Source organism: Balaenoptera musculus, chromosome 14 (genome assembly GCF_009873245.2).
Source record: "Balaenoptera musculus isolate JJ_BM4_2016_0621 chromosome 14, mBalMus1.pri.v3, whole genome shotgun sequence".
NCBI classification, from domain to species: domain Eukaryota; kingdom Metazoa; phylum Chordata; class Mammalia; order Artiodactyla; family Balaenopteridae; genus Balaenoptera; species Balaenoptera musculus.
The window spans coordinates 39,325,939-39,470,117 of NC_045798.1; the positions used below are offsets into that span (position 1 = coordinate 39,325,939).

The 144,179-nt window shown below is 43.9% G+C and overlaps 1 protein-coding gene, 1 long non-coding RNA gene and 1 other non-coding gene across 4 annotated transcripts; 1 reads left to right on the forward strand and 2 right to left on the reverse strand.

Annotated features, from left to right (window-relative positions):
• Positions 1 to 10,073: 10,073 nt before the first annotated feature.
• Positions 10,074 to 68,736, reverse strand: LOC118906663. The gene is made up of 3 exons (XR_005022566.1): positions 67,570 to 68,736; positions 20,488 to 20,575; positions 10,074 to 10,123 (listed from the first exon to the last, which is right to left on the reverse strand). It is a non-coding gene; the product is annotated as an uncharacterized LOC118906663 (long non-coding RNA).
• TRNAK-UUU lies at positions 34,564 to 34,636 on the reverse strand. Its single transcript has one exon. It is a non-coding gene; the product is annotated as a tRNA-Lys (tRNA).
• A 1,705-nt stretch (positions 68,737 to 70,441) lies between the features above and the next one.
• On the forward strand, positions 70,442 to 100,954 carry GATA6 (GATA binding protein 6). Of its 2 annotated transcripts, none has more exons than XM_036823706.1 (7): positions 70,442 to 70,694; positions 72,097 to 73,259; positions 77,576 to 77,742; positions 81,870 to 81,995; positions 83,140 to 83,227; positions 83,320 to 83,423; positions 99,566 to 100,954. In XM_036823706.1, the coding sequence occupies exons 2-7, from the start codon at positions 72,134 to 72,136 to the stop codon at positions 99,731 to 99,733; spliced, it is 1,779 nt and encodes a 592-aa protein (XP_036679601.1). In that variant the 5' UTR covers positions 70,442 to 70,694; positions 72,097 to 72,133; the 3' UTR covers positions 99,734 to 100,954. The 2 variants fall into 2 exon arrangements, with proteins under 2 accessions (XP_036679601.1, XP_036679602.1); XM_036823707.1 differs by lacking the exon at positions 70,442 to 70,694 and adding an exon at positions 71,533 to 71,595.
• The last annotated feature ends 43,225 nt before the right edge of the window (positions 100,955 to 144,179 follow it).

Genomic DNA, 144,179 nt, shown 5'->3' on the forward strand with positions numbered 1-144,179 from the left:
GTCCCTGACTCTGCAGGTTCTCCTCCGGCCCACCCCGCTCACCTCCTAAGCTCAACTTCAAACAGTACAGCTCACGCTCCCCCCAAAGTCGCCAGCACACCCCTGCTCTGCAGACGTAGTTCTAAGCCGAGGCTGTGCCTCAGAAAAACCAGGCGTTTAAGAAATACAGATGCCCAGGGCATTCCCTACATCATGTGAATGAGAATTTCTGGACTGGGCTTGGGTGTAAATTTTTTTTTTAATATTCATTTATTTATTTTGGCTGCACAGGGTCTTAGTTGTGGTACGCGGGATCTTCGTGGCGGCAGGTTTAGTTGTGGCATGATTAGTTGCGGCATGGCGTGCCGGATCTTTTAGTTGTGGCAAGCGGGATTTAGTTCCCCGACCAGGGATCGAACCCAGGCCCTCTGCATTGGGAGCGCAGGGTCTTACCCACTGGACCACAAGAGAAGTCCCCGGGTGTGAGTAATTTTAAGAGCTTCTCAGCTGCTTCTAATGTGCAGCCAGTGCTGAGAACTACCACCAAGGCCTTTGCTGCTCCTCCCGACAGAAGATCCTCTCGGCCGGACCCAGGCTCCTGCCTAAAAGATGCTACTTACTTTGTAACTTCTTTCCCGAGGCACCCAAATCCAAATGGTCCTTTTGTGTGATCATGGGTGATGCTCCGTTTGGACCACTCTTATGATAGCTCATTATGGTTCTTTGGGATGGATGTCTCCTCCAGAATATCAGCTTCTGGACTACCCTTGGTAGCATAGATCAGAATGCCCAGAGTATTGTGGAGTTTTAATAACTGTTGATTAGATTGAATGCATTGGAAACCTCAGCTGCTTCTGGTGGGTTGTCAGAGAGTTAGATTCTTTTCTTCATCCACGCTGGGCGGAGAGGTTGCACCATTTTCTCTCTTGCCCTGATAGTTTGCCCGTCATGACGTGGGCCACACTGACTGCAGGAAGTCCAGATGGGCACAAACATTAATTAGAGGATGGGTCTGAGGGCCTTAGAACGCACTTGGAATGGTTCAGGCCAACAAATATGAAGATACTAAAGCAGTGAACTGAATGCTGGCTTGCAGATAGATTGATCAATTGATGAGCCTCATAGACTTTATCCTAAGAAAAGAAGTCCCCCCAGTCTCAATTGCTTTGGCACATGAAGTTTCCTTTTTCAAACTCAGAGCTGCCTGTCATACTCTTAACCATCTTCCACTTTAAATATTCTATCTCAACAGACCTCTAGCCACTCTGCTAGGACCGTGCACATTCTTCCCTATCCTGGAATGGATTTCGAGCTATCACTGAGAAAATCCTACCTACCATTCAAGGTAAAATTCAAATGTCAGCTCCTGGATGTCCCCCACCAGAGATAATCTCCTTCTCATCTGTTCTTCTAAAATACTTTCTTACCATCTAATCACTCGTTCATTCTGTAAATATTTATTAAGCACAAAATATGTGCCAGCTTCGCTTATCTGTGGTCTCATTCTATATTATAATTATTTTTGCTTTATCCTCTTGAGGGCAGTGGCTGAATCTTGTCCCTTTTCCTCTCTCTCCTCTGCCCTCCATTCTAAGAAAAGGGCTTTTCATAAGGTCACATGCAATAAGAATGCAGTTGACTGAGTTGGGTCTTGTTAACAATATTCTTAGTAATGTGAACTGGGCATGGGTTTTCTTCAGGATAAAGGTATCTGTTTTGACCAATCAAGGCTCTGTAAGTCACGACATCTATAGAAGGTTGGGGAGTGACTTTAGAATGAAAAGAAGCCTCCGGTTAGGGCTCGTCACATGGCACCCCCTCCAAATTCTTTCAACTGCTTTTGTGATGGGTGAAGAAACGACTACTCCAGAGTCTCTTCCTCGGCAGCTAGGACCTGAGTAGTTTGGCAAGTGAGCTGTGATGACTTCGCCGCCATCCAGCTTCCACTATTTCCACTCACTTCATGTGATCTGCACCCGGCTGTTTCCTGCCAGGTGGGTGCTCCGTATGAACACTCATCTGCAGACGTTCTGATCTAAGCGGCTGGGGTTTTCCCTCTCCGAGCAAGTGTACAGTGGAGTGTAAGAGCAGACCTTCACGAACCGAAATTCACCCGAGCGCTCTGGCCCAACATCTCCCTTGGATTTCCTCTGTTTGTCTTTCACTTCCCCTTTCCCTGGCCATCAAGGGCTTCTCTGGCAAGGTGTTTGCTTTCCTGGTGACCAGGTGAGATCTGCTATTGGGTTTCTTGATAACTAGATTGGGATTTTTCTACTTCTTATGAAGGACTACCAAACCCATTTTCCTAAAAAGGTAGAAGTAAACCCCACACTACTAACTGCAGATTTGGAACGTAACAAACCCAAGCCCTGCATCCCTTACAAGGTCTGTCCCAAGTGTACAAGGTCAGGTTCTGCCTTTCTCCTTCCCAGCCTGGAGAGTGCTTTCAGCTCTCAGGGACTTGTCAAGGACAAGAGAAGGAAAGAGACAGACACATAGCAAAACTATGACAAAAGCTGGGAGAAATGAAGGTTGCTGTATGGAAGGGTGGCCTTCATGTGACTTTGTGCAAAACGTAATTTCTGTGGGAAACAGTTTTTACAAAGTCAAGATGAATTGGTGTGTTAGTACAAAGATTTTTTTCTTCCTTCTACAAATAATCAAGGAAAATGGATTTTTAAAATGTAAACATTCTCTTGTAGTATTTACAGCTTCTCTAATGTTGGGGGACAAAGGTCTCAGAGTTTAAAGTAAAAAGCAGGCACAAGGAGATAAGAGTTCTTTTACAGTTTGATTGTAATCTAAATATAACAGGAAAATCACTCTCTACATAAAGCACCATGATGGATAAATATCTGGGTGAGATTATTGCGTCTTTTTCTCTTTTTCCTTCCTTTTTCTTTCCTGTAAGTTTTCTTTGTCTTTGAGAAAGGCCTTTCGTGATGAAGACAAATAGCGGTTGAATGAAAAGCCAGTGTTGGGCTTTGCTGATAGAGGGTTTGGGGAAACGATTCGTTTGGGCAGAGAAGCTAATAGATTAAATGTGAGACCTCAGAGATCACCCAGTCGAATCCTTCATTTTACACATAAGGTACTGAGCGCAAAGCCTCAGCTCATGACATTTCAGGACTCACCTGTGTCAGGAGACATAAGGAATACACTTGCTGGAATACACTTTCCAGCAACCTGGTGCTCTAATGAAAATCCCCTTAGGAAAGAAATCCTTCAGTTACCTCGTCATGACCTCTACTGTCTGCATTGTCTTCGGTAGCAAAGTCACTTGCTGATGGAAAGCTCGTTGTTGGGGGGAGGTGTTATTTCCCCCAGGCGTCTAGTTTAACATCTAGTGAATTGGGGCTGTGCTAGGTCTCACGCTATGGGTGATCCTTCAGGGGGGTCGTATTTTTAGGTTTTGTCGCTGCTCCCTCATCACCCAAAGTCTCACCCCATAGGAAAGCGTTTGGGGAGCCTCGTGGGGGCAGTGCTCATGCAGCTGTTTCCCCCGGGGTCTCAGGGCAGGAGGCTGTGGGCTCACACGCTCAGCGGGACACGCAGACTTCTCCTGCTCCACTCGGCTCTGGGGCTGCTGACAGCACTCGGCTCTGTCCACTGGCCCCAGCTCCCAACCTCAGCCTCTGTTAACCCTGTCTGTCGGGGGTCAGCATGGGCGGAGGTGGGGGATCTTTTGTGAGAAGTGTGAGCCCCCTTCAGCCCAGGAACACAGTGGTGAGTTTGGCCATGTTTTCCCTCCAGGGAGGGGGGCCCAGCCATCCTCCCGACTCCTTGCCTGGACTTCCTATAGCAACTCTTCCAGAGCTGCTTCCCAATCTGCCTGTCGCCATGGAGCCTGGGATGACAGTCACCATGTCTCATTTATCTCTGCATCCCCATGTTTAACCTGGGGTGAGTATTTAAGAGATATTTGTTGCAAGAAGAGAGGCTAACCGGCCATTCGAGTCTGTGAAAAATAAAACCAAGCCAAACTATAGCTTTCATTTCGATCACTTATTAGTAAGCGGTATTGAGCCCATCCTCCCGGCGTGCCAAGTAGCGCTGGAAATGCAGTTTCCAGTTAACTAATATGACAAACAGAATGGAGTCACTCAATCCAAATGCGTTCACCAGTGGCTTCATGGTGGGGACTAGACACTCCTCTTTGCCAGAAAGGCATTGGGAGAAAGTCAATGACCTCAGAGTCATCTTGGATATCGTCGTTGCCGTTGGTAATGTCCAGCTGGCGTTAGGTGATGCGTAGGTGAAAAGCAATCGTTGGTCTAGTCATTCTTGGTTTAACCACCCATTTGTGTGTATACTCTGTGTATCTCAAAGAATTTCTCCCTGCAGGGGAGAGAAAGACTCCAAGTTTCCAATCAAGTCGCCTGGTGTCTCAGATGCTCTTTTCCAAAGTCTTTTATTGGTCATGAAGACACTGACTTGTCTCCTGTGTCCTTCTCTATTATAAATCTTCAAGCAATTGTCTGGACGATAATTTACGTTCTCCTGGAGAAACTACTCTTTACAAGAGATATTGTGTGACACCAGCAACCAAACCCACAAAATGTGTTCGGAGCCCCAAATGTATAACGTTTTACTTAAGAAAATAAGCATCGGATATAAAATATGTTTTAGAAAATGCACCCCTCTGCCCCTGCCAAATGTTACTGGGTGGAGAGCAAATTCCGCCCTTGCCCTCAGGCTTTCAGGCAGGGAGACTCAGGCCAGTGGGGGGGGGGGGGGGGTATTTGCTCAGCATCCAACGCCAGACCATGCTTGTGACAGTCCAAAACGCGCCGTGAATAGCAAGTATATCACAAGGGTTCTCAAATATGAAAGTGGAGTTGGAACAAAGAGCAGGCACCAGACAGACTTCCTCTGTTAAAGATTATCCAACGTGTCCCCTGGGTGCCAACATTCCCATAAATCCCAGCAGCTCTATCTCACCTAGGGTAACTTAACGGCTTTGAAACCCTGCCCAGGACCTAGTAGCATTCCATCAAACGACCTCATCACAGGGGAATGAACTTTATCTCCGAGACTGTAAGTGTGTTTGCTTGAAAGATGATTTACCGTGCTCAACAATTACCAAATTTCCTAAATTGAACCTGATCTCTTGCTATAATTATATATCTCACAGTTTCACCTAGAGGAATAGATCAACTCTGGGAGTGTAAATCTCTCTGGGTTGGCTTTTAAATGAGTCTGCAGGCTGATTCCCAGTTCAGGAGAAGCAAAGAGGGGAAGGTTTTTCATTTGGGAAAGGTGGAAACCAGAACTGGTACCCAGTCAGAAAGGCAGGTTGGAAGAACCTCCCTCCCAACTTCTGTCCCATCTTCCTCCTTCCAGATCCTAATTCCTTGTCTCTTTTGCTTTTGGAAAGTGAGGATTTCGAGGTCCATGATTTATGATAGAGAACACTAGTTTCTCTTTTTCCTTTGCCTAGGCCAGTTGGAGAAGCCAGTCACTGGCAGAGACTCCTCTGAACTCTTGGGAGGGCCAGACCCCTCACCAGTCACCCTCTTGATTGTTCTGTCCCTTTACTGGCAGCTCCAATGGCTGCAATCACATAGCCTGGTTCTGGGAAGAGAATAGCCCATATGCCTTGCTGAACTGTGTTCCCTTTGCTGCACTTGCTTTAAGGCACTTACAATCCTGTGAAAGGATAGGGGCTAATCCATGAAAACCATTAGAGAACAAATATAAGACAGTAGAATTCGAAATGAGGGTGGGTAGTCCATGGGTGTGGAAATGGCCTGAAAGGCTTTGTGGTGAGAGTTGATCCTTGAGCTGGGCCTTCGAGAGTAAGTAGGGTTTAGACGGATGAGGAGTGGGCGTTCTAGAAGAGGGAAATGGCACACCATCAGTAAGTGGCAGGCACACGCTCATTTTATAGACGTAGGTCTTCTGTGACATTTCGTAGAAACATGACAGAGCTGGGTGTTTTCGAAAGAGAAAAACAAATACAGTATGCTAACACATATATATGGAATCTAAGGGAAAAAAAAAAAAAGGTCATGAAGAACCTAGTGGCAAGACGGGAATAAAGACACAGACCTACTAGAGAATGGACTTGAGGATATGGGGAGGGGGAAGGGTAAGATGTGACAAAGTGAGAGAGTGGCATGGACATATATACACTACCAAACGTAAAATAGCTAGCTAGTGGGAAGCAACTGCATAGCACAGGGAGATCAGCTCTATGCTTTGTGACCACCTAGAGGGGTGGGATAGGGAGGGTGGGAGGGAGGGAGATGCAAGAGGGAAGAGATATGGGAACATATGTATATGTATAACTGATTCACTTTGTTATAAAGCAGAAACTAACACACCATTGTAAAGCAATTATACTCCAATAAAGATGTTAAAAAAAAAAAAAGTAAAGCCGATATGCTGTGCTTCTGGAATTGGGCAGTGGGTCTTGGGTGAGAGCTGGATTAGAGAACTACGGAGCTGCTTTCCAGTTCTAAAACATGGTCGCTTCCAGATGCATAGATATGAGTGGGCCCTGAATGTCCAACGGGCATTGTGCCGACCTGAGGTCACGTATCTTTCTTTAGCTGAGGCCACTTATTACAGGTGGCAGCAAGGACCGCGGGGTCAGACACAGCCAGGAAGGGATTCTGACTCTACGCTTAAGAGCTTGGATTCATGACTTACGCTCTTTATAGAAGGGGAATAATGATGTCCTCTTTCCAGAGTTAATCTGCAGGAAAATATGAGGTAATGTACAAAGTGCCAGGGGCTCCATAAATGCTCGTTTCCTTTTCTCCTTCCGGTTTCGCTCTTCTGGTGGGCTCTCTCTCCTCCCGTCTTTTATTTTGCCTGGCTGGAACTTCCTTTCTCACCTCCCCCCACCCACCCCAAATTATCCCTGGGCTCCGTTTGAAGGACCCAAGTGTGTGTACGGAAAGATTAAGCTGTCCTTCTCATAAAGGAGAAACGCATTCAAAATGGGGCACATCAAAAGTGAATGTAGGTGACAAATGTTTATATTTGGAAAGTGCTTCTGCTTTGATCCTGGTTTCTATTTTTTGAGAGCTTGACAAATGTGCCCTCTGGGCCTTGGCTTCAAACATCTTCAGTCAGCAGAGCACTTTGGAGGAGGTGAACTCATTTGATCCTCCACTCTGTGCTCCTCCCAGGCCAGGGGATCCGCCGCCACAGACCAGGCCTCCTGTCTCCCCGGAGCGCCGGCCAGAGCCAGTGTGGCCGAGGGGCCGCCTGCCTCCCTCAGGTCTGGCTCTTAGGCCTGCAAAGGCCAGAGGCCTTGGGGGCCCAGCTCCCTTCTCCGGAAGCTCTGGAGGGTTCCTGCCATCGGGAAGGGTTCCCTGACCCTCGGCCTTCCTTCCTCTTCCACGAGGTCACCCCGAACCCTCGCTGAACACCCTCTGACCCATCACTTGGGAAAGTGATTCCCCAAGGGGGGAGTTCCTCAGGGGTGGCTGCCCGAGGAACTGAACTCGGAGAAAAGTCTCCCTAGAATCAGCCACAGGACTGACTGTGCCAGGGTTTCCTAGACATCTTGGACGAAAAGTCTTGACAGAATGTAAGGAACGTGTTTAGCTGCCACGTCTCGCCCAGTTCTTGCAGGTAGGTTATAAAGCCACTCCGCGTGTAAGGTGTCTCAGCACAACAGAGGCGCTCGTGGCTGTGCTGGTTTTCAGCGCCCCAGTCCTGGGGAAGCTGCGGCCGGCCGCGAGGAGGATTTTCACGGGAAGGCTTCCTTGTCCAAAACGTGGTTTCTTTCAGTCCAAACCCATTTCTTCCCACTTTTGGATCTTTGAACTGCAAATGGGACCGAAGGCCACGGAGATGGTATCTGCTGGTCCTGCCAGGGTGAGCGTCCAACCAGTGAGGAGCGGACCCACCCTGAGCATTTCCAGCGGAGGGACTTCAGTGCCAGGAATCGGTTAAGTCGGTGAAGGAACGGCTGAGAAGCCCAACAGGGGACAGTGAGGCAGCCAAGGGGTTAGCTAGAGCAGGGAGCCCGGAGGGACAAAAGAAGGAGGTGGCATTACTTGAGTGTAGGGCTGGGTCATCCGGCAGAAGCTAGGATCACAGTGAGTCCATCTTGCAGGAGCTGGAGGAGATGCCTCCTTTACTGGCCGAGAGGGAGGTGGGGAGAGTTGCACGTCTTCCTCCCCGTCTCCCACTGGAAGCTCTCATCGGCCATCGCTGAACCCAGAGAGAAGCCAGTTGGCACTGATCCTGGGAACCACAGCCTGCAAGCCTCAGCCACTCTCCCCTCCCTGAAGACTCATAGCAGAGCAGGGGAGAGTGAGAAGGCGCTCCAACTCCCAGTGTGCAGAAGCCTGCTTTGGGACTTCCTCCGTCTTGGAAAACCAGAAAGTCACAGGACAAGGGGAGAAGGCCAGGGTCCTGGAAAGAGAGTGGTACGAGATTCTGCCAAGCCTGTGCTCAGTGCAGACAGAACAACGCTCCCGTGGAGGTGCTTGCAAGGCACCAATGTTCTCGCAGAAACACTCATCCCTAAATAACTTCTCCAGCTCCCTCACCGACGACTGTGATCCACGCCTCTGTTCTCAGAACGGTTGGCTTTGGCAGGTGACATTTCCAAGAATGCTCTGGCTAGGATTAGCAGGTTATGAATTCCCCCAGGGGGTCACTGAGAAATGTGACTCTTGCATACCTTGATAACTAAGAGGCACGATTGTTTGGCTTCTTATGGTAAATACTGGGTTGCGGTGACATTTGGGGTATAAGGACACCACAGATTCTGGGAATCTGCAGTCTAGTCCACATCTTTTATTTGATCACGCTTATGCAGCTCTACAGAAACTGCCTGCTTTCTTATCTACATGCATCCTGTGTGTGATGTGTGAGAATATATTTATTGAGAGGTTGTGGCGGGCATGGGTTGCTAGGCAACTCTCTGGAAAGGCAGGGCTACAGAGTTTACACTTCTGGGTCACCTTGGGAAAGACGTTCTGCTGCTCTGGGCCTCGGTTCTCTCTCTTTGGCAAATGGGAGTTATAGATGCTTCCTAATAACCCTGCCACCCTCAAACATGCCCCTCAAATACACACTTTTTGATGGCATTTAGCAGTGACACGTTTTCCCCCCTTATTTGTAAATATATGTTCATCATAGAAGATTTGGAAAACAGAAATATTTTAAATAGAAATTGCCTATGATTCCATAACCCCCAAATAACCATCGTTAATAGTTTTGTGAATTTACCTGCAGCTTTTCTCCCCCTAATTGAATATATATTTTATTTTATTTTATTTTTGGCTGCACTGCACAGCTTACGGGATCTTAGTTCCCTGACCAGTGATTGAACCCAGGCCCTGGCAGTGAAAGCGCCGAGTCCTAACCACTGTACTGCCAGGGAATTCCCTTGAGTATATATATTTTAAATTGAGGTCATACTGTATGTAGAGTGATATACTTTTCCATCTAATATTTGGTGAGAAGGTGTATGAGTATTTTACTTTTATTATGGAACACGATTTTTTATTATTTATTTATTTATTAAAATTTATTTATTTATTTTTGGCTGCGTTGGGTCTTCGTTGCTGAGCTCTGGCTTTCTCTAGTTGCAGTGAGCGGGGGCTACTCTTCGTTGCAGTGCGTGGGCTTCTCATTGCGGTGACTTCTGTTGTGGAGCACTAGCTCTAGGTGGGCGGGCTTCAGTAGTTGCGGCACATGGGCTCAGTAGTTGTGGTGCACGGGCTTAGTTGCTCTGCGGCATGCGGGATCTTCCTGCACCAAGGCTCGAACCCGTGTCCCCTGCATGGGCAGGCGGATTCTTAACCACTGGGCCACCAGGGAAGTCCCTAAGGAACATGATTTTTTAAAAAATCAATGAATAATATCCTCGTCAAATGGATGCACTGCATTTCGTTTAGTTACTATATATTATTGGATGTTCATACTGTTTCCAGTTTTTTCTCTCATAATTATATTGTGATCAACATTCTTCCCATAAATTTAGAGCATAGCACAACTAAAAAGATAAATACAATTAAGAGGTGTTGAACTATGAAGAAGAAAATATTTGCAAAAAAATGAAAAAGGGTCAATGTTCTTAATATATGAAGAACTCTTTTAAATAATTATGAAAATCACCATTGCCTTTCTGGTAAAATGGACACAGAAATGATGTAGATGGATTATCCAGTACCTATAAATACATGAAAATATTTTCAAAATCACTGGTAATTAAGAGACACAAATTAAGACAACAATGTGATCCTGTTTTTGGTGCCTGTAAGGCTGGCAAAGATAAAAGCAAAACAAAAACCAGAAAGTGTAATGCTGGTGACAGTAATAATGCAGGTGAGAGAGATAGCAGGTTATAATATTCCTCGTGGAAAAGTAAATCGATATGTCCTTTTTGTTTTTAAAGAGATTTTGTTTATTGATTTATTCGTCAACAATGATCAGGTCCCTACCATATCCAAACATGTTTTTCGTTGTTGGGAGTCATATAAAAATATATGGGACTGGGAATTTCCTGGTGGCCTAGTGGGTAGGACTCTGTGCTTTCACTGCCGTGGTCCGGATTCAATCCCTGGTCAGGGAACTAAGATCCTGCAAGCAGTGCAGCAAGGCCAAAAAAAAAAAAAAAAGTGGGATATACCCCCAATCCTTATGGAGGTTATGATCAAGAAAGAGGGATCACAGACGTCCAAATAAAGAGAATACAAGGTAAAATGGACAGACAGAGGATTGGGTTTGGAATCAGAAGTCTTGGGTTCTAACCTTGGCTTTGGCCTCTTACTAGCTGTGTAACTTTGGAAAAGTCACTTTATCATCCTAGGCTTTAATTTCTTTTTTGGGGGGGAGGGGGTGGTTAATTTCCTTACCTGCAAAATAGGTTGTAGGAGAATTAAGTGAAACTAGGGATCTCAAAATATTTTGTAGATTGCTCATGCTTTCGCATGTAAACCTGGTATCTCTGCGATTTCAAAGGAAGAAGTCATCATTTCCTGTTGGGAAGACTCAGAGGACTAGTGGAAGAGGTGAAATTATCCTAAGTGTTGAATGGGGGTGGATTTTGAACACTGTGAGATTGTAGAGAAAGGATGGGCCAAGTGGCAGGAACTGAATAAACAGAGTTGGGGAGATGCGAGAGGGTAAGAGGATTTGAGGACCTTGTGAGTATCTGGGTGAGGTATAAGAGACCTGTGGGGAGTTAAGATAAGCCCCAAGGAAGCTGGATTGGGAGCTAATTGTAAGAGAGCCTTGATGCCAAGTCAGCGAGTCTGGACTTCATTCTGCAGATAATCAGAACTACAGAGACTCTTAAGCAGAGGAGTTACTGAGAGTTAAGGTTGAGGTCCAGGGTAGGGACAAAATGGTAGGTGAACCCAGCACGCAGATCCTGGTTTCTAATACCATTGTCCAGTAAAAGGAACAAGAGCTCCTTGGAAAAAAGGCTGATGCTAAGGCTGGAGCAGGGAAATACAAGATAAGGCTGAAGCATCTTGCAGTGCTGGAAAGTAAGGAAGTAAAATGAAATGAAACGAAACAAAACAAATCAAAATAAAACAATGGGGCACGTCAAAGGGACACAAGACCCAACCTGAGAGAGCTCCCAATGGCTAAAGCTGGAATAATTTGTGCAATAAAATAAACAATGTAGTATTGGATTATAACCCAAAGTATAAAATAAATATCCATGAGTCCATACTGATATAAATAAATGAGGAGAGAAGAGGCAAATCTTTGTAGAATTCCAAATAATTTACATAGAAACTTCTGCCAGGGGATGGAGCTAAGTTCCCCTCCCAGCCTCTCCCCACCTGGAGTGTGGGCTGTGCTGAGTGACTTGCTTCTGACTTGCTTCCAAAAGGTAGAAGGGGGAGGGGGTGTAACTTCACGGTGGAGGACTCTGGCAAACATTACTTTGGCTTGGTGATCAAGGTCAATATCTTCAGCGATAAGTCGTGTTGATAGCTCGTACTTCTGATGTGATGTGGTGAGAAGGGCACTTCACTTCCATGGTGGTCTTACCCATAACCCCATATAACCATAAGAAAATTATCAGATAGGCCCAAATTGAGGGACATTCAACAAAATACCTGACCGGTACTCCTCAAAACTGTCAAGGTCATTAACAAACTAGAAAAGTCTGATAACCTGTCACAGACCAGAGGAAACAGAAGAGGCATGACGACGAAATGCAATGTGGTATCCTGGACCAGTGACAGGATATCAGTGGAAAAGCTAATGAAATCAGAATAAAGCATGAAGGGACTTCCCTTGTGATCCAGTGGTTAAGAATCTGCCTTCCAATGCAGGGGATGTGGGTTCGATACCGGGTCGGGGAACTAAGATCCCACATGCCACGGGGCAACTAAGCCCGTGCTCTCTAGCCCGCACACCACAACTAGAGAGAAGCCCTCGCCCCACAATGGAGAGGTCTCGTGATGCAACGAAAGATGCCACACGCCCCAACGGAGATCCTGAGTGCTGCAACTAAGACCTGACGCAGCCAAATAAATAAATAAATAAGAAAAAGAAAGCTGGCTAGCAGCTCATAATTCAAAAAAAAGCAAGCAAGCAAGAAAGAAAAAAGAATAAAACATGAAGTATAGTTGATAGCAATGTACCAAAGTTGGTTTCTTAGCCATGGGTATCTTGTTAAAAGGCAGGTTATGATTCAGGGGATCTGGGGTGGGGCTGCAGAGTCTACATTTCTGACAAGCTCCCAGGTGGAGCCGATGCTGCGGGACACGGATGCTGAGCAGCAAAGTGGCAGAGTTTGGAGTTGGCCCTTCATCTTCTAAAGCGCCATCCCCTTCCTGTGAACCACACCTGGAGTGCTCAGTACTACCCATCCTTAGTTACTGTTACTTGAATTCGCAGCTGGTCAGTGGTTTTCAGTCAATCCCAGCTACACCTTAGAATCATCTGGGAAGCTTTCAAAAAGCCTCGTCCCAGAATTGTGAAATTAAAATTTCTAGGCTGCTGTCTGGACATTCTTTTAAAATTGAGATAAAATTCACAGAATATTCAGTTAACCACGTTAAAACACACAAGCCAGTAACTTCCAGTACATTCACAAGATAAGTGCAACCATCACCACTCTCTAGTTTCTGAACCTGTTCATTACCCCCAAAGAAATTCCCTACCCATTAAGCAGTCACTCCCCATTCCCTACTGCCCTCAGTCCCCAGGAACCATTAATCTGCTTTCTAAGGGTCTGCCTATTCTGGACATTTCATGTAAATAGAATCATACAAAATGTGGGGGAAAGACTTGGTTTCTTAGTCATGGCAAATTTACCATGGTTACAGAAGATGTGAACAGTAGGGGAACTGGGTGCAGAGTATACGGAACTCTCTGTACTACCTCTGCAACTTTTTCGTAAGTCCAAAAACCATTTATTTTTATTTTTATTTTTTTAAAGTTCATGTTGTTTTAAAAAAAACCCTCCTTTTATTTATTTATTTTTGGCCGTGCCACGTGGCATGTGACATCTTAGTTCCCCAACCAGGGATCAAACCCATGCCCCCTGCAGTGGAAGCACGGAGTCTTAACCACTGGACTGCCAGGGAAGTCCCTAAAACCATTTTAAAGTAAAAAGTTTATTTTACAAAAATTTTTTTAAAAGATAAGCGCATACTGCAAAATTCATTGTTGAAGGTGATGAAAAATTCTATGGCAACTTTGATGGAAGGCACTCCCTGGGGACAGATACAAGGAATGAGCTGACTGGAAAGAATTCCTACTCTGGACACCCAATAATTTGACTCCCATGTCCCTTTATTTGATATTAAATGCTGTGATTTTTCCCCCATAGCTTAGAAATTTAACCTGGAAAAAAAAAAACACAAGGCCACCACAATGTCTTAACAAAACCCATTCAGAAATTTCAAGTAATTTTCCCTTGTAACACTTCAAGACTCCTTTGATAATGGCTAAAGATATAACTAACCAAGTTTTCCTGGACCCTCATCTCTGTAACCATCTTTTCTTTTTCTTTTTGGAACCGAGAGGATAAAATAAGACAGGAAGAATCTATAGGTTCAGTTTAGTGCCATAGTACATTGTATAACTTCCATTCCTTACCTCCTTGAAGCCTATGATTCTTCCATTGAAATGTCTGTTTACCATTAAATTAAGGGTAAATTAAAAAAAAAATTAAGGCAAAATGGTTTTTCCCTTGACTCCACCACTCAACCATCACAACTTAAATTTCTTCATGTTTCCTGCCAACAGACCTCTGTGTCAGACCCAGAAAGGGTCACAGGCAGCAAAGAATGTGTCCTCTGGGCTCACCACCTTTCTTCCAAGAAGAAAAGACTCATTTCCCCCAAGTTTCAATTTACAGATACTTCCTGTTTACAAGCTGGCCAATGATGAAAGTTAACTTGGGACCTTTTTTTTTCTCCCCCAAAGACATAATTTGATAAGCACACTTTGATTTCGCTCTTCCATTTTCTCGTTGTTAATGCCCTGTGCCTGAGAGACAGGACTGCTACCTAATTTGCAAGACCCAGGGCCCAGTGAAAATGCAGAGCCCCCTGTTCAAGAATTATTAAGAGTTTCAAGAGAGTGAGAGCAGAGCACTGAGCCAAGCGTGGGGTCTTTTGAAGCCCTGAAGCCGGCCCTGCCTGGGGTAGTTAGGTTATGGGGCTTCTCATTGTGCCCATTGAACCCTATTTCAGAAGAAAAGGGAGGGAGAATTTTAGACCCCATTGTCTCTCATGCATTCAGAGAGGTGCGTAGGGGCACAGAACCAGGGAGGTGGGCTGCATAGAACCAGGGGTCCTTTCTCCAGTAGCTCAGCCTTCTCCTTGTGATCGGAGAGGCTGGGGGTGGGGATGGGGGGAGGGTTCAAGGAGGGACACAGGATGGCCTGGAGTTAAGTTTCTTTAGGTAGGTGACAGGCCCTTCCTCACAACATCAGCGAGGGGGAAAGGGGGGGATGTGCAGGCCTGCTGCGACAATCTGGGCCTCCCAGGAAGTCAACCTCAGTTCCCCAGCTCAATGGATTTTGAGCAGCTACTGAATGCCTGGGACAGAGCTAGAAATTAGACGTAAAAGTAAATGAAGGAAGGGAGCAAGGAAGTGAGGGAGGGAGGGAGGGAAGTAGGGAAGAAGGAAGGAAGGAAGGAAGGATCTACTCTCAAGGATCTGGTGGGGGGAGGCATATGTAGATAGATAATATCAGAATAAATGTTAGATGTTTTAAATTTGCTTATTTATTTTATTTATTTATTTTTGGCTGCGTTGGGTCTTCCTTGCTGCGCGCGTGCTCTTTCTAGTTGCGGCGAGCGGGGGCCACTCTTCGTTGCGGTGCACGGGCTTCTCATTGCGGTGGCTTCTCTTGTTGCGGAGCAAGGGCTCTAGGAACGCGGGCTTCCGCAGTTGTGGCGCGTGGGCTCTAGAGCTCAGGCTCAGTAGTTGTGGTGCACGGACTTCGTTGCTCCGTGGCATGTGGGAACTTCCCGGACCAGGGCTTGAACCCGTGTCCCCTGCAATGGCAGGCGGATTCTTAACCACTGCGCCACCAGGGAAGCCCTGTTAGATGTTTTAAAAGCCCTCCTAACCTTGCCTTGGTCTTGGGGACCTGAGACCTCCTGATCTGACCAAAGAAACTGCCCCCTGGCTCTCCACACGCCTGTGTTCAACTCGGATGTGGCAGGTCAGAGGTGCTGCACATCCCCCAACATCAGCCGGGAGAAATACTCTCGTGGGGTGGACAGCAGGGCCCCCCCACACAAAACCCTAGTTTCCATGTTTTACGCAAGTTCTGTCTAAATGTGTCTTAAAGGCGCTAGGTACACATATGACTAAAAACCTAACATATGCCAGAGTTGGCAATGGATTAAATTTATTAATAAATTCACCAGTTGAGATGATTAAAGAGTTTATTGCTTTTTAAAAAAATAGCAAAGAATCCGTTGAATTATGAAAAAAGCATTTTCCATGAGTCTCTATCACAACTTTACAGTGTCTTCTCAAAATCAAGGTTCTTCTCTGGAGCAAGTAGTTTGCCATTTCACATCATAGGATAGGTTGGGGCTATAAAAAGGAACCGACAGATGGTTCCACCTCAATTGTCATCAATTCAGTTGGCTTACCAAGGTGACTGGTCCCACAACAGATCAGAACAGTCACTTCTCAGGCTGTAGGGCCCAAGTTTTCCCAATCTAAAACTGATAACGAGGATTTTTATTTGACAATAGCAAGCACCCGTGTAGGGACAAAGTCAGAGGGTTTAAAACCAGGACTGCTGCTCACAGGTCTTCATAGCTGGGCTCACACGAGACGGTCACCTCTCTCCTCCCCTGTAGCTGTTCCCCTGCGCTTCTCTGACCTGAGTGAGGCTCATCTGATGGCACAACAACACTGTCTAAGGCTCCAGGATCCCTCACATCTCCTCATCCTTGTGCCAGGCAATGTGTCTCATACCCATGGTGGCCCACGTGAAACGCTGATCGAACGAGTGAATGAATGATTCCCATCTCTTTCTTGCAAGCAGCTTTGCCAACACTCTTTTAATCTTGCAATGGCCCTGAGTTGTGGGTAGGGAGGAAGAAAGTCTATTTTGCATGAAGAAATGAAGACCCTGTGGCTAAATGAATTACCCAGAGTGACATAGCGAATTGAGACAGTGCCGGGGCTGCTGACAGCTGCCTGATTCTTCTCCGTGGCTCTGGCCTACAGACTGGAGCCATTGCCTTGTGTGAAATAACCAAATTACAGTTAAAGTAACAAATGTGGGCTATAAACTCTCCTGATACGATTGGTTAATTATGGAACTTGCTAACTAAGAGTAGCATCAAAAGTATTTGACAATTGACCGCTAACCTCCCCTGAGAACGCATTTTTGGAAACAAGATGTTAAACCCTCCATGAGAAGAGCTGACACCCAATCCATGCTTAGGTATTAAACTTCTCTTACTATCTACTCCTCTCCTTTTCTTTTCTTTTTTTTTGTAAACAACACATAGACACCAGGAACAGTATGTCTAGGATTAGTAACTCCATTTTCTGTGATTTAAGAAGTATTAAAAAAAAAACAAACAACAACCCAAGAAGATAGTTTGAGGAAATAAATGTGTTAACCCTCATGATGAAAGAGATCATTGGTGGTTCCAGGTGTCTACAAAGGGGAACTAATACATCCTTGTTACAAAGAAATGCAGAAGGAGAACCACACTGTGGCCGTGCCCTGGAGGGCAGCAGAAATGCCCAGGCTTAAAAAATAAAAGAGTAAACAAAATCAACCAGTCACCATGGAAAAGTGTAAGGTGTACGGGGTGGGGGCAGGGGGTGGAGAAAAGAATGAAAATATGATGCTTAAATTTTTTTTCTGAAATGAAGTTTGTAAGTAATACTACTTCATATATATGAAATGTAAGTGGCACTAGAAAAATACATATGAATGACCCAGGCTTTTGGGAAAGAGTCAGGGGGCATCCCCATCTCTGGTAGATAATGGGTAACCCATTGCCTAGAATGGTTCGGTTGTCCATTTGCCCAGCTGCAGTAGCGGACTGTTCTAGGCCACCCTGGGAGCAAACGGATGGCACCATGCCAAGGGGGAAGCAGCAGTTATGTGGCCCTGGGGACTTCATTGTTTACTGTTTTCTTATCAGGTGACATTACAATTGCCACTCTACAACAGGATTTACTTCTCAGATCTAATAGCTATGCTTTTTTTTTTTTTTTGAAGAATATTTAACATCTTTTTATGGGCAGGGCTGCAAAATGAACTTTCAGTCAAGGATGGAAATACAGAAAGGCCTATACACTTGGCGGTGTTTTGGAAGGTAAACCTTTCCCACTGCCCTTCCGTTGGCTCTTTTTTTTGTCTCACTTAGCAGACCTGAGAAGAACCCAACCCCCTCGTCAGAAAGAAGCGTCGCTTCCCGACCCTCTGGGCAGAACAGAGGCTTTCTGATGGGCTCATTGCTGGGCTCCTTTGTGGTGGTTTATGGAGAGGAGGCCTGAATGGGAGCCAATGCGGGGAATGTTAAATGTGAAAGGTTTAGAGAAGAAAGTCAGAGCGGTTAGTGAAATGCTCACTCAGCTCAAGACTCAGAGCAAGGCCACTGAGTCGTCCTTCTCCCCTTGGAGCTGTGTCTGGGTGGATGTGAACACTTTTCTCAGTGGGGTTGGGTTGGGGGAAATTAGAACCACACCCCCACCCCGAGTTTGCTCAACGGGCATCACCATTCTCATGAGATGAAGTTCTGCCCCAAGCCTGTATTTTTTTAAATTGAGACGTAATTGACATATAACATTGTATTCAATTTGGGTACCTAATGATCTGATATATGTATACACTGCGAAATGATCACCACAATAAGTCCAGTTAACATCCATCACCGCACAGTTACAATTTTTTTCCCTTGTGTTGAGACCTTTTAAGATCTACTCTCTTAGCAGCTTTCAAGTACACAGTACTGTATTGTTAACTACAGTCACCGTGCTGTACTTTACATCCCCAGGACTTATTCATTTTATACTGGAAGTCCAAGCCCCTATTTTACAGCTGAGACCTCTTTCCATTCTAGTTCCATATCCCCTCTTAGTGCAACTAATGACTGTCGTCATTGCTTCTGTGTGTGTGTGTGTTGGAATGTGAAAGGGGGCTAGACATCACTGTGATGGAAGATGGAAGCCTCTTCAGGTTTGAGTCATTCTTGGTTCAGGGGTCTTCATATAATGAGGTGACCATCACTCTGCTTTCTCAGCTGCTCACACAAGCTGGAGAGGCTTCAAAGGAAAGAATTCCTTTCCAGTCAGAAGTCTGAGAGTTTTGGTAGGCATGCACCTCTACAACGTTTCTTTAACTCACAGTTTTGAAAAAGTCTCTTTAGATGAAAACACCTGTATCATAGTGGGCTGGTACACAGGTAGATGCCACTGATTTTATCCTGGGCAACTTATGATGTAATCATATGTTCCAGAATTAAAATTTAAAAATGAAAGTTCATCATATTCTTCCTACCAAATGGAGAAAACAGGCTTCTTTTCATGAGTTAGTTTTTATTTTCTTGTATCTTTTTTTTTTCTTTCTTTTTTGGTCTGGAGGTCGGAAGTGCCTTGTGTAACATATGCTTCTGATGAAAGGTGTTCTTAATTTAAAAAGTGGAAGATAATGTTAGAAATTCCCCCACTTCACTTAAGTCTTTCTGAGCTTTCTAGGCTTCCTGAAAAACCAAACACCACAAGAAGAAAACACCTACAAACCCTTATTTCTTGACATTTAAATCTGCTGTCTCTCTGGGGTAATTCATGTCAGGTTTAACAGTCTGATTCAGAGACCTGGTCTTCCTGGAGACCTCGCAACTCACCAGAAACAGGGCTCTTGAAATACCCACGCCAAAGTGCTGTCAGGACAAGTTGGGTTAGAGACAAGTTATCTTGAGCAGAAAGTCCTGATAAAAAGTCCTAGAGATTTCAATCCTCTTTACCTAATTGCAGAATGGGGTGGGTGGGGAAGAGGTAAAATGGTAGGGGGATTGAACAGCAATCTCATGAGTAAGTTTAATTTAAGCTTGAAGAATTTATTAACCTACCATTGGGTTGAAGTTCTAACCTGAGATCTGAGTCTTTCTCAGTCATGTGCATGACTTGGGGGTGGGCAGGGTGGCGGGTCCATTAGTCATGGGTTCGGTTATCAACGGAGCTCCGCATCAGGACAGTGGGGCTCTGTATGCAAGTGTCTCCCGCTATCAGTCTGCTTGATATTCGGACTTCGCATTGTTCTCCTTGGAGATTACACCTTCCAACCCACCACCTGATCCCCTTTCGAGTTTCTGTTCTCAAATTCCTCTGGAAAGAAGGCCCCCGGAGGTGGCCTGGCCGGCAGGCAGCTGCCATGTCTGGACAGCTTCCATGTTCTCTTAGCCAGAAAGTGGTGGGAACAACAGCAGTGGCCGCCCAGCCCTGCGCCGGGGAGCCTACCTGGCTTTGCTGGCTGAGGTGTCCGGCTTGAGCAATAGGACAGAGGGGTCGCAGAGGCGAATTAGTCAGGTCGGGTAAGCTCCGGCCAGCAGGACGCTTTGCCGATTACCCAGCTTTCCCCTTTCTTCCATTCCAAGGGGCAAAAAGGTCACGTCTTCATGATAGAATTCTCTGGGGGTCCCCGCCCCTGGACTCCCCTCACTGCAGCTGCCAAGTCTCAGTAAAGATCCAGAAAGGACTTCAGGAATTCTATGACTTTTGTGGGGACAGTCCAGCTGCTCCCTTTTTGGCTAGTTGAACACCCATGATGCGTGGAGGTGAGGGGTAAAGATAACAGGGAGAATGTTCCAGATGCGGGCAGCCAGCACCCGCCAGCTCAGTGAAGGAGGCAGTCACTGGGCGAAGGCGAAGTGAGGGGCCTGGTCAGGATGAAAGATGCCCGGTTGAAAGGGGTCTCATCTTCAAGCAGAAAGCATTTAGCAGCCGTCTGGGCGATCATTTCGGGGAGGGGGAAATATTATGCCAATAAATCGAGGCAATCGCATCTTGTTCCCCACGGTAAACCCTGATAAAATTGCCTGTCCAGGGGAAGGAAAGTATTTCATTATTTACCTTTGAAAAAGGCTAATCCTCTCTGCATTTCCTCTCTGGGGGAGGGTGTCCTTTGTTCTTGTGCCTCTGACACACAGCTCCTCCCCACCTGTAGTTTCAAAAAAAAAAAAGAGTGTGATTAAATGACCAAGCTGTTCCGTGCAATGAGGCAGGACTCATCTCAGGGACCCTCATCCATAACCCAGGGCTGACGCCATGGTGATCTCAGCACAAAGGCAGTCTCCTTTTGGGTGGGGGTCACTCCATCCTCCCAGGGGCTTCCTGGTGGGCCCTGCAGAGCTGACTCTCGAGGGGCAGGCATTCTGAGCGTGGTGGACACACGACCTTCAGGAGACCTTTTAGATTCAGGGGCCACTGGTTACCACTCTGATGACTTCACTCCAGGCCCAAAAGCGTCACAGGGGAAGTCAATGCTTGCACAGAATCCCAGAACTTTGGAGGGGGAAGGGATTGCAAAGCTCATGAGCCCAAGGTCTCCATTTTACAGCAGAGGACAGAGGCCGGGGCTGATTGAGCAGCTTTCCCAAGCTGGATCTACACGTGAGCTGCCTGAGTACAGGGTGCTTTGCAGCCCACAGGGCTGTGGCCAGAGTTTGCAGGCTCCAGGAGTGTTAGAGAGCAACAGGGAAGCTCAGAGACCCCACCTAACATAGCTCCCCAAGTCACTTGAGTCCTCAGCACAGTCAGGAAGTTTCAAGCATCCTTTTATCAGCATTAAAGGTTGTCTTAATCACAAAGTGTCTCTCACTGAGGACGAGAGCCTTTCCAAGCACGAGTGAAGAATGTCAATTTTTCAGTGTCCTCTGTCTCCAGGGTGACCGTTCCTTTCAGGTGAAGCAAAGACTTTACCTTTTCTTAGACTTAGGGTAAATGGCTGAGACCATGTTTTCCAGACTCTGGCCACCGCCTTAGTATGGTCCTAACTCCAAAGGAGTGGTGACAATCAGGTTTCAGACCAGAAAGCTGGGGCTCCATCCCACTGCAGGGGATACCCTTCCTGGGAACAGACTGCATATCCTTTGGGAGACTTACTAATTGTTACTGTGTTGGGGGCAGTGGCTTTCCTGGGGGGCCTGACAACAGGCATCTGTGCCAGTCTTCACTGTGGGGTGAATATCCAGGAAGGTTGATTTTTGCATGAGCAGTTGGCTGGGGAGGTTTGAGTGTGGAGGGAGTGGGGAGGGAAGGGGGATACTGGCCTGGTCCTGGACTAAATCTTTTGGGAAGAGAATGTACTGGAAATGGTAGTGGGATGGGGGCGGGGCTTGCAGAATTAGCATCTAACAGCAGATGTTCTTGGAGCAATAAGACACAGAAATCTCCAAGTACTCAGACTTCCCCACTCAGCCCTCAGTACTTCAGTCATGCCCTGCCTGTTGTTAGGATTTGGAGAATATTTTGGACCCTCCTAGGGCATTTATCCTCGAGCCTCTCTCATCAAAAATCCTACCAAATTGTCTTCCTTTAAAAAAAAAAAAAGTTTAAAAAAAAAAGAGGTAAAATATCTGAGATCCCTGTTTTACTTTTATTTGGAGTTAAGAGTAATTTTGATACTTTTGATATTAAGAGGATAGTAAAGGATAAAAGATGGAGAAATCTTCAGTGCCTAACAACTCCCCTATATCCTTTCTAGCTCAGAAGTAGAGCAGAGGGAAATATGAGAGCATAGTAGCACTGCCGGACAGAAGCACGGGGCCGGGGAAGACACCCATGAGATCACGCTTCCCTCCTGGGTAAGTCCAACGATGCAGAGGTCACTGTCCTAGCCATGACCTCTGCGTCGCTGGACTTCTCCAGGAGGGAAGACAGCAGTGCTGAGAGGCAAGGGGAGAGGGCAGGGGGGCAGCTGGGGAAGGGTTATGTGAGCCATTTCTCGGCTGCGTAGGCAGCGGCAGAGCACCGAACTACTCTGAATCGTGGATAGTGTGGTCACCACTCATGAGAAGCCCAAGTAAGGCTCCAGCAGCCTAACCAGAGTTGATCGCTTCTCCCAGCAGATAGGTCCATTCCCATTTTCTGAATCTCACAGAATTCCAGGTTGCCTTAAATCACCAGAAAAAAATCTGTTTTAAAACCCCAACAGGGGGGCTTCCCTGGTGGTGCAGTGGTTAAGAGTCCGCCTGCCAACGCAGGGGACACGGGTTCGAGCCCAGGTCCGGGAAGATCCCACACGTCGTGGAGCAACTAGATCCGTGCGCTGTAACTGCTGATCCTGTGCTCTGGAGCCCGCGAGCCACAACTGCTGAGCCCGCGTGCCGCAACTGCTGAGGCCCGTGTGCCTAGAGCCCGTGCTCTGCAGCAGGAGAGGCCACCGCAGTGAGAAGCCTGCGCACCTCAACGAGGAGTAGCCTCCGCTCGCCACAACTAGAGAGGGCCCTCACGCAGCAATGAAGACCCAATGCAGCCAAAAATAAATAAATAAATAAATAAATAAATAAATAAAATTTATTAAAAAAAAAAAAAAAACAAACCCAACAGGGAGGGACTTCCCTGGTAGCTCAGTGGTTAAGAATCTGCCTGCCAATGCAGGGGACACGGGTTCGAGCCCTGGTCCGGGAAGATCCCACATGCCCGTGGAGCAACTAAGCCCGTGAGCCACAACTACTGAGCCTGCGCTCTAGAACTCACGAGCTACAACTACTGAGCCCACATGCCACGACTACTGAAGCCCACGCGCCCAGAGCCTGTGGTCCGCAACAAGAGAAGCCACCGCAGTGAGAAGCCTGTGCACCGCAATGAAGGGTAGCCCCCGCTCGCTGCAACCAGAGAAAGCCCGCGTGCAGAGACAAAGACCCAAGGCAGCCAAAAACAAACAAACAAACAAACAAAACCAAAACCCAACAGGAGGACTTCGTTGGCGTTCCAGTGCTTATGACATTGCCTTCCAGCGCAGGGGGTGTAGGTTCAATCCCTGGTCCAGGAGCTAAGATCCTACATGCCTCGAGGCCAAGAAACCGAAACATAAAACAGAAACAATATTGTAACAAATTCAATAAAGACTTTAAAAATGGTCCACATCAAAAAAAAAAAAAAACCTTAAAAAAAAAGATATCTGTTTCAAAAAAATAAATGAAATAAAACCCCAACAGGGAATTCCCTGGCGGTCCAGTGGTCAGGACTCTGTGCTCTCACTGCCGAGGTCCTGGGTTCCATCCCTGGTCAGGGAACTAAAATCCCACAAGCCACGAGGCACAGCCAAAAAAATAAATTAATTAAAAAATAAAACCCCAACATATCAGTGCAGTGCGTCACCCCCGGAACCATCTTCAACCCTCACGCTCTGGCTCGTGACTAGCCTGCAGGAGGTGAAAGATCAACCTTCTATTATTTGTTAAAGCACTCAGCAACCCAGAAATAAACATGGATGCTGATGTTGATCTGAGAACTAAAGGATATCTTTCAAGTCTAATAAATGTGATAAAAATAAACAACATCCTTTCATAAATTTAATGGAGCATGGCTCTGTGTTTATCTTGTGTCATGTACTTGAGATTACCCCATTGGAAGAAGAAAACACTTGATTAATGCAGGGAGTCTGCAGCGGTTGGAAAATATTTTTCTACTTCCTGCCATGCCCTTTTTTTCTTCTCTAAGGAAGTTATTAGTGGTATACTTTACAATAATGGAAATGCAGCAATTTCTAGTGAGAGGTCCAATACATTCCTGAGTCAAGGCTGCTCTGCCACTTGGTAATTAGTTAAAAAAGGATTCCATGTCCTTTTTCTTCCATCCTGTGGCTGAAGAGTTTTACTTTGGGTGTTTATGACACCTGAGAATAATAATGATAGCAACAATAATAAATTTATCACTTATTGAAGTTCTGGACAGAATACTCTCTAGAAATTATTTAGCCACACAATCCTATGAGATGGATACTGTTATTAATCCCATTTTACTGATGAGAACCTAAGGTTTTGAGGTTAGGTGTCTTGCTCAAGGTCATACAGGTAGTAAATGGTGGACAAGGGTGTTTAAGACCAGTTCTAACTCCTATTCTCACTTGAATGATTATGCCCGCCTCCCACAGGACTGAGGCATTGAAGGAAGGGTTTTTGAGCCAGAGTATGAGCCTGAATATGATTAGAGCATCTCCTGGGTACCAGACATTGCTCCAGATGCTGGAGATATAGAACCAAAGCAGACAAGACCCCTGCCTTTCCAGAGCTTGTATTCTAGTGAGGTCAGTGAGGTGAGATGTAAAATCAACAATACAAATGATCAACTACATACTAGTTAAGTGGTGACCTATGATATGGAGAAAAATAAATCAGGACATGAATATATAGGATATGAGAGCAGGGGTTGCAATTTTAAATACAACAGTCAGGAAAGGCTTAGTTAAGATGGTGAGATTTCAAGAAAGAGCTGAAGGAGGTGAGGAAGTGAGCCCTGTTGCTGTCTAGAGAAGGACCATCTAGGCAGATGGAATGTGCAAAGGCCCTGAGGTAGCTGTTCTTGGCAGGTTTGAGGAACCCAAAGAAGACTAGTGTGGCTGCAGAATTACCTGAGCGAGGGGGAGGATGGTAGATGAGGTGAGAGAGGTACATGGAGGCTGGGTGGTGTAGGGCTGTGTGGGCCATACAGTTGCCCCCCCCCCTTTATGCTCAGGGGATACGTCCCAAGAGCCCCCAGTGGATGCCTGAAACAGCAGATAGTACCCAACCCTATATATGCTATGCTTTTCCTATACATACATACCTGTGTTTAAAAGGTATGTATGTATTATAAAGTTTAATTTATAAATTAGCCAGAGTAAGAGAATATCCGAATTGCCAGCATAACTACTTTTGTGCTTTGGGGCCATTATTAAGTAAAATAAGTCACTTGAACACAAACACTGTGATACCATGACAGTCATCTGTTAACTAAGTGACTCATAGGTAGGATGATTCACGTCCTGGGTGGGAGAGAGCCGATTTCGTCACACGACTCAAAACAGCGGGCAATTTAAAATTTATGAGGGAATTGCCTGGTGGTCCAGTGGTTAGGACTCGGTGCTTTCACTGCAGGGGTCTGGATTCAGTCCCTGGTTGGGGAGCTAAAATTTAAGTTCCCGCAAGAACAAAACACAAAACAAACAAAAAACCCACTTATGAAGTGCTTATTTCTGGAATTTAATATTTAATATTTTCCGACCGTAGGTAACTGAAGCCACGGAAAGTGTAGCAGCAGATGAAGGGGGCCAACAGGGCACTTCACCATCTACTCAGAATGCGATGGGGACTCACTGGAGGGTTTTGAGCAGAGATGTGACGTGCTCTGACTTAAGTTTTAAAAGGACCCCTCTGGCTACCACGTGAGATGAACTCAAGAGGGGCGGGGTGGAGGCAGGGACCCCAGTTAGGAGCTTCCTGCAGTAAACTGGGTAAGAGATGATGGTGGAGGGTCCCAGGGCAGGAACAAACGAGGGGACGACCAGCAGATGGGTTCTGAACATAAATGGAGACCAATTAGAATTTGCTGATGAACTGTGGGATATGAGATAAAGATAAATGTTAGGATGCCCCGGAGATGTTCATTTTGGGTGAGTCCCATGTGAGGAGTTATGAGAAAGTGACTTAAAATCAAACTAGAGATGTATTTTACCGTGGCTGAGGTCATAGAGAGGCTTGAGGAAGGAAAAGCTTATTTATAAAACAGGCTTCAGGGAATTCCCCGGTGGTCCAGTGGTTAGGGCTCTGCACTTCCACTGCCATGGGCCCTGGTTCAATCCCTGGTCGGGGAACTAAGATCCCACAAGCTGTGCAGCGAAGCCAAATAAAAAATGAAAAAAAAATAAAATGGGCTTCTGTGAGTAACTTTTACTCCATGCAGGCAGCTCATTGCCAAGCAGGAGTCACTGGAAGGGGGGCTTCCAAGAGTATACTTGGTGGATGCAAATGGACAGGAGGTTATCCAGTGTGATAGAAAATTCTGTAAAGATAACTTCTTTTCCTGTCTTTTTTCTTCTAGAGAATATCTTGTCTAACCCAGCCTGAGGGAAGAACATTTGTCACAAACCCTCATCAGGCAGAAACCTACAGTGGTGCCTGAAAGGGGATGGGTCAGTTAGTGGCTCACAGAGGAGAATATTCTGAGGGTGAGGGTGGGCTCTGAGATATGCAAAGCCTGACCGTGAATGGAAATAGGCTTATCAGACCGGAATCTTGCCAGTTCCAGAGGAAGTCGGGAACAAGGAAAGGGGAAGGTTTATGGGTAGCTGGAGTAGGGCAGAAGGACCTTTATCTACATTGGGAGGTCTAATCCAGAAGCCATGGAATACTCGAAAAGCCAAGGAAGGCATGGAGGTCATTTCCATGGATAAAGGTAGTTTGGGGATTGGGAAACGAAATTAGGCTAGAATTTCCAGAAAGGGCTCTTCTTCTATCCCCACCCCTCCCCTACCAAAGTGCTCTAGACTCAGACATAGATTTTAAAACGAAATCTATTTTTGGAGGGCCTTGGGAGACTTTCTTGACACTTAGTGGGAATAACTGCAAAACTCTGCAGTGTCCCACGACTGGAAAACTCTGGAAAAAGCCAGTGGTCTGTGGCACAGTGATAATCATAGCTCACCTTTACGGAACACTTGCTAAGTGCCAGGCACTGGGAAGGCAAGGAAAGTGCATTTTCTCATCTAATCCTCACTCAATCTGAGGAGGCAAGTGCTATTTTTTTTAAAGTAATTTCTTCACTTTTTAAAATGTTAAATATTTTATTCGGCCACGGGGCATGCGGGATCTTAGTTCCCTGACCAAGGATTGAACCCATGTCCCCTGCAGTGGAAGCGCAGTCTTAACCATTGGACTGCCAGGGAAGTCCCCGACAAATGCTATTGTTATCCATAGTTTGCAAATAAAGAAAGGGAAGCTTGGAGAACCAGGTAATTTGCCCAATCCCACTGAGCCAGTTAGAGGCAGATCTGAGAGCCTAACCTCCATCCATCACAACCTAAAACCTGTGTTCTCTCTCACTCTGAGGCTGGGCAGGGGACCCGCAAAAGGGAGACTGAAGGGCTTTTGTGGAGGAGTAATTTCTTTTCTCTGTGTTCTCAGAAGTGGGCCACAAAAGGCTGGAAGCCAGTTAACCTTGATTTCAAGTTGAGTCGTTAGTTTTCTCAACATTTGACTCAGAAAGAAACACCTCCCTTCTTCCTTCTTGAAGTAATTTAATTTTCACATTATAGTTGAAGGGAAATCCTCTATTTACCTAATGCTTTCCTGTTCAGTCCTTTCAGGCTATGAATCTTGTATATTTTATATACACAAAGGTGACTTTTCCTTCCTTGAATGACCAACGCTTATCAGCACAAGCAACTGATACCGAGCTCATAAATATGTCACTCGGAGTCAGCCTCAGCCCTTCTCTCCTCTAAGCCTAATTCTCATGCAACAGTTTTCCTCCTCCTTTCTTTTCCTGACCCCGTGGAGACTGCTTGCACTCTGGCCCCCCAGCACCCTTGGAGTCTACTTTGGTTTCACTCCCCACGGGCAAATATAAAAATGAGTGACCGCTGCTTCCACGCCTAAGCCATTGCAGCAGGAGCCCGCAGACAATATAAAACAAGGTCCGTGGAGCCAGTGCCTTCCGATTCCAATTAAATATTTCCTGTAAGTCTGTGCCAATTGTGCATCTTGGAAGGACATTTGAAAGCAGAAGTTTGAACTCACGGGGACCCCGTTGCCTTAAAAACCTGTTTCCTGTTTGACAAGATTTTACTAGCAGGAGCAAAGTAGCACATTCAGCAATTGTTAGTGGTTCAGATGTGCAAAGGTGGTGGTTTCCTCTCCTGAGGGCCCACCAGCACAGCCTCATTGAGCTGCAGATTTCTCTCTTCCAGATAAATCTCTCTGAACATTAGACCCCTATTCCAAAGGGCCCTAATGACATTTCCAGGATTACAGGAAATATTTGCTTATCTCCCTATCTGTACATCCTCCCCTGTGCTATCTTATAAAGTTTGAAAAGCTCTTCAAGACAACTTCACAGATGTTATTATCTCCATTTTACAGATGAGGAAAGTGAGGCTCAGGGTTCAGATGTGAATAAGTTTTGTATAGAGTATTTCAGATCGCCAGGGCCTAGGTGTTCAAGGTGCTCCTTGTGTCATGACTTTGCCCAAGTTCCTAAAACGTTCTTTGTTTCAGTTTCCCAATTCATAAAATGAGGTAAATGGCAGCAGGAATTTGACATCACAGATTGGAAAGACCTTTAAGTTGGTCCTCAGAAAGTCACCCCAGTAATCACAAAGTGTTATTATTACTTTAAAAATTATCATTATCACTAGTAAAAAAATTATCTTAGGCCTGAAACTCAAAGCACTCCATGATCTAGCCCTAGTCTACCAGTCCGTCAGTCTTTTTTCCAGCCACAACTCCCTCTTCCCACTCCCCCATCACACACACACACACACACACACACACCCCACAGAGGTTATCCCTTTTGTCGAACTTTATTTACCCTCTGGATCTTTGTCCACACAGTGGCTTGTACCTGGGACACTCCATCCCCCTGACTGTGGTCCCACTACCTTCAAGAGGGCTCCCCATCCCGCTTGGGGATCAGGCTGGTGTCATACAGAGCATGAGTATCACAGTTGGAAGCCTCGTGTATCATCAGTATGGTTTCGGCAAGTGACTTAGCCTCTCCGAGTCTCCACGCTCATCTCTAAGATGGGCTAACACCCTTTACCTCACCATATTATGAGGACTAAACGACATACCCACGTAACCCCCAGGCCCAGGACAGGCACAGAATATACCTGAGCCCCTACCTCCCATCCCTTCAGCCAAAACTCACTCCTTCCCTTGTGATGTGAATGGACTTTGCTTGTACCTGTCTGACAACAGTCACCAAAGTCTAGCTTGTGTTGTTGTCCTCATGTCTGTCTTTGCTGCCTGCGTGAAACCGTAAGCTCTTTGAAAGCCAGGAAAATGTTGATTTATTTTTGCGTCCACCACTGTCCTCACCTCATACTAAGTCCTCTGCGCTGGTGATAGAACTTCAGGAATGTTATCGACAGGCTCTCTTGGACCTGCTTGCCTTGTGGGGTGGGCGTGACTAATACTCCTGGTGAATTTGCAGAGCATGGAAGCTGAGCCGTAGAGGGGCCAAGTGAGTGAGAATTCCAGGGCTCATTCCAAGGCTCTGCCTCCAAACTGCCTGCTCTTACCGTGTCCGCTTTGCACAAATTTAAACATGAACTTTCTGCATGACCACGTGAGTAAAATTTGATAGAGTGAGATTCAAGCATTCAGTTAACAAACGTATAATACTGATACTTTTAATGGATTCATTCTAGGTAGCTAGACCTCTTATTCATATGACATTAATCTCATGAAAGGCCTGAGAGGTGGCATTCCCCCCCGCCTCTGCATTTGGCAGCACAATGATGCTTAGTACTTGTGATGTCTTGTGCTAGGTTCTGGAGGTATCCATTAGTGAACACCAAGTTCCTGTTTGTTAAGATCACAAAGCAGTGGCAGAGACTGGCAAACAGATCATTAAATGCATATACTAAGTTATAAGCTTTATTCTCCACAGAAAGGAGAATAATTTCTCATTTTGGGGAATGAGAAATTGTCAGGAACCAGGCAATATTTGAACAGAATCATGAAGGATGAGAGTTCAGAGGTCAGATAAAGGAGAAAAGGCAATTCTGGGAATAGGGAACAGTGTGTTCAAGGTCAAGGAGGAAAGAACAGCGCGGATTTTAGTTGTGGTGGAAAGAGGAGGTGAAACTCAGGCTGGGGCAGGACTATGTGTCAAACCGAAGAGCTTGGCGTTTTTTTCTGTAGGTGATGGGGAGCCGTCAAGGGTTGCGCACAGGGGTGGTCGGGGGAATTACTCTGGTGTTTTGTGATGATCGCTTTGGAGGTCTTGGAGCAGGGGGAGATCATGAAGATGCCCTGGGCTATAAAATTTTATCAACATTGAAAGTTATTCTAATACAAATATAAATTAGTTATTATGATTATTATCCCTGGATATTATCAAAATTAAGCTTCTTCCATTTTATTTTATTTATTTATTTATTTATTTTTAAAATTTATTTATTTATTTTGGCTACATTGGGTCTTCGTTGCTGCGCGTGGGGCTTTCTCTAGGTGCGGTGAGCGGGGGCTACTCTTTGTTGTGTTGCGCGGGCTTCTCATTGCAGTGGCTTCTCTTGTTGCGTGCAGAGCACAGGCTCTAGGCACGCGGGCTTCAGAAGTTGTGGCACGCGGGCTCCAGTAGCTGTGGCACGCGGGCTCAGTAGTTGTGGCTCGCGGGCTCTAGAGCGCAGTCTCAGTAGTTGTGGCGCATGGGCTGAGTTGCTCTGAGTCATGTGGGATTTTCCCGGACCAGGGCTCGAACCCGTGTCCCCTGCATTGGCAGGCGGATTCTTAACCACTGCGCCACCAACGAAGCACAAGCTTCTTCCATTTTAATGCTTACTTCTTCTTTGGATAAAATTGAGAAGAAATATGCTGTGTATCCAAAACACTTCCTTAAAGGGGCAAAAGATCAAGAAATTTCACCTTGCGGTATGTTTTGACCCACAGTATGGTAACTGTTAATAAGTATTTCGTTCATTAGCAGAAAGAAGGCTTGTCTGAGGGTGTCTCTCAGGACAGTGTCCCCGGCATTCTCTTCGTGGAGCTGGCCATCCCCAGCACTGCTGCAGGCAGGGCACCGCGTAAACATCCACCCCTCTGGCTCAGCCCCACTTGCCCGAAGCGAGTGAAATCTTCAGACACCTACTACACATGCGTGTGTATTCTGTGCTATGTATCTGTATATTTTTAAAATAGGGGTGGAGAAGAATACATAGGGTATGGGGGAAAGAAAATCCAGAAACTTTCACTGAGCCCAAAGTTTCCAAAGGCTTCCCTTGACCCGCCTAATTCCTGTGCAAGCAGAGTCCTGGCTTCGGAGCCCCTGGGTTCCCACCCGCGCAGCCCCGGGGAGGACCCGGGGCTCCTGTCCCTATCGGTCCCCTGAGGCTGCCTCACCTGACCAAGCCTGCGCAGAAAATGTCCTTGAACAGCTTTTTTTTTTCTTTCTTTCTTTGTTTTTTAAACAACACCTGACTGATCCCACGTGAAATGTCCTTAACGAAGTGAGTTCACCAACAGATGGTGCTGGTGGGACCGGTCCCTGTGCAAACCCCTTCTCACCCTGGACAGGGCTGGCTCCTCCTGGCTTTCCGTGCCAGGTTTTTAACCTTCCATTTTCAAGGATCGAGTTTCTTGTTCGTTTGCATCTGCTTGCAGTGGCCCATGAGGAAGGCCATCGTGTGTAGTAGGGCAGAGGCTTCCTGGGAGTATGACCTCCCCAACGTTACATGGGTGGGCTCACTCCTCCTTTGGGGTCCCCACCTCCAAACCCCACCTTCCCCATGTGTGGCCTGAACAGACCATCATAAAGTTCTAGAGGCTTCTTCCAAGGACATCAGGCATTGGCTTTTGGATCAATGGAGCTTCCAGAACCTTGGAATTCTGCCCCGAGGCCTGGTGGCATTTCATGGTGGTTGGCAGAGCTGATGCAGGCTTGATGACGTCTTTACATGGGGAAGAAGGCCTCAGGGTGACTGACCACCAGGCTGGACGTTGGCCCAGGTGTGGTACCTGTGAGTGGTGAGTCCCAGCCCTGGCCACTGGCCTGCTCCTTTATACGTCGGCCTAAGTCTGGAGGGTCTCACTTCCTCCTGAAATGGAGCGAGAAAGGCCCCAGGGTGCTGGAACACAAGCTGCTTTGGCTCTGCCTAGTTATTACGCCTCCCTCAACTCACCTTGCCTTTCACCAATCTCCACCGTTGCCGCCTGGAATCTCCCAGAGAAGGGAGGATGGGAGTGGGGAAGAAGGATGAGTGTGCATCCCAAAGGTCTCTGGGGACACTCAGGTAAGTACTGAGCCAGTGCAGAGAAGCAGGAAGAGAGCCTGAGCCCGGTTCTTGCTTTGGGTGGAGGCAGCTGGTATGGAAGGGAGAGGCGTTGGAATCCTTTGCTTTTCCACTAATGAGCCTCCGTTTCCACTTCTGTAAAGTGAGAGGGACAGTACTTTTCTCGCAGATGGCACAGGTATGCTCCTCCTATCATTGGTCCTGGCTCCAAGCCTTCCGGAACGTGGACAAGACTGTCGGGAGAGCTCCCACCACCTCCTGTCTGTACCAGAGCTTTCTGAGGCTGAAAGGACTTAAAGGTCATCTGGTCAGCTTCCTGCACTTGGTAAGCGCTCAGGTTAACCTGTGAAGGAAAGCCAGCGTCGTGTTCGAGAGGGGTACCAAAGGCGAGTTTGGAGGGAGTGGCCTGAGTAGGCCCGGGGGATGGAGAACCTTCCACTTGATGGTGGCTTTCCTGCTGAAGCCCGTCTGCTCTCCACCCTTGCTGGGATAACACGTCAGAATGATAACTCGCGTCCTCCTTCAGACTTCTTTCCCGTTCCTCAGAGTCCTTTTCTTTAACCGCAGTGCCTTCCTTTGGATGGCATTTCTTAAGCTTTTAAGTATCTAAAAGGCTTTTAAATGTCTAGTTCTGTTTAAAATGCAGACATGTATATGTGTGTAAATTCAAATAATTTTTAGCTAGAAAAATGAAGTCCAGCTGACTGAATAAGGACAATATTCAGTATTTCACTGGATAATTCATCTGATTTCTTGGAAGGCATGTTTGCTCAAGAGCCAAGCCTTAGTGGTTGCTTGTTTAATTTTGATTTTTTTTCAATAAAAGACATTACAATGATAAACCAATGAGCTATATATGAGTTTTTAAAATTAAAAATGACAACAATCAAAACCCATTGCAACGCACTGATTATATATAAAGAGGGTGGTTTAACAAACACATTCAAAATATGGCACAAAAAGGCTGTAAAAATAAGATGTGGAACCAGAGTGGCAAAATGAAAAACATTTTTTTCCAGACAATTTAGATTTGTGGGGAGATATATTTGTGCTAAACATTTCAAGGAGGCTGCAGCAAGGGTATTTTCTGAAGATATTATTAAAATTTTATCTAAGTATTATAGATTGATTAATCTTATGTTTACTCTTTAGCCCCTCTGCTCATTATTCTGGCACTGCTTACAGTTGACTCATGTTTCTGTGAAATTTTGAGCAGAAATCTGGTTCTTGTTTTTTTTTTTAACTTTTTACTTTATACTGGCGTATAGTCGATTAACAATGCTGTGTTAGTTTCAGGTGTACAGTAAAGTGGATTCAGTGACACATATACATGTATCTCTTCTTTTTCCAATTCTTTTTCCATTTAGGTTGTTCCATAATATTGAGCAGGATTCCCTGTGCTATACTGTAGGTCCTTGTTGGTTATCCATTTAAAATATAGCAGTGTGTACATGTCAGTCCCAAACTCCCTAAGTATCCCTCCCCACCACCCTTCCCCCCTGGTAACCATAAGTTCCTTCTCTAAGTCTGTGAGTCTGTTTCTGTTTTGTAAATAAGTTCAAGAAATCTGGTTCTGGTGATCACCACTCACCTGTCCCAGCTCGAGGTGACTTTGGGGGTCCCTGCTTCACTTTCCATCGGCGGTGCCCCCCATCCGTGAGCCTGGCTTGACGGTCTTTCCCTCACTGGCTCTTGCTCTGTTGGGATCTTTGCTCTGGCCCCAGGCGCTCACCTGTGTCATGGGAAGAGGTAATGCGGTGGCGCAGGCCCAGCGGGAAGAGTATGCGTCTCTTGAAGATACACGTCCCCACATTGAAAGCAGGTACTCCTTATTCTGGCGTTACCCTAAGAACACTCACGGAATAAGCAGCAGTGGGACCTTCATCCAGGGAGGCGGAAGGAGCAAGCCTTCGCTTGGTTTTGGGGGAGCGGCCGTAGGGAGCAACGATGGGGGGGCAGTTACCCTCACCCAGTGCCTTCATGGTCAGCACTTGCTATCAGCACTTGACAAGTTCCCACCTGGATGACAATGGGTTTGAACACTGAGTGTCCTACCCCTCCACGGATAGGGGTGCTCATTGTTGTGTGGGTAAAATACGGCTCAAACTCCCAGTTCCAAGTAATTTTTCAAGCACCACATTTCATAATAAGGCGAAGCTTGGTTTCATTATTTCATTATATTTTAAAAAATTTAACTTTACTTATTTATTTTGTGCCTGGACAGGGACTTGAACCCTGGGCCCTCAGATTAAAAGTCTGATACTCTACCAAGTGAGCTACCCAGGCATTTGTTATTTTTATTAAGACCTCTTAGCATATCCAAAAGGTATTTATGAGGGGTTTAAAAACCATTGAGTAAAAAACCCAAAGAATAAAAGAATAAACTAGAGGAAGAAAGGAAGGATCTTGTATTTCTTGAGTACTTACTATCAGCACTGACTATGTGTCCAGCACTTTACATGATCTTACTTAAGCCTCGTAACAACCCTGAAACGCAGGCTTTCCCATCTCCATTTTACAGATGGAAGGGGTCCAAGACTCCAAGTGGCTAGGCTGTTTACACGGCAGTGGTGAGCTGTAGAGCAGGATTTTAACTCAGGCCTGAGCAGCTCTGCTCCTCCTTCCTGTCGCCCCCTAACCAGGAAGAGTGCAGCAAAGCCCATGGGCAGGTGAGGCGTACATGGGGACATGGGGACACAGGCGTTTCTCTGGCCCTCAGTGTCCTCAGATGGGGTTAAATTAGATACTCCTTAAACTGTTTTCAAGATGTAAAAGTATTGCCTATGTAGGTCCTCGATAAATGTTGACTGAACCACATTGTATATATCCAAAATTATATAATAGAATTAGATGGGATGGGCACGGCCCAGATAGGAAAGGAAATAATATAATGTCGTGACTACACTAACCTGCATTTAAAGTGTTCATTCAGGGACTTCCCTGGTGGCGCAGTGGTTGAGAATCCTCCTGCCAGTGCAGGGGACACGGGTTTGAGCCCTGGTCCGGGAAGATCCCACATGCCGCGGGGCAACTAAGCCCGTGCGCCACAACTACTGAGCTTGCGCTCTAGAGCCCACGAGCCACAGCTACTGAGCCTGCGAGCCACAACTACTAAAGCCTGAGTGCCTAGGGCCTGTGCTCCGCAGCAAGAGAAGCCACCGCAATGAGAAGCCAATGCACCGCAACGAAGAGCGGCTCCCGCTCGCCGCAACTAACGAAGATCCAACGCAGCCAAAATAAATAAATAAATAAAATTTAATAATAAATAAATAAAGTGTTCATTCATGTGGACCTGAACCATAGAGTAGTTGTCAGTTTTATTATGTATTTGGTCATATTAAAAAGCCATTTTTCTATTGTATAGAATAGGGAACTGTATCCAATATCCTATGCTAAACCATAATGGAAAAGAATATGAAAAAGAATATATGTATGTATAACTGAGTCACTTTGCTCTACAGCAAAAATTAAACACAACACTGTAAATCAACTATACTTCAATAAAATTAAAAAAAAAAAGACATTTTGGGATTTCCCTGGTGGTCCAGTGGTTAAGAATCCGACTTCCAATGCAGAGGACACCAGTTCGATCCCTGGTCGGGGAACTAAGGTCCCACATGCCACGAGGAAACGAATCCCACATGGGGCAATTAAGCCTGCACGCCGCAACGAAAGATCCCGTGTGCCATAACTAAGATCCAACACAGCCTAAATAAATAAATAAATAAAAGGAAATTTTTTAAAAAAATTAAAAAAGACATTTTTACAAAAGTAGAGTTTGAGCACTTTTTAAGTAAATGAATATGGTTGGCTCCTTTGTTATACTTTTAAATACACGTCTGGGATTGACATTATAAATCAAATTGATTTTTCCTCAGGTGTATATTTTCAATGGTTTCTATTTACAACGAGGACTAAAAGGTCCCCAGGCTGGTATTACCTGATGTCTAGCAGTATATGTGTGCAGGCACCTGCTTTATACGTGTATTGGGCATCTCCCCAGATGTCTGAGATGCACAGTGTTCAGTGGGAGCATTTCCTACACGATGCTACGGCTTACTTTGTATGAACTGTTGCCACACTTGTTTTATCTAGAGTTATCTGGAACATTTGGGGCCCCTTGATTTATATGAGTGAATGAAAGAAAACCTTTACTGTATCTAAACAATAAAACGATAGCAGGCGAGACAGCCAAACTTGGTAGTGAGGAGACCAGATTCCTGCAGAGTTTCCTGCCTGCCATAGACACACTGGAGATGACTGGCATCACCCCCGGGGTCACCAGTCTAGAGAGCTCTGGGTGTCTGGGGGACCTGCTTTCACCAGAGAACCACGGAGAGGGCGTGTGGCTTCCTGTGATGGGTGGCTCATTCTCCCTACAAGATGAGTGGCACCTGGCTACACTGGGGTCTAAAGAAGATCTCAGAGTTAGCTGGACTTTTGTCATTAAGCTCAGGGGAAATACACATACACACACACAAACACACACACACACACACGAACATAGTATCATAGTATCAATCCCTTGGAGTGCCAAAGGAAATGGGAGAGAAATTCTGAGGCTTGTCTCCCTGCATTTGAATTTCTATCCACAAGGCAGTCTGGAAAGGGAAAATGATATGGCTCCAATATTTTATTTAATAAATGATAGGGCATCCAATTATTCTGGGATGGGTTCTGTGTATATAGGTTGTAAGTCAGAACCATCCCATAATAATCAGCACCCTGGTCCAGGAGGCAAATGCCCTGTCCTCCTCCATACCCCTATGGCTTAGGGTTGTTCTTCTGCGGCATCTTTCCTCCCTTTCGGCTCCAAGTTCACTTGCAGCAGAGCTCATCTGTAAGAACATGTTCATGGGAAGGAGGGAAGTGATGGGTGCCCTGTGCCCTGCCAGGGATGGCTGCTTCTCTGACATACTGGTTCTAGGATTGGGAGCAAGTTTCCAGAAAGTACCTGTTTGAATACACCCAAAAGCATTGTGGACTTCCTTGATGCTCTTTCATCAAATATCTTTCAAAGCCTTATCAATAAATAGAATGATTAATAAATAGAATGGTAGGTGTGGACCAGTGGTTCTCAACTCTGGCTGCCGGTTAGAATCTTCTGGAGAGCTCAAAATCTCAAGGATTTTATAGTTAATTTGATGAATTGAAAACAGAGAAAATGGTGATCCTAGCAGGATATTTCTTTCTGAAACCACCCTCCAGTGCCTCACTTGCCCTTATTTAATTTTATTGGAGTTGACCCAAATAAAAACCTATCTCATCGCATTCACCTCCCCTACCTGCCACCCACTGACCGTGTTAGGAAACAGAATCTGGCACCATGCCTGCCGGATGACACACAAGCCAATGCGGGATGATATGGCGAATCAGGAGTAGCCTTTCCCTCAGCTGGAGATTCCTCCCTCAGGGTCTGAAGCGCTAGCATTTCCAACCCAGCCCGTCTCCAGATCCACACACCTGCCTGAAATCACTTCGGTGGGAAGAAAGGTCAAGAGCAGGAAAACAGCCCCTTACTCTTGCATAGCCATCTCAGTGACGGAAGTGGGATTGCTTAATTGTCATTTTGTGCTTCTCCACAAAAGAAAAAGAACGCTGGAGTGTTCCAGAGAAGAGGGGTACCTTTCTCTGCATCCTGGCTGGGAAGGAATCTCCAGGGATGGATGGCTGGAGAATCAGAAGTAGGGAGAGCTGGGGACTTGTTCTTCTCGACAGCCCATTTTTAAGTCTGTTTGGCTTGTGTTTCTGCAGAGTAAAACATAAGTTAAAAAGAAGCGGAGGGAAAATTAGGTCTTGAGAGAACTAGAGACTCAAGGAATTACTTTTGTTGTTGTTGATGCTACAGTTAGTCCCTAAAAGAAGACAGAGTCGTAAGGGGGATGTAAACCCTCGCGCCACTGGTTTTCTGAGCAGCTTAGTTTGAGTGGAGCTTTAGCTGCCTGGGAAGGTACAGCAGGTGGTCTCCATGGAGAAACACTCTTTCAGATGGGTTTGGGAATCCAGTGTGCTTTTTTTCACTCCCAAACATATTTATTGTCATCCCTCTACTTAACTGTAGTTTGACAAATGTCTTGGCGATAATGTTGTAAAGGAAAACCTGAGAGACAGACTGCTTAGCTTAATTGCTAATAGCATTCACATCACTTTGAAACTGTAGGACATTTAGGAAAATCTAGCTTAATTCACAAAGAAGACGGTTTCACACCCTGGTTGAGCCGGATCATTGACAAGATTAGATATTGTTACAGTTAGAGACAGAGCAAAAAACAAAACTAATTCAAAACAAATAAAAACAAAATAAAGTTCAGCATGGACTTCAGTAAGAAGTATAAAAGGGTGGCAAAGGCACTGTGGTCATGTGACTTCCCAGCTTCCGAAGTCTGTGCTGGTGCTTTGTGAATATTTAGGTAGGAAGGAAGGGTTTGGTCAGGCTGGAGGGGAAAACAGAGGAAAGGGGTGGGGGAGCTGCTCGTTGCCCTGGGAACGTGAGGGGGAGGGTGGCACTTCCTAGGCTGAGCGGGGCACCCAAGACAAGGTCCAGGTGAAGGCGCAGGTTGTGTATCCCTGAAACACCTGTACGGTGCTACTGGGAGGGGGTTCGTCATGTTAATTGAGCCAGACAGGATGCCCGGGGATGTGTGCGACCCCTTTGAGCTGCCCAGAACCCTGCATCTTTCTCAAACACTTTCCAGATTCCAAAATGAATACTTTCAAAGAGGAGTTAACACGTTTGGGGGACAAAAATCAAACTTTGCTTTACTCTTTTGAACATGGAAATTTAAAGAAAGGTATTACTGTGATCATAGATGCACAAGGAAGGTAGACTTAAGAATCTTCATGTATCGTCCCATGTTGTCTCTTGCTCCCTGTTTTACAGTTGGAAACTGTAGATTTAGATGGTTGGGAAATATTAAATAAGGAAATCCGTGAGCCTCTTTGAGTGTTTAAGGCGCGGGGTGAGGAATAGAACAAAATAGAATTGCTATGTTTCTTAGCAGTCAGTAGCAGTTTCAAAATATTCCATGTTCCGGGACTTCCCTGGTAGCGCAGTGGTAAAGAATCCGCCTGCCAATGCATGCGACATGGGTTCGAACCCTGGTCAGGGAAGATCCCACATGCCGCAGAGCAACTAGGCCCGTGTGCCACAACTACTGAGCCTGAGCTCTAGAGCCCGTGAGGTACAACTACTGAAGCCCATGCGCCTAGAGCCTGTGCTCCACAGCAGGAGAAGCCACCGCAATGAGAAGCCCATGCACCACAACAAAGAGTAGCCCCCACTTGCCGCAACTAGAGAAAGCCTGTGCGCAGCAACGAAGACCCAACGCAGCCAAAAATAAATAAATAAAAATTTATAAAAAAAAAAATTCCATGTTCCAAATATTCCAGTTTCCATGTCATATTAAAAAAAAAAAAAAGACTTTCTAGGGCAAGTGTATTTCTCAGACTTATGAAGTAATGTAGGAAAGTAATTGTATCCCCATAAAACAACTCCATTCAAAAGAAGAAATAAAAATACCCTTTAGGAATGGCAAAGGAAGGAAGCTGTGCCTTGTGTCCAAGCACAAATGGGTGAGATTAGCATGATTAAAAACCAATTCTAAAGGAACAGTGTCTCACCACACATCCAAATAGTTCTCATTTCCACTGCTTTCCTCCTCAAAAATTGGATCTTCTAAGGAAAGAAAACTTAAAGTAGATGTTGTTTTAAATTCTTTCAAACCCATGGTCTCATGTTCAACCAAAAGCTCTAATACATCAAGATAAGTAATAGGTTCATCCAGTGTCCTGACTGGCTGTTTCAAGTTTGACCAGGAGGACTCTCAGCCACCAACCTGCCCCTCTATCTATCCACCACTGGCTTTAGTCCTATTGGTCCCAAGAAGGAAACAGTGACTCCTGGGCTTGCTGAAGCATCTGGATGTCATGGCAGGTGAGTGATGACCCAAGGAAAATGGAGAAACCTGAGGAGCTTAGACAAGTATTGCTTTGCCTTGGAGACTCTCTCTTCCATTCACAGTGTTATCTCCTGAGGGCTTTCCAGTAGACTTTAGGAATCCTCTATTTAAATTTTTGTTTTCTAATAATAAGATGAGAAACTCCTTCTTCATTTCAAATGGTAAAATCAAATTTGTTTCCTGGAATTTTTTTCTTTCTATTTTATCTTTATCATCATCATTAGCATTTCATGATTTCATCATTAGAGTCTAATATCATTAGCTTTAAAATAGAAATGTTATTATTTATAATGAGAAATAAAAGTTTAGGAAAATATTAAGAAGTGAAAATAAGAAGAAAAGAGTCACATATATTTCCACCAATCAAAAGATCTAAAATGGTGTTTTGAGGTTATTTGTGCTATCTTTTCTCCATATAATGATTTTCTAAAAATTCAACCTAGACATAATATATAGAGAGTGAGAAGGCAAGACACAGACATTCTTGGGAAAAGATATTTGCAATAAAAGTGTCTGACAAAGGACTCATATCCAGAGTATTGAAAAGTTTCTACAAATTAATAAGAAAAAGACAACCCAATAAAAAATGGGCAAAAGACTTGAATGGGTACATGTCTAAAAAACGATATTCAAATGTCCAATGAACATATAAAAAAGTATCCAACATCATTAATCATATGGGATATACAAATTAAAACCACAGTAATATACTCCTACACACCTACCAGAATGACAAAAGTTAAAGTGACTGATAATATCAAGTGTTGGTTAGGATGCGGAGCAACTGGAACTCTCATATACTTCTAATAAGAGTGTAAATTGGCACAGTTCTTTGTAAATGATAGAATTTCCTATTATATACCCAACTATTTTATTCATTCATCCACTGATGGGCATTTAGGTTGTTTCCATGTCTTGGCTATTATAAATAATGCTGCAATGAACATGGGGGTACAGATATATTTTCAAGTTGGTATTTTTGTTTTCTTTAGATATATTCCCCAAAGTGGAATTGCTGGATTGTATGGTTGTTCTATTTTTAATTTCTTGAGGATCCTCCACACTGTTTTCCATAGTGACTACACCAAGTTACAATCCCACCAACAGTGCACAAGTGTTCCCTTTTCTCCACATCCACACCAGCATTTATTATCTTTTGTCCTTTGATGATGGCCATTCTAACAGGTGTGAGGTGATATCTCATTGTGGTTTTAATTTGCATTTTCTTAATGACTAGTGGTGTTGAGCATCTTCTCATGGATCTATTGGCCTTTTGTATATCTTCTTTGGAGAAATGTCTATTCAGGTCCTTTGCCCATTTTTAAAATTGGGTCATTCATCTTTTCTTTTTTTTTTTTGCTACTGAGTTGTATGAGATTTTGGATATTAGCCTCTTATCTGATAGATGGCTTGCATTTTTTTCCCATTCCACAGGTTTTTGTTTCACTTTGTTGATGGTTTCTTTTGCTGTGCAGAAGCTTTTTAGTTTGATGTAGTACCACTTATTTATTGTTTATTTTGTTGATTGCGCTTTAGGTGTCATATCAAAAAATGATTGCCAACACCCATGTAAAGGAGCTTTATTCCTATGTTTTATTCTAGGAATTACATGATTTGAAGTCTAACACTTAAGTCTTTAATCTATTTTGAGTTAATTTCTGTGAGTGGTGTAAGATATGGGTTCACTTTTATTTTTTTACCTGTGAATATTCACTTAGCACAGTTTATTGAAAAAAACTGTCTTCTCTCCATTGAGTATTCTTGACTTCCTTGTCAAATATTAGTTGACTGTGTATGCTTGGGTTTGTTTCTGGGCTCTTGATTCTGTTCCATTTGTCTATTTGTTTTATGTGAGTACAATACTGTTTTGATGATTATAGCTTTATAGTATAGCTTGAAATCAGGAAATGTGGTGTTTCCTGCTCTGCTCTTCTTTTTCAAGATTTCTTTGGCTATTCAGAGTCTTTCATGGTTCCATATAAATTTTAGGAGTGTTTTTTCTACCCCTGTAAAAAATGCCTTTGGAATATTGATGGGTATTGCATTGAATCTGTAAAGGGCTTTTGGTAGTATTGACATTTTAACCATATTAATTCTTCCAGTTCATGAACATGGGATACCTTTTCATTTATTTGTCTTTGATTTCTTTCATCAATTTCTTGTAGTTTTTAGAGATCTTTCACCTCCTTAGTTAAATTTATTCCAAAGTATTTTATTGTTTCGGTATGTTAATTCTAAAGTCATTATTGACATCCCCTCAGACATTCTTATGCCCAGAGCCTTAGAGGAAAACTGTTTTTTTTTTTTTTTTAATTTTATAGCTACTTTATTTATTTATTTATTTATTATTTATTTTTGTCTGTGTTGGGTCTTCGGTTCGTGCGAGGGCTTTCTCTAGTTGCGGCAAGCGGGGGCCACTCTTCATCGCGGTGCGGGGACCGCTCTTCATCACGGTGCGTGGGCCTTTCACTATCGCGGCCCCTCCCGTTGCGGGGCACAGGCTCCAGACGCGCAGGCTCAGTAGTTGTGGCTCACGGGCCCAGCTGCTCCGCGGCATGTGGGATCTTCCCAGACCAGGGCTTGAACCCGTGTCCCCTGCATTAGCAGGCAGATTCTCAACCACTGCGCCACCAGGGAAGCCCAGGAAAACTGTTTTTGATGGTTTGCTTATTTTGTTTTTTGGCTGTGCTGTGTGGCATGTGGGATCTTAGTTCCCCGCCGACCAGGGATTGAACCTGGGTGACAGCAGTGAAAGTGAGAAAGTGCCGAGTCCTAACCACTGGACCACCAGGGAATTCCCTCAACACTTTTAGAACTAAAATTACTCATTCCACTTCAAAATAACTTACTTAGGAAAAGACATTTTAGCATAATGCATGAAGGGCACAGATTTTGGAAACAATGACCAGCTTCAAATTCTGGTTCTACCACTTATTGACTTCCCTATGTCTCAGTTTTCTTATGTGTAGGATAGAAACAACACTCACCAGAAAGGACCATTTTAGAATTCAATGAGAAAATTAAGGTAGCACTAACCGGTCCTTGGCGCATAGTAAGTGCTCAATACATATCTAATACTATTATTATTAGTGCTTAGCAAACGTGAGGCTATTAGAGCTCAATAGATGATAGCTAATCATTTCACTAGGAAAGAATTCTCAGGGAAAGTGTTTTGATTTCTCAAGTGTTCTTCTGTGGCTACTACTGACATCGACCAGAGAGCTCACTATTAGAGGAGGGAGCTATATTCGGAAGGGCTCAGGTATGTTGTGAAGGCCAGGTCACCAGGACAATGTCACTGTTTGACATTAAGTAAAAGAGAAGAGGAGGTTGAGTTTGGGGCTGAAGATTTCTAAGATGTGAGCAAAGATATACTGTGAATTCTTTTTTTTTTTTTTTGATGCTGTGAATTCTTAATTTCTCAAGAGATAAACAATACAAGTGTTCCCAGTCTCTGAAGTGGAGGTTCAGGGTTGTGGTAGTGGAATGGCCAGATCAAGGCTGTAGGTGACCTTGACTTACTCAGATTAGTAGGCACAGCCTGGTAGCTGAGGGCTCTGAACCTGAGAAGGTGATACCCGAGGTGGAGACCTGTGGAGCCAGGCAAGGTGGCCCCTTCCCAGGGGCGGGTCTTGCTGCACCTGTGGCAGTGTGTAGAGAGCTTGGTCCTTGGGATGGAGTGGTTGGAGTTCTGTATCTCAGATTTTTGCTCCACTTACAATGTCCTTATTCAAGCCTTCCTTGGACAGAGCCCAGACTGGGGAGGGACACCTCCCCTGATGGAAGCTGGGATATTTTACTCCATAATCACGCCCCTGCCCAGTGGCTGCTGCCCATCCCGCTCCCGCCCACTCCAATGCACACTCACACCAGACAGAACCACCTTTGAACGTTTCAGAGGCATTTAGATCCTGGAAGGACTGCTGCTCTTTAGGAAGAACTAAATTTATCAAACTTAATGTTCTAGGTACCATGACTCAGGAATTTAGTGACCACCCCCCCACCCCTTTGAATTCATCTTTTTTCCTCGACCTTTTTTTCTTGAAAACTTTCAAGCCTATATAAAAGTTGAAAGAACAGTACAAGGGACATCATGATATCCTTCACTTAGACTCACTGATTTGTTCTGTTGACATTTATTGAGCATCCACTGTATGCTTGGCACTCTGGTAGCCTTTGTGTAAACAAATATGAGTGAGTTCTGTTGCTTGAGCTCAAGCTGCTCATGGTGTATGGGACAAGGTAGAGCATAAGACAAAAAAACTCTAATATGGCCTGATCATGGTGGTATTCCAGGGAAGTATATTTCAGATAAAGAGAGCAGCATGGCTGAAGTCATGGGAATTTGACAAGGCCTGGAAGATTTGGGGAACTGCATCTCAGTGATGGAGTAAGTGATTCTGAGCAGAGAGAAGCCCAGGCACCAGTGTAAGATCCACACAGAGTAGAGCCAGCTCTGGAAGATACTGAAGCTGACCACTCTAAAAGTTTTAAGCCCAAAATGCTTTCTGAAATTAGTAAAGAGGTTGCCTCTACTTTTTTGGGAAAGAAAAAGAAAATGGTTCCCAGGGCTGGGGTATGCCAGGAATCCTGCCTGAAGTTTCTTGGGCTTGCTCTGCTGATGAGTCAGCCCTGGTGTTGGTAATGCACAAGTTTGGGGACCCCTGGTCATAGTGAGATCTTGGGACCCCGTCCTCTAGAAACAACTTGCTTCCCATTTCCTGGAATCCATCAGAAGTGAGCCTTGTAGTATAATTACCCTAAGTTGTTTACAACTAAGTTTTGAATGCAAGGGAATGAACCCTCCTTACTTATTTGAAAAGAAGTGAAGGATGACACTTGAAATGTAAGAAGACTTTTAAAAGGATGCAGGACTCATTTCTCCTTCAAAGGAGAACAGCATCTCCTAGTTTTTCCAAATGACTCTTACATGATTGATGGTACAGGGTAGTCATAGCTGTGATTTCTCATCTCTAGGGAAGATTTAACTGCTTTTCTCATGTTGCAATCAAGGCAACTAAGTCCTCCCATGCGTATCCCTATTTGCTTTAACTTTTTCATTTAACACTTGAGAAACACATAAGAAAACAACGCATAAGGACGAAAATTTGTGACCTCTATCACCTTTCCTCAGATATCTAAATTTTATATTGTACTGTTGCAGAGAGTGGGGCAGAGGTTGCTGGAAGAAACCTTACTCTTTCTGCTTCTGGGGTTATAAAGAAATTCAGTGGCACTGGACTTATTGGATACAACCTCTTCTCTGTATCTGAAATTTGAGTGTGCCACCCAAGGGGGGGGTCCCACTTTGGCCCTCAAGCTGTATCACAGTGTTTTGCGGGCACAGCAGCGTAGATTTACTAGGCAGATGGCAGCTCCAGATCCACAGGGAAAGGCTACTTAACATGAGAATCTCTGCTGAGAGCCTGTGGTTCCTTCTTATACTGTGCGGCTCCAGGCTGGTGGGGTGACAGAGGAAGAGACGGAAAGCTTACCTAACTAAAGACATGCTAACTGATGAAAACACAGCACTCTCCCTTGTGTTTTACTCCCTAACTGAGGCACTGCAGTGCAGAAAAAGGAAGTTGTCCTTTATATAAAAAAATGAAGGAAAAAACCCCAAAGTGCCTATTGTTTGCATACTTTCATATCTAATGTTATATTCAGACAGCACTGGATGATTCCTAGCAAGTTTGGGATTGAAGAATTAAGCCACTGACATTCTGGAGGGTCTGTTCTTTTTATTCTATTCTAATTTTTTTCCAGCTTTGTTGAGATTAATTTGACATATAGCAGTGTATAAGTTTAAGGTGTTCAACGTGATGATTTGATACACATATGTATTGCGAAATAATTACTGCAATAAGGTTAGTTAACGCCATCATCTCATATAACTGCCTTTTTATGTGGCGAGAACACTTAAGAGCTTCTCTCTTAGCAACTTTCAAGTATACAATACAGTATTGTTAACTCTAGTCCCCGGGCTCTACATTAGATCCCTAGAACTTACTCATTTTAATGAGGGTTGGCTGTTCAGCGGAAAATACAGGCATTTAATGATGCCTTTCTCCAAACAGCTTAAAATCTTGCTAACACAAGGCACACAGAAGTTAGAAAAGATGTAGTGGATGCTGAAGGAGATGAGAGGAAAGTCACAACATCGACGGCAGGGGAAGTCTGAGAAAGCTTCATGGCTGAGCGGCGATGTGCCAGCAGACTTAAACGCAGCAAATGCTACAATATATAAAACATGTGAAAAAGGGTCTGGAAGATATACACCAAAACAGTTTAGTTCTGAGGAGGATACTAGGATTAAGTATGGAAGATACTAAAGGGGATCATTGATTTTGATTGCACTCAATCAAAAATTACTTGTATTACTTGTATAATCAGTGGTGTGCTGGTAAATGTTAAAGAAGCAACTCTTTCCAAAAAAAAAAAAAGAAAAATTCCTATTGTAGTGTTGTCCTACCACAGAGTTTTCCATGGTGTAAATACTCCCACTATGTCTAATTTCAAGCAACAAAAGTAAAGTCAACTAGCTCACAAATTCTGAGAAATTTAACAATTCAAGCAATTGTTATGTGCCAGGCTCCGGGTCAAGTATGGGGAAGATGGAGAAAAGATTATGATGCAATCCTTGTCTGCCAGACAACAGACATACAGTGGCGGAGCTAAAAGAGGAACTAGAGGAAGAAGAGATTAACTTTGGCAAGGTGTGGGGAAGGAGGAGAATCAGAGAAGGTTCCCTGAATGAGTTTTGAAAGATGGAATAATAGGTAACTAGCAGATGGGAAAAGGCCCCAAAGCATGGAAGCACATGATACATTCAGGGAATTGCAAATTGCTCACTTTGCACAAGATTACTGGCACAAAATGTAGGATGAGGCCAGAAAAGAGGGCTGGGTCCATATTGTCAAAGATGATGAATTTCACTGTGCAGTAGTAATGTGAGCTATTGACAATTTTTGAGAAGCGTCAGGCATTAACTCTGATAGCAGAGTGGACACTAAACTGTAAAGGAGACCAGTGCAATGTTTCAAATGGGACTATACAGTAGAGATAGAAATGTGACAGATCCAAGAAGCCTTTATGAGGAAGAATGAACAGGATAATGAATTGGCTGAAGTGAGTGGAAGAGATTGGTTGCTTGAAGGTTATACCTAGGACTTCGAAAAATGATCACTCTGCTTCCTGTGGGAACGAATGACTTTGTCAGCAAAGAAAGGAAGCATTTTTAAGACACTATAAAAGTTAGGACTTGGGAGCCCAATTGGTTATTTATCTTGTATCTTACGAGTGACGTTTGTAAGTTTGAAGGTCTGAGACTTGAGTGGCAGGCCATGAAGATGGTTTCGTTTTATTGTATTTGGATTTATGGATCTTATTTCTGGGTAGTTATGTTATGAAAATGATGCACTTTTGATCTGGGAGGGAGGACATCTCAAAAAATTGGGAAATAATAATTAACCCAGGAGTTTACTGGATAAATAATCATTTATCCATGGAGCTTGAAAAGAGAATAAGTAAGGGAAGGGAGGAAAGCACCCAGGTAAGCCTGTGAATCCAGTTACTCTAAAGAGTAATAGGCATAATACAGAAAGAATAAGGGAGCAGGGAGGTGCCTGGTGATTCACATGAGAAACCAGTTGGGAAGGAGGCCAGAAACAATACTCAGGGCCTTAGATGTCTATGTACAAACACACAGGGCATAGGTAACAAGCAAAGTAAACTTGAGATTGTAACACCAGGGGTAAACAAGGTGATCTCATTGGAACTTTGTAGACTCAAGACTGACATACATACTTTGCTGTACAGCAGAAATTAACACAACATTGTAAATCAACTATACTTACATAAAAAAATAAATTTAAAAAAAGATTAATAAAAAAAAGAAATGAGACAACTTGTATATCTACATAGAAGAACATGGAAACATATTAAATAAACAAAGTTAGTTACAAATAGATGTACATAATATGATCTAATTTTGGTAAAATAAAGAAACTATTACTATTTTCAAAAAAGAAAAAAGACTGACATACAGTGATGAAATCAAATCTATGCCCATTCAAAAGAAGCATATTTATGAGGTGGGGAAGGAGATTGGTGTGTATTGTAGAGGAACTAAGTGGAAGTGCATAAAGATGAATATTTAGGAGGAGAGGATCAGAGCATTAAAGCAATTACTACACACCATTTGGCCAGAAGGTAATAGGGAAAATATTAAATAGCAAACTTGTATAAAACATTCAGATAAAATCCTTTCAAAATTTTTAATGGAAAATCTGACCCTGATTTCTTTTATTTATCTATTTATTTGTTTGTTTATTAATTTATTAATTTATTTATGGCTGTGTTGGGTCTTTGTTGCTGTGGGCGGGCTTTCTCTGGTTGCGGAGAGCGGGCCTCTCATTGCGGTGGCTTCTCTTGTGGAGCACGGGCTCTAGGTGTGCAGGCTGCAGTAGTTGTGGCTCGTGGGCCCTAGAGTGCAGGCTCAGTAGTTGTGGCTCGTGGGCTCAGCAGTTGTGGCATGAGGGCTCTAGAGCGCAGGATCAATAGTTGTGGCTCACAGGCTTAGTTGCTCCATGGCATGTGGGATCTTCCCGGATCAGGGCTCAAACCCGTGTCCCCTGCACTGGCAGGTGGATTCTTAACCACTGTGCCACCAGGGAAGCCGCCCCTAAAAATTAAATATTTTTATAAAGATTTAAAATTTTTAAAAATTTAAAAATTTTAAAGATTTAAAAGTCTCAACACCTGAGACTATAGAAAATCAAACAGTACTTCCTTTTTTTTCATTGACAACTGTAATGCTAAAATTCATGTGACAAGACAAACAGATTCTTTACAATGGGCAGATGAAACAGGAGGGAAAGGGGCAGAGCACAACCTTTAAAAGAGTGACATAGCCCGAGGACATGACATAAACGGATTAGAACCAAATAGGTCCAAGATGGCAGACCTCGAGCCTCACTATTGCTCATTGTAACACATCAGCTAAATGACACACCCACAGGCGCCATGACAGTTCCAAGGCTGACCATAAAGGTCAAAAAGTGGGTGGTTGCCCAATTTCTGGAAATCCCCACCCCTTCCCCAAAATAGCTGGAATACTCCTCCCACTCATTAGCCTATGACATTACCCACCCCTATAAAAACTGACAACCCCATACTCTGGGGCCACTCTTGCCTTCTGAGATGGCCCATACTCTGTCTGTGGAGTGTGTTTCTCTCTAAATAAATCCACTTCTTACCATCACTTTGTCTCTCACTGAATTCTTTCTGCATCAAGAACCTGAGCTTCATTAAGAACCTGAGCTTCCTTAAGTCCTGAGACCAGGTGTGTGATCTCAATTAAAAGACTGTGGGTTCAAGTCCCAATCTGGGTTACACAGTTTCACAGATACACTTGCAGCTCACCCATGGGGAAAACCCCCTAGCCAGGTTAATAACCCCCTGTAGCCAAGGATCATGAGTCTGTTAAAAAGGGGTCTGATAAAAAAATTCATTATCAGCGGGGAATTCCCTGGTGGTCCAGTGGTTGGGACTCTGAGCTTTCACTGCCAAGGGTGTGGGTTTGGTCCCTGGTTGGGGAACTAAGATCCCACAAGCCGTGCAGCCAAAAAAAAAATCACTGTCAGAGAGTATCTAGAAAGTGTCAGGCCAGAGGCATGTTGATGCTCTCAGGTGGTCTAATCTCATTTAGAGCCATAGTCCATCAGTGCCTGGGGATGTTATGGGTTGAACTGCGTCCTCCTCCCCACCCTACCTCAAGTTCTTATGCAGCAGTCCAACCCGGGGCTTCCCTGGGGGCCCAGTGGTTAAGAATCCGCCTGCCAATGCAGGGGACATGGGTTCGAGCCCTGGTCGGGGAAGATCCCACATGCTGCGGAGCAACTAAGCCCGTGCGCCACACCTACTGAGCCTGTGCTCTAGAGCCCGCGAGCCACAACTACTGAAGCCCACGTGCCACAACTACTGAAGCTCACATGCCTAGAGCCCGTGCTCCGCAACAAGAGAAACCACCACAATGGGAAGCCCGCACACCACAACGAAGAGTAGCCCCCGCTCTCTGCAACTAGAGGAAGCCTGCGCAAAGCAACAAAGACCCAACACAGCCAAAAATAAAATAAATTAAAAAAAAAAAAAAGAATGTGTTAAAAAAGAAGTCCAACCCTCAGTACCTCAGGATGTGACCTTATTTGGAAATAAGGTCTTTGCAGATGTAATCAAGTTCAAATGAGGGCATATTGGATTAGGGTGAGCCCTAATCCAAAGACTAGTGTCTTTTTAAGAAGAGGGGAATTTGGACACAGAGAAACACGAAGAGGGAAGACAATGTGAAGGACAAAAAGAAAAGGTGGAAATTTGGTGCCAGGGAGAGAGGCCTGGACCAGAGCTCTCCATCACGGCCCTCAGGAGGAACCAACCCTGCCGACACCTTGATCTTGGACTTCTGGCCTCCAGAGCTGTGAGACAACGTATTTCTGTTGTTTAAGCCACTCAGCCTGTGGTGCTTTATTACAGTAGCGCTAGCAAACCAATACACGGGACTAGAGCTCAGCTCCCAGAGGAGGAGGGGGACTGGCAAGGACCAGGCAGGATGTCAGAGTAACAGCCAAGCAGGCGAGTGAAACTTCAACCCCACGGAGGAATGAAAGTGAAAAAGGGGAACCAAGATAAAGCCTAGTGAATTTGGGGCAAACTCAGCGATGTTAAAGCTGCACTCACGGGCTTTCCCAGGACTCATCTCCTAGACATAAAAGATCTGACATCAAATCCAGGGCAGTAAGAGCTTAAGAAGGCTGGTTGCCTACATGGGAATGGCCCAGTGTCTGGGTCAGGTTGGCATGTGTGTGAAAGTCCCCAGTATCTATGGCTGAGTGGGTGTAGGCAAGGCAGTCGTTTGAAAGAAGATTTAGAATTTATCATAGAGGAGGATAAATTTTGGCTCAAAGTTAGGAGAACTTTCATTTTTTAAAAATAAATTTATTTTACTTATTTATTTTTGGCTTCATTGGGTCTTTGTTGCTGCGCGTGGGCTTTCTCTAGTTCCTGCGAGAGGGGGCTACTCTTCGTTGTGGTGCGCGGGTTTCTCACCATGGTGGCTTCTCTTGTTGCGGAGCACGGGCTCTAGGCATTCGGGCTCAGTAGTTGTGGCTTGCGGGCTCTACAGTAGTTGTGGTACACGGGCTTAGTCGCTCCGCGGCATGTGGGATCTTCCCGGACCAGGGCTCGAACCCGTGTCCCCTGTGTTGGCAGGCAGATTCTTAACCACTGCACCACCAGGGAAGCCCCTGATTTTTTAAAATTTGAAAACATTTGATACTTAAAATATCAAATGGAAATTTGGAAAATAGGAAAAGAAAAAAATTCTCCCCACAATCCCACCATCTTAACCAAATTCACCATGTATTTCCTTTGCCTTTCTTCATGTATGTATACTTTAGGTATTGGATTTAGAAAGTGTACATATAATTTGCATCCTGATTTTTAAAGGAATAAAATTTTCTTACAAACATGTTCCCATTTTGCTACGTGATTTCTCATAAGGATAACTTTTAATGGCTGCAGAAGTCCATGGAGTGTGTGAAGCATAATAAATGATTCCCCTATTGTTGGATGTTAAGGTTGTGGCTAGTTTCTTCCTTATCAATATTCTCCCTAAGGTTCCTTCCAGTACTGAGATTCTATGATTCTATGTTTGGCAAAGGGAAAAGAAAACGACTTCTCAAATTATCTTCTCCCTCTCTAATTCTTAAGAGGGGCCTTTTGAGACACCCTGACATGGTATATCAAGTCGTCTTTCTTTTTTCTTTTTTTTTTGGCCACACCACATGGCATGCAGGATCTTAGTTCCCTGACCAAGGATGGAACCTGTGCCTCCTGCAATGGAAGCCTGGAGTCTTAACCCCTGGACCATCAGGAAAGTCCCCATCAAGTCATATTTCTGTTTATTTCCTCTGAGTATCACTTTCATAAAAACAATTTTAAGAAATTTCTATCTAGTTGCCTATCTTTGACAGTTTTTTTTTTCCAGATGTACCAAAAAAAAAAAAAGAAAAAAGAAAAAAACACCAAATTAGAACAAAGAATTCCTGTATACCTTTCATCCAGATTCCCCCAAAGTTAACATTTTACATAATACAATGATCAGAATTGGAAAATTATCTTTGATGCATCACTCTTATCAAATCTACAGACCTGATTCAACTTTCACCATTTGTTGCTGGTCTCAGATCCAATGAGGGATCACAGGTTGCAGTAGCTGTGTGCATCTCCTTAATCTCCTTTAATCCAGAACATTTTCTCAATCCTTCTTTGTTGTTCACAACTTTGACACTTTTGAAAAGTACTGGCCAACTATTTAATAGAATGACCCTCAATTTGAGTGGTCTTGTATTTCCTCATGAATTTTTGTGTACCACCAGAGTGATGTTGGGTCCTTTTCAGAGCATCTATGTGGGGAGGCACGTGATGTAGATCTGTCTCATTACAAGGAATGATAACTTTAATTACCTAGTTAAGGTGGTCTTTGTCAGATTTCTCCACCATAAAGGTACTGTTTTTTCCTTAGTAAATATTATAGGGATGTACTTTGAGACTATGTAAAAATCTTGTTTCTTATCATACTTTCACTAACTAATTTTAGCTTTCGATGATGATTCATCCCTGAACCAATTATTGTGGTGTTTTCCAGATGGTGATTTTCTACTTTCATTATTCTTTCTATGAATATTAGCTGTGATTTACCTTGGGCAGGCTTTATAGATTTTTTTTTTTTTACCTATACAGCCCTAGATTATACTTTTGTTAAAGCAAAAAAAGAGAATATTTACCTACTGCTTATTCTGTTGTTCTTGTTATCCAAACACCTGGGGACCGCCGAAGGTGGAGGTACCCAGACAAAGGCTTGGAGATGATGGGGCATCTTCATGTATCTGCACTGACTCCTGATTTTCTGAGTTTCAGCTAATTATAGATCGTTCGGCGAAGGAATCACAGGCACTTTTTACTACGTGATTTATCCTTAAATAATCGCTGTAAAGTAATAAGAAAGTAGCCATTGCCACTTCCACTCTACAGATGAGAAAAATGAAACCGAAGAGCGTTGATACTCCCCCCAGATCACACAGCCGCAGTGCCTGGAGTTTTTTGGTTCCTCTCTGGGACTGTCTAAAAATTACATTACTTCTATTTGTATTTGATAACATGATATGTCTTCAAGAAAAGATGTTGCTTTTGAACAAAATTATTATCAATAAGACTATCATTCTTTTGGCTAATTATTATGTAAATTTTCACCCATTGTAATCCAATCTATTATTTGCAAGCAACAATAGTTATTTAAACAGAAGCTTCTTGCAGACATAAATTACAAAAATTATTTTTATCTCAAGCTGAATTCTTCACAATGACCTGACATTCTAAATACAGAATCTTCCATTTATCCAGAATGGTTAAGAGGTTCTAGTTAACTAAACATTTCTATATGTAGCAGGATTCCCACTCTTCAAAGAATCCAAACACAAAGATGTAGGAAAAGTATTCTTTAAAATCAAATACACATTTTAGGCCACTCCTTAGATGTGCAGGATTAGTCAAGTTACTATAAATAAAAAGAGAATGAAATTTGGCTGGAAAAAAAATTAGACAATATCTTACATTAATATGAAAGGCAACTCTTATTGCACAGTCCCATTAAAAAGGAGGTAGGAGATGAGCGGATTTTAAAAAAAATATTCACTTCCTATGTTACCTTGTTTTCTTATCATTTATTTTTTTCTCCTAAAAATAGCATATAGGAGAAAGAAATTTTAGATTAGGTGGACTTTCTGGTGATTGGTATCTTGGAGTTTTTGGGTTTTTTTTGCTTCACCACATGGCTTCTTGGGTCCTTTGCAGTGAGAGCTTGGAGTCTTAACCACTGGACTGCCAGGGAAGTCCTGGTATCTTGCATTTTAAAAAGTTACTAAGACAGCTGTTGTTACACCAGCTTCTTATCCTTAGGGTACCAGTAATTAGAGTTGACCAAGGGGACACCAAGCATCCACATTTGTTCACATAATCAAGACTCGTGAACTCCGAGTGCCTCAGCCCAGCCACTCCTGCTGATTGGCATTGTTTAATTTTATTTTTGTCATTTTTGTATCCCCAGTATTCATCCCTGTGCCTGGTACAAAGTAGGCTCTGGATAAATATTGCTCCCTGATCCACTGACCCACTGACAGCCAGACTTCACACCCAGGGTGAGGGCCCAGCCTCAGCCTTCCTGAATTCCTGGAATTTTTTTTCTTATTTCAAAAACAAGGCATGCTCATTATAGATACATGTAAAATAGAGAAACTCACGCACACACGAAAGAGAAAATAAAGCCTTCCCTATCTCACTAGCCACAGAGATGACTAGGCCATAAAGATGAACATTCTCCCATTTACTAAATATTCTTCAAAAACATGTTTTTAATGGCAATAGAATGGTCCATTGTGTGGATGTGCCATGTTTAACCATTTCCTTGTTGTGGGTCGTAGAAATTCTTTATAGTTTGCCACCACTGGCAAGAGTGTTGCAGTGTTGCACAATAAACTCTCCGGCTATTAAAGCTGATTATCACGTTACTTTCCAAAAGATTATGTCCATTTAAGTCCATTTGCGACTGCCCCATATATTTTAAATGCTGACAGTTGAGAAATGAGGGTTTCGAAACAGCTCCTTTCCATTTAAACAGCCTCCAGTGTGATGAGAGTGAACTAACCTTTTCCTCCAGGCTTAACTCTGGGCCCCTGCGAAGGGTAAATCACAGGGGAGTGGATAATTTGGAAAACATTCTTGGAAACCGCAACCCAAATGGAGGAGAGAGAGTTCGCCCTTTTAAAAAAAGCTTGTGCAATAAAGTGAAGGGGCAATGACACCCCAAATTGAGCGATAATAACACAAAACAACCAATATTGTTGTGCTGATTGTTGTCCTTGTATTCATGGCCCCAAATTAAAAGCGATTTTCTCTTTACAGAGGATAAAATCCTGCTAGTGAAAAGGCGAAACTATTTGGGAGAGGAATCAGTCAAAAAGAGAGAATACTTTTTAAAAAATTTACTTTTACTCTGAGGAATATATTTGTTTCATTCGGAAACAAAAACCTCATTTTCAAAAATGATATATAATAAAAGCCAAATCTTTCAAAAGTTATGTGCCATTATCAGAAAGAAAATTCCATTCTGGGGCTTGTCTTTTTCTGCGACTGCATATTCCACCTCCGAGACTGCAGAGCAGGTGTCAGCTTTGCTCAGGACCTACGGCAGGTATGGTCAGTTTCTAAATATAGCACGTGCCCATCTCTTTATTAAGTCAGCATTTCAAATGACCGTGAGCCATTACAAATAGCTAAATTATTATTATCGCAATACAACAGCTTAACTCTTTTCCATTTAACACTTAATGGGACAATTTATTTCCAGCCTTCCACTTCCAGTCAAGCAAAGGCTGCATTACTTGGAACTCTGGGGAAAGCTCTAGAGATACAGGCCTGGGCTCTGAGCCAGTCCTGCAGTGGGAAACCACCATTTTAGAAAGCGGGATTTTTGGAGTACAGTGGGAGTGAGATTGAAATCAATCTTTATGTGGGGCAATTTTGCTGAGAAGCCTGAGTAATTGACCCTTTCTTTATATTACTTCTGTGTTTTCATTGATTGTCGTGAATCTAATTCCAGCCTATTTTCCAATCACAAGCCTGTTTATTATACTTTATAGCTTCATGGCTCAGGGATGAACACTGTACCCAGTGTTATTCAGAAAGAGGATACCCTGCCAAAAGTTGGGTATATGTAGTTTTATTAATATGAGGTTGAGTTGGGAAAGCAGTATTAATCCCACTTTCCTTGTACATTTCTTTAGACAGCCTCATGGTTGAACTTGCAGTTTTTAGTGAGTGATTGACTACAGACAGATGATTAAAGAGTAGATTCAAAGCCACCACAGTTTCATCTCAAAGCATACTGGGAAGTCAGTGGGTACCAGAGCCACTTTGTCAGGGGAGAAAGCATGAGTCGAATTCCTAGGGCCCTTGAGTTTCCCTTCGACAAGGAAGTGGAATGAAGAGGGAGATGGAAGACATGTAGCCACTTTTAAATGATGCAGGAAAAGATATATTTTTCTGTTGATATTTTCCTTTTTAGTGGTGGTGGTAGGTCCTAAAGTTCTAAGGTGGATTGAAGGTCTAGTAGCTGGGATCTGAGACAGAGTGGGGATCTATGGGGCTCCTAGAGGATGGGGGTAGAGGGTACTCGAGGATGGAGTGAACAGAGCAGAACATTTCCATTTCCTTCCTCTGATCCCCACACTTGTGTGCCTGCCCCTGCTAATCTAGCTTCCTTAGCTCCACCATGCCATATAACACGTTCCTTCAGTGGCAGGGGGCTGCGGTCAACAGGGGAAGATGGTTTAGTGGGTATTGTTGGTTATCTATCCATTTCTCCCCTTCATCCAGCTCAGTGGGCCCACATTTTCATTTTAGTTTACATCATCACCCGTGTACTTTGAGGGGAGATGATCTCAACCTTAACTCTTGATCGGCTTAACCCAATCAGCCCATTCCATTCCCAAGCTAAGGTCAGTGGTTCAGGGTTGCATATGACTTACAGGGCCAATCAAAGTGAATTTCAGGACTCCTGCTTAGAATCCTGTGACCAGGGTTTTCTTCCTCTTCTGCTGGATGCCAGAAGAAGTCCTTTTGCCACCTGAGAGAAGTGACCTCAAGATGAAGTCAACAAATGGGAGAGACACATATGGGGGGAGTGGCAGAGAAATGGGGCAGGAGCTCCTGGATTAAACTGACTCTGAACTTCAGTTACATCAACACATGACCGTTCTCACTGCTCAATCCAGTTAGAGAAGAGTTTCTGCGTCTTGGGACCTTTACAGAGGGTTGGGGGTGTCTCGTATCTTGGCATCATATGGTCCATCTCTAGGGGCTGTATCTTCCTTCTGACATGTTATGAATGGCAGTCAATTACTCATATTAACCAGGAATGTAGATTAAATGGTATATACTTGCAGTGAACAATACTAGAAAACAATGTTCACGTATACAATACTGTATAATGATGAGGGGAGGGGTGGTATTTTGGGCTCTAACCATCATTTATCACATTATCTCTATAAGAAAATCTGCTCCAACTTCTTGGAAGCAACTTACAAGTGAACTTTTGGGGATCATCTGGGTCTCAGGTTTCTCACAAGGGTGAGAAAGTAAGTAAAAGTGAGCTCTTGTAACAGGGCAGCATTCTTGAATAATATGGCATCTGCCAATTGTTCGTTTGCCGTTCAGCAAGCTGTATCTTGTTTGTTTTCACAGCAGTTGAGGATTTGCCCTCATTGTTTTAACCATTTTTGAAATTCTAGCATAGTGCTCACGTCTTGCCTCTAAATACTTATATACCTTATTTCCTACAGCAAACTCATTTTTTGAGTTGTCAGATTTATGGAAACTTGAGAGATCCAAACAGGCTCATATTTCTAAGCAAAAGCAAATAGTAATTTTCTCCTTCTCTACCCATGGGTTAGTCAAAGCAGGGACTTTTTCTAAGAGCAGAGATATCTGTCATCTTTAGGTGGTTTCAACACAAAAATGCAACGGTTCGTAATACTTTGGGCTCAACACTTAAGTTGTAGATTGAAAAACAAGTGGTCAAGTAAGCAGAGAGAGTGCCTTGAAATGAAAGGATGCATGCTTGGAATCGTGATTGGGTAAAACTTACTTCACATATAGGTGGGGCAGGTGATGGCCTACCTGAATTAAATGTTACTAAGAGACTCTTCCCCCAAAATCTCTCCCACAAGACTGCCAAGGAGTCTGAAATTCCACCAATCACGCCTTTTAGAAACCATACTATACAAAGTCTCCGCTGAAACAAGAGTGTATCACCTCTGATGGCCTGGTTATTAGCCCATGAACTCCCAGTAGCCTTACTTAGATCAGCCTGGTGTCTACTTGTTTGGGGCGGGCTGTTGGGAAAGGGAAGAAGGGAAGGATTGAATGTGAGGTAATTGATGACAGTCCCTGTTGGCTACACAGCACTGGGTAGGGGAACAAGAGACCTTTGAAAGATAATCTGACGTATTTCATAGCGTTGCCTTGGACTTTCCCTATATATCTCGATTCAATAGATCTCATTTTCCTTCTTGAGGTTCAGAGGGTGTGGACTGGAACAGCTCTTTCCTCCACATCAATCCCCGTTCTCTGCCCTGTTGTTGCTCATTGTTTGGTCACCTACAAAGAAGTCTCAACAGGACCCCTGTGTGTGGCCCTGCAGTTGCTCCATAGGCAAAAGAATAGCTGTTTGGATGCTGCTTTTCTTGAATGAGTTCCTTAGGTTTATGTCCAGAACTAATACGGATGCAGTGAACCCCTGGTTTGGTACATGGAGGGAGGAAGAGAGAGACAATTCTTTGTTTGCCTCTTCCTCACGGCCAGCCCACAGTCCCTGCCTCAGTGTGAGAGATGAAGCAAATAAGAGAAAATATGATACTGATGTTTGCTCCTGATGGTTACAGAAGAAGTATAGTTGATCTGATGTGGGTCTGGGACTGTGCTATGAATCTCATTGGGGTGCTTCTAATGAGGTAGGATATCTTACGGTGACAATTCTTTAAAAAAGGATCCTGTAGGGCAGGAACTTTATCGACGGTATTCTTGTAAGGTGCGCTATATTTTGTGGTGTTGTGTGAGAATGTTTGAACTTCGTGTCCTCAGCATGTCTTGCCCTGTTTCCCGTGTATCTGGGTGCTTCCAGGGAGGGAGGACCGTGGTGCAGTTGACGGCTGGTTTTCTCCAGATAGGGCACCCACTCTCACACCAGGCGAGTCCCCACAGCTGAAAAGCAATCTGCACTGCCCAGACCACACAGTGGAAAATGTAAGTGAAAGGAACTTGACATTGTACTCAAAGGCATCCTTCAGAAGGGACCTTGTTTCTCTCGTGCTGTTTAACTTTTTTTGGTGTTACCTTATCCTATTGTATTTTTGGTAGGTGCCAGTTATAAATCTGTTCCTTTGTTATACCTACTGGCAAAAGGCAGTTGCTCTCAAGACTGACATCTGTTCCTTAACGTTAGAATGATGGAAACAAAAGAGGACTATGTGGCCAGAACTCAAAATGGAATTTACACCTCCGCTCTTTATTCATGGTGCTGGAGATGCTGTTGACTGTTTGCCATTGATTCTTCTTTTAAAGTGCTCTTTCTAATTGGCTTACTAGATTATTGGCCAATATAGAATTCTGAACACAGACAATATAACGTTCTCAAGTGGCTGAATTAAGAGAGAAAAATGTGGAAAGTATTTTGAAGTTGGAAGTAGTAGAATGTAGTGAAATATAAAGTCCATAAAAACTGAGACAGAGGGCTTCCCTGGTGGCGCAGTGGTTGAGAATCTGCCTGGCAATGCAGGGGACACGGGTTCGAGCCCTGGTCTGGGAAGATCCCACATGCCACGGAGCAACTGGGCCCGTGAGCCACAACTACTGAGCCTGCGCTCCGCAACAAGAGAGGCCGCGATGGTGAGAGGCCCGCGCACCGCGATGAAGAGTGGTCCCCACTTGCCGCAACTAGAGAAAGCCCTCACACAGAAACGAAGACTCAACACAGTCATAAATAAATAAATAAAAAAGAACGTGAATTTCTTTAAAAAAAAAAAAAAACTGAGACAGAGTCTGGGAAGTAAAAGAACATGTCTGCTGCAATAATAGCCTCACAATAGCTCCTTTAAGGACCAACTATACAGTACTTGGGATTAGCGAATTTCCACAGGCTACAGTCAGGTTTTGTTTGTATTAGGATTATTGGATCAGAAAGTGGCTTATAAAGATATCACTTGATAATAAACACTATTCAATATAGAATCCCGTCAAAAGTCGAGGTTCAAACCTTCTGGTTGAGAATTCTATTTAGGAGGATGTAGGAGAAAAGAGTGAATTTTAAAACTTCAAATAAAGAGATAATTATCTCTAGTGTAGAAAAGTCTGATATTAATAATGTTGGAACTCATGCTTTGGGCTTGGAGCGTGGTATCTTAAAACTTTCAAAATGTTCACACTCAAGAGTCTGGCTAGACACTGCGTGTGTCCATGAGGATACAAAGATGAGCAAGATGTGATCCGAGCCCCCAGGTGTCGCAGACCAGAGGAGCACAGGGACGCAGTAAAGATGACCCACCTATGACCCACCTCATGTCCCAATGACCACAGTGCTGCCTGAGCATCAAGAAGGCAGCCATAATCGTGAGAATGTGGTGGGGTGAGTGGAGAAAGAAGAGGGCCATTGTGTGGTGGAGAAACACGTGTTAGCCTTCGTTGGTTTTAGGATGGATCTCACGGCCATTAGAGTCATACCAGTTGTGACTGTGGACACTTGGGGAGCTCACGAGGACAGAATCGGTGCTGCAATCCCAGGGCCAAGCTCTAGCCATCATGCAGGGCTGCCTCAAGTGAGAAAAGAAGAAGAAGAAATGTGCCAGAAAGAAGAAATGTGCCAGAAAGAAGAACTTTTTACACGTGTTAGCTGTTAAAATATTTGCACCCTGAGAGTTTTATTGCCTCTGCAACCTTCACTTTTGCCTCTGATATAAACACGATATGCTGGGCAAGACCTTATGACTCCATTCACTGATCAAGATATTGGCACATTTGTCATTGTAAAGACAGCATGTTGGAAGGTTTTATACACAGAAAGGGTGAGTTTATGACCTTAAATAATCCCCAGTAGGAAATATCTGACATTCTTAAATGTTTCTTCTCATATCTTTTCTTTATGCCTTTGATTGCCTTCCTGCTTAACTTTTTTGAGGACTTGGGGCGTCCTCCCTTCCCCCCTCATCTCTCTTCCTCTAGGAAGGCAGCCTGAAATAGAAGTTTGTGTTTTTCCTTGTTTATCAAATGGTTCAAATAGTCTGCATGTTGAGCCAGACACTCTTCTAAGCATTTAATAAATATTAACTCATTGAGACTTCATCAAAACTCGTTGAGGAGGCTACTATCCTTACCACGCCTTTTTTTACAGATGAGGAAAATGACAAGTTAGAGGGAGTAAGTAGCTTGCATAAGGACCCAGAGAGTGAGCTGCAGAGCTGGGATTCGAACCCAGACCCCCAGCTCTCAACCTCCATGCAGGAGCTTAATCTAGCCATAGTGCTGAGGTGTGGACGGATTCTGCTGCCGGCCCACCAGCTCAACCACTGGGTAGGCCGTTTTCTATTCACCGAGTGTTTTTCACTTCTGCCCAGAGCAAGCCCAGCTCTCTACAGAAAGGTGCCTTTGAAATGCAAAGGCTGACAGCTTTATTTGTGGATCCACACTGTGGTTTTTGGCTAGAGCTGGCTGGGCACCCGCTATGTGGTAGTCAGTCTTTTAAAAAATGGTGTAATATTCCCACTGTTTTTGTTGGATAATTACACGTCTTTTTGTGGGATTATAAACAGAGTAGTCACCTAGCTCAGGAGTAGCCAGAAAAAGTTATTTGATATCCACTAAGTCAAGTTTCTATTTTTATTCACCTCTGTAGAAGTAAACATTGTTATGGTCAGGAAAAAAAGCAACATCGTAATATACTCTAATCGGTGTCTCCTGATTGGTTAAGTTAAAAATATGCCTTCTGAAGAACGTAGGCAATAATTCAGCTTCTTTCCTAACAGGTGAATACAATTTTCCTCTTAGATATGATGACAGTTTAGCTTTCTAGAATATGAAAAAAAAAAGGAGGGAAAAATCACACCTTTTTAATTCATGGATTTGGAACCGTGATTTAAAAAAAAAACCTGCTTAAATCTCTGCTTACCTTACTCAGAAAATTCTGATAGTTCAAGATAAATGAAAACATTAAATCATGTAAAATAATTACTTATGTCATAAATATGAAGTCCCCATATAGTCACCATATTGGAAATAAGGACATTCATGGTCACTGATTGCTTTTTGTCACTGTTCTGTGATTTAGTTGACTTATGACATATTTATAGGCAAAGAATAGATTATTTAGATAGCATCTTCCATCATAAGACATTTCAGCGGTTTGAAAACTTGAGCCTAATTTAACTGATCAGTCTTTGGAGATGAATCATTCCTTTTGTTTAGCCCATTGGTATAGTATTTAGATTAACTTGTAGGTTTGTATTTAACCTGGGAGAATCCAAACAGCCAGATCAGACAGGTGTTAGTGGTCTTACTGGGGCCCTGACAGAGCTACACACAAGGAGGAGGACTCAAGTCATTCGTTTGTGATGAATGTCTGTAGAAAGTAATATTTCTACCATTTTATGGATGGAGCAGCTGAGGCACTGAGAGGTTAAGTGTCTTGCCCTCGATCACAAGGCTGTTTAGTAGATCCAGGAAAATCATGTAAGCTGACCAGGATTTTACATCCAATTCTCACCAACTGTAAAATTTGCAAGTTACCATTCCTGTCCCTGCCCACAGGCAGGTTACAAACCGGAAGTTGGAACTAAAATGAGAGAATGTTGACATCACTTTTTAGGGGGAGGAAGCTACCAAGGTTCGCTTTGACTAACAGAGTTGACATTTAGGGGGATGTCGTTCTCTGGAGATCCAGCCCTCGTGGACCCGCTGGCTTTCTACTGATCCCCCATGGCTTTTGTCCATGAGGATTCAATCAGCCGGGGGACCACTGGCTGGGGTGGGGGGCAACAGGACTGTAAATCTGGGAAAGCTGCAAGTATTCAGGGTCTTGAACTTTATCAGGTTTGAATGTGTGATTGTGAAAGTAAAGAGCAGAGAAATGACAGCACTCAGTAAATCAAGTGGAGAGAAGATCACGACTGTCAGAGAAAGAGAAAAACAGGCTCTGGGCACAAATGTGGCTGGAAACCTGCACAGTGTGGGAGACTTTTATGTTCCCTCCAGACTTTGCCTCCTGAAAAACAAAGCTCTTTCCCCATCATTTTATCTAGAGAACAGTATTCTTTGTTATGTCCCATGGATTTTTTTTAAAGTTTTCGTTATTGCAGTTTAGATCTTGTTTTAGAAGATGGGATGCTATAAGAAAAAGAAAAACAGAAAGAAAGAAAATCAATTGGAAAAAGTCTGGAACGGTCTAGATTTTCCTCTGTCAATATTGGGTCCCCTAGCTTCTCACAGATCTTTATTTATTTATTTATTTTATTCCTTAACAAAATGTGATTGATGTAGAATAAGTCTCCTGCATAAACAGCAATACCAAATTGAAAGGCAAAAAGCATGAGAGTATTTAGATGACCAGGTCAATTTAATTAATTCTTTTTTCTCCCTTATATCTAACGCCAGTCCTCAAGGTTGCCCTCCTTCATGGCCCCATCTGTTAATTCACTCCTATCTCCTGCCAGAAAGAAGCTTCCAGGGAGGGGGCTGCTTCTGAGGACTGGAGTTCTTTTCTCGGAGCGGAGGACAAGCCTTAAGATTATTATCTTTGTCCTGTAGTCTGCTGCTGGCATTTGCAAGGGGGACAAGGAATTTTTCCTCTTCAAAGGAACCAAAAAAAGTAGATCTACGCTTGTCTCCCCCATCACCCTTTCCTACCATAATGCGATAAATAAAGTCCTCACTGCTGGTACATAGAAAAAGCCCAAGACCTCTGGTGAATGGCAGGTCTCAAAGTTGAATGAGGGCTCAAAGAAGTTCTTTCCTGGGAGTTAATTGAGCTCTGGGGGATAGGTGTGTCTCCCAAAAAATTGAAATCTGATGTAGTAGGTGTGAGTCTATTACAATATAGATATTGGTAAAAACGGTTCATGCTTACACAGTGCTTACGATATGCTGGGTACTCTTAGCCCTTGATACATAAGACATCTTTTAATCCTCTCAATGATCCTGTAAGGGAGGTACTTTTATCAATCCCATTTTAAAGATGAGGAAACTGAAGCAGAGAGGTTAGGCAATTTGTCTTGGTCACTCAGCTAAGAAGGGGTGGGGTCATGATTCAAACCCAGGAAGGCTGGCCCAGAGTCTGGGCTCCTAGGAATTCCCTAGTGTTTGAGCTAGAACACCACCCTCCCCTTTTAATAAGCTCATTGTGAAGCCTAGAGGAAAATCCGAGCATGGGTACTTTTCTAGAGAAAGAAAAAAGACTCAGACATCTCCCTCCATCTTGAAAGTTGTCTGTGGTACTTTGCCTAACCGGCTCTACAGAACTGCAAACCTTCTAGACTGTAAACACTTCAAAACTAGTAGCTACCTCTTCTAGTTCTTCTTTGTGCAGTGCATACTCAGTACTGTCGGGCAAGTGCAGGAAACTGGAGGACTGCATGTGAGTAGACAGCCTTTTGGTCCTAATTCTCTGCATATTTGCAACACAGCTGGAGAGGTCATATTTCTGGGTGGCAAACGCAGTAAATTTTTTTTTTAATTTCTTGGGCACTTTTTTTCTTTAATTGATTCAAGGAGGACATTAGTCGCTTAGCAAATCTCCAAAAGCCTATCATCTCATTTCTTCTGCTTCCCCAATGCCCCCTGCCCCACTAGGAAACCAGTCACAAAGGTCTCTGAGCTGAGCCAGCTCTGGGGCAGTGGCATCTGCACCCTGACCCTGGAATGGGCATTGCCTAAACACTTAGTGATACCTGCAAAGCCAAGAGAAAGCCCAGGTTTTGCCTGTCTAGTGGGATGGAAATTTCTGCATCTCTCTCACTTTCTTGAGAGCATAAATGGTCCCTTTCCCTCTGATGCTCTGATTTTTCTCACCTCCAGAGGCTGGGTAAGAGGTTAGGATTAGATAAGGTGAATGATTTGGGACTTCACCTTATTTGGAGGGAGAAGTGAGAAGAAAGACATTTTTAACTTCTGGGGCCCAGCATGAGAGGATAGACAGACACTGAAGATACTGGATTGCCTTTTGGAATTCAGAGTCCTGTCTCTGATGTTGCCAGAGAAGAACAGATGGGAAAGGCAGAAGATGTGGGAAGAAGCCCCACAGCAGCGAAGCCAAGAGTGGTCTCATCTGTTACCCCCAGTTTCTTATCCTGCCGTATTTCAAAGTGGTGGAAAAGGCTTAAGTGGGCCTGGAGTATGGAGGATTCTCCATCTACTTAAGGGGAGAAGAAGCAGCTCTGTGCAGGAAACCGAAAACGTGGCATCTGACTCCCCAAGCCCACTTCTCAGTCCTGGATCAGGAAACTGGATTATCTTTTGCTTCACCTTTGGTGCAACGGAAGGGATTACTCCAGGGTCAGGGCCTCAGCCCAGCTGGCAGCCCGAGGCTTTATGTAGTGAAGCCCGTAGTAATTAATAGTACTAATAATAAATACCACACTTCATAACCAAACTCAACCTGAGGATGGCCGAGTATTTGGACGGCTGCCTCCAACCGCGACACTGTTATTCTGCGGGTCCACACCCTCCCCATGAGCCTCTGTATGATCCCGACGCCGAGTTCCTTCCACCCACCACGTTCTGACTGGGGTTCAAAAGGTCTGCTTCGGACGACCAGAGATGCGAAGTAACACTGCCCCTCGCTCGGCAAACCGCGGGGAGCGGGGCGCGAGGTTTGGCTTTGCAGTATTATTCAGTATCAGAAAATAATCCAAATGGGAGGTAATTTGGGTCCCACTGAGTTCGGTTTAGTTTTTCTGCCTAGTGCAGGGGGGCTGTTTGGGGAGTCCAGCTCCGGCCTGGAGTCCCCGGCTCCCGGGACCCCAGGGCTTGGCACTCCCCACTTGGCGGCCATCCGAGATCGGGGCCACCAAGTGGGGTTCTCAGGGTGTCGGGACGCAAGCAGGCCTCGGGGAGGGAGGCCGGCGCCGGTGTGGAATGTCTTATCGGGATCCGAGAGCCACAAGCTTCTCCTTCGCTTCTTTAAGCGATCACGGAAAGACACCTTTCGATCTTTTGTCAGACATCTTGGCCCTTAATAGCTAAATTTATTTGGTTTAAAGCGGCCTTAGGAGAAGCAGGGAGGGAAAATCTTTCGTCGGTCATTGGGTGGCCTAGATAACAAGCTTTAAAAGAGAGAGGGAAGAAGAAAGTAAAAAGGTTAATGGATGAGGGGAGGGCTGGAAGGCGCCCAGCGTGGGGCTTTTACAGCGACCCTCCTCCGGCCGCCCCCTTATCGCGGCCCTAACTTACCCGCGGCGGATGAAGTACATTAAGTCACGTAAACAGCGCGCGGAGAGGAATGCCACCGCGGTGACCTTTCGCGCGCCGCCGCCGCGAGCCCACCTCCGCGCCGCGCTGGCGGCCGCCGGCGGCGCGCGGGGTCGGCGCGGGGCTGCGGGGCCGCGATCGCGGCCGCCCGGGGTCCGGCGTGGGCGCTGCGCCTTCCTGAGTCCGGGGACCAGCGGCGCGCAGGGGGCGGGGAGCCGGGGCACGCGGTTGGGGCGACCTCTAGGCTGCGCACGTCCCGCGCTTCCGCCGTCACCACCTGACATTTCTAAGGAGTATTTTGGGATTTTCGAGAATTAAAAAACAAAATAACGACAACGCCCCCCCCCCTCCCTCCAACCACTGTCAGGGTTCTGGGCGATGGCCTGCGTCGGAGCGACAGCCACCGAGTTGAATCGGAGAACGCGCCGCCCCGACCCGGCTAGTGGGCCCGGGCGCTGGCGGGGGTGGAGGACGCCGAGGTGACCCAGTGTCCTTTGGCCAAAGCGTCCCCGGGACGGGAAGAAATATGGTACAAGCGAGAAGGCCCCATAAATCTGGTTAAAAACAACAACAACAACAAAAAACCCTCTCAAGTTAAAACCTATGCTTTAAAGTCAGAAATCGTATGTATTCTTTTCCTTCCTGAAACGTCGCTGGAGCACCCAGGAGCGTGGTGAAATGGTAAGAGGATGAGCTTAAGTTTGCGGGCGTAAAGGCGGATCCTCGGAAGACGCGGGTCCTCGTCGCGGTCTCGCGGCTCGTCCGGAAGCGGCGCACAACTGGGCTCCCAGACACCTTTCCAGTTTGGCCGCCAGGCCCCCGCCCCCTGCCCTATTGGCGGCCGGGTTCGGGCTGGATTCGAGTCGCGAAGAGCGGGGTGGCGCGCGCGGCCCAAATAAATCAGCCCTGGGGACAGGCCGCGCCCGGAGCCACCCCGCCCCCCTCCGAGGGTGAGGAGGGCCGCTCGCGGAGGCAGACTCGCTCCGGAGGGGCCACTCCTTGGGTCTCAACAGTCCCGAGAGAAACGATTTCGTTCCAGATTAGCAAATCCACCAAAAAGAGAGAGGCGTTAGGAAAAGAAATGGAAAAAAAGAAAGGAAAGGAAACACGGAGAAAACTTCTAAGAGCATGACCGTCTACCTGAAGCACTGAGGGAGCCATCGCCAGCTCTTGGGGTGCACTTCTTCCTCTGCGCCCCCCCTAATCCCCCCGGCCTGCCCGGACCAGCTGGGGCGCTCAGAGGAAGCTCAGAGCGCTGGGCCTCGGGTCCCTGGGGGGGTGGCTTTGAAAATGTGCCGCTCCCCGGGGCCCCGGGGGTGTTGTCCCCAAGGCCAAAGCCGATGCGTTGGGAAAACTGCAAACTGGAACAGTCAGGCAACTTGGCATTCTGTCTGAATAAACTCCACGGGTCAAACAGTTTTGTTTTATTTCTCTGTTAACTGACAAGAGAAACAAGACCAGTCTAAAAAACCAGAAAACAACTTGTGACCCTGCAAAAGAGCAAACAATGACCTCCCTGCCCCCACCTTTGTTTTAAGCAATGTTCAAAACTGATTGGGAATCTGGAGGGTAGAATGCCTTGTCCTTTCTCGAGCCTGAGAACTCGCACGTTGTGGAGTTGGTCTGCGTCCCGCCGCTCACCTCTGTCTCAGCCGTGCCGGGGCCAGCGCACCCTGTCCCCGCTGCTGCGGATTGGCGGGAAAAGCCGGTCCGTGGGGGTCAACTATTGTCCAAGGAAATTCACACGGTCACCCACGTAATTGCAAATATAAGAAACACACACACGGCAGGAATCAGGTTCGCGCCGGGGGCTCGGTCTCCTCGGGGCTCAGGCTTGGAGGCCGTTCACAACCCGGACTCCAACTCAGCCAAAGGATTTATTTATTTGTTAACTTGTTTTCATTAGAAATCACCTCACTGAGATATGAATTTTTAAAAAGAAAACTTTGCTTTTGAGAGCAAACCTCAGAAATATTTAAGAACAGTTGGACTCAAAGGAAATCAAATGCCCACAACCTTTCTGTAACGGCTTACAAAGGAGCTTCTGCAAAACTCAGTCTACGTAAAAATTTGATCGGAACTCGCGTAAAAAACAAAAGAAAGGCATTGGAAGCCCTGGTCGCAGTTAAGTGGACGGCGGACGCCGGGTTATCTGCTTTGGTAGACGCATTCGATCGAACTCAGGTTAAATTTTAAAGCCCCTGGATCCTGCTCCAGTCGCCAGCCTCCGTTCCAGAGTTTTCTACCTTCAGTCTTTTCGGAATTGCGGCTACGCTGAAACTGGGAGCTGCCGCAGTGATTGGGGGAGGCAAAGAGGAATGTAATAAAAGTGACTAAATTGGATGAGAACCGTTTATGGACCTTTTCGGTAGCAATTTAAAATTCAAAAGTGTTTAGCAGCAATTTACTACGAAGAATGAAAAAAAAAAAAAAAAAAGAATCGCCAACTTCCTCGATTCCGCTCTTTCCTCCCCCGCTCTGCCAGGCCCTGTCCCCTTGTCCCCCAGGATTCACAGGTTCATAGCTCACAGTCACATAGAGAGGAAACATACATTTAGCCAGGAGGTCTCACCATCTCTCGAAACCCTATTTTACTATGGCCCTACCTACCCCGGCTCAACTCTGCTCAGGCTCCTCTCTCTTCCCCAACTGGAAACATACACACACACACACAAACATACACACACACACACACACACACACACAGAGCCCAAACGCTTTCAGGGAGACTGACCTTTAGAAAATCATTTACTTCGATTTACCTTAAAAAAAAAAAGTGTAAAAATCCATTGCCACAAAACAACTGCTCCTGCCCTAGTTAAAATTCTCTCTCGACAGTCTTCTGGGGTCACATCTGTCGGAAGAAATCCTTTTTGTGAGAGAAAGGGAGCGAGACATATATCACGGCTCCTGCCGCGGACGAACCTGCGGCCGCGCGACTCCCCGCTGACAGATCGGCGCTGATAACCCCGCGATGTTCATTTCCAGTCCCTTTGCTGGCTAAGGACCGTATCAGTTTGTACACAGTTGTGATAACCATTTGGAGGGAGCGAAGAAGGGGTGTGTATGTGAGGATGGGGGTGGGGAAGCGGTATTTCGCGCTGGGACCAGGGAAGGTGACCCCCTCCTCTTTCCAACGACTTGTCTGAGACTTACCTGAAGTTCTCCAGGGAAAGCTCAGAGCAAACGGGACACCAAAACTCGGAGAGCACCTCCGGAGGTGACCGGCGTGGAAGCCCTTTTCCATTCTGCACACTTCATGGACTAAGCTTTACGTACACCATGACCCCCAAAGTTCCCGAAGGTTAGGTGGGGAGGGCTGACGTGAACCTCCCGAAACTTCCCAGGAATTTAGTACATTTCTAAAAAGCAGGGCAGGGATAGGGAGCTGGGCACTCGAGTTCCTTTTTTCCTAGATCACAGGAGACGAGACCCCCGACGGCCACCACGACCTGAGTGAGCCTCAGGGTCCCGAGAAGAGGTCGTGAAAGTTTAAGGTCGGTCACACACAACTGCGGATCTAAAAGCTCATTTAATGTGCAGGGAGGAGCGGGGAAGGCCAGCGGAGGAAAGTACTTTCCCCCCTTATTCTGGGGGGCGCGCTGACCAGGGAGCTGGCACGTCTCTCCCGCTGCGGTGGCTGCGTGGGGCTGTGCACGGTCAACTCCTCCAGCGCCACCGCCGCCCCCCCCCGCCCCCTTGAGCGCGCGTGTAACTGGGGGAGGAGGAATGGGTGTGGGTCGCCAGCCAGGTCAGGCGTTCTGCCACCTCCGCCCCTCCCCCCGGCGTCCCCGGGATCGGCGCCCCCTGCATGGACTCGCCCCTACTCCCAGGACGGTGCTCGCGGCTTAGCCCACACCCGCAGGCTGCGCGGGGCTCATTGTCTGCTCGGGCGGCGCGCTCCCCTCCCCCCGCCGCCCGCCGTCTCCTCCCCACCCTCTTTTCTCTCCTCCCCTAGCTCCCTCCTCCTCCTCTTCCTCCTCCTCTTCACCTCCAGCGCCCAGCTGCTCGCAGAGCGCAGTTCCGACCCACAGCCTGGCACCCTTCGGCGAGCGCTGTTTGTTTAGGGCTCGGTGAGTCCAATCAGGAGCGCAGGCTGCAGTTTTCCGGCAGAGCAGTAAGAGGCGCCTCCTCTCTCCTTTTTATTCACCAGCAACACCGCGCAGACCCCGGACTCGCGCTCGCCTGCCGGCGCCCTCGGCCTCTCTCAGCGCTCTGGAGCCCCCTCCGCCACGGCTGTTCTCCATGCGCAGCGCCCACCCGAGGTTCGGCTGCTTCCTCTCTTGCTCGATCTCTCCTCTTTCCTCCTCTGCACCCCCCACCCGTCGCTGGCCCGTCGGCCTCGGCTCTCCGGCCCTCTGCGGGCCGCGATCGGCTCCGAGGGTTTCTACCTTCTCCACTCCCAGCAGGCACCCAGGTTCCCGGGACACCGCGGACCGACTTCTGGTGTCTTTTCCTCTCCCCGAAGCGCTTATCTGCGCGCAGCCTTATCTCCGAGTTATCTTGGCGCAAAGGGGCGGGAGCCGGCAGTCAGGCGGGCAGAGACTTCTTTCTTGCTATCTAGTCCCGGTCTGTGTGTGGGTATTAATTTTAGTATGGTTATCTGCGATGAGCCCAGGCGATTTGGAAAAGCAGCCCCGAGAAGGCCAGTCCGGCTGTATTTCGCCTCCCTCCTCCACCCCTTCCTTGTCTCCCTGTCATTCTTCCTGCTCTCCCCTTTGGGGTGGCCTCGGCTCCGGGGCGGTCTCGCGTCCCCCCTTACATTTCCCCCTCCTTTTCTCTGCGCTCCGCTCCACCCCGCTACGTCCGATTCCGGAACGGTCTGGCCTTTCCGCGGCTGGGGATGACCGCGGGGTGGGCCGGGGTGGTCTGGCCGGCGTGGCGCGGCCGGCGTGAGTGCACGCGCTGGCGGCTGCAGAGGCGAGCCGTGTCTAAGGTGTGCGGCGCCGCGGGGACGCGGGTTGGGCAGGAGACTCCGGCCCCGCGCGCACCCCGAACTGCCTATGTCCCGAATGTCCGAGACTGCGGTCTCCGCCCTGCGGCCCCACCTTCCAGGGCTGGGTTGCATTTCTCTCTGGGGCTCGCGTTCTGTCTTCGTCAGCGCAGTCCGGGAAGCTCTGGGAAAGCCAGTATGGGAGAACGCGGCGGTTTCGTTTTCGGGAACAGGTTGCCTTCCCTGTGCTAATGATTTTCACGCGGGCAGCTCTCTATTGAGGCTTTCCGGGCGAGCGACCCCCGTACAGAGGAATGATAAGGCAGCGCCGACACGCACGGCTACTTAAAAAGTTCCTTTGTGTGCCATCAGTCGGGAGGGAGCCACTTCGGGGCGGAAGGAAAACCTCGGCCAGCCTCGCAGTCACCCTTGGGGTCTGGCGCGCGCGCTGATGAAGGATGCTGCGGAGGGGGTGGGAGGGGAGGGCGAAGGGACCCGAGCCGTGCGGGTGAGGGAGAGCTGGTATCCGGGTCCTGGGAGGATCCTGTGGCGGCTGCGCAGGCCCCATGCCCCTCTCCTTACCCACCCTTTGAGCCCGGGGCAGAAACGGGATCTCTGAGGAATCTCACTAGCTAGAGAGGGGAGTGGAGGTGAGATGTTGTGTAGCCTGCGCTTTGGATAACTCCTTTTTTATTTCTCCTCCCGACCCTGTCTCCCTCCCCATCCGGTCTCAGGAGCTAGAAGTCAGCTAGGAGCGGCGCCGGACCGTGGATGGCCTTGACTGACGGCGGCTGGTGCCTGCCGAAGCGCTTCGGGGCCGCGCCTGCGGACGCCAGCGACTCCGGAGCCTTTCCAGCGAGGGAGCCCTCTACGCCGCCTTCCCCCATCTCCTCCTCTTCTTCCTCCTGCTGCTCTCGCGGTGGGGAGCGCGGCCCCGGCGGCGCCAGCAACTGCAGGACACCACAGCTCGACACGGAGGCGGCGGCGGGACCCACGGCCCGCTCGCTGCTGCTTAGTCCCTACGCCTCGCATCCCTTCGGGGCTCCCCACGGACCTTCGGCGCCGGGGATCTCTGGCCCCGGGGGCGCCCTGTCGAGCTGGGAGGACCTATTGCTCTTCACTGACCTCGACCAGGCCGCGACCGCCAGCAAGCTGCTGTGGTCCAGCCGCGGCGCCAAGCTGAGCCCTTTCGCCCCCGAGCAGCCCGAGGAGATGTACCAGACCCTCGCCGCCCTCTCCAGCCAGGGGCCCGCCGCTTACGACGGCGCGCCCGGCGGCTTCGTGCACTCGGCGGCCGCCGCGGCTGCGGCCGCGGCCGCGGCGAGCTCCCCAGTCTACGTTCCCACTACGCGCGTGGGCTCCATGCTGCCCGGCCTGCCGTACCTCCAGGGGGCGGGCGGCGGGCCAGCCAATCACGCGGGCGGCGCGGGCGCGCACCCCGGCTGGCCCCAGGCCTCCGCCGACAGCCCCCCGTACGGCAGCGCAGGCGGCGCGGCGGCCGGCGGGGCCGCGGGGCCCGGCAGCGCCAGCTCAGCCGCGGCGCACGTTTCGGCGCGCTTCCCCTACTCGCCCAGCCCGCCCATGGCCAACGGCGCGGCTCGGGACCCGGGGGGCTACGCGGCGGCCGGCGGCGGGGGCGCGGGCGGCGTGAGCGGTGGAGGCGGCAGTCTGGCGGCCATGGGCGGCCGCGAGCACCAGTATGGCTCGCTGTCGGCCGCGCGGCCTCTGAACGGGACGTACCACCACCATCACCACCACCACCCGAGCGCCTACTCGCCCTACGTGGGTGCACCGCTGACGCCCGCCTGGCCCGCTGGACCCTTCGAGACCCCGGTGCTGCACAGCCTGCAGAGCCGCGCCGGAGCCCCGCTCCCTGTGCCGCGGGGCCCCAGCGCAGGTAAGGGTCGCGCCGCGGCATGGGAGTCGGGGCGCGAGGGGGTGTGGAGTAGCTACTCGACTTGGGCCCTGTTTCCAGGGCATTCCTGTCTGGGTGCCCGGAGTCTGGCCGCGTTGTTGTGGTGCTTCTGTTTTGAACGAGAGAGACTAGATGCGCAGATATGCCTCAGTGTCCGGGAGGAGGTCCAGGGACTTGATGGATAGTGACTGCAGTGGGCAGTTGGAAGAAATCAGCCCAGGACGGAACGGACAGGGCCTGAGCTTGGTCGCAGACTCCAGTTTGCGTGGGTGGAAGCGTGAGAGTCCATTTGGAGGGTAACTTCAGGAGCGTGTTGGGCATACGATTCACCCTCTCCTCCAATACACACAGTCTCACCCAATTCAACTCTCCCAAGGTCGGGAGTTGCGTGTGTTTTCCTCAAGGAGAGTGTTTAAAGAGGTCCATGGTGGAAAAGGACCTAGTTGGCATGTCCCTGACCCTCAGCGAGAGGGAAAGAAGAGAGGTCAGCCTTGTGACTGTCCCGAGGGAAAGCTGGTGCCGGGGCCCTTTTGCTTGGCATCCGCAGGCTGGCGGGGTGTCGGGCTGCTGCTCCCGCCTGCGCCCCCCAGGCTGGGACCAGGGGTCCAGGAGCACTCTCACCTAGTCTTCCTCCGGAGTTCAGGCCAACAATGTTTCAGTTTCCAATCCCACTCATGCTTTCCATTCCAGTGTCTGGGGGCAGTTTGGAGTGAACTGGGAAAACACAATTGTCAAAATTCCTGCAAATGCCCCATCTTGAAGAGTGTTTGTCCTGCTCTTCAAGGACAAGGGAGGGTGTGAACTGTTGTCTGGCCTGACAGACACAAGTTGGCTTCTTTCCTCAGCTTCAGCGTTCTGGGTCCTTCTTCGTGCTTTCAGAGATCTCTCTTTGTATTTAACCTGTTTGATATAACCTGACAGTCTCCTAAGACAAAAAATGGGCTTTTTTGGCCGTTGTTTCTTTGAGGGGAGCTGTGGGAGTCAAGAAGTGGCAAAGACAAGGAGGCACATCAGCCTAAGGTACCCTACCTGGCGCTCTCACGCCCCAGGTCTGGGCTTTGCGGGAGAGCCCTTCACTTAGGGACAGCAAGTCTTTTAGGGACCCTAATTAGTGAGGGTCAAGTGAGGCTCTGCCAGCCTTTTGTTCAGAGACAGCCTGGGAATGCTAGTGGCCTGAAGGTGTGAGAGATCTTATTTGAATTGCCCTCTCTCAGTAACATTGGGCTGAAAATCCCCTCTCCTCTCCCTGCAAAGCTGGTCCTGGAGACCATCTTTATGGTCTGTGTGTAGAGTGGGGTGGTGGGGAGGGCTCTGTTGAAGTTTGGAGACTTGAGAGCACAGAGCCCTGTCACCCTTCCTGCTGCATAGGGACCCACATCTGGCTCCCGGGAGCAGAGAGACAGGGAGAAGGATCTTCAAAGGATGGAAGGGGGTGGTGGTTAGGCTGTGAGGTTTCTGTCAGTCAGGAATCCAGCAGGGAATCCGAAAGGTTGTGTGAGTTGGGTAGGGGGCAGCTCTGCCTGCTTGGCGACGCACCTTAGCGTGACCTCCGTTTCCCTTTGCCCTCTTCCAGCATTATACAGGACAGAGAAGCAGCCCAAAAGACATAATCGGAGTCTTTGGATGTTTAAAGTAATTGGTTTTGTGAGAAAAATCCTTTTAGAGGTGGTAGCGTGCAATTACAGACAGGTTGTAAGTTTTTCAATTTAAACTTAGCCTATCCTTTCACTAATTTTTTTCCTTTCTGGGTAGAACGCTGCAAAGTTAGAAAAATCTTGTGTAGACTCAGAGCATGTTTCAAAAAAAAAAAAAAAAAAAGGAAAGGGGTTTGGGAACACCCAGCTTTTGCATAAAGAGTCTTTAAAGAAGGCAGGAAGCTGCTGAGAATAAGCCAGTCTGGGGGTGGGGGAGATGAATGACCCTAACTTTGCTTGTCCATTACAGGTGTTCCCATGCTAGAGAGACCTCGACCCCCAGCACCTCTCCTCCCGGCTTCCTAACTGATTCTCTGCTTCTCCACTTTGATTTTTTTTTTTAAACAAACCATTTTTGGAGGCACTCTTTTTCGAGCAAATGGGCAGGGCTAAAACCTGAGCCCTGAGCTTTCTCAACCTGCACAGTGCGGGGTGGAGTAGGGGGCTGTTCTCTGGGAACGTGCTCCATTCACCTCTCCCTGGTGCTGGTGATGGTGGGGAGTTTTGGGGTGAGTTCTGTCTGCAGAGGCCAGTGCCCTCCCAAGCTGCCGCTGAATTGGGTTCCATTCTCGGTCCTGGGATGACATTCGCTGGCCTTGCCCTTCTCCCCTGAGTCTGTCACTGCCCAGGGCCACCCAAAGCAGCCAGGTTAGGAGACAGAGGATGAATTGGGGGGAAATGGTGAGAGAGCTTCCAGCACAATCAGATTTCGTGATTTATAAAAAGTAGCTTTTTCTTATTTTAGTTATAGGATTGCAGCTGCTGAATGAGGAGTGGAGAAAAGTGTGGAGGCAATGGGAGCTGTAGATTTTACTTTATTAAAAATAAGCAAACTTCCTAAATTTTATTTATCCAAAGTAGACTTGTAAGTTTTGTCTCTGGGTTTTCAGCTGACTAAAGAGATTTACCTGGGGCGTTCACACTGTCTTCTCCGGGACGTCTTTATTGTTCCCAGCCCGGGAGAAGGAGGCCAGGCGTAGGGCTGGGTTCTCCAGGGAATGCCCCAGTTCTCCATGGAGAGGGGCTCTGATAGGTAACATTTTAAAGTCAACAACAAAGACAAATACCTTGTTTAACTTCAGTGTCCTTGAAGTCCTGAGCATTTTACTGATTACCGTAGTCAATAGTGGCTTTTAGGGCGGAGAAGAATAAATCTTTGTGATGTGTTCTAAGTTGCAGTATCCCCATGACAACTTTGAACTCGAGTTATGTGGGAGGCTAGTTTCTTTTAAACTTATTTCTTGAGGAGGAAGGAGACTTGTTTTGCAGGGTAAATAATATTAATGGAATGAAAGATTTTTGTATGTCCAAATCCCATTTAAGTATCTTTACAAAAGTTGATGGTAGACACAAGCTGTAAACTGCTCGTGAATAGAAAGAGAAAGAATAGAAAGGCTTGCTAGCATACTCTTCAATAAACTTTAAAGTGTAATGTTTATTTACTTTAAAAATTGATTCAAAAATGCTCCTTAAAGAAAGCCAAATTGTAACATTTAAATTTTCTGTAATATAAATAACTCTAGACTGGAGATATTTTAAAGTCTATTTAAAAAGTGCTTGATAAGAACCTATCTCATTTTAGATAATTATTCATATTTAACTGATTCAAGGGGAAGTAATAAATGTTAAAACCATTTACTCTAAAGGCTTCTTTAGAGTAAATTAGCAGGTTTAGGTTAATTGTGAACTCCGGAAAACTAACCAAGTAGCCAAATGACAAATATAATTTAAATAGATGACATAAGTTGAAATTTTAGCGCAGGAAAATAGGAAAAAATTTATTTAGCATTGGGACAGTCCCGAGTAATTTTCTGAATTGGTAAAGCATCAACCATTTGTAGACGTTTTGTAGATTGAAGCAGTAAGACCCACTTTGAAATCATAATATTTTAGTATTTGGTCCTTGTGGCATGAAAATCAAGCTTAACATTTATCTCTGTGTTTATTAATCTCTTAGTGATATCCCCACCCCCTGAGGAGACCTGAGTCATTTCTAATTAATTGGCAAAAGTGCCCAAGAACAGTATTTCTAATTTCACTTGTCTATTTTTTTACTGAGGAAGAGGAAGAGTAGTAGATACAGCAAATACCTTCAAAAAGTTAACTTGAGATAGAAGTAAAGAAGACAGCCTCACTTTGTCCGGGGATATTTGTGGGTTAGGGCAGGGGTCAGTGATCACTGTTAATATTGCAAGGCTTGCTGGGGTTTGGCAAGTGGTATATTGTAATTATGATGGATTTCAGTTTTGAAAAGCTTGGGAACAGCCGGAAAGAAGGGGTCAGAGGACCCAAACCGACCTCCCCACGGCTCAACTCTGAGGTCCTTGGAGACAGTAGGCAGATGATTCGGGCCGGGCTTCCAGCTCTGTCTCCGACTGCCCTGGGGTTTGCACTGGGCGCGCCCAGGGGTGCAGAAGTATTGGACAAAGTGTTGGTCAACAGGTCGATCGCGATGACATCAACAGCCGGCTCCCGGCCGGGCCGCCGAGCAGAAAGCACGGTGGGGAAGGCCGGCACTGGGGCTCGGGGTGCTGGGGTGTCGGGGAGGCCCGCGGAGACGGACGGACGGGCGGGCGGGAGCTCACCGGCTTCTCGTCCCCGCAGACCTGCTGGAGGACCTGCCTGAGAGCCGCGAGTGCGTGAACTGCGGCTCCATCCAGACGCCACTGTGGCGGCGGGACGGCACCGGCCACTACTTGTGCAACGCCTGCGGCCTCTACAGCAAGATGAACGGCCTCAGCCGGCCCCTCATCAAGCCGCAGAAGCGCGTGGTGAGTGCGAGCGCCGCCCTCCCCTGCGGTCCGGCCCCAAGCGGCGCTCTTCCTCTGGGGCCAGGGTCTCCCCGCCCGGCCCCGCCCGGCCGCACCTGTCCCCGCGGGGGCACCCGGGGCAGGCCGAGCGCCGGCCCTAGCGGTACGCCCGGTTCTCCGGTCATTTGAGCGTCCACGAGCGCAGGTCCCGAAACCTGAGACCGGGGAACGGAGGCAGCCCTCCCCCCAAATTTACACAAGGAGAGTGACGTCCTTAAATGGAAAAAAAAAAAAAAAAAAAAAAAGAAGGTGTAGTGTGCTACCATCTTTTAAAAGTACCAAAACTCCCTATATTTACAAATTTCTAGATGTACTTGTAAATGCACTGAAATAGTTTTGGAAGGAGATAATAAGGAATGAGTAATGTTAGTAACCTCCAGGGAGAAAAACTGAGGCTACAGCCCCAGGTCAGGTGAAGGAAGGAGATTTTTTTTTCACTGTGGACTCTTTGGTCTGGTTTGGAGTTTATTCTTGAAAAAAAATCATGCTTCTTTGTAACATGCCCCCTCAAATGGATATGACAACAGCGAACCCACAGTCCCTTTCTCCCCACAGCCTCATCCTCTGGGACCCCTTTGACTCTGTCCCTTCTACCTCTGGGCCCCTTCCACCTCTTCTCGGAGCCAGACTAGTTTTAGCTCCAAATTCCATCCGTCTTTTGGACTGTCCTTGAGTCGGGTGAAAAATTTATTTACTCTAACCTTTGTTATTTTGAAATGTGGCTGTTCAGAGAACTACATAGAACTTGAGAAGAAAATGCAGTCTGCTTGTTTTTTGCAAGTAGAGGATTTTCACCATCCCGACACATTTCACTATGTTTTATTAAAGTGTGGGAATTCTGATTTTCTTCAGGGATTAATCTCTTATTGTCTTGTGTGTTGTTAAGAAGGAAAGGGTATTTACTGCTGTAGTGATTGGAGAAAATACATGAAAGCTTTCACAAGCCCCACCGTAAGGCTAACATTTGTTTAGCCAAGCACTCATACTCTAATACCTTTTAAAGTAAAATATTCTACAGTTAGATGCCAGACATCTTAAGTATCCAAGTAATTTATTTAATTGTTATACTCTAATTAGCAGGAACAAATGCTACACATGTTGTTTGTGTTAAATAGATTAGAGTGAAATTGCATCACAATGTAAGTCTGACACCTTAAAGAGAAGCAATTAGTTTTATGGTTGTTTTGTTTTTAATGCATTTAAAATAAAGTGGCCTAGGTTAATTTAATGAGTGTATGTGTCTTAAACTTGTTACAGTCTCCCACAGCTTAAACTTTTCTTCAAAGGGCATCCTTAACTTCAGTGCCTGACTCCCTGTGGTTTTCATTTTTCTTACTTGCATCATATTTAAAAAGAAAAAGTACTGCCGGAAAATATTCCAAGGAAGTTCCTTGTTTTCATGTATTAGCCAATGTATGAACAATGAAACTGATTATTATTTTTTTTTGGAAAGGGGCATTGAGCTGAGTCCAGAAGGTAACATTTTCTCAAGATTGAGCAAAAAAACTGGCAGAATTTAGGTTCTAGTGGCATTTTAAATTTGATCTAGTAACATCCATATTTAGATGGCGGCATTAGTTTTGTGCACTTACCAGTAAAAATAACTGTTAACAGGAAAAAAAACCCAGTTTTTAACATCTCTGAATCTATTAGTTTTCCTTCTGTGTAGCAGGTGTCTTGGCAGTGACCAAGGTCAGCCAATGTGCTTTGTAAATGTGTTATAAATGATACCAATTGAAGGGTGTGTCTATCAATTAGTTCTCCTTGTGGGCTTCTTATTTATTGTTTTGCTGGATCTAGTTAGTTCTCAGAATGTTGAACCCAAGCTAGCAGTACAGAACCAATCACTGAATTTGAACTTGTAATACATTGCAAAATAAGAGATTTATGGTGTAACTTGAATTCCTTGTCAGTGATGAATATAGCTGAGATCACTTGTTACAGGAACTTTTATAACCCACTCACCTTCATTTCACATGTTTATGGGGACTGGCTTCACTTATGATCTGCAGTTGACAGTCATAAAGTTCTTTGTTATAATGGCAAATTCTGATAACAAGTTTGCCTCACATTGGCTCCAAATTCCACTGGAAACTGTCATAAATGACCTGTTTATAAAATGAAACTTCCTGTCCCTAGTTTACTGATTTCACATTTATGAAGAGAAAGGAGTGCTCTTCTGGGAAATTATTTTCTTTTAACCATAAAGAAAAAAAAAAGCCCTTATGTGTAAGATTTTATGTTTTCATCATTTTAACAAGCAATTTCCCAAACAGTTCTGTCAGCCAAACATATTCATTTCAACCAAAAGTCAAATTGATTCTTTCTTAGCACCGATTTCTTAAAAAGGTGGCAGTACTAAAAGGCTTCCCAGTGTCTCTTTGGTTTTACAACTTGTCTGTAAAGAGTATGCTACAGCAGTACAACAGGATGTGAGTTATAAAAGCAAAATTCAGTTTTAGCTTTCAAATTTGCCAATGAAGATTTTGGAACTCTCTGTCTTTTAATCTGAATATTCAGTGCATGCTCAGTCTGTTTTTGTTGTCCATTCTTTATAACTTCTTTTCTTAAATTAATCATCATGGCCAACTTCCCTAATTCTGTATCTTTCAACTTGCTTTGGTCCCTGGATTTTCCCCATAGCTTTTTTTTTTTTTTAACTGAAATCACAGCAGGTTTTTAGTTGCCTATCTAGGTAATTTAAAAGCAAACTTAGATTTTTGTCATTCTAGGCAGGAACTTATACTAGCTTAAATAGCCCCTCTTTATAATTCACACATAATAATTTAGAGGAAATAAATTCCATATAAGGATGTTATGGGTATAAAGGGAACATAGAAATCAGAGTGACAGACTGTTTGCCTTTTCTGATAAATTTAACCCTTTGTATGAACAAAAGTTGAGTACTATATTGACAGGCTAAATAAAATATAGCAGCATCACCATATATAAGACAATGCCAGCACTAACACAATGTTGTAAAATTTGCTAATCCTTTGTAAAATGGATAATACAAAAATTCACGCAATAGGCAGTCATGATGATAATTAATGAGATGTATTAAAATACATTTCTTGCCAAAATTTTTGTACATTTTCCAAAATCCATTTCTGTGAATACATATAGACCCTTCTGCAGTTTCTGGTTTATTCCTCTGCACAGATCTGAGAAATAGATTGATATCTCAGTTTTCAGGTGAAGCAGAGACTCCCCAAAGCCACTTAACATGTTGGCAGGCGGTTTGTGACTGCATTTCTTTCTTTTTTTTTTTAAATAAATTTATTTATTTTATTTATTTATTTTTGGCTGCATTGGGTCTTTGTTGCTGCAGGCGGGCTTTCTTTAGTTTTGGTGAGCGGGGGGCTACTCTTCGTTACGGGGCGCGGGCTTCTCATTGCGGCGGCTTCTCTTGTTGCAGAGCACGTTCTCTAGGCACGCGGGCTCAGTAGCTGTGGTTCACGGGCTCTAGAGCGCAGGCTTAGTAGTTGTGGAGCACGGGCTTAGTTGCTCCACAGCATGTGAGATCTTCCCGGACCAGGGATTGAACCCGTGTCCCCTTCGCTGGCTGGTGGATTCTTAACCACCGTGCCACCAGGGAAGTCCCCTAGAACATCTTTTAAAAACAGAAAAAATCTAGAAGTTTCTCCTCAATGAACAATTTCCTCATTTGGGACCAGGTCTGCCAGAGCCTCTGACAAGACACACAGATAGAAAACATTTCTTGTCCAGGAAGCTTGGTTTCCCTTGTGCGAGCAGAATTCCAGAGGAGGGGGCACAGAGAAACTCATTTCTTTACTCTTGTGTCTCAGCCCTCTGACAACAGTGAGTGCAGGCATTGGCCAGCATTGTGACTGCTTTAATCTATGCTAATGGGCTGGAGCAAATCAATCTTATGTATTGGATGGAGCACACTTTGGTCAAGGAAGGTCAACCTAATTACACGTCAAGGTTTTTGTCTCAAGGGACCTCTTATTTATAATAACCAGGTACATGCTTGTTGATGGCAGGGACGTGATACATTGATGTATGTAGCATATGCATAAAAATCACTTATATGTGTACACTTACTTTCTTGTGCTGCTTTCTAGCCTTCCTCCCGCCGGCTTGGATTGTCCTGTGCCAACTGTCACACCACAACCACCACTTTGTGGCGCAGAAACGCCGAGGGTGAACCTGTGTGCAATGCTTGTGGACTCTACATGAAACTCCATGGGGTGAGCCACCTACTCTGCTCATGTGTATACACGTTCAGTGTCTTGTTTGTACATAGTTTCAGTTAAAAAAATCAGCAAAGGAGAGGGCATAAAAGTGAAAAATCTGATTTTCTATATGTACCTCTGTGACTCGAGGGTCCTGTTAATTATAATAGAAACTTTTATCTTACTCGTAAGAAACAAAAAATACTGCCAATTAAACTGTCACACAAATCCATAGTAAGACATCCCAATTTTAGAAATACTAAAATGTGGGAAAGTGCGTTTTAGAATTGATAAGATGATAGTAAGCTTTAAAAAAAAAGCTGTAAAGTCGAAGTATAGTTGATTTATAATGTTCTTGTTAGTTTCAGGTGTACAGCACAGTGATTCAGTGATACATATGTGTGTGTATAATATATATATTATATACGTATAATATATATGTATTCTTTTTCAGATTCTTTTCCCTCATAGGTTATTACAAAATATTGAGTATAGTTCCCTGTGCTATACAGTAGGTCCTTGTTGGTTATCTATTTTGTATATAGTAGTGTGTATATGTTAAAAAACTGTACACTTAAAGAGAAAAAAAAGCATGGAACCAACTAGAAATTCACACTAACTAGTTTATAGCTTAAAAAATGTGAATGCAATCAAATACATTTATACTGTACAAAAGAGGAATAGCTATATTTGATAGCTATAGTTAGATTCTACATTTTAAGGATAGCACAAGATATATATGTCAATTTTAAAAAGAAAATTATCCTTGGTGCATGTAGGGAGAAGAATACATGATCTCTTTGAAATAAAAATATTTATTTTTATTGTGTGTATTCAGTGTTTTTACACTGAATGTATTCAGTGTTTTTACTCTGTAATTGAAGTTGTTTAAAACAATAACCATTAAGTTGAAGGAGTAAGTTCTCCCTGGCAAATCACCCTCCCTGTTTTTTTTTCTGGAGGAATCACTGCATTTGATGGGGAAAGTGTAGTCTTTGTGCAGTTCGAATCTACGAAGTGTGTGCAAAAATTGGATTGACATTTATGCCAAGTTCTTTTAAATGAGGGCTTTCAGTACTGAGGTTGTGTCTTTAGTTAGTTTGGTTTTTCTTCAATATAATATTTATTAAACTCATGGCCTATGTGAACAATTTTTTAGGTGCCTCGACCGCTTGCTATGAAAAAAGAGGGAATTCAAACGAGGAAACGAAAACCTAAGAACATAAATAAGTCAAAAGCTTGCTCTGGTAAATATAACAAAATACTATTTGACTGTCAAGTATTTGCCAAACTTAGCAGAGTATATGTATATTTATGACGTTAATTTTGACTGTTGCAGGTAATAGCAATAATTCTGTTCCCATGACTCCAACTTCCACCTCTTCTAACTCAGATGACTGCAGCAAAAATACTTCCCCTACGACACAACCGACAGCCTCAGGGGTAAGTGTTAAAACAGTATAGACTCCTTCTAGGCTAGTGGGTTGCTCTCCCGGTATATTATCTCAAATTTTATCTTATCTGGTAGTACAATAATCTAAACCAACAGTTCAGTTTTGTTAGCTGATACCTAAGAATAGTTTTTAGAGGAAATTACATTTAAATGTCAACAAAATGACAAACTTAAGTACTTTACAAACCTCTTAATTAAGATCTACATCATTTTTTTATGGTTAAATTAACCCAAGTAAAGGCAAGAAGTTTTGGTTTGAAGTGCTTTAGATTGTTTTATTTCCAGGTTTTTATCTGAGTTTATATATGTATGTATATGTATATACATTTCTAATGTATATATGTGTATTATGCATTTCTAATGTAGATCAGGAAAAGTACCAGCTCAGTGGTTTTATATATCCCAGTGCCCATGGCATTTAAATTGCTTTTGCTTATCTTATCAACTCCAGCCTTCTTTCTTCTCTTCCTTCTTTACATTAAAAAAAAAAAAATCATCCACCCAAAGCAAAGCTCATCACAATTAGTCATGTGATGTGCTGCTGTATTCGCTGATGTTCACCTAACAGTCCTCTGCTGGGCTGGGCAGCCTTGCCATCTTCTAATGCACCTTGATCGTACCCAGGCTTATTTCAGCCTGGTGACCAGCCTGTGAGCAGTTCGGTTTGTGCGCGATTCGCGCCTCTGAGGACAAGGGTGCCTGGGTCTTTGTGAAGATCACAGACTTCGTTTCAGTAAAGCTGTAATTGAAACTCAGTTTTTCTCAAATGAAGAGCACTTTCCCACCCTAGCGTTTCCCAAATTTACCTGGAATGCCCTTTTAAAATGACCGGGCCGCACCCTGGTCCTCAGCGATCCAGGGCCCGACCTGTGCGGCAGCATTTCACAGCCCCGGGTGAGGATTACACTGAGACTGGTTTAGGACGAAACATTAGCATTAAAATTCCTACTTAGTATTTCTTTTCTACATTTAATTTTGCTTTATTTGGGGTACTTTGAAATACTACAGATTCCTGGGCTCCACCCTGGATTTTCTGAGTCAGCGTCTCTGGGGGTGGGGCTTGGAAATTTGTGTTTTTGAACAATCGCCACAGGTGAAATTGAAACTACTGCCCTCGAGGTGTCTTTGAACCAGGAACCACGGAGCTGGTATTTTTACTGGCTTCAACAAACAAAAATTAAACATTAAAAAAAAGTTGTTAACTGCTTAAAAGTATATTTGATATTTTTCTTTGACTCCTCCAATTCAAACTCTTTTGGACTCTTTTTCTTTAATGAACAAGAAGTTTGTTCAGAGTTTCCAAAGGGAAAAAGCCTTTTTGCTGTTTTTGTTTGTTGCAGACACATGTTCTTAAAGAACGTTTCTAGCCTTTATAAAGGTGAACTCTGGTGAATGACTTTTTTTACAGGAGGGTAAGATGTAACTTCAAGGGTCTAAAGTGGTAAATAGAAGTTGTGAGGAAATGAAAAGGTCAATATTATTTTAAAATATCCTTTATTGTGCCCTAAGTCCTCAGAAGCAATTACGCAGCTTAAGTCAGGCGAAAGGATGTTCTGGTTTTCTGAAGCGTTGAGGGATCAGCTAGGGTTTCAGCCTCAGTATCTGTCTCCTGGCTAAAAAGTGGATTGCTGCCAGCTCCAACTCACTTTTGTTGGCACTACAGTCCAAGCTTAGTGTGGCAAAAGCTAAATTTGAATGATAAATGGCCCAGAAATAGAGATATTTGCCCAACAATGGGCTTTGGAACCTTAGTGGGCGGAGTCTGTTTTGCCCTTGTGGTTTTGTGATGTAAAATTTCAAAATTGGCTATTTGCAAGTCCAATCAATTTTGCCCTCCAGGGGAGGAACAGTGCAAAGGCAGTGACAGAGTCAGGCCCAGGCTTGTCTGGAAGAAGGACCGTGGGAGTCCAGCAGCTTGTCCCACGGCAGCTTTGGTGTCCCTGCATCTGTCTCTCACTTGGGACCCAGCATGCCAGGGGCGGCTCGTCGGCCAGTGCCTTCGGATGAAAGGCTCCGTTTTCTACCGGAGGCCAGGAGGCAAAGCAATTTTAGTATTAAAAAAAAATATTTTAAAAAGTACTTTAGAGATTGGGGGAGTTGGAGAGCAGTTCCTTACAAGGTCTTTCGCTGCACGCTCCCCATCACTCCCGGAGCCCGGGCAGCCTCTGTGGGAACCAGCGGTGTGAGCTGCAGACCAGGGGGTGGGCAGTTCTCCGAGCCCAGGTGGCCTCAGAAATGCTTCCTGACAGCTTTTCCCGAAGCTGGTGGGGTGAGGTCAGGGCTTGACGGGGGAGGGGAGGGTGGGGGGAAGGATTGCCCATCATCCCCTCCTCCCTCCAGGGACCCGCCCTTCCTGGCCTGGGCTGGCACTGGGCTCGTGGGTTTTCTCCGGATGGCCAGCCCATCACGGAGTCTCCCAGCATCGGTGCCTTCCTGATGTGGGTGTTGACTGCCCGGCAAAAGCCAGTAGACTGGCTGCCTTGGGAAACTGTCCCCTCCAAGGATAATTGTAGCAGACTCAGTGGTTTCCCCAGGAGTGCCAGTGTGTGTCCGTTGGTCCCTGGACACTTTTCAGACCCTCCTGGGCCGGCTGGTTCTTCGTGCGCGTGGCTAGCGTGGCAGCGGCGGTGCCGTGAAGAGCCTGCTGGAGCCGTTATCTGTGAGCAACTGGCAGAAGCATTTGTGAAAGGCGTCTGTGTTGACAAAGAAGTGACATTTTCCCATTTTGGTCCCAGTTTATCACGTTGGAGGGCAGCTGGCGTTGTGAATGACTGCTTTATAGGATTTTGTGAGCGCTGTAGGTGAGGGGGATGTTATTATATCCACACAGCAAGGTTGGGTCCTTCTTCGGCTTGGCGTTTAAAACCTCCAATGATGATGGGTCTGCCCCGTGGATCTCCAGCGGCCCCTGTGACTGACGGGGTGGAAATTAGTCATTCAGGGTTGTCCTCGTTTAATAGGGACAGCCAAGCTACAAAACAAAGGACAATCGTAGGCATACTCCCAGTGGAACAAGGAAACGGGCCACAAGCTCTACTTAGAGACGTAAATGGCAACACACCTGCTCCTCCACCTTTCCTTAATGACTGTGATTTAAAGCACAGAGACCCTTGCAGAGACCGTATGAGACTTGCTGTTTTAATTCCCCTCTGAGAAGTCAGCTGTAGGAGATCACCAGTAGGCATTCCTAGAGGACTTCTTTTAAGTTCTGACGGCCCTGCATGTGGGCATATTCAGTGGTGGTACTATCGTGACCTGGCACCTGAGCAAGCCTGGCTGGAGCTGAGTATTCTGGAGCACACGAAAATCATTTTTGCACTGCTCTGAAGTCTCATTTTGTTGACTTTGTGGCATGTCTTAGCTTTCTGTACGTGTTGCTCCTTTGTGTTTTAACTAGACCTCTGCCTCATTTCTTCTGATGGTCATCAGGTTGCTGACCCTGCTCCCTTATGACTCAGTTTCTCTGTTGCAGGCTGTGCAGGTGTGGTGTGTAACTTTTGGAGGTGGAGGGAGGGCATTTTGTCTCCTGTATGAGAACAGGAAGACCCGTTGCTGCTGCCGGGCAGCTGGTATTAAAATAGCCCCTGTCTTGTTCCTTTGGAATTCTTTTTTTAAATTATTGCAATAAATGATTTATTTGCTTTCATTTATATAATATTTACTATTCATTAGACCTTATTATTTTTCATTTTTCTTTTCCTTATTTTCTCTGTATTTAAAATTTTTTTTAATTATTTATTTTTTGGGGCCTTGCCATGTGGCATGTGGGATCTTCCCCGACCAGGGGTCGAACCCGTGACCCCCTGCGTTCGGAGTGAGGAGTCCTAACCACTCGACCACCAGGGAAGTCCTATCAGAATTTTATAATCAGTTTCTTGTATGGAATTCTTTGTGTTTGTTAAGAAATGTGTTGAACTTAATTTTTGATACAGTTGATTAATTTTGTGACTTTTGAACTTAAAGATAAATTTCCTCCAAATGTTTTTTTTTTTCATTCAGTCTGAAATCTTCTTTATCTGTAGATTTACTGAAAAATGTTTATTTAGTTGACCTAAACAGACATCAGATTTTCTTTGGCATTTATAGGCTCTGTGGATTGTAAGAATATTTAAATTTTTCATTGAATTCCATTTATTGACTGATGTTTTATGTTTGTTGTTATTAGGAGGCAAATATGGTAACATTCTATTTCAGCAGTTCCCAAATAAGATTTAATAAGTAGTCTCTATATATTCTATCCCTCTTAGGACTTGTAACTAAAAATTTGTAAAACTGGGGAGGATACTTTACATATATACACACATATATAAAATGCGTATGTATATTGTATATATGTATGTAACATATAATATACAAAAACTTTATAATTCATCCCCCAATTTATAAAGTTATCTCTTAATTTTCTTTGGGACAGGAAGGATTAATTTGATAAAGTGAGCAATAAGACAATGGCTGAGGATAAATAAATCACTGAACATATTTTGCCTGCCTAAAAGTAGTTCTGTAGATAATTATTTAACAAAAATTAAAGCCTACTTAAGTTTATATTAAAACTGCAAATATAATGTTGAAGTCATCATTAAACATATAATGTTGAAATAAATGGAGATGAACTCCATCTGACTAGCCCTTGCTTTGTGGTCATTGTTCCATTTAAGAAGCATTGTGCTACGGGATGCCCTGTTTTCAGTGTAGTAAAACAAGGTCCTGGACATCAGATTGTTGGTAACGTGGTGGTCGTGGTGGGGACACGTGTGTGTAGACAGATCTTCCTGCTGGTCAGATTTGAAAGTGTTTTAAATGAGCAACAAAGTTGGGAGTCGAAAGTAGGGAGCCGTGAGTTCTGACCGCAGGGTTGGAAATGGCTTCTCAGAGGAGAGGAAGTTAGAATTAGTTGTGTAGGATTTTTTGCGGGGGAAAAATCGGGATAGCGGTTTCCAGGAAGAAGAAGAGCATGGTAACTATGATGCTTCAGGGACATAGTTTTAGGAATTCAGTGTGGCTGGAGTGTACGGTATAAAAAGCCAAAGGCAGGAGCTGAGATGGATAAATTAGGTGGAAGGCAGATATTTAAAACTGTTTCAAGTCAGTTTTAAGTCAGCCTTAAGTAGGGTCCACACTATGTTCATTTCTAAACGATGGACTTTCTCTAACACCCACTGTGGTGTTTCTGTCCAAAAATGTGTTGTTATACTCCAACAATGAAAACATCCTTAACTGGGCGCATTTTGATAATTGATGTAAACAAATGCTAGCATGCCTGTTTGTACATTTTACAAGCAGGGTTTCCTTTCACAATTAATAAGGAAAACTACCCCCTTGGAGCTGGTGATGTGTCCTGACCTGAGGGGCTCCTTGGGGCAAGATGGTTTCAGGGTGGCTGCCAGGTGACCCTTCCAAATGGAGATGTGTTAAGGATGGTGTGTCTAAGTGTAATTCGTTTCCTCACTTTGTGGTTTGTTGTTGGTGACAGACAGCTTCCACAGAGAGAGGGGCAGGCATCCTTAGACTGAGACAAGGACCACATCTCAGATTCCTCTCTGGCTGGTTCTCTGCCTTTGGGTGGGCCTTGCCCATGTTTGGTCAGTTTCTCAGTGTTGAATAGGTGTCTTCATTCCTGCCTCATTTATCCTTCTGGGACGCTCTATGCCTAGCGGGACCCATTTCCCTACTGCAGTCAGTCCTAGGTAATAGCTTTATTCAATGACCTTGTCAGAAGTAATACCTCTGAGCTGCATGGTGCTAAATCTCATGCTAGAAGTGGTTTGAAAGAGTTAAGTGCTTAAGTGCTCCCGAAGCTGAGGGGCAGTGATTTAGGGACTGACATTTGTTGGGATATCTGGATGTCTTTATAAGGCCTTCTGAAGAAAGGTTAGGTACTTGGCAGGTTAATATTTTATATTCTTTGTATAGATTTTATTTTATATGTTAATATTTGCATCCTGTGATGAAAATTGGAAAACATTGCTTGTGTCACGTAGCTTATTTCTTTATTAGCAAGTTTATATTGCACTGTCTTTTTCTTTGAGTAACTGAATCACTTTGGATTTACTTGACACTATGATTGGTCACAAAATAATAACTTCTATTATTATTAACTATTTCTGTAGTAGTTAAATACTTGAAAGGAACATTCATGAAGGACCTACATACAGTATGAGTTGCTTTCACGCAGGGGAACTTGAGTGTGAAGAAGAGAAGATTCAAGAAGCTGCTGGAGTGGGGACCAAAGTTCCTGCTTAACTCTTTTTTTTTTTTTTAAATACATTTATTTCTTTACTTATTTATTTATTTTTGGCTGTATTGGGTCTTCGTTGCTGAATGCGGGTTTTCTCTAGTTGCGGCGAGCGGGGGCTACTCTTCGTTGCGGTGCGCGGGCTTCTCTTGTTGTGGAGCATGGGCTCTAGGTGCACGGGCTTCAGTAGTTGGGGCACGTGGGCTCAGTAATTGTGGCTCACGGGCTTTAGAGCGCAGGCTCAGTAGTTGTGGCGCACGGGCCCAGTTGCTCCGCGGCATGTGGGATCTTCCCGGACCAGGGCTCGAACCTGTGTCCCCTGCATTGGCAGGTGGATTCCTAACCACTGCGCCACCAGGGAAGTGCCCCTGCTTAACTCTTACCTTGAATGTTCCATGCTCGCCTTTAGGGTACTTGAGAGCCAGGCCGTAGTGGATTAATTACCATATGGTTGCTTTGGGGGAGTTTCCTCTCTTTCTCGTACTTTCTCATAAGATTGTGGATGTAGGAAGGCAGGAAACTAGCTTCTGTCAAGTACCTTTTAAGTGCCAGATGTTTTATGTACCCTTTCTCTTTTATTCCCAATTATCACTGTACAAATGAAGTGTTTTTATTTACATTTTCCATTTGGGGGAGTGAGACCCAGTAATAGGCCCAAGGTTATCAGATTAAGAGGCAGGGCTTGGGTTTGGACGCAGGTCTGGCAGAGGCAGAGTCAGTGTTTTTACTCCTATGGCATACTGGATTAATATGCGATAGTATATGTGCTGCTGAAGCTTTTAGAGAGAAGAAATAACATGTTCTTAAAGAAATCTGACTAATTTTGGTTAGTAACTTCAGCATCAAGTACAGCTAGGAAAATAGCACTAGGGAAGTGATTTTCTCATGACCAAATACACAAGGCACATTGTATAAATTTTCTTGTTAAACATTATACTTATCAATAAAATGTATTATAATTCTAAGGCTTTGTTATTTGGGTGACAGAAAAAAATAATAAGTAGTAAAATTTACTATTGTTGATGTGCATGTGATGGTAAAAAGTCTCCCTTAAAATATGAAATACTTTAAGATCGTGGTATTAAAATCCTTCTGAGGGTGTGATTTAAACCCATACACAGTGAGTGCCAAGTTAGTTGGAACTTTTAGAATGTCCAAATTGCCTTCAATTTAATTTTTACAAAATCATTAAAAAAGCATTTCTTAAGAGGCAAGTGTCCATTTTCCCCCCAGAGTTTATAGTCCAAGATACTTTTTTCTAAATGAATAAAAAGAGTTAAAAAGGCATTAATCTCCCACGAGGGTCGGCGAGAGAGTTGCACTTAGGTATTATTATTGCCTCATTTATAAACCAGGATCCGGAGTGACTCCGTAAGGTCATAAGACAAGCCCGCGTTGCAGCCGGGGCTGGAGCCGATGTCTCCCACCTCTCCCAGGGAGTTGGCAGTCATCACAGTTATTAATATCCCACTCGCCACTTGCTGCTAGCCATGAACATAAATATTTTGTTGGCATTTTATCTTCACGCTCCTTACGTGCCAGGCTCCCTTTCTTTTCTTCTTTCACAGACCCTTCTAATAACTCACTCACGTTCCTGTCTGACCACATTGGCCTTCGCCGTGAAAGTCACACGTCACCCTGGCAGGGAATGTGAAAGCATGTGGAGTTTGCATACTTTCACTTTGATCTGAAGGCCTTTTCTAGACTTCCCTCTTTTTTTTTTTTTTTTTCTTGTGTGCGTGTGCGCGTGCGTGTGTCATGGGGAGGATGGTGATTAGAAATACATTTACTACATTAATATGACAATGTCCCTGTGTGTATATTAGGAAACAGTAAAACTGTATTGCTCTTTAAATAGTTTATAACATATATGTCCACCCAGTTTATCACAGGACTGTGGTTTGTTTAATAACTGACTCATTATCACAATCTGAAAGGCAGAATACTAGGTAAAGAATAAGTGTGGGCTGCCTTTTCATATGGCCTCAAGTGAGAAGACTTCATCTCAGAACACAACTTTTCTTTGCGGATTACAGATGCTTTGCAGTTTTTTTTTTTTCCCCCTGCCTCTATAAGAATATACAAAAATTGTCACAAAACATGAAATAATGTTACGGAAAACACGGCCAAATTTAAGAAATCTGGCTTAGGATACTCTGAAATGTTATTGTTAAATGAATCTTCGAAGAAAATGAATTCCTTTACTGGAACAAAAAGTAATTTATTATGCGTTTCGTGGGTGTCTGCCAAAAGAGTTACTAGCAATATGAAGATCTACTGGATATGAATTAAATACAATCTGTTAACTCTGTTTAGACCTATTTGTTAATTTTCTCTGAAACTTTAATAATTAAAAAAAGCATCTCCAAAGATAGGTGTTGACATACGTGATCATTCGTGATTCAGCTCCCTATCATATCAGGGCCAGTACTCAAAAGAGTTTGTGAGCCAGAGCCAAAAGAAATTATTTTATTGAGCTCAGATTTTAAGAAAGCTTTGAACAAATAACAGGTATTGATTTCAATGTCATGTTGGAGTCTTCTGAGTGAACAATTCCAAGTCATTATCTGATGATATTTAAATGATAATTTACTTGGTGTACTGCCCCTTTTGGTAGTTGTTAGCGTGGCATGGTTTCACCAGAGCTGGTGCACACGCTCCAGAATCATATTTTTATCCTATTAAACACGAAATACTTTTAATTTAAAGCTCTCATTGTGTTTAGTCCCTTGATTCATGGTGAAGCCTGAATACGGTCTGAAGTTTATCCTGGGGGTTCACGGATTAGCAGCTGGAAGGAAGCAGTCAGGCAACCAAGCGCTAGCTCCAGCTCTGTGTGTGACTATAGCAAACTGCCAAGGTTTTCCTCCTTCTACTAAAGGGGAAGAGTAATTCCTACCATCTGGTCCTTAGGAGTGTAGTGTAGCATAAGTGGGAGATGCCTGCAGACCACTTTGAAGCTCAAGAAGAATAGCACTATTTAAATATGACCTTGGAAGTTAATAGCGATGTGCTTTATTTGCATGGCATTTTTTTCATCCCAAGACATTAGACATAAATGTCATTCCCTTTCTTAATGGGGGGAATTTAGAGATGTAAAGCTATTGTGTTAACAAAGTAACCATGTTTAGATACTTGTATTTCCCTGATAGCAACAATTTTTCATTCGTTATGATTCTTAGCACTTTCATAATGCCTTCTTGTAAATGCTGCTTGGTTCTTGGACCGTGGTCTGCTTTGTCTAGTAGATATGGCCAGAGGAAGATGCTCATCTAAGCTCCTAAAAAGCCAGTCTTTAATAAGATCATAATCCACCAGGTTTTAAATCTTACCTCTGGATCTTTTACCACTGAATTTGACTAGAATAAAGCCATCCATTTTGATTCATTTCCGAAGATAAACTTTTTCTTTAGTAGGCCAATGACTTCAAGTTGTGGGACAAACCCTTCTTCTTGCAATTTATATTTGTACGTCAGTGTTTTACTGATAATCCCAGAGTACTTATAAACTTGGGGCCATGCCTTTCTTTATCACAACATGCTTGCTGTGTGTATGTACGGATGCATAAAACAGTTTGCTTCTTTGTCCAGAGTAGAGTGTGTGTAGGATAATTCTTTCCCTCCTTGAAGAGAGCAGCATCCTGGCTATGGATATAATCCTGCCAGCTCAGGCCCAGAAGGGGCACGAGGGGTCAATGGGACAGCCAGTGAGCTCTCGTCAGTAAGGAATTTGTTTGCTAAATTACAAAAAAATAAACTATTCTGCTAAACACTGAGTTGGGTCATCGGCTGAGGTGACCGTGACTCTCTCTTCTTGAGCTTTATTGAGCCGTTGCGGGAGACTTAGAGGGTTTTGTTGTGATTGATGGTTTTCACATGTCCTGGTGGAGACAGAACCCGTGTGTGTTTGTGTATCTTCCTAGTGTTACCTCCTCAACTGTTGGGTCACTTTTGTGTCTGGTCCTGGTCCCTCCATCCAAACTGAAATGACCTTGGTTTTTAGAGTGGAAGTTAAGGTTTATCTGAAAGTATTTCTCCTTTGTTAGGAACTTAGACTTAGTTTTTAATTTTTCTTTTGAGGAAGGATGCTATCAAACACCACAGAGTCTAACCTAGAGGTGAGAGAAGAGAGCTTTGGCAGTGAGGGGCGGCTGGCTTCCCCTCACACAAGGAAAAGCTGTAACCACAACTTGCTTAGATGTGTAGGAAGGACAGACCAGAGGCCATGGAAGCTGACAGCCCGAATCCAAACTGAGGAGGCAGTGTGATCATCTTCAAAATCCTGTGCTCTGGGAATGATCACTCACCCCCCAGCCTGCCGGGGGTGCCGAGGTTTGTTTCTCCAGATTGTGAGGCGGCATTAGGAGAGATTATAGCATGGCAGGCAGACAGAGCACACCCCAGCCGACTCCTTTTTGGTTTTCTTCCTCAAAACTGAAATTCATGTTTATAATTCACAAGCCAGAGAGCCTGTGTAATTCTTCTGGAAAGGCTGTGTCCTTTAAGGGTTCCCTTTGCTCTGACGTGTCACCTTTCCAGAGCTGCTTCGTGGGTATCGCGGGAGGCTGTCTCTGGGCCTGCCTGTAATGGGATGTGACAAGTAAAGGAAAAGAAAGAACTGACATGGTTGGTGAGCCCCGTGTGAGCCAGACACAGCTGGGCAGGCTGGGCATCGGCTAGAGGAGCTCATCAAGTCAGAAATCCTTGACTTCTAGATACGTGTCCGAAAATGAGCGGAAGGCTTATTTTCACAGCAGAACAATCTGGGTGATCCAAAGATCACTGTGCTGCCTCACAGGCCAGTGGAGATTTTCCACGTCCAGGTCTGCAGCCGCGACTTGTCCCTGAAGTCATTTATTCCTTTAGGAGGGGGGCGTCCGGCCAGTTGCTGTGGGTCCCCCACCTGACCCGGCCTGCTTGCGGTGCTAAGCCCGGCCTGGGTCGGTGCTGATAACACATTCTTTCAACAGGAAGTGCCTCCATTTTCAGTCGTCAGTGGGAGGGTGGAGGCCGATAAGCTGGGAGTGATAACACAGAACAGATTTCTGCCCCACCCTCGTCTTGCACTTTGATCAGAGAAAGAGCCAGGACCTCGCCTGTCGGAGCTGCCTCCCAAAGAAGGAAGGATGGCTCGGCTGTGGGCGTTCGGCGCACTCTCCTCTACTGTTGTTCAGGAACTTTCGGGGGATTAGGCTGGTTTAGGTTAGTGACGTGCCTGCTTTGGCTGTGTTGAGATGTCTGCGATCTGATCCTTTCAGGGATTTAAGTAGATGTGGGAAAACCTTAACCAATTGGCATTTATATTGGTGTGTGTGTGTGTGTGTGTGTGTGTGTGTGTGTGTGTACTGGGTCCAGGGTCCTAATAAGTTATCTCTGATTTTTTTTCCCCAGATTGAACTGATTCTTGAGAGGTAGCTCTTGAATATCCCCAATGAAGGGAAGGCACTTAAGATGACAATGTGACAAGCCAGGTTTCTTAAGGAGAGTTGTGCTAATTCTAGTCTTCTTCTGCTGTTAGAATGCCAGTTTCAAGAGCTCAGGTTATACTGATGCACCCATCTGTGTACTGTGTTTGGTGTTTTCACGTACCTGGAACTGTGTTTCACACGTGCATGGCTGGCTGGGTTCCAGCCTATGCCAGGTGGCTCAGAGGTGACCTCAGGGGTGCATGGGGGCCCATCTGATCCTCCCTCCACTCTGATTCCCCCCTGTTTTTCATGCTGCGTTATGACTGTCCAGGCTGGCTCATTTCTCAAGTACTGGTGCCTCATGTTTCTGTTCCTCTCCCCCAGAGTTAGATTGCAGTAAGCCACTCAATTAAAATATTCAAAAGGAAGGTATAGATGGCTAACTGGTTGGGCCCTCTCAGGTGGTCCCCAGTCTCCCACCCTACCACTGGGTTCTCTTGAAATACTTTTGCATGCACATGGGTAAGTTGTAATTATGACCTAGTTAGAATTTCTATCCTGCTGTTTTTCACTTAACATTGCATTACAGGATTTTTTCCATTTTGTTACATGATCTTATTTTTAATAATTGCATAATAGTTCATTAAGCAGATATCCCTTCGTTCCCAAACCATCCTCATATTATGAGACATTATATTATTTCCATGGTTTCCACTGTTATAAGTAACCCTGCAATGGATGTCTTCCTGTGGGGAGCCTTTCCGTCCCTTTGAATTTTTTCCTTGTAATCCATTTCCAGAAGTGAAATTACAGAGCTAAGTAGGGTATAAAGTTCTTGATGGCTTTGCTAACTACCTTCTAAGGCGTGCGCCAGAGTATAACCCCACCAGCCAGGGATGAGGGGGCTGGCGTTATCCATCCCATCTGATCTCATCATGATGATCTCATTAGGCATTGTGACATGAAATTTCAAGTTATTTTTTACTGAGGTACAACTGACATAGAAAAAAACGCTGTGCATTGCAGTATTCCATGTTTAAATAGTATATCCCCATTTAAAAATAAGGTTCTCAAACCTTGGGCACAAGTACTTGTTTTATTTTTTTCTGACAAACTCAGGTGTTGCCTTTGATTTCAAACAAGCTGATATTTTTTTCAGGAGCTCATCACTCACGTAATTTGGGGTTTGCCTGCCATACAGCTTAACATTTTTGTCTGAACAAAGAAGACAATAGGTATTTCAACAGTAGCTTTTGAGACTGTTGTTCAGGTGTAAGACTAATAATATTCAGGGTATTAAGGTTTCTTTAATGAGGCTTATTTGAAAAAGGGCCGATGAGCCTTTTTTTTTTTTAATTTTTATTTATTTATTTTTATTTATTTATGGCTGTGTTGGGTCTTCGTTTCTGGGCGAGGGCTTTCTCTAGTTGCGGCAAGCGGGGGCCACTCTTCATCACGGTGCGTGGGTCTCTCACTATCGCGGCCTCTCTTGTTGCGGAGCACAGGCTCCAGATGCGCAGGCTCAGTAGTTGTGACTCACGGGCCTAGTTGCTCCGCGGCATGTGGGATCTTCCCAGACCAGGGCTCGAACCCGTGTCCCCTACATTGGCAGGCAGATTCTCAACCACTGCGCCACCAGGGAAGCCCCCTGATGAGCCTTTAGAAGGGCTGCAGGAGCACCTTGCTTTCTCTCTGCGCAGAGCTGTCAATGATGATTAGAATAAGGTCACGGTTGAGGTGGTTTTCACTTAGCTCTGGCTGAGTTCGTAAGGCTGCTCCCACCCAGTGATGGCGGCCCCTTGCCTGGTGAAGGACGACATTGGGGAGATTCAGTTAGGTCCACGCTCCTTCACTACAATAACAAAATTCTCATAGTATCAATAGCATATACGTATGTAGTCTTGCCTATTGTCAGACACTTTCACGAGGGCTTTACGTACACTAATTTAATTCTTTTGCAGCAACCTTCTGACATATGTGCCTCTTTATTTCCATTTTCTAGGTGAGGAAACTGAGGCACAGAAAGTTCTAGGTCAGACCCTCTAGTTTCTCTCTCCCACAGAATCTTTTCTGACTCATTGCTTAATATCCTTCCCTTTCAGCTGTCTTGTCTTGTGCACAGACCTCTCCACATCCTGCACGCTTCCAATTTTGAACACCCTTTCCTCACCCGCAACAATAGCTTCCCTTCATGGAACGTTTAACATGGCAAGGCATTCTGACGCGCCTGCACACATTAGCTCACTTAATCATCACAAGCATACTTGAGGTAGGGCCAGTTTCCCGAGCAGGAAGCTCAGGAGGTGGGTGGCTGAAGCAGGGCAGGATCTGAAAGTCCAAGCTGGTCCCACCTGCGGCTGTCCCCGGGCATCCTTTCCCCTCTGCAATTCCTTCTCTGACCTCTTGTTCCACCTCCCTGTCTCAGACACTCATAAACTCACGATAACTGTTGAGTGGTCTTACTTTCGAGTGCGTGCGTGTCCTAGTTCCCCACACAACCTGGGAATGACTGTCTCTCGGCCCCAGGGCCGAGGTGCCCTGCTCATGTTTCTTGTTGCGACTTGTGGTGACGGCAGACCCCTCTGCTGTCTCAGCATTTCTGGCCACTTGGGGTGGGCTGCTTCCTGGGCCAGTCCAGGCACCCCCTCCATTTCAGAAAATAGCACTTGCTGTGGTGAAGTCAGATTTAGTCAGGGAAATGCAAATGTGCCTTTTTGGGGAATAGGTAGATAATACCAAGCTGGGTATGACATTAGTCATTTATAAGGGAGCTCACTCTTTCTACTAGTTGTATGATAGCTCTTTTATAAAATGAAGACTCTTTTTGTAATTGAATATCATCCTTTTGGGTATTTCTTTGGGGGTTAAATCTGGATCTATGTTGAGTCTGCTTATAGCCGAGGTTCTGAGCTAAAAGTAATCACCGTATTTGTACGTGTAACTAAATCCATAGCTTTAGTTTGTTTGACAGGATTATTTCATCTATTTCACAAGAACCTATTTTAAATTTTAGACATCTCAGTGAGTTAGTGAAATTTGCTTTTTTAGGCACCCAAAGCCCTTGGTTTACATCTTTAAGTCTGTATTACTTAAAAAGAAGTTTGGGGGCAGGGGTAGGGATTATTGTTGCTGGATTTGCACAAACCTCCATTTTTGCTAGGAAAGGGAAGGATTCGTTACCTGTGGAGGGGCCACACTTGGTCTGTCCAGCTGGGAGGGAATTGGGATGGGCGGACAGGGAGTTCCATGGTCAGACCTCCCAAAATCCTGCCTCTCAGTCCCATAGAGTTATTGTGAGGATCAGAGAGAAAACCAGATCTTCTCCGGGAGAGGGTAGGACCACGCTGACTACTAGGCCCCTGAGTGGAGCCACAGAGGGTCTGCGACCCTTCCATTCAGTTCGCCCAGTGTCTGGTGCCCTGTATTTCTCTGAAGTGGATGTAACATCAAGTTGGCCAGACAGATGGATGTTTTAGGATTTAATGGGATTGTGAATGTAGAAAAGGAATGCTTTGAAAAGTACAAGATGTTCTACCTGTGTTAAAAAACAAGTATCCAGTCGTTTATGGAATGGAACCCTGAAAGCTCAGAAGAAATAATGGGCTTCAGAGCTTTTAGAAGGAAAGAAAGCATGATTCACAAGTATGTGATTATGGCTAGATTTAAAAGAAAAAAAAGTCAAATGCAACTGTTTTCTCAAACCATAGTCTAAACATGATTTTAGTTATTTTGGTTCGATTTTACTAAATTATATCATGTTTGCTATTTGGCTTTTCTTATTTGGATGGAAGGAAGGAATGAAACAAGAGAAAGGTGACCTTTTGCTTCAAGAAATAATTGCCACGATCATGACAGATATAGGATGTTAGCATTTTCTTTATCACATGGTCTGCTTCAAACATGGCCTGTGCTTCTTGGGAAGAATTAAATCCTGTGTATGCATGGGTTAATTTTCCATGAAGTCAGTGCTCAAAAATTTCATTTATCAGGTCTTGCTGAACTGTGTATCTTTCCTTCTCAGACTTTGATAGAACTGCTAAGCCTCGTGGTTCCGCTGTGTGTGTGTGTGCGCGCGTGTGTACGCGCAGTGCTCTGCCTTTTCTCTTTTGCAGTGATTAGATTGTGTGGGCATCCTTAAGGCCTGTTGACCTACGTGGTGTGGTTTGTTTCACTGTCGGAGATCTGAGCGTTTGGCACTTTTTACAAATAGACCACCTCCAGCTCCCCTTCTCTACCTGCGTCCAGCTGCGCATCTTGCCTGGTGGTTCCTGCCACGAGTTAATGACGTGAATAGGACACTGTTTCTAAGAGCAGAAATCGCCAGAGTTAGGTCAAGGGCACCGTACCGCCCAGTGAGCAGCTCTGCCAGCTGTGCTACCGTCTCACTTGTCCCCGAATGTTTACCTAGCAGGGACCAGCTGCCTGACAATTTATTGGTAACTGTCTCTCCCCTTCTCTCTCTCCTTCCCTCTGTCCCCCTCTTGCATCAGGCAGGCGCCTCGGTGATGTCTGGAGCAGGGGAGAGCGCTAATCCCGAGAACAGCGAGCTCAAGTACTCAGGTCAAGATGGGCTGTACATCGGCGTCAGCCTGGCCTCGCCGGCCGAAGTCACGTCGTCGGTGAGACAGGATTCCTGGTGTGCCCTGGCCCTGGCCTGAGCGGCCACGGGGAACAAGAGGAGGACACGGCCGGGGCCCGCGGGACCGCCTTCATGATCTTCTTGGCAAGCAGTCCGGACTGGGCTGAGGATGCTGATTGGACATCTTCCTCTGACACAGGATTTCCGTGCCTTTATTTGAAAGAGATGTATCTCCCACGAGGCTTGCTCAGCCTTTACCACCCCGGCCCTGTCTTGAAGACCCAGGGAGAAGATGGACCGCCTCGGGAGAAGGGCCGGAGCAGCTCACGGCCTCCCCAGCCACGGCCACTTCCGGGGTCGGCCAGGGGATCTGATGTCCAGTGTGCCACTTCCAGAAACCTGGGCTAGGAACCGGGGCCTTGCCTGCTAAGGAATATTGAGAGAGATTTTTAAACAAAAGTTTTATGTGTATTGCCCCAATTCATGTGCGTCTTCTGATCGGTTTTGGTTATTCCAGAATTTCTTCATACCTTTTCCGCCCCCAGATTTCACATGCGTTCGTGGAGAAGACCATTCGTTTGGTACACGCCTCTGGAGGCTGGGTCGGTTCTTGAGGTCTCCTGTCAAAAATATCACTCGGTTTGCAGGACTGCATCGTAACTGTAACATACACTGTGACTGACGTTTCTCTAAGTTCATATTGTGTGACTGACCTGAAGTCAGTCTGAATTTGTAAACAGGGTAGCAAACAAAAGATATTTTTCTTCCATGTATACAATAATTTTTTTTTAAAAGTGCAATTTGCGTTGCAGCAATCAGTGTTAAATCATTTGCATAAGATTTAACAACATTTTTTTATAATGAATGTAAACATTTTAACTTAATGGTACTTAAATAATTTAAAAGAAAAAATGTAAACTTAGACATTCTTATGCTTCTTTTACAACTACATCCCATTTCTATATTTCCAATTGTGAAAAGAGAAATATTTCAAGAACAAATCTTCTCTCAGGTAAATTGCCTTATCCATTTGTTAAGAATTTTTGTACAAGAACACCAATATCTCCCCTTTATTTTACTGTGGAATATGTGCTGGAAAAATGGCAACAAAACTTTACTACCTAACAGATAACATTTGTAAATACTCTAGGCATCTGTACACACTATGATGCGGTCTCTGTAGTGTGACTAACCCACAGGCAGGTTGGTTTACGTTAATTTTTTTAAAAATGGGATGTCATATGGAAACCTATTTCACCAGAGTTTTAAAAATAAAAAGGGTATTGTTTTGTCTTCTGTACAGTGAATTCCTTCCCTTATAGTTTCATTTTGATACTGTATGTGGCTATAGCTATTCATATAAAGAAAGTGCATGTGATGTTTGCAAATTGCCTTACGGCCTTCTTTTCAATGAATTGTCCTTTTGGAGCTGTTTTGTACCTTGGTTCATTTGAAGTTGGCACGTGGAGTCAAGTTATCAACTTTCAACTTGCATTGGGGACAACTTTATAAGTGAAAAGGACCCAGTATTATTATAAGACATTATCTGTGATTATAAGCATTCTGTTTAGGATCAATCCTTAAAAACATTTAAAAAGGCCAGAGTTTCTTTTCCTCTGAATGAAAAATACTCTGTGGCCCAGAAACAGGATGATTTCCTTTCTAGTTCCTCCCGTTTACAAAGTGCTGTGATATCTCAAAAGCTCATCTGAAGTTAAAGTCTCTACACTCAGCGGAAGATATAAAATGATTTGAACAGCCCCTTTGTTTTTTCTATGTTGCTGCATGGATTTCAGGAAATCAGGAGGCTGTTTCACAACACAAAATGATGGCATTTCATCTTGGCTCCCTAACCGTGGCGCATTTTTCATGTACTGATTACAGCGGTCTATGGCGTCCAGTCTGAATCAGGAGAGGGGAAGTCTTCCTCTGTGGTGGGGTGGTGCTGGAAGCCAGACTCAGGCCTGGGATGTGTGTGTGTGTGTGTGTGCGTGTGTGTCTGGGGAAGTCGGGGAAGCTCGCTTGTACCCTGACACCCTATGGTGGGCTGGGACAGTGGTTAAGAGAACAGGGTCTGGAGTCAGACCACGAGGTTTCAAGTCCGTGCTCTCTGTGACCTTGGGCAAGTTACCCAGCTCTCATTTTCCTCATCCGTAAAATAAGGCATATAACTCATGAGATTAAGTGAGATAACCCATGTGAAGTGCCCAGCATGGTGCGGGGCACGTAGCCAGCACTAAGTGTTAACTTGATTTTGAAGGAGGGTGGCGTGAGCTCTTAGCACATGGGTGTTTGGATGTCTGACTGCATGTGGAGTATCTGAAGTTTATGGCCTGTGAGAGTCTGATCTCCCTTGGCTTACCTGCACTTTTGAACAAACCTGGGGAGAATGAAATGAGGGATCCCCGCCAGCCCAGGTGGTGGCAGAGATGGTTGCTTCAGAGATATTAGTCTGAGTTTGGCAGATTGTTTTACAGAACAGGGATGGTCTAACAGCAGAAGGAAATTACCCCCACTGACTCATTTTTTCCCCCCTTCCTCTTCTTAGGGTTCTCATTACTTTGAGTGCTTTCTGGTGGGTTGGGAGATGTTAGAGTTAATATGTTTTGATTGGAAGATGAATTTTTCTTATTGGGTCTTCCAAAGGATCTTTTTTTTTTTTTCTGGGGGTGGTCTCAAACAATCCTAAGATGCCATTAGGTTCTAAAGTGCCTCTTCTTTTTTTTTTTTTGAACACAAAGTGGAAGGAATTTGTGAAATAAATTACAAGGGACAGAAAGAGGGGGAGAGGGCTTCTTGTGGCCTGTCCTAACACAATGAACTCCACTAACCTGGGCCTTTTCAATAACTTGTTTACCTGTAATTGTATAAAGCATAAGTTTGATAATTTTTTCCAAATACACAATTTCAGCACTCCTCCCCCAAAGTATAACATACAAAAAAAACAAGTTATTTCTCATTAGGGAGTACATTTAAATAGAGGTCCAGTCTGGATCTTGGCTTAAAGGCTCCTCAGACCCATTACTGTGCATTGCAGAATTTATGTCCTCTGTCAGCCCTGGCTGATTTTAGGTCATCTTACATAAGTGAGGGCTCTGTCTGGGGTCTCTCCTCAGGGTCACTTTGTGTTGTTTCCCGGTGCCTATGGGAGGGTCAGGAAAGCAGAGGGAACCATTCATTTTCCCCTGCAAATAAATTAACTTCTTGCTCATGGGAAATGTTTTCCCCAGTCCTTGGAAATTTGATGTAATTTCAGATTGTAGATAAATTTTGCTGCTGGGAGGGCAATACAGCAAGTCTTTGGCTCTGCCAGATTCCAGGCTGCTTTCAATTTGAGGCAGTGTGGTGGCTTCAGTATATATACCGGCATTGCCCACGGGGTCTTCGGATCCCCGTGACTCCGAGAAGGTGTGTGGAGAGAGGGCGGGAGGGCAGAGCAGGGATCAAACATTTATTCAGAATAAGGCAGCTCAGGCTAATTAAAATGCGTTTTGTTTCTGGGTTGAAAGAGCAGGTCAGTTTGGCGACAAAACTAGTTACCTTCTGTTGTTTGGAAGCTCTGATGGGCCGTCAGATAAGTTTGATTATTTAAAAAGAGAAACAAATATTAATAAATTTGCTAGGCCAGATCTTTCAAAACACAGTCCATGGGCAAAAATTTGGTACCTGCAGCTCTGGCCAGTTGAGACCCCAGGATGGATTCTGTGTGGCTGAATCTTTAGCTGGGGCTGGTTCTGAGCAGACCTCTCTGCGGTGGCCTCTGGGGAAGGGTGTGTCAGGGACAAAGGGATGGCTGTGGGGACCTGCAGAGGAAAGGAATCATGTGGTGTTTTCAGTTGGTTCAACTGCAAGATATTAGGCTAAGAGCCTAAGTAAGTTCATAGGAACTTTGGATAAATAAATTACGGTTGGTAGTTCCAAACAGCTTCGAAATGAAAGCTAGGATGATGGAGGTACAGCTCTGAGATTCAGGTCAGAGTGGGCAACCCTTCCAAGCACTGTATAACATCTCCCAAGTCTGCCCTGGAGAACTAGGGGGACAGCTGCTACTTCACCATTTTTCCTGCTCAGCAGCTGTTACAGGGAAGAGATGGTTCCACAGCTGAAGTCACTATTTTAACGAGATACTTATTTTACGTAGTGGGCTTTTTCTTTTTTTTAAAGAATGAGCATTTTAAGAATGGCTAAAATATGGCAATTAAAGATGAAATAATACTTAATTAGTAGAAGGGCTTCTGTTTCAGTTATCAGTGGTCCCTGTGGTAAGATAATCATCTAGGTATCACTGAACTTTGGGACAGGTCATTTCTTCTTTCTGGACCTTAGTCTCCACAGCAACCATAAAATGGAGAAATCAGGCAGTATGGTCTCAGGGGTCCCTTCCATCTGCATTTGCTGCCCACAGTCCCATGTGCAGATGGTATGCAATGAAGTGATGGTGGGTCTGTGGTCTGGTCTGGGCTCCCTGAGTCCATGACCAGGGAAGCTGGTGGGTTTGGGACTCCCTCTGAGCTCTTCCGGTCCCTTCACCACCTCGGGTTTTTCTGTGGAGGCAAAGCCCTTCTGTTGCCTTAGGGGACAGTGAGGGTGACAGTCCTGGTCATATTTATGAGCACAGGGGCTTGGTAAGAGGTGCTGCCACCCCCAACGCCAAACCTGCTTGGTTTGGGGCTCCTGACATAAAACTTATACAGCGATACAGACCCAGACCGGAAAATGGAAACGTCTGGCTGCCGAGCAGTCCACAGAACTAGGAAAAAACAGCTTTGCTTTGCTTGGCCCATTGCTTCAATATCTTGTAGTTGGTTTTTTATTTCTTGGAAACAACCAACTTTTCATTGTTGTTTGCCTTCTGTGTCTTCTCTTTAGCCATTACAGAGTTTTCCCTCCTGTCTCTCCACCCCTTCCCTGGGTTTACCCTTATTTTTGTGAATTCTTTTCCTTTAGTACGCCAAGACTGGTCTGAAATAATAATAGCAAATATTTATCTAGCACTTACTATGTGCCAGTTTCTATACAAAGTGCTGCACATGTATTGATTTATTTAATCCCCATACCAAGTGAGTGAGGTGGTACCATCCCCATTTTACAGATGTGTCTGCGGAGGCACAGAGAAATTAAGTAACTTGCTCAAGGTTACGCAGTGGCAGAGCTGGGATTTGAGCCCAGGCATTCTAGCTCCAGAGCACCTGCTCTTAATCACTCCACCATATTGTTTTTTCACCTTGATTTACAGAGGAATAAATTGAAGAACACAGAGGGGGAGCCAGAACTGTCTGAGACTTGAGGCTATGCCCTTTCTCTCTCCCCTAGCATCTCAGAAATACACAACTGTGATTTGTAACACAGCCATGCCTAGATTGAAGAAACCTAGTAAATGTACATGTTTCTTCTAGACGTAAGTTTCTTTAGAACACAGAAGTTGGGTGCATAGTTGTTAGCTGGAAAGTAGTGAATTTGGAAGTGTGCTGTTTTTGAACATTTCACTTATCTCTTTTTCCTGTAACTTCAAGTAAGGCTTGTTATGCTCTTACCTATTTCAAAAGATTAGGGTAAAGCATTTTGCAAGGTATAAAAAGCTAGTGAAATGATTAACAGTGGTTAAAGCCAAACACCAGAGAGAACAAGCAATACTTCGTCGTGGTGTAAACTCTTTCTATGCTAGGTTGTGCCAGAGCATTTTTTTTCAGGAAAACGTGTGCAAGATTTTGGCAGTGGTGTCTTAGGCTTTATCTTTTTAAATAGGTGTTCATTACTGCTTACATCACTGTTGCTATTATTATTTTGATAAGTTGCATTACCAGTGATGCTCTCTGTTGGGGCTTCTCAAACTTCTCTGCATGAGAATCACACACAGTGCTTGTTAGAATTGCAGCCCCTGACTCCTTCCCCAGAGAATTTGATTCTGCAGGTCCTGTGTAAGGCTGAAGAATCTGCAGTTTGTGGGCCTTTGCGTTAATTGAAATTTCTTGAATAGTACACAATTTAAAAGTTATAAATGCGAGTACAGTGAAAAACAATTGCCCTTCTCATGCCTGTTTCCTAGCTACTCAGTTCCTATCCCAGATATAACTTCTTAGTTTTTGTACTGATTATATGCATTGACTATCCGTGCATATACAAGCATATGTAAGTAATACTCAATATTTTTTTAAAACACATGTGGTAGTGTACTGTACACATTGCTTTGCATTTTGCTTTATTCACTTAGTATATCTGGGTAGTTCATTATTTAATCAGTGCCCTACTGAAGAACATTTGTTTCCAATCTTTTGCTATTCAAGCAATGTTGCAATTATTATCCCATATCTGTGTCATTTCACTCATATACAAATATACCTATGAGTTTCTAGAAGTGGCATTATTGAGTCAAGGGGTATCTCTACTTTTTAAATTTTGATAGAAATTGCCAAATTGCTCTTAGAGGATTTTCCTACTTGCACTCTCACAGGCAATTTTGAGTGCCCTTTTTTTTCCTTAGTCAAATGAGCCTGTTATCCAACATTCTGGTTTTTGTCAATTCTGTATCTCTGAGATTTGTTTTGCATTTACCTTATTGTGACTGAGATTGAACATCTTTTCTTATGATAAGAGCCATGTGTAGTTCCTTTTATGTGAACTCTTTGCCCATTTCTGTTCATATTTTTACTTCCTTTTTCTACTGGGTTATTTATCTCGTTGATTTGAGAAGTTCTTTGCATGAAGGAAATTAGCCCTTTGTCTGAAATATACTTTAAAGATATTTATTCCTGGTTTTTCATTTGACTTTGTTTATGTTTTTAAAAAATCATGATGATCTTTTCTTTTTTTAAAGGTAATTCAGTTTATCAATCTTCTCTTTTATGATTTTGGAATTTTGTATAATATTTGGGAAAACCTCCTCCACTGTTAAGATTATTTTTAAAAATCCCATGTTTTCTTCTAGGACTTCTGTGGTTTTGCTTTCAAGGTTTACATTTTGTTTTCACCTGGAATTTTTGTTTTTGGTTGTTTGTAATATGTAGAGTATACATATATTCAAACTTATGTTTTTCCAAATGGCAACCTGATTGTCCCAGCGTCATTTCCTGAATAATCTATTTACCTCCCACTAATTCAAAATGGGAATTAAAAAAATGTAGATTCTCATATGTCTATGTATTCTTGTATAAATTCTTATGTGGATATATATTTAACATAAATTTTTATATATATTTGGGTTTATTTCTGGATTTTTCTATTCTGTATCAATAATCTGTTTATTCATGCTTCGATATCAAATTGCTTTGACTATCATACTTTGCAATATATTCAGAGGGCTAGCCCCTTCTTATTAATCTTTTTAAAAATAAGAGTTTGATCACTATTTTTGCTTATTTATTTTTCCATACAAAATTTAGAACCATCTTGTTCAGTTAAAAAAATGTCCCATTGGTATTTTTATTGGGATAATATTAAAAATTTAAATTAACTTAGGGAGAATTAATATCTTTTTTTGTTAAGTTTTCCTGTCCAAGATGAAGTGTGTGTTTTCATTTGTTCAAATATTTTTCTGTGTCCCTCATTAACATTTTAAACTTTTTTTCATGTAGATCTTGTGCATGTTTCCAGGGAAGTTTATTCCTAGGTGTTTCACACTTTTTGATGTTAGTATAACTCTTCTCATTGGTTGTTAGGTATGCTGAGTATATTAAGCTTGTTTCCCAGAATCATTCTGAGTTTTGATATCTTTTTTTCAGTTGATTCTCTTGCGTTTTCTGGGGCAATATGCAGTTTCTACTTGCACGGCCGGTGTATTGGGTGTTGGTGGGAAACCCCTGCTCTTGGTGTTGTCTGATTAAGGAAATACATAAGTGCACTTGTTCACTTAAATCATGGATTTGTATAGCTTTAGAGATAGAACGGACCTTGCTGAGGTCCTGCTGAGGAAACTGAGTCTCGAGAGGTTAAGTCCTGTGTATCATCAGTATGGAACCTGGGTTTCCAGAGTCCTTGCTCAATGGTCTTGGCTCTGGGCTAGGCTGAGAGATCACTGAGTGAAACTTGAGAACCAACCACTGTGAGCAAAAGCTTGGCCTTTGGCAGAGCCTGGCAACTTCTTACTACTCTGAGCATTGCTTCATTCATCAGTTTAGGAATGAACAAGCTACTGAGACTTGGGCCAGTCTGGTTTTTCAAAGATTGCGTACATCCCCAAACACCAGCTCTGAGTTATCTCCAGGGAGCAGCACAAATGACCATTGGTCTCCAGTGAATCATCAGGCTGCATCTGCTGGAATAAGTGAAAGCATTGTGAGAGCAGGAAATCGGGACAAACACCTACACTTGCTAACCCAAACAGCTTCCCTTTCTGAGCCCCTGGAGATCAGTTATCACCAAATGGAGAGATAGACTCTGCAAAGTTTTTGCAGGCCTCACAGCTTGTAAATAAGAGACTGCATTCTTCATTCTCCCCTCGTGTTGAATCTGGCAGAGGGGAGATCTCTGGCTCCAATCAGCTGGGCAATGACCAGTAGCTGGGCTGGCTGGGAGAGAGTGATGACTCCAGTTGAATGAACTTTGTAAACCCACTCTACTTAATTCAGAGCACCCTGTATTTTGAGAACACAAGGCATCTTTTTCATGGAAAATCATGCTGGGAGCACCTGCTGTATATTTCCTATCACTTATAAAGCCAAATACCAACTGGTCCCTGTGGAACACACTGCGTGATTACACGATATTTAACATTTCTATAACTCTTATCCTATTTACTCTTTCTTACACATTTATTATTCTTTGTACTTTTACCAGGACTTCCTTTTTTAAAAAAAATTCTATTCTTCCATTTACATTTTGTTAATGACTTGAGTCTACAATGAACATTTCTGACTCTTTGATACCACTAGATTCAGTGATGGACTTTCCAGTTGGGTCCTTCTAAGAGAAATTCCCAAAGGTGCCTCCCCTCATTTACAAATGGGCGAGAGATTCTTTTATTTTGGAACTGACGGTAGGAAGCCTTTGGTTGCTGGTTATATCTTGGATCGGGGCTGTGGAAGGAGCTACTCCCGGTTCAGCCTTCCTTCCTTGAACTCTTTCAAGCATTTGACATTGTGGCCCACTCTGTTCTTCCTGAAGCCTCCCCTTTTGACTTTCATGATGTTATAGATAAATCAGGGGCTCGATAAAATGGAGACACTGTGGACTTTGGAGCCGTGCAAACCTGGGTTAGGATCCTGGCTCTACATACCAGCTCTGTGGCTTGACCTGGTTACTTAACCGCTCCAGGCTTCAGTCTCCTTACTTCAAGATGAGCAATGTTACTACCTGATGGCAAGGCTGATGGCATCAGCCTTGAAGCCTCACTCAACTTCAGCTTTGTGAGGGGAGGAGCAACGTTTGCAACCCCAGGCATGGGGCTAGCGTGGTGCCTTCACGAGACAGACACTCATTGCTTTCTGCTCCCTGTGTGCAGCCTAGAACAACATCATTCATTCATTCATTCTCCATCTTTTAGTCAGGATTCTCCAGAGAAACAGAACCATATGTGTATGTTTATGTGTATATATATATATATATATATATATATATATATATATGTCTCTTTCTCTGTGTGTGGATATCTATGTCTTTCTTTCTTTCTTTCTCTCTTTCCTTTCATCTTATCTAAAGATATTTATTTTAAGAAATTGGCTCACTTGATTATTGTGCGGGCTGCCGAGTCTGAAGGTTGAGTTGATGTTGGAGCCTTGAGTCTGAATTCTTGCTAGAAACTCAAGCAAGATTTCTATGTTGCATTCTTTTTTTTTTAATTAAAGTATAGTCGATTTACAGTATTGTATTAGTTTCAGGTGTACAGCAAAGTGATTCAGTTATATATATATATATATATATAACATACATATATATACGTATATATATAACCTGTATATATACTTTTTCAGATTCTTTTCCACTGTAGGTTATTACAAGATATTGAGGGACTTCCCTGGCGGTCCAGTGGTTAAGATGTTGTGCTTCCAATGCAGGGGGCATGGGTTTGATCCCTGGTCGGGGAACTAAGATCCCACATGCCATGCAGCCAAAAAAAAAAAAAAAAGATCCTTAGGTTGTCTTGTATTTTCTATGGTGACAATCATAGTATCTGCAAATAAAGGACAATTTTAAAAAAAGATACTGAATACAATTCTCTGTCCTATATAGTAGGTCCTTGTTTATCTATTTTATATATAGTAGTGTGTATCTGTTAATCCCAAACTCCTAATCCCTCCCCTCTCCTTTCCCCTTTGGTAATGATAAGTTTGTTTTCTTTTTTTTTTTTTAAGACAATTTTTAAAAATAAATTTATTTATTTTATTTATTTATTTTGGCTGCATTAGGTCTTCGCTGCTGTGCGCAGGCTTTCTCTAGTTGTGGCAAGTGGAGGCTACTCTTTGTTGTGGTGTGCAGGCTTCTCATTGCAGTGGCTTCTCTTGTTGCGGAGCACAGGCTCTAGGTGTGTGGACTTCAGTAGCTGTGGCACGTGGGCTCAGTAGTTGTGGCTCGTGGGCTCTAGAGCGTAGGCTCAGCAGTGTGGCGCATGGGCTTAGTTGCTCCGCGGCATGTGGGATCTTCCCAGACGAGGGCTCGAACCCATGTTCCCTGCATTAGCAGGCGGATTCTTAACCACTGTGCCACGAGGGAAGTCCCGATAAGTTTGTTTTCTATGTCTGTGAGTCTGTTTCTGTTTTGTAAATAAGTTCATTTGTATCATTTTTTTTAGGTTCCACATATAAGTGATATCATGTGATATTTGTCTTTGACTCACTTCACTTAGTATGATAATCTCTAGGTCCATCCATGTTCCTGCAAAGGCATTATTTCACTCTTTTTTATGGCTGAGTAATATTCCATTGTATATATATATTACCACATCTTCTTTATCCATTCATCTGTCGATGGACACTTAGGTTGCTTCCATGTCTTGGCTATTGTAAATTGTGCTGCTGTGAACATGAGGGTGCTTGTATCTTTTCAAGTTAGAGCTTTTCTCTTTTCTGGATATATGTCCAGTAGTGGGATTGCTGGATCATATGGTGTCTCTTTTTTTTTTTTTTTTAAAGGAAACTTCATACTGTTTTCCATAGTGGCTACACCAGTTTACATTCCCACCAAAAGAGTAAGTAAGAGGGTTCCCTTTTCTCCACACCCTCTCCAGCATATATTATTTGTAGACTTTTTTTTGAATTTTTGGATTTTATTTTATTTATTCTTTTATACAGCAGGTTCTTATTAGTCATCAATTTTATACACATCAGTGTATACCTGTCAATCACAATCTCCCAATTCATCACACACACACCCCCCACCCCTCCACTTTCCCCCCTTGGTGGCCATACATTTGTCCTCTACATCTGTGTCTCTATTTCTGCCCTGCAAACTGGTTCATCTCTACTGTTTTTCTAGGTTCCACATATATGCGTTAATATACGATATTTGTTTTTCTCTTTCTGACTTCACTCTGTATGACAGTCTCTAGATCCATCCACGTCTCTACAAATGGCCCAATTTCGTTCCTTGTTATGGCTGAGTAATATTTGTAGACTTTTTTTTTTTTTTTTTTTTAATTTTATTTATTTATTTATTTATTTATGGCTGTGTTGGGTCTTCGTTTCTGTGCGAGGGCTTTCTCTAGCTGCGGCAAGTGGGGGCCACTCTTCATCGCGGTGCGCGGGCCTCTCACTGTTGCGGCCTCTCTTGTTGCGGAGCACAGGCTCCAGACGCGCAGGCTCAGTAGTTGTGGCTCACGGGCCTAGTTGCTCCGCGGCATGTGGGGTCTTCCCAGACCAGGGCTCGAACCCGTGTCCCCTGCACTGGCAGGCAGATTCTCAACCACTGCGCCACCAGGGAAGCCCCTGTAGACTTTTTAATGATGGCCATTCTGACTGGTGTGAGGTGATACCTCACTGTAGTTTTGATTTGCACTTCTCTAATAATTAGCAATGTTGAGCATCTTTACATGTGCCTGTTGGCCACCGCTATGGCTTTGGAGGAATGTCTGTTTAGGTCTTCTGCCTCTATGTTGCATTCTTGAGGGGAGTTTTTTCCCTTGTGAAACCTCAGTCTTTGCTCTTAAGGACTTCCACTGATTGGATGATGCCGAGCCACATTATAGAGGGTAATCTGCTGTACTCAGTCCAGAGACTGGTATTAGACCAAACAACTGGGTGCCATAGCCTAGCCAATTTGGCACATAGAGTTAACCGTCACATTCTACAAGCTTGGCCATCGAACCTTAGTAACTGGGCTTCAGTCTAAGGTTAAAGGGCTTAATTGAAGTAGACATTGTGATGACACAGCTTGGAGAGGGCCTTAGGGATCTGTTAGAACTCACTCAGGATCAGTATTCTGTGTTGGGTATTACTTGGGGACTCTCTCAAGGTTCTTACCAAAGGGGAGTTTTGTAGAAGGGGTGCTGTGCAGAAGTGTAGGAGCTGCCTATTGCCATCCCGTCACTTCTGGGCTCGGCTCTTGCATGGTCTGGCTGTGTGACCCGGGGCAAGTCACTGGGCTCTTCTGGGCCTCAACTTACTTGTTTACAAAGGGCGACATTTAGACCTGATGTACTTTAAGTTCCTTCCTCACTTTTCAGCACTGGATTTCTCTACTCCTCTTTTGGTAGAAGATTTGCAGAGACTTGGTAGGAATTTACAACTTGTGATTGCTTCACTTCTTTTGAAAATGGCCCCATGTTTTCAAATAGCATTAAGAATTGATGTCACATGTGTTTATTGCCCCAAAAAGTGTTGCCTTTTTTATCACTGTGATGTGATGATGTCATTCATCTAGTGAGTACTTCACAGGTATTTTTTAAAATTAATTAATTAATTTTTGGCTGCATTGGGTCTTTTTTTTAAACCATAAATTTATTTATTTATTTATTTTTGGCTGCATTGGCTCTTCGTTGCTGCATGCGGGCTTTTCTTTAGTTGTGGCGTGTAGGGGCTACTCTTCGTCGCGGTGCGCGGGCTTCTCATTGTGGTGGCTTCTCTTGTTGCCGAGCACAGGCTCTAGGTGCGCAGGCTTCAGTAGTTGTGGCTCGCGGGCTCTAGAGAGCAGTCTCAGTAGTTGTGGCGCACGAGCTTAGTTGCTCCGCGGCATGTGGGATCTTCCCGGACCAGGGCTTGAACCCGTGTCCCCTGCATTGGCAGGTGGATTCTTAACCACTGCGCCACCAGGGAAGTCCCCATAGGTATTTTTTGGATTAAAAATATTTTTAAAAGTGTGTCTCATTAAAAAGACATGTTCATAGTGGAAGCTCCAGGGTAAGGGCTAGGTAGACTCCAGGGTAATTATAGGTAGACACACCCTCTGCATTCATTTTCTTGAAGTTTAGCAATCTGTAAAGTATATTGGAAAGAACCAAGGCTTTGGAAGAAGACTGAACTGGACTTAAACCTAAGCTTTTCCACTTACCAGCTGTGTGAACTTGGTCATAGAATTTAACTTCCCTGAGCCTCAGTTTACTCACCTATAAAATGGGAGTAATGGGATGTCACGACAGGGTTGTCGTGAAATTAAATGAAATGCTGTGTGTGAACTGCCAAGCATAACACTTGGCACAGAGTAAACTTGAAATAAAACTGAGTTCCTTTCTCTTCCCTTGGATTTTTTCTGATGTTCTGGAACCCTGCAGTGCCACTAGTAGGTCTGAGGCAAGATGCTCACTTTCAGAGATGTCAATGTCTGCCTTCTCTTAAAAAAAAAAAAAAGAACCCCACATCAGGATGTGGTCACCTTCTGAGCTTGTCAAACGTGAAAAAGGAGGGTTAAGTCATGTTGCTTTGCTTTTACAACAGACGGTCTGTCTTCTAGGAATTGGCCGTTCTTCCATTCTAGGAAGAAGTGATGAATCATTACAAGAAATACTGTTTTCTTTCTCAAGTACCTTATCAATGTAAGTAATTAAAAATAGAACCTTCAGTTGAGAACAATTTTGGGAGGCATCAGAGTGGAGATTGCCATCCCAGGGTTGGAGTCAACATCTTTGAGTTAGTTAATCCTGACTTTTAATCCCTGTCACTCTCTCCCCAAGGCCTCGAAAGGTTCGTATATTGAAAAAAAATTACTTAAAATACAACTTTATGGGGGAGAATGGATACATGTATATGTACGGCTGAGTCCCTTTGCTGTGTACCTGAAATTATCACAACATTGTTAATCGGCTATACTCCAATATAAAATAAAAAGTTAAAAAGAAAACAAAACTAATCACTGGCACAAAAAAAAATACAACTTTACATCAAAAGACTTAGAATACCATCAGTGAAAGAAATAATGGTAAATAGTGTTCTAACTAACTAACTAACTAACTAAAAACAGGACTCTATGGGTACTGGAGAAAAGCCCTGACTTGCCTGGAAAGTGCCGTGGTGCTGGGGCACTGAGGCCAGCCCACACTGCCCTCTGGCAGGCTGAGCACCAGGGCTTACAACCCTTTTTACAGCATCATTTGTGCTGGACCAGGATGGGCTCACTCTCTCTCTCCACCTGGTTTCATTCAAGCCCTAAATTATTGTTAGTTACCATTAATCACTTTCTTTCAACCTTTCTGCTCTTCAGAGAAGATAGGTTCTCAGTTATTCTTTCCTTTGATTGTGGCTGGGGGTCCCGTCACTGCATTCTAAATGTAATTGTAATGGGGACTTCCCTGACGGTCTCGTGGTTAGGACCCCGCGCTTCCACTGTAAGAGGCCTGGGTTCGATCCCTGGTTAGGGAACTAAGATCCCACAAGCCAAGCGGCCGGACAAAAAAAAAAAAAACCCAAGACAAAAGTCACCTCATTAAATGTGATTGTAATGGACACTCCACGGGTAGCTGCAGTAGGGACTTGGTGTCACGTGTGCCCTTAGATCCACATCTTCTTCAGGTTGGTTACTAACCAGCCACCAGTCTCAAGTCCAATTTTACGTGGAGTAAATGAAGACGTTTCCAACAGAGCTGATTGTGACCAAGGGCCAAGGGTTTTGGGTTCTTTCTCTTCTTTTCCAAAGTGGAAAGGCAAGCTCCTCCTTCACCAGACCCTGGATCTTTCCCTACCGTGGATGGCTGACATTTATATGGTGAGAAAAGAGAGAGAAAGAGCGCTAAAGAGGCCTTGAGTGGGTGTTTCTGTAGAGCCCGTGCCCCGTGTTACCCCCCATGTAGTTTGTCACCTGTCCGACAGCTTCTGGACTCTCACCTGGGTGGAGGCCACGGTAGGCGGGACCCCAGGAGGGAGTCCTTCGTTCTGCTCACCTGGTCTGCCTCTCCCTTTGGGCATGGAGGGCAGGGGTCCCGGTGGCCCAGCCTCTGTCCTGAACACACAAAGGCTGGGACTGGCCCAAGTCCTGTTCACAAATTCTTGAAGGTTCACTGCTCACATTCCAACAGGGTCAGGAAACAGGAAGCCACACAAAGGAAAGAAGTACAGAGGGAGAGACCTAAAGACACAGAAAAGATACTCTCTCAAAGCTGGTCTAGTAATTGGCATTCAGCTAACTTCAGGTAGAGAGGACAAGGGAAACAGAGAAGACTGTTTAGATGAAATTTTTTATTTTAATGAAATATACAATCAAAAGAGCATATATGTTGCGTATAATCAGTTTAAAGAATAATTATACAAATAATGAGATACCCAGGTACCCACCACCCAGATTAAGAAATAGAGCATTACCAGTATTTTTGAAACTTGTGGGGCAGAGGGGCAGTTTTCAGTTACCTGTGGCTAACTTAACCCACAGCCAGATGTCTGAATCCACCAGAATTTACATTTAAATATGTCAAATTATCACCTCTTTTGACATTCTCCAGGTAAGAGCTGGTTTTAGTGGCTTGAAAGATTCCCTACTTCCCCAAACCTATTCATTAACCTCTGCCTGACCCCTGCCACTATTAAAGATTTCCCCCAATTTCTGTCTGCAAAAAAATGGGTTGATAATCCATATAGGGAGACCTATTTCCAAGAATAACATCCATTTAGCTACCCAATCCTTCCTAAGTTCTGTGATGTTGGAGCAATGAACCCTTACAGACTTGAGGAAGCAGCAATATCCCCCTTGGCAGCACAGATGAGGGACTTGACATTTTCGGGCCTTTCAAGGAAGAGGGATGGAAGAGTAAGTGGCAAATACGATTTTCCTCTCTTTCATATGCAGAATTGAGGCTTGCAACCAAGAATTCTCTTCTTCCTTGTCTGGCCTTTTCCAGAGGGATGTTGTAAATGGTTTCATCCGTTCTGCATGGGTGACCTTGGGAACTACAAGCTGGGTGTTTGGATGGTGCAGGTAGGTTAGGTCATCTTCAGACAGGTGGCTGAGAGGCCATTCTGAGCAGCACTGACGTCTACCTGCCACTCAAGGTCAAGAAGCATCTTCCATTGCTCATCACTCAAAAGCAGTGATGATGTCACCCACACACATCACTTTATGAGTGTACCTGCCAATCCCTTATTTCCTAGGTGTCACCAGACATGGTTTCTAGGATTTTTAGGTGCCCCTCACCCCACTCCTACACCCTTGCCTGCCGGGCTGAATCTGGACTGACTTTTAGCTCTCTTACCTTTTGCTGCCTCTTCCATAGGACTTTGAGAATGATCTGGATATGAGACCCAGATGGACGTAAATCTGTGTTCCTTGATCTTGTTTTGGAGTGACCCTCCCTCTCTCTGGTCTACTTCCCAGATTCCAAAGACCTTACACTACCAGGTGGAGCTTTTTGGTCCTGGACTCAGATGAACTTCTGGGCTTGGGGCTTTTCTGGGGAGATCTTTTTGGGTTTGGCAGTATCATTGATGGGCAGGGTCCAGGCAAAAGGATAAGAAGCTCCATCTTTGTTATTCCTCTCATCAAAATGTGTGCCACTGTGCAGAAGGCTAGTCCTGAGAGCCTCAGGGCCTGAGTGTGGGACCTTGTCCTGAGTCCACTACAGCTTACAGAGGGCCTCAGAGCCATTAGTGATGACCGGAGGATAAAGTCATTAGTGAGTCAGGTAGAGGCTAAATTGTCAGCTAAGAGCAGGTGATGTGAAGTTTTATATGAATATAGTTATGTGCATTTTTCTGGGGAAAGGTTCATTCATCAGATTTTCAAAGGCACTTGTGACTCAAAGTAGATTAAGAACCAGTGATCACTTCTGATTGCTGGTTTGCAATAAAATAAGAAAAATAAGGAGATACCATTGAGTTTTTCATAAACCGAAACATTTTAAGAATGCCCTTTATTCTAGGATTATGTCCATTCTTTTTTTTTTTGGCATTAAAATATTCTTTCCTTTTACAGGATAATGATAATAGTGAATAGTAACTGTAGAAAACAGTTCTTTCTCAATAAAGTATGAAGTTGATAACACCCCAAATTATAATTTCTTTTTTCTTTCTCCCTTCCCTTCCCTTCTCTTCCTTTCCCTTCAGAGCTGAGCTATGATTTTAACCCAAACCCACTTAGCTGGAAAGCTCCCAGCCCTGCAAACACAGCTTGAAGCCAGAGTTTTGCTTCTCAAGGTGTGGTCTGGCAGAACGGGTGTCACTTAGGGACTTGTAGGAGCATCTTGGTGCACCCCCGAGACCTATTCAAGCAAAATCTGGATTTAGTAAGATTCTCAGGGGATACATATTCACATGAAACTTTGAGGAGCACTGGTTTAAATGACTTAAAAAAAAAAAACAAACTTGTCCCACATGTTAATAAACATCAAGTGTTTCCTGGCTTGATGGTTGAAGAAGAAAAGCATCACACTAAGAATGACAGAGGGGTGTTTTGGTTGTGGAGAGCGGAGTCCTTGCTTGCTGAATGGTTTGTGAATTTCCTATCCCCTTTTGCAGGCTTCCTTCCTTGAAAACGGAATCTGTCACAGAATGCACAACACCAGCAGTGAACCTAATGTCAACCTTGGGCTGTGGTGATGAAGGGGTTCAGGTGTTGTTACTGATGTGACACCCGGGTGCAGACATCTGCAGTGGGGGGCTGTGCGTGTATGGGGAAGGGGGTACGTGGGAACTTCCTGTACTTTCCACTCAATTTTGCCCAAAACTGCTCTAAAGATATATGTTAAAAACAACAACTACAATTGAATATGTGAGCCCTGAGCTTTGCCAAAGATGGGGCAGCCAGTAAGATAAAGCCTGTTAAATTCTTTTTTTATCCATTTGGATAAAAGGTGCTTTTGAAAGAGAGGATTTTGTCAAGTGCCATGATCTCATCATCTGGCAACATCAGTGGGAGAGGATCCAAGGGAAACCCAGGGTGTTGACATGTGGGTGACTCAGGGCCCGCACCGCTGACGGTGAGCAGCCCGGGCTTGGAGTTGGTGGGAGGGGGCCATGCGGACGGTAATGAGGCCTGGAGGCTCTGGCCGTGGGCTCCTACCCGCCCACAAGTGCCGGGCGCTGGCCTCGGCTTCTCTCCACTGTTCTGGGCTGCGTTTCCTCTTTGTTCTTCAGTGGATGGTTGTGACCCGTGGTAGCTCTTTCAAGGGCTCTGCTAACACCAGGCAGCCCAAACCTTAGTTTATAGACATTCCAGCCCAGTTCCCACGCTGTGCCCTCACTGTCAATTCCTGGGGCAGTTAACATGCCTGAAACACGCCCTTTTATGAGTTTTGTTCAGTTTCTTGGTTTATTTAATAATATTACTAACATATGTATAAAGCTTTTAAAAACGTTTTATTCCTGTATCTCATTTGATTCTCACGACGGTGTCTGGTAAACGGAGGGGTGAATGATAGCATCAGGGTGGCCTGGTGCTTGTCCTGCAGATAATGAAGAAGCAGGCATCCAGCGAGGGGAATGACTAGCCCCAGCTGCATGCTGGTGGGCGACGTGGGCGACGTGGGTGACGTGGGTGACGTGGGTGATGTGGACGACATGAACCACGGTTCTCAGGACTCTTCCTTGGGCATCCCAAGGTTTCTGGTCTTCTAAGCCCTGGGGTCCCACTTATGCTGCTTAAATACTAACTAGGTCAGCAAAATAGGTGACGCTTTACTGGTTAACCATCGAGGGAGAAAATTAACCCTGTGTGTGTTTGCATCTGCGGGATTTTTCCAAAGATAAAACTTTCAAAGAGATTTAGGATCAGGGTGGAAAACAATATAACAAAGCAATTCTTTAAAAGGACTTTTTTTTTTTTTTTTTTCATTTGGCTATGCTGTTGTTGCCAAGCGCTTAAATAAGCCTTCTTTTTATCCACGGAGCTGAGTTTTAAGAAACAAACTACCTGGGAAAACAAGGCTGAGTGAAATGTTTAGGCGGGGCTCAGGGATGCCAAGCTAAGGTCTCATCTGAACAGAGAGGAAACTGGGTGAAACCACGAGGCCCTCAGGGAAGCCCGATTATCAGGATTTGAGGCAAATGGTCCAGGTGGCTGTTTAGCGTCTTCGAATTTACAGCTTCCATTCCAAGCCAGTAACTCAGCTGGGCCCCCCGGTGACCTGTGTTCCACACCCCGGACCAGTTTTCCCGGAGGTGGCTTATTCATTAGCAAATGTGAGAAATTACTAATTAGCACCCCTCTACCGAATTAAAGCAGTGGAGGTTATAGGTGGGTGTTTAAAAAGAAGACCGATTCCTCCTCCCGTCCTCCTCCCTTCTGAGCTGCTTGGATTAACACGGGAAGGATACCTCCACTAATGAAACCACCATAGCATTCAAGACTTTTAAAACTGAAAAGATGGATGTAAAAAGAATGCTAAGAAAGTTTGAAAAAAATGAAAAAACTCATAACACTCCTATCCTAATGTGATTGTAGCATTTAGCCTTTGTCCACATGGGGCATTCAGTATTGTGGCAACCTCACTGTAACATAACTATTTAGTACTGTACTTTTCTCTCTTAATATGATATCATACATATGCGTTGCCTTCATCATGATAATTTTCAGTGTCTGCGCCATATTTATCACGTTGACACTTTGAATGTACTAGCCAATTCCTTTGATGAACATTTTGATTCCTTCTAGATTTTCTGTTATTGAGCTGGTCAGCAACATTTTGGTGTGTCGATTCTTTGTCTTCTTTGAAATGGTTTCCTGAAGGAAATACCGGCAGCGACAACTGAAAACAAGGCAGCTGGGCAGATGGTGCCACTCTTCTGCTTCGGTCCACACTAGAGGGAGATGCTCAGTGCTTTCAAACCGTCTCACGAGGCTGCTCTTTGAAGTGTTTTTTCAGCCGCTTTAAAATATCTGTCCTAGGTTCCTACCTACGCTTCTGCCTTCATTCTCTCCTACTCCCTCTCTCATTGAAATTCCTCAACCCAAATCTGCCTCTTGGACTCCTCACAAACATCTGTCTCCCCATCCCCGGAAGGGTCTCGTCTGACTGATCCATCTTTTCACTCCTGGCTCCTTTCTGAAGATCTGTTCTCGGAGGGATGGAGAGGGTAGGGGAACAACATACATTTGAATTGTATCAGTCTCTGGATCTGATGTCTTAGCTCAATATTATTTCTTATCCCACTTACATCACGAGCCCTCAAGGCAAGGGCCTTGCCTCTACATGCACCATGGAGAACAGAGAGCCCGGCTGGCACCTGGCCAACGGGGAATGTTGTCGTTATAAGGTGTCAGTGATCGGAGGATGTGCAGAAATGTTCAAGGAGGTTGGACCTGTGCTAGAAATGAATGGGGCTTCCTGGGAGGACCACTAAGGGAAGAGGCTTCACAGGAAGGGGGCGGTTCTGAGCTGTCATCTGTGTTTTCAGAAAACGCGATGTCTGGGGCTTCTGCTACTGGGGGATATTGCCACTCGAGAAGGTGCTTGGATGGGGTGCTGGCCACTCAAATATCGCTCCATGGAGCATTTTGAGTCCCGCCAAGTTGAATTCAGGGGAATGACAAGCAAATAGCTTTGGGATAATCCTTCAATGACGTTGAACAGTGGGACCGGAACTCCTTGACAGTTTCTATATTTTAATACTCGAAGTTTCAGAACGGAGGGTGAACTTGAGAGAGGATTTTTTCAGGTATAAAAATCCCTTGTTGGATCAAGCCAGCGGGACCATCCATTCTCTGTTGACATCCATTCTCTGTTATCCTTTTTGACTTTATCCTAAGATATTAGTGATATATACTTAACCTTCCTAGATAATTTTAGCTAAGGTCTCTCATGAGTTGAACAGAAATTACATCAAGTAGGAGAGAAATCAAAACCCTATCTGGTAAGGGCCCTTACTTCAGGTTTTACAACAACTTAGCTGAGTAGGATGCTTCTACAAAAGGGTTCTTTCTAATGCAGAATCTGTTTTTGTATTTGAAATGTGTTGGTGGTTATGAATTTGCTGTTATGTTTCTATAAGTTGCATAGGAGGGGTACCTATACTTCTATTTACATATTGTTCTATAGCTCAACAAACATTTTAATATACAATTTCTCTTTATTCTTATAACAACTTGTGAAGTAGATATAGGTCTGCTTCCATTTATAGAAGTGGATGGTGAGGCAGAAGAAGGTAAGGGATTCAGGCACCCAGTTGTTAAGTCAGTTTGAAAGCAGTGTTATGTATTTGTCTAGTGTGCTGTCTCTCTGACATGGAAAGTGATGGTAACTTCTAGGGTAATCTCATCCTTTTTTGTCTTTGTGAGTATTCTGTGATTTGCTCCCACTGTCTCTTCTTACAGTCTTTCTGTCTGTCTCATGGGTATCATTCTTGTGTTGTTAAAATACCAGAGACCCCACTGGACTTTGTATTGGTGAAATGGTCAATACAGGAGGCCCAGAAATGACAGCCTTGGGTATTTTCAGGAAACAGAATTGGAAGAGGGGAGGAAAGGAAAGCCAGGTCAGCTAAAGAACGCATTAGACACCACGTGAAGCCCACGTGAGGCATTTAAACAGAAATGTTCTGACGTGTGGGTTGAAGGAGAATTGTCACTTCTAAGGTGTTTCTGGAATGCTGTAACTGCTCCAGAAATGCTGCAGAGCTGCCGTGATAATGCTGATTTGATCTCCAGTAAATTGTGGCCCTACCAGGAGTGAACATTTTTGCCCTCTGCTAATAGAGAAGCATAAGTGTTTAAATTGCATTTTAATTGAATTCCATAAATTGCTCATCTTGTCCTTAGGGTCTCTTGGTACATCCAATATCACTACTGTGTGACTTTGGGCAAGTGACTTCACCTCTCTGTGCCTCAGTTTCCTCATTTATGAAATGGCAGTAATATTAGTCTCTACCACATATGGTTATTAGGTGGATGGATTGTGTTTAAGTGAGTCCCCTAGTCAATAAGTGTTAACTATTATTGCTATTATAAAGGCTAACTTGTCCTCACACATATTTTCAATGCTAGGTTTGCTCTACCACTGGTAATGAGTACATTTCCTTTTTCTTTTTTTTTTTTTTAATTATTATCAGTACTTTATTATTATGACTTACATGCTAGTAAGAGTCAATGACCTTAAACAATTATACAGTTAGTTTTTTTTTTTTTTAAACATCTTTATTGAAGTATAATTGCCTTACAATGGTGTGTTAGCTTCTGCTTTATAACAAAGTGAATCAGTTATACATTTACAATATGTTCCCATTTCTCTTCCCTCATGCATCTCCCTCTCTCCCACCCTCCCCATCCCACCCCTCTAGGTGGTCACAAAGCACCGAGCTGATCTCCCTGTGCTATGCGGCTGCTTCCCACTAGTTATCTATTTTACATTTGGTAGTGTATATATGTCCATGACACTCTCTTACCCTGTCACATCTCACCCCACCCCCTCCCCATATCCTCAAGTCCATTCTCTAGTAGGTCTGTGTCTTTATTCCCGTCTTGCCACTAGGTTCTTCATGGCCTTTTTTTTTTTTTTTTCCCTTAGATTCCGTATATATGTGTTAGCATACTGTATTTGTTTTTCTCTTTCTGACTTACTTCACTCTGTATGACAGACTCTAACTCCATCCACCTCATTACAAATATCTCCATTTCATTTCTTTTTATGGCTGAGTAATATTCCATTGTATATATGTGCCACATCTTCTTTATCCATTCATCTGTCGATGGACATTTAGGTTGCTTCCATGTCCTGGCTATTGTAAATAGAGCTGCAATGAACATTTTGGTACATGACTCTTTTTGACCTATGGTTTTCTCAGGGTATATGCCCAGTATTGGGATTGCTGGGTCGTATGGTAGTTCTATTTGTAGTTTTTTAAGGAACCTCCATACTGTTCTCCATAGTGGCTGTATCAATTTACATTCCCACCAACAGTGCAAGAGTGTTCCCTTTCCTCCACACCCTCTCCAGCATTTATTGTTTCTAGATTTTTTGATGATGGCCATTCTGACCGGTGTGAGATGATATCTCATTGTAGTTTTGATTTGCATTTCTCTAATGATTAATGATGTTGAACATTCTTTCATGTGTCTGTAGGCCATCTGTATATCTTCTTTGGAGAAATGTCTATTTAGGTCTTCTGCCCATTTTTGGATTGGGTTGTTCGTTTTTTTTGTTATTGAGCTGCATGAGCTGCTTGTAAATCTTGGAGATTAATCCTTTGTCAGTTGCTTCATTTGCAAATATTTTCTCCCATTCTGATGGTTGTCTTTTGGTCTTGTTTATGGTTTCCTTTGCTGTGCAAAAGCTTTTAAGTTTCATTAGGTCCCATTTGTTTATTTGTGTTCTTATTTCCATTTCTCTGGGAGCTGGGTCAAAAAGAATCTTACTGTGATGTATGTCATAGAGTGTTCTGCCTATGTTTTCCTCTAAGAGTTTGATAGTGTCTGGCCTTACACTTAGGTCTTTAATCTATTTTGAGTTTATTTTTGTGCATGGTGTCAGGGAGTGTTCTAATTTCATACTTTTACATGTACCTGTCCAATTTTCCCAGCACCACTTATTGAAGAGGCTGTCTTTTCTCCACTGTATATGCTTGCCTCCTTTATCAAAGATAAGGTGACCATATGTGTGTGGGTTTATCTCTGGGCTTTCTATCCTGTTCCATTGAGCTATATTTCTGTTTTTGTGCCAGTACCAAACTGTCTTGATTACTGAAGCTTTGTAATATAGTCTGAAGTCAGGGAGCCTGATTCCCCCAGCTCCATTTTTCGTTCTCAAGATTGCTTTGGCTATTCGGGGTCTTTTGTGTTTTCATACAAATTGTGAAATTTTTTGTTCTAGTTCTGTGAAAAATGCCAGTGGTAGTTTGATAGGGATTGCATTGAATCTGTAGATTGCTTTGGGTAGTAGAGTCATTTTCACAATGTTGATTCTTCCAATCCAGGAACATGGTATATCTCTCCATCTATTTGTATCATCTTTAATTTCTTTCATCAGTGTCTTATAATTTTCTGCATACAGGTCTTTTGTCTCCTTGGGTAGGTTTATTCCTAGATATTTTATTCTTTTTGTTGCAATGGTAAATGGGAGTGTTTTCTTAATTTCACTTTCAGATTTTTCATCATTAGTGTATAGAAATGCAAGAGATTTCTGTGCATTAATTTTGTATCCTGCTACTTTACCAAATTCATTGATTAGCTCTAGGAGTTTTCTGGTAGCATCTTTAGGATTCTCTATGTATAGTATCATGTCATCTGCAAATAGTGACAGCTTTACTTCTTCTTTTCCGATTTGGATTCCTTTTATTTCTTTGTCTTCTCTGATTGCTGTGGCTAACACTTCCAAAACTATGTTGAATAATAGTGGTGAGAGTGGGCAACCTTGTCTTGTTCCTGATCTTAGTGGAAATGGTTTCAGTTTTTCACCATTGAGGACAATGTTGGCTGTGGGTTTGTCATATATGGCCTTTATTATGTTGAGGAAAGTTCCCTCTATGCCTACTTTCTGCAGGGCTTTTATCATAAATGGGTGTTGAATTTTGTCGAAAGCTTTCTCTGCATCTATTGAGATGATCATATGGTTTTTCTCCTTCAGTTTGTTAATATGGTGTATCACATTGATTGATTTGCATATATTGAAGAATCCTTGCATTCCTGGGATAAACCCCACTTGATCATGGTGTATGATCCTTTTAATGTGCTGTTGGATTCTGTTTGCTAGTATTTTGTTGAGGATTTTTGCATCTATGTTCATCAGTGATATTGGCCTGTAGTTTTCTTTCTTTGTGACATCTTTGTCTGGTTTTGGTATCAGGGTGATGGTGGCCTCGTAGAATGAGTTTGGGGGTGTTCCTCCCTCTGCAATATTCCTTTTTCATTTTAAAAAATTGTGGTAAAATATACGTAACACAAAATTTACCATCTTAACCATTTTTTAGCATATGGATCTGCGGCATTAAGTACATTCACAATGGTGTGCAGAACAGGCTATTTTAAGTGGGGAGTGGACCAGGGGAAGGATGGGTATGGGTGCTGTATGTGCAGCATCCAGAGTGAGGGTCTTGGTCCCTCCTCTGCCTGCCTTTCCAAGCATAGCACAGCGCAGGCGCCAGCAGGGTGACCGGGCCCTGCACAGAGACCTGGGTGACCGTTGTCTGGAAGTTCTGTGAGCCACTGAGAGGCTGAGCCTGACATTTACGTCGCGTCATCTCTCCACTTTGTTTTTTCTTCATTTCACTGGCTTCTTTTGCTCAATCACTTTTTGAACCTGGGAAGTGAAGGCGTGGGTTCAGATCCATTTTGCGGATATTATTTGTTTGAAAGGTTAGCAAATCAGTAGCAGAGAGAACCGTTTAGAAGATCTATGTACCACGATCAGAGGTTCATGACTCCGGTCTTCCAGGGCGTCTGGATTAAGCCTGGCGTGAAACTCAGTGATTTTACCGCATTCCTTGAAATTGACCAGACCAGAAGTTTAGAAGGTCAGTTTCTGAAAATCATAAGGTTGTGGGAACAAGCAGACTTTAATAAAAATGGGACGCCTATACACCTATCTCTCAGATTATTTCTTCAAGTTGCTGGTGGCGCCATCATCCCGTAGCTGGTGAGCATGAGAACAGCTGGAAAAGTGACTGATCTGATGCTTGGCACGTGTGTCTGCAAGTTCAGTCTCAGAGAGATGGTGTGAAATGCATTTATTCTTCCATGTATCCCTTCAACAAACATGTTCTGAGTATGTGCTAGAAATTGTAGTGGTCACTGGAATTCTGCTTTTTAAAAGGATCTCATCTCCCCCAGAGAGGGTTTATTGCAAGAAGTTTCTAAAATGTAACTTTTCAGGCAAATGCCTTTTATCCCCAGTGTTAACTTTGTTATTTAACTCTTCTGGACCTGTTTAGTTTACAGGTGTCAAACAGACACAAGCTTTTTACTATACGTGAGAGATCCTAGGTTGGCAGACTGTTAAACATCAAAGAGCATCAGCTGTCTCCAAGGTGGCTGTTCTAGAAGTTTCTTAGAGCTCAGAAAGTGAACTATTGGCAAACTAAAGGGTCCAGGGGGGCACACCCAGATGCAACCACCTAGGGGCTAGAGATTTTAGTTTAATTTTTTCTAGCTTTATTGAGATATAATTGACATATAACATTGTGCATGTTTAAGGTGTACAATGTACTGATTTTATATGTGTGTATATCCCAAAATGATTGCCACAATAAGGTTGGTTAACACATCCATCACCTTATGTAGTTACAATATTTTTTTTATATTGAGAACTTTTAAAATCTACTCTCTCAGCAACTTTTAAGTATACAACACAGTATTGTTAACTCTAATCACCGTGCTGTACATTACATCCCCAGGACCTATTCGTCTTATAACTGGAAGTTTGTACCCTTTGACCATGTTCACCCATTTCCACCATCTCCATCCCCTGCCCCTGGTAACCAACAATCTGTTCTTCCTTTCTATAAGTGTGATTTCTAAAATTTATTATTATTAACTAAGCAAGGGCTTAGTTGCTCCACGGCATGTGGGACCTTCCCGGACCAGGGCTCGAACCTGTGTCTCCTGCATCGGCAGGCAGATTCTTAACCACTGCGCCACCAGGGAAGCCCAGATCCTCAGATTTTATGCAACTTTTTTTGTACCATTTTACCAGCCTCTCCCTATTTCCCTCAGAGTGTGTTTTTTTTAGATACCACATATAAATGAGATCATACAGTTTTTGTCTTTCTCTGTCTTATTTCACTTAGCATAATGCCCTCAAGGTTCATCTGTGTAGTCACAAATGGAAGGATTTTTCCTTTTTATGGCTGAGTAATATTCCATCTCATATATATCACATTTTCTTTATTGTAAATAATGTTGCAATGAACATAGGGGTGCAGATACCTTTTGAGATGGTGATTTAACTTCCTTCCAATAAATACGCAGAAGTGGAATTATTGCCAGGTCATATGGTAATTCTATTTTAAATTTCTTCAGGAACCTCCATACCATTTTCACTGCACCAATTTACATTCTTACCAACAGTGTACAGGGGTTCCCTTTTCTCCACATACTCACTAACACTTGTTATCTCTTTTCTTTTTGATATAAAGATTTTTATTTAGCCATCTATCCATCTGTCCATCCATCCATCTAGAAAGCATTGCATATGCTCGCAGGCATTAGGAATTTTCATGAGCAGGGAATCATATGTAGAATTTCCCCGTCGAGTCTGACCATGGAAACCCAGGTATTCCGTGGAACAGAGTTTTAGAGACACTAAAAAGTGAAGTGTGCAATACTCTTGCATTTGCTTTAGTGCCTCTCCTATAAAACCTAAACTGACTAGGCTTTATATCTACCGGGGTATTTTTCGAAGAGTAAGATTTTTGGAAAGCAGCAGCTAGACTTTGCTATATCCTAAGATGCTGTGAACTCTCTTCTTCTCCCAGTGATCTGTGGTGCTCAACTTTCAGTTTGGATGAAGAGAATAGAGATATGGGTATCTGAGTGTGCCAGGCCTCCCCTCCTGCATTTTCTAGATAAACAAAAACTGCCACCTTTCTTTCATGCAGAGCCACCTGGCCTCTGGCCTCACACCTGGGATGTTTCATCTCTAAGTATCTGGTGGACCTGCCTTTCCACTCTCTGCCTCCTACTCCTAATTGGAATCCGGGGAGTTGTGAATGTGTGCTTGGGTAGAAGCAAGAATTGCTCCACCACCTGGAGGTTCGGCAGGCACACCCCTGTGGTGTTTACGTTTGTGTGAAGGTGCAGAGGTCCTGGCTGGAAACTCATGTCTTGGATTGGGTCTAACATGCTGGTGATGCCCGGGGAAATGCACCCCCCAATTTCCTGGGGTCCCCAGCTTCTACCCTCTCCCTGAAGTCACCTGTCTCATCCCACCGTGGATAGGGTGGTGGGGGATGTGGGGGAGAGGATGAGGAAGGATATCTCCCTTTACATATTTAAGGGTCAAGGGGTCATAAATGTTTCCTTGGCTGAAGAACACTACTTCCTGATATGTTGCTTGCCTTGCTATTAGGTTTCTTAGCAGGAAGACATAGGTTCTCCTTCCCTCCCACAAATATTCCAAGGTGTGGAGATGGTCACACTACAAAGATATGTAATAGAAAAGAAGATGAAAATGGCTTCAAGTCCCTTCCTGCCTATCTGGAGGAAGTAGAAGAGTGAACCTACAAACAAAAATAGTTGTTTCCCTAAGTTCATAAAAATCGCCTTCAAAAATACAAATGGCTCCACTGTCCTGTATGATAACATGATGAGTGACGTGTTTAAAGAGCCACTTGGATGTAAGCTTTTAGTTTCACGCAAGTACATGTGTCAGTATCATCCTTATCAAAATAAGACAATTTATGTGAAAGTGCTCTGTAAACAGTAAAAGAAGCATGTATAGGAAGTGACTCTTGTTGTTCTTGCCCTGTTACGAATGCCACCTATTAAAGCTCTGCTTTTTGTGGGGTGGCTTTTCCAAGGCTGGCTTTTACTGCTTAAACCATGTGAATACCCACTCGATGGATCTCCGGAGGCTCCTAGGGTCAAAATATCTCTCCTTGTTGTGTTACCTCAAATTCCCATCATTTGTCCTTGTATGTCAGCTGCACAGGACAATATAGTAAGGTATGCTCATTATAATGTAGCTTATTTGAAAATATAGCAGAGAGCAGAGTTTTAAGGTGTTGGGGCAAAGGACAGATTTATTTTGAAATGGGAAGGTAGGGAGAGGAAGCAGATGACCTGAGGTTGGTGGTGCTCTAGGAAGTAGAAGTCAGAGAAGCAGCAAGCACAGAGCAAAGGAGAAGGAACAGTGAAAACCCTATTCGCTATTTGTGGTTTTTCCCTGTTGTTCAGTTTCAGTGAATCTTACAAGATCCTTGCCATTTAGAAGTTCATGATCATTGGGACAATGGAGATATAGATAAACATAGTGTAGACATTAACACATATCTATGTTAAATAAAGTATTTCCATTATTGGGCATGCAGTTAGTAGGGTGACGGATGGTGGGGAATTCTATGAAATTCATTTTCACGTAGGGTGCCTGAAAATGTCCTTGACTCCCAGGGAGTCAGCAGGAAAAAGCAGCCTACAGGAGCCCTTACAGCATGGGAGAAGTTCTAGATGCAGGACAGGGGAGTCCAGGCATAGGATGGGGTTGAAGAGAGGACTTGGACCCCCATAAGATTAACAGCTGATCTTTCAGCAGAAGCTCTGCAGGCCAGAAGGGAGTGGCAGGACATATTTAAAGTGATGAAAGGGAAGAACCTACAACCAAGATTACTCTACCCAGCAAGGATCTCATTCAGATTCAATGGAGAAATTAAAACCTTTACAGACAAGCAAAAGTTAAGAGAATTCAGCACGATCAAACAGCTTTACAACAAATGCTAAAGGAACTTCTCTAGGCAGGAAACACAAAAGAAGGAAAAGACCTACAAAAACAAACCCCAAACAATTAAGAAAATGGTACTAGGAACATACATATCGATAATTACCTTAAATGTAAATGGATTAAATGCTCCAACCAAAAGCTATAGACTAGCTGACTGGATACAAAAACAAGACCCATATATATGCTGTCTACAAGAGACCCACTTCAGACCTAGGGACACATACAGACAGAAAGTGTGGGGATGGAAAAAGATATTCCATGCAAGTGGAAATCAAAGAAAAGAAAGCTGGAGTAGCAATTCTCATATCAGACAAAATAAACTTTAAAATAAAGACTATTACAAGAGACCAAGAAGGACACTACATAATGATCAAGGGATCAATCCAAGAAGAAGACATAACAGTTGTAAATATTTATGCACCAAACATAGGAGCACCTCAGTACATAAGGCAAATGCTAACAGCCATAAAAGGGGAAATCGACAGTCATAGTAGGGGACTTTAACACCCCACTTTCACCAATGGACAGATCATCCAAAATGAAAATAAATACAGAAAGACAAGCTTTAAATGACACATTAAACAAGATGGACTTAATTGATATTTATAGGACATTCCATCCAAAAACAACAGAATACACTTTCTTCTCAAGTGCTCATGGAACATTCTCCAGGACAGATCATATCTTGGGTCACAAATCAAGCCTTGGTAAATTTAAGAAAATTGAAATTGTATCAAGTATCTTTTCCGACCACAACGCTATGAGATTATATCAAATACAGGAAAAAAACTGTAAAAAATACAAACACACAGAGGCTAAACAATACACTACTAAATAACCAAGAGATCACTGAAGAAATCAGAGAAAACCAAAAAATACCTAGAAGCAAATGACAATGAAAACATAACAACCCAAAACCTATGGGATGCAGCAAAATTAGTTCTAAGATAGAAGTTTATAGCAATATAATCCTACTTCAAGAAAAAAGAGAAACCTCAAGTAAACAACCTAACCTTACACCTAAGGCAATTAGAGAAAGAAGAACAAAACCCCCCCAAAGTTAGCAGAAGGAAAAAAATCAAAACGATCAGATCAGAAATAAATGAAAAAGAAATGAAGGAAGCAATAGCAGAGATCAATAAAACTAAAAGCTGGTTGTTTGAGAAGATAAACAAAATTGATAAGCCATTAGCCAGACTCATCAAGAAAAAAAGGGAGAAGACTCAAATCAACAGAAATAGAAATGAAAAAGGAGGGGTTTCCCTGGTGGCGCAGTGGTTGAGAGTCTGCCTGCCAATGCAGGGGACACGGGTTCGAGCCCTGGTCTGGGAAGATCCCACATGCCGTGGAGCAACTGGGCCCGTGAGCCACAACTACTGAGCCTGCGCGTCTGGAGCCTGTGCTCCGCAACAAGAGAGGCCACGATAGTGAGAGGCCCGTGCACCGTGATGAAGAGTGGCCCCCGCTCACCGCAACTAGAGAAAGCCCTCGCACAGAAACGAAGACCCAACACAGCCAAAAATAAATAAATAAATAAGTAAATAAAGGAGTTCATTTAAAAAAAAAATAGACTTTATTTAAAAAAAAAAAAAGAAATGAAAAAGGAGAAGTAACAACTGACACTGCAGGAATATAAAGAATCATGAAAGATTACTACAAGCAACTCTATGTCAATAAAATGGACAACCTGGAAGAAATGGACACATTCTTAGAAAAGCACAACCTTCTGAGACTGAACCAGGAAGAAATAGAAAATATAAACAGATCAATCACAAGTAATGAAATTAAAACTGTGATTAAACATCTTCCAACAAACAAAAGCCCAGGACCAGATGGCTTCACAGGCGAATTCTATCAAACATTTAGAGAAGAGTTAACACCTATCCTTCTCAAACTCTTCCAAAATATAGGAGAGGGAGGAACACTCCCAAACTCATTCTACGAGGCCACCATCACTCTGATGCCAAAACCAGACGAAGATGTCACGAAACAGAAAACTACAGGCCAATATCACTGATGAGCATAGATGCAAAAATCCTCAACAAAATACTAGCAAACAGAATCCAACAGCACATTAAAAGGATCATACACCATAATTAAGTGGGGTTTATCCCAGGAATGCAAGGATTCTTCAATATACGCAAATCAATCAATGTGATACACCATATTAACAAATTGAAGGAGAAAAACCATATGATTATCTCAATAGATGCAGAAAAAGCTTTTGACAAAATTCAACACCCATTTATGAAAAAAACTATCCAGAAAGTGGGCATAGAGGGAACCTACCTCAACATAATAAAGGCCATATACGACAAACCCACAGCCAAAATCATTCTCAATGGTGAAAAACTGAAAACATTTCCTCTAAGATCAGGAACAAGACAAGGATGTCCACTCTCACCACTATTATTCAACATAGTTTTGGAAGTTTTAGCCACAGCAATCAGAGAAGAAAAAGAAATAAAAGGAATCCAAATCAGAAAAGAAGAAGTAAAACAGTTACTGTTTGCAGATGACATGATACTATACATAGAGAATCCTAAAGATACTACCAGAAAACTAGAGCTAATCATTGAATTTGGTAAAGTAGCAGGATACAAAATTAATGCACAGAAATCTCTTGCATTCCTATACACTAACGACGAAAAATCTGAAAGAGAAATTAAGAAAACACTCCCATTTACCAATGCAACAAAAAGAATAAAATACCTAGGAATAAACCTACCTAAGGAGACAAAAGACCTGTATGCAAAAAACTATAAGACACTGATGAAAGAAATTAAAGATGATACAAACAGATGGAGAGATATACCATGTTCTTGGATTGGAAGAATCAACATTGTGAAAATGACTATGCTACGCAAAGCAATCTACAGATACATTGCAATCCCTAGCAAACTATAAATGGCATTTTTCTCAGAACTAGAACAAAAAATTGCACAATTTGTATGGAAACACAAAAGACCCCAAATAGCCAAAGCAATCTTGAGAAAGAAAAACAGAGCTGGAGGAATCAGGCTCCCTGACTTCAGACTATACTACAAGGCTACAGTAATCAAGACAGTATGGTATTGGCACAAAAATAGAAATATAGATCAATGGAACAGGATAGAAAGCCCAGAGATAAACCCACGCACATATGGTCACCTTATCTTTGATAAAGGAGGGAAGAATATACAATGGAGAAAAGACAGCCTCTTCAATAAGTGGTGCTGGGAAAACTGGACAGCTACATGTAAAAGAATGAAATTAGAACAGTCCCTAACACCATACACAAAAATAAACTCAAAATGGATTAAAGACCTAAATGTAAGGCCAGACACTATAAAATTGTTAGAGGAAAACATATGAAGAACACTCTTTGACATAAATCACAGCAAGATCCTTTTGGACTCACCTCCTAGGGAAATGGAAATAAAAACAAAAGTAAACAAATGGGACCTAATGAAACTTAAAAGTTTTTGCATAGCAAAAGAAAGCATAAACAAGATGAAAAGACAACCATCAGAATGGGAGAAAATATTTGCAAATGAAGCAACTGACAAAGGATTAATCTCCAAAATATACAAGCAGCTCATGCAGCTCAATATCAAAAAAAATAAACAACCCAATCCAAAAATGAGCAGACCTAAATAGACATTTCTCCCAAGAAGATATACAGATTGCCAACAAACATATGAAAGGACGCTCAACATCACTAATCATTAGAGAAATGCAAATCAAAACTACAATGAGGTATCACTTCACACCAGTCAGAATGGCCATCATCAAAAAATCTACAAACAATAAATGTGGAGAAAAGGGAACCCTCATACACTGTTGGTGGGAATGTAAATTGATATAGCTACTATGGAGAACAGTATGGAGGTTCCTTAAAAAACTAAAAATAGAACTACCATATGACCCAGCAATCCCACTACTGGGCATATACCCTTAGAAAACCATAATTCAAAAAGAGTCATGTACCACAGTGTTCACTGCAGCACTATTTACAATAACCAGGACAGGGAAGGAACCTAAATGTCCATTGACAGATGAATGGATAAAGAAGATGTGGCACATATATACAATGGAATATTACTCAGCCATAAAAAGAAATGAAATTGAGTTATTCATAGTGAGGTGGATGGACCTAGAGTCTGTCATACAGAGTGAAGTAAGTCAGAAAGAGAAAAACAAATACCGTATGCTAACACATATATATGGAGTCTAAAAAAAAATGGTTCTGATGAACCTAGGGGCAGGACAGGAATAAAGACGCAGATGTAGAGAATGGACTTGAGGACCCAGGGAGGGGGAAGGGTAAGCTGGGACAAAGTGAGAGAGTAGCATTGATATATATACACTACCAAATGTAAAATAGATAGCTAGTGGGAAGCAGCTCATAGCAGGGGGAGATCAGCTCAGTGCTTTGTGACCACCTAGAGGGGTGGGATTGGGATAGTGGGAGGGAGATGCAAGAGAGTGGGGATATGGGGATATACGTATACATATAGCTCATTCAGTTTGTTATACAGCAGAAACTAACACAACAATGTAAAGCAATTATACTCCAATAAAGATGTTAAATTAAAAAAAATTTTTTAAAAAGAGAGGACTTGGAGCTTGGAATAGAAATTTGCAGGTTGATCACTGAAATATGCAGGAAATATAACATAAATTACCAAGACACTGTCCTGGGTTAACACACAAGGGTTTCAATGTGTTGTCAGAAATCCTGATAAATGTATCTTCTTTCCCTAAACTCAGCACAAATGCCAGGTCCTTTAGTGCATGCAGAGTCTTACTGAAGGGCTCCAGAAAATGTGTGCGGCTTCTGAGCAGACGTTCTGTGCAAGTGAAAATGTATTTGCTGAAATGTATGCCATCAAGTCAGAGCTGATCCTTGGAATATGGACTGTACATGCTGCTGTGTGCTGTGATTTTGGCAAAGACTCTGGGTCCTTCTGGATATTTTGCTTGCTGTATGGGTCTTGAAAAAAATACAGTCTAAGCTCTGTGGGATAGGAGCTGCCACTTACTGGCTGATTACTTGACTAAGCTAGTTTTTATTTCTCTTTTGGCCTTTGGAGAAATCTTAATTGAATTTACTTTGAAAGGGTTATTTCTTTGAAGTTCATTAAAATATGTTCATTAAAAGCTATGTTTCCATATTCAACAACATGTTTAGTCAAAACCACTGAGATTCTGCCGCTTTGCGGCTTTGGCCAGATCCTGCCTATGTGGAAGTTGATTCTTAGAAATATGGAGGATGTGATAGAGAAGAAGGTTCAAATTCCCTGAGGCTCAGAGTTGTAATTTATAATCATGACTTCCAAATGGTTAAAATTTCAGAATATCCAAAGCCATTATTTTCATTAACTAATAATTGTTTATTGATGCATGTCTGAGCTCAAACTAAGGTGAAATTTTACCTTTTTAATAGCGGTGTTTTAAGTGTTAAGTCCATTTCATCCACATTCAACAAATTTTGAACATCTCCTAAGTGTCAGGCACTTTTCTAGTACTGTCCCAGGCAGACAAAACCCCTCAGTCCGTTCTGAATAACTTGCTTTTTTTTTTAAAATAAATTTATTTATTTATTTTTGGCTATGTTGGGTCTTCGTTTCTGGGCGAGGGCCTTCTCTAGCTGCAGAGAGCGGGGACCACTCTTCATCGCAGTGCGCGGGCCTCTCTCTATCGCGGCCTCTCTTATTGCAGAGCACGGCTCCAGATGCGCAGGCTCAGTAGTTGTGGCTCACGGGCCTAGTTGCTCCGCGGCATGTGGGATCTTCCCAGACCAGGGCTCGAACCCGTGTCCCCTGCATCGGCAGGCAGACTCTCAACCACTGCGCCACCAGGGAAGCCCAGTAACTTGCTTTTTTAAAAGAAATACATGGGGATGTCTTTTGGGGCAAGAAAGTGAGTTTTCCATTGTTAGCATTCTTTCCTGCCTGCCCTACTGAGTCCTCTTACTCTTGGGGGACTCAACAACTTGCTTGCCCTCATCTTTTATTTTTGGCTGCGTCATGCAGCATGAGGGATCTTAGTTCCCCGAACAGGGATCGAACCTGTGTGCCCTGCAGTGGAAGCGTGGAATCTTAACCACTGGACCTCCAGGGAAGTCCCAAAGCTGCTTTATTTTTTTGGCCACGCTTCGTGGCTTGCGGGATCTTCCTTCCTTGACCAGGGATCGAACCTGGGTCCACGACAATGAAAGCACTGGGTCTTAACCACTGTACTGCCAGGGAATTCCCATGCCCTCGTCTTACTGATTTTCCCCATTCAGGTCAGAGAACTGGAGCCGAGAGCAGGAGAGGTCACTTACCACACTGCTGTCCTAAAACAGAGTCCACAACCACCCATTCTCACTCACAGGAGTATTGAGAGGAAGTTGATGGGATGCACTAGCCAGGCCCTTCACCCAGCAGGCACCTTACATAGCCTGGCACGTGGCTTATTAGGCACGAGTGAATGAATGCACTCATGAACGAATGATGCAGGTTTCCAGAAATTTAGGCAACGGCAAAATGCATCCCGAACCTGATAGACTGAAAATGTTCCAGAAGTCATTTATGTCTTCTCAGGTTTGCTTGGAAATTTCATCTCCCAGTGGTTTGGCGTGCTGTAGATCCAGATCAAAGAGAGTGCTCTGTTATTTTTTTTTTTTTTTAAATGACCATTTCGTATTTATTTATTTTTGGCTGCGTTGGGTCTTTGTTGCTGTGCGCGGGCTTTCTCTAGTTGCTGCAAGAGAGGGCTACTCTTCGTTGCAGTGCACGGGCTTCTCGTAGCGGTGGCTTCTCTTGTTGCGGAGCATGGGCTCTAGGCGCATGGGCTTCAGTAGTTGTGGCATGTGGGCTCAGTAGTTGCGGCCTGTGGGCTCTAGAGTACAGGGTCAGTAGTTGTGGCGCATGGGCTTAGCTGTTTCGTGACATGTGGGATCTTCCCGGACCAGGGCTTGAACCCAAGTCCCCTGCATTGGCAGGCGGATTCTTAACCACTGTGCCACCAGGGAAGTCCCGAGAGTGCTCTGTTATTACATAGCTTTATGGTTGACAGTCTCTCACTCACATTATCTTCTTTATGTTGTGGAATTACATGGTACAATCTAAACCTCTGAATAACCGGCTCCCTCCATACTTATGTGACCTAATCCAATGTACTTTAGGTAACATATTTTGGGTTCAAAGAAGCCTTAAAGAATATGGAATCTGCATGAATTCAAATTGTTTCCTGCTCTATTTCTTCCAGCTTGACACCAGGGCAGCTTTATGCTGGCCACAAAATCTAGCTCATTTCTGAAATGGGGGCTATCTCAGTAACCAACAGGGTGCATATGTTCTTGCATCTTTCTTTTGTTTAACCCAAATATTGACACATTCTCTCTTAAACATTGACGATGCCTGTGAAAAAGCCAAACAGTATTACTCAAATTCCTTAAATCAATGATTAAAGATTTTTAATCTTGTCTTTCAAACAGTAAGAATGGCTGACAAGCCTAGTGTAGATATGAGTTGTACAGTAACTAAAAACATCTTTTCCACAAAATCCAAGTTAATTCTTGCTTGATGTCGATTTACAGTCCATCTCAGCTTAATCCCTTTTGTTACTTAACACGGGACTTATACTGAAAAAAAAAATATCCTGAAGTCAACTATTTACTATTTTTACCTGATAGAGAGTCATAGGAATTTAGAACTGGAAAAGACCTAGGAAACCTATGGTTTATCTCGGACCTAAACACTGGAGGTCCAAAGCGATCAAATAACTTCCCTGAAATTTCAGAGATAGTTAGTGATGACCCAGGAATGGAACCCAGTTTTCCTGACCGACACCAGTGATTCACGGCAATGCCCCCTCCCAGCCGTGACCTCAACACTCCCTCTGAAGAAAGAAGTCTCAGACTCACCTTGAGCTGGGAACTCATACAGGTGAGGCTGACCTGCAGAAGCTGCAGCTGTCCTCCTGGGTGGCCTGTTAAGAAAAGAGGAACATTTCTCTTTTTCTAAAACCCGTTCGTTCTAGAGTAGGGGCTGATAGTTTATTTCAAAAGTATTTATCATAGCCATTATCACCATTATTATATTTTGCATTTTATAGGATTAACATTTTCCCGTACTTTCACATGCCCTCTTATCCTCATTGTACCTTTGAGTGGCAGGTGCTAGTGTTCCCATATTGCTGGTGAGGCTTGGGGCTGAGTATGTCATTTGCTGGAGGTCACATAACCAGTAGGTATGAGTAGGTAGTAGGTACAAGCTCTCACTAGAACCCAGGTCTTTTCATTCCTCTCCTTTGTCCGTTCACTTATATTAAACCTTCTGTTACTGAGATGGCAAATCCTTGTGTAACTCTGAGGGAGGAATTTAAATCTTTGATTTATGTTGAAAAACATCTTGGATTTTTTGATTCCTGCTAAGTCACTCTCTTTGGCTTCTGATTTCTGCAAAATCCTCACCAAAAGGCTAGTTCACGCCTGGGTTTCTGTTTGGAAGGTTCTTGTTCCAGGTGTCTGCTCTGTGGCCCTGGACTCGACTGCACCGAGTTTCCACTTAGGGAAGATCCCAGGCCAAGCTGGCGATGGCCCTTTAGTTCCCAGAAGACAACACCGGAGGCACCTGTCTCATCTTTTCTCACGTGCGCTTTCCAAATCCTGAAATCTGTGGCTTTCTGGAAGTTTCTGTTAAGATCTCAGGGGCTTATTCTAATGGTTACAAAGGGCTGGTTGGGTCAATTTCCTTAGGGCATGACCTTTCTCTCTGGGAGAATTCTGCACCTACAAATCATGGATGGAACAAGGAAGTATTTTTATTCGTGTGTCCTGCATTCCCTTTTTTCTTTTGAGTAGTCTCCCAAAGGCCTCAGGATTACCCCTCTCGCCCGGTCCTCGCCTCAAATGTAAACAAATCATAAATTCTGCAGTAAAGCAGTGCAAAGGTTTTAAAGACTGTGTTTACAACCTGGCTTGATCTTCTAAAAACCGAACTTTACCCGAGATAGAGAAAAATCCAAGGAAGAAAGAAAAGAGAGAAAGAGCTTGCATCGCCTAAATCTCTCTTTTCACCTCACCGTCCACCAGTCCTGGAGAAACGCATTCCTGGTACTCAGAGCCCAGCGTTCTCACCTACCGACATCTGCCATCCAAGTTAATGGCAGGTGGGTGTTTGTACTGCCCACAAAACCTGTTCCTGGTGATTAATGATCAGTTAGTTACATGTTTCAGATCTACAGGATGGCTTCTGCGGATAGGAGAGAATGTTCTGAGCTTCAGACTTTTTTGTTCTTTCAAGAAGTCTGGCCATGGATTCAAAGGCATCCAGAGCCGCAGATGCAGGGTGGCCTTCTGAGATGGCCCTGCCTTTGGGTCCACTTGCCAAAACCTCCAAAAGGCTGCCTTTCGTGCTTCCATTCTTGCAGGAAAGATCATCAGAGAGACAGGCAAGTCAAGGCTATTAGCAGTCCCTGGAAAGAATGAAGGGCTGAACCTGGGAATCTGGGGGTGGCTCCATCATTTAGACTCTTTGGGGAGGTGTCATCGATTTAAAAATATGGAGCGGGTTCCCCATGACCGCTTTAATCATCTACCTTGGCAAGAGGATCTGAAATAACATTTACCTTTCTTGTTGTTTTCAATTAGCAGCAAGCAATGAGCGCCGGGTCTGCTGACCTTGCCCCCTCCCCAGACTTCTTCCCCATTAATCCCAGCCGGCCCATCCCTGCAGCCACTCCTACAGTCCCTCACCACTGGGGCTACACAGCCGTGATGAGTTATATACTTTCTTTGGGCTGTATTTGCCTTTATTTTTCACGTGCGCTGGCTTTCTCTCCTGCTTGTGAGTGTAAGAGTCTCAGGATAGACAGAGAAGCACCTAATAGCACAGTGAAGGCAGAGTGACTGACTCTGCCTGGTCATTGGTTGGGAGCTGAATCTAAAAGTCTCCACAGTTCAGCTGGCGAGACAGGGCTCCGCTGGCATGAGAGTCGACTATGTGCCAGTGGCTGAGCCACCAAAGGTGGATTTGCCACCGTCATTGTCTCCATCAGTCCCTGCTAAAGTTACCCAGCAATGAAAATAGTCATCCTCATCATATCTTTGGATCTGGACAATGTTATTTTTGAATTCTGCATATAATTCTAAAGGAACATTGCTATTTTTATTAAACTTGCCTCAAAGATATGCTTGCTATAAAAAACACTTCTTCAAGACACATTCCTGAATTTTCTCCTCTTAACCTCATGCTCTACTGTATAGACATTCTGGACCCACCGCTGGCTACCTCTGTGGGTTACAAAGATGGAGTTTGAGGGGCTCACAGTAAAAGAAAACTGATGAGTCAATATTGGTCAATACGGAAACCCTATCACAAGGCCAGCAAATGTCAGAAACAGACGTTTTATTTGAGATGTCATACATTTCAGGGCGTAGTAGCAGGAGTGTGACTGACGGGTACTTGTTTCAGAAGGGGATGGAGGTAATTTTGCTGCACACATCCTGCCAAGCACAGGGTAAATAAATAACATTCAGCAAGTTAGAATTTGTTTAAACAGTGGGCGTCTCACCGGGTGTCAGAATCATAAATGTGCCTCAAGTTCCTTTTATCCCATCTTCTGCATATAACAATCCTGATCCCTAATTGCAACAGTTTTTTGGATTGCCTAATAAAGTAAACTGTCCTTTAAACACAAACTGTTAAGCGACAAACTCGGATGAAAGTTAAGCTTTCAGGAATCCAAACCTCAATGATGCACGGTGTAAATCCAAAATAATAGTGAGTCCTCAGTGAGAACTTTGCTTCAACAACTGACCCCATGTGGTCTGATTCCCCCCAATCTGCATAACAACCTGTGAGAGAGATGTGATCATCCCCATTATACACATGAGAAGACTGAGGCTCAGAAGGTAGATAATGTGCCCAGGAGCAGAGCTGTAAGTGCTGCAGCAGCACCTGCATCCAGGTCCGTCTGACAACAAAGCTCCTGCTTGTTGTACTTCACAATATTAATACATAGAATTGGGTTTGGCATGCAAGGGAGCCCGTTGGAATTATATTTCAGATATTTTCTAAACCATTTATTTTATTTTATTTTTTCCTTTTCCATTTGGCTTTTAGGAAATTTTTTAAAAATTGAAGTACTGTTGATTTATAATATTGTGTTAGTTTCAGGTGTACGGTAAAGTGATTCGGAATATATATCTATATTCTTTTTTAAAAAATTCTTTTCCATAGTAGTTTATTACAAGATAGTGACTATAGTTCCCTGTGCTATCCAGTAAATCCTTGCTGTTTCTCTATTTTATATGTGGTAGTGTGCATCTGTTAATCCCATACTCCCAACTTATCTCTCTTCCCACCCCGCCTCCCTTTCCCCTTTGGTAACATAAGTTTGTTTTTTACATATGTGAGTCTGTTTCTGTTGTGTAAATATGGTGTCACTTCTTTCATTTGTATTATGTTTTAGATTCCACATGTAAGTGATATCATATAATAGTTGTCTTTCTATATCTGACTTACTTCACTTAGTATGATAATCTCTAGGTCCATCCATGTTGCTGTAAATGGCAAAATTTCATATTTTGTTATGGCTGAATTGTATTCCATTGTATATATGTACCACATCTTCTTTATCCATTCATCTGTCGATGGACACTTAGCTTGCTTCCATGTCTTGGCTATTGTAAATAGTGCTGCTGTGAACACTAGGGGTGCACATATCATTTTGAATTATAGTTTTCCCTGAATATACGCCCAGGAATGGAATTGCTGGATCATATGGCAACTCTATTTTCAGTTTTTTCAGGAACCTCCATACTGTTCTCCATAGTGGCTACACTAATTTACATTCCCACCAACAGTATAGGAAGGTTCCTTTTCTCCACACCCTCTCCAGCATTTATTATTTGTGGACAAGTCATTTATTTTAAAAGGGACAAGGGGGAGAAGGTCATATATGGCTTTATTGCTTTCTTCTCTTCACCTCCCATTTCATTGTTTTTTTTTTTTCTTCATTCCAATTCCTCTCTTGGTCACCTCAAGTCCTGCCTAGATCCTATATTTTAAAAATAATTTATTTTAAAATAATTTTAAACTTACAGAAGTTGTAAGAACAGTACAAAGAGACTTTGTATCGTTTTCACCCAGATTCCCCAGTTATTAATATTTTATATGTGCAAGCCCTTTCTCTTGCCTTCTGTCTCTCCATATATTTAGTTTAATTACACATAATATACGTAGATAAATAATTAATACGTAGTCTTTTTCTGAGCCACTTAAGAATAACTTGCAGTCATGCTACTCCATCACCCCTCATTATTCCAGTGTGTATTTCCCCAAAGCACGGACACCCCTACACAACCAGCATACAGCCATCCAAGTCACTGTCATGTGTTATCATTTCGTCCACAGACTCCATTCTCATTTTGCCAACTGTCCCAATGATGTCACTTCTTTCTTTCTTGTCCTGCAAACAATTCAGGGTCCTGTGTTGCATTTAGTGTTCAAGTGTCTCCAGTGTCTTTTGATCTGGAATGGCTCTTCAGTCTTTCCCTCTCTTTCAGGACCTTGAGTGGAATGAGAACTGGCCTCTTGTTCTGTAGGGTGGGCCACCCCTGGGTCTGTCTGATACCTTGTCCTGTCCAGACTCAGGCCGTATATTCTTGGCAGGAATCCTGTAGAAATGATGCCATGCACTGAGCAGTTGTCAGCTATGTCACCGTGGGAGATGTTTCTCACCATAAAGTTTCCATTTTCCCTTCATAAATGATAAGGATTTTGTGAGGAGACCACATCAATATCCTGTTCCCACCAGCCTGAGTCTCCACTGATGACTGCTTTCTGAATCAACCACCTCAATGATAGTTGTCAAATAATGGTTTCTATTTTATCATTCCTTCTGCCTTCTACTGACATTGCATTGTAAGCAGAACTTTCCCTTCTCCATTTATTTGCTTGTTATATATTTATGTATATATATACATATATATAAAATATTCACATATATAATATATGTGATATAGAATATCCACATATATATGAATGAATGCATAAATTCCTATGATTTAATGGGCTGGTTTTTTTATTGAAGTGTAATTGACATACAATATTATGTTAGTTTCATGTGTACAACATAGTGATTCGACGTTTGTATGCATTGCAAAATGATCACCACAATAAGTCTGGTTACCATCTGTCACCATATAAGGTTAATGCAATATTATCAAGTATATTCTGCATGTTGTACATTACATCCCCATGACTTATTTATTTTATAACTGGAAGTTTGTACCTCTTGATCCCTTTTACCCATTTCTCCACCCCTCCACCCCAATACTCCTCCCCTCTGGTGACCACCAGTCCGTTCTCTGTATCTATGAGTCTGGGTTTTGTTTTATTTGTTTGTTGTTTTGTTTTTTGGAGTCCACATGTAAGTGAAATCATGCGGCATTTGTCTTACTCTGTCTGACTTATTTCATTTAGCATAATGCCCTCAAGATCCATCCATGTTGTCGCAAATGGCAAGATTTCATCCTTTTTTATTGCTGAGTAGTATTCTGTTGTAGGGCTATCTGTTATTATCATTATTTATTTTTGATGCTCAAAGTGCTGCATGTTTGACCAGTGGGAACCTCTTCAAACTGGCACCGTAATGTCCCCATCATTCTTTTAGCTTTTCCTTACTTTGTGGCACCACATGTTCCAGACTCATTGCCTCAGGCTAAGAATCAGCTACTTCTCTAAGGGACTGTTCTTTTTAGAGAAGAATGGAATTTAGAAGCCCAAGATCTGGTTCATACACAGACATATACACACATATACATCAATATTCCTGTACACATATAAAATGAGTGTACACTGATACATCTAATTCTAATCTAACACTTCCATTTCGTTTTTAGCCTTCTCCTTTTCAATATTCATAAATTCCTTTTCTGATGATGAGAAACAGGTTCCCATGGTCCTTAATATATTTACTTCCTCAGACTCCCATATGTCATCAATCTCCCCACTACTCCCAATACCTCCTTGGTCGGCTGCCTCTGTGATCCCCCATTTTTCCCTTCCTGCCTCTGGCTTGGCCACTGGGCCTGGTACCACCTCTGTGGTTTCCCTTCGTTCTCACTGCTGCTTCCTAGACACGTCTCCCTGCCCCGACCCCTCCACCGACCCCGCTGCCCAGGGAAGAGAAGGCTGCCGGTCTTATTCCATATGCTCACAATTTAAGCCAAAAACAAAGATATATAAGAGGGGCAGCAAGCTTAATAAATACAATGGAGCTTTCTTTTCATTTTTCTTTTAGATAAACAGTATTCAGTATTTTCCATAATGGTGCTGTGTTGCTGTTAAAATATGTTAATAACCACCTAGTAAGCTAGCACGTGGAACTACTTTCCAATTAATGAAGCAAACAAAAGGACTAATTTTTTTTCAATTTTTTTAAATTGAAGTATAGTTGATTTACCATGTTGTGGCAGTCTCTGTGACTCAGTTATACACATATAGACATTCTTTTTTTATATTCTTTTCCCTTATGGTTTATCACAGGATATTGAATATAGTTCCCTGTGCTATACAGTAGGATCTTGTTTATCCATTCTAACTGTAAGAGTTTGCATCTACCAACCTCAATCTCCCATTCCATCCCTCTCCCTCTCCCGCTCCCCCTTGGCAACCACAGGTCTGTTCTCCATGTCTATGAGTCTGTTTTGTTTTGTAGATAGGTTCATTTGTGCCATATATTAGATTCCACATATAAGTGATATCACATGGTATTTGTCTTTCTTGTTCTGACTTACTTCACTTAGTATGATAATCTCTAGTTGCAGCCCTGTTGCTGCAAACGGCATTACTTTGTTCTTTGTTATGGCTGAGTAGTATTCCATTGTATATATGTATCACAT

Coding starts and splice junctions, on each gene's coding strand:
- GATA6 (XM_036823706.1), top strand. CDS start 72,134: ATGGCCTTGACTGACGGCGGCTGGTGCCTGCCGAAGCGCTTCGGGGCC. Junction 73,260..77,575: donor GCCGCGGGGCCCCAGCGCAG/GTAAGGGTCGCG, acceptor TCGTCCCCGCAG/ACCTGCTGGAGGACCTGCCT. Junction 83,424..99,565: donor CACAACCGACAGCCTCAGGG/GTAAGTGTTAAA, acceptor CTCTTGCATCAG/GCAGGCGCCTCGGTGATGTC.